This window comes from Elephas maximus, chromosome 10 (assembly GCF_024166365.1).
Source record: "Elephas maximus indicus isolate mEleMax1 chromosome 10, mEleMax1 primary haplotype, whole genome shotgun sequence".
NCBI lineage: Eukaryota > Metazoa > Chordata > Mammalia > Proboscidea > Elephantidae > Elephas > Elephas maximus.
In genome coordinates, this window is record NC_064828.1 from 67,427,163 (window position 1) to 67,571,341 (window position 144,179).

At 39.0% G+C, this 144,179-nt stretch overlaps 2 protein-coding genes and 1 pseudogene across 2 annotated transcripts; 2 read left to right on the forward strand and 1 right to left on the reverse strand.

Moving 5' to 3' along the window:
• The first annotated feature begins 36,750 nt into the window (after positions 1-36,750).
• On the forward strand, positions 36,751-55,297 carry LGALS3 (galectin 3). The gene is made up of 6 exons (XM_049898172.1): positions 36,751-36,835; positions 43,548-43,569; positions 44,361-44,657; positions 46,465-46,553; positions 48,397-48,562; positions 55,044-55,297. Exons 2-6 carry the CDS (start codon positions 43,552-43,554, stop codon positions 55,197-55,199), a joined length of 726 nt encoding a protein of 241 aa, XP_049754129.1. The 5' UTR covers positions 36,751-36,835; positions 43,548-43,551; the 3' UTR covers positions 55,200-55,297.
• A 3,267-nt stretch (positions 55,298-58,564) lies between these two features.
• Positions 58,565-101,111, reverse strand: DLGAP5 (DLG associated protein 5). Its single transcript, XM_049898171.1, has 19 exons — positions 100,985-101,111; positions 94,073-94,311; positions 91,314-91,513; positions 88,880-88,945; positions 87,523-87,604; positions 87,308-87,415; positions 86,424-86,494; positions 82,775-83,046; positions 81,921-82,048; positions 81,405-81,531; positions 78,700-78,785; positions 77,604-77,764; positions 72,733-72,825; positions 68,311-68,530; positions 65,705-65,897; positions 63,121-63,181; positions 62,280-62,526; positions 61,054-61,103; positions 58,565-58,864 (listed from the first exon to the last, which is right to left on the reverse strand). The coding sequence occupies exons 2-19, from the start codon at positions 94,308-94,310 to the stop codon at positions 58,724-58,726; spliced, it is 2,544 nt and encodes an 847-aa protein (XP_049754128.1). The 5' UTR covers position 94,311; positions 100,985-101,111; the 3' UTR covers positions 58,565-58,723.
• On the forward strand, positions 95,957-96,930 carry LOC126083692 (rRNA N6-adenosine-methyltransferase METTL5-like; annotated as a pseudogene).
• Positions 101,112-144,179: the final 43,068 nt, after the last annotated feature.

Here is a 144,179-nt window from a genome sequence, read left to right on the forward strand (position 1 = left end):
GTTTCCTTCAAGGGAGAATCAATAAGAATATGTTCTGACTACTCAGCAGAAACCATGCAGGCAAGAAGGGAATGGGACGACATATACAGAACACTGAAGGAGAAAAACTGCCAGCCAAGGATCATATATCCAGCAAAACTCTCTCTGAAGTATGAAGGCGAAATTAAGATATTTACAGACAAACACAAGTTTAGAGAATTTGCAAAAACCAAACCAAAGCTACAAGAAATACTAAAGGATATTGTTTGGTCAGAGAACCAATAATATCAGATATCAGCACAACACAAGGTCACAAAACAGAACGTCCTGATATCAACTCAAATAGGGAAATCACAAAAACAAACAAATTAAGATTAATTAAAAAATAAATAAATAAAAATACACATAACAGGGAATCATGGAAGTCAATAGGTAAAAGATCACAATAATCAAAAAGAGGGACTAAATACAGGAGACATTCAACTGCCATATGGAGAGTGATACAAGGCAATATAGAACAATACAAGTTAGGTTTTTACTTAGAAAAATAGGGGTAAATAATAAGGTAACCACAAAAAGGTATAACAACTCTATAACTCAAGATAAAAACCAAGAAAAACGTAATGGCTCAACTAACATAAAGTCAAGCACTATGAAAATGAGGATCTCACAATTTACTAAGAAAAACGCCTCAGCACAAAAAAGTACGTGGAAAAATGAAATTGTCAACAACACACATAAAAAGGCATCAAAATGACAGCACTAAAAACTTATTTATCTATAATTACCCTGAATGTAAATGGACTAAATGCACCAATAAAGAGACAGAGAGTCACAGACTGGATAAAGAAACACGATCCATCTATATGCTGCCTACAAGAGACACACCTTAGACTTAGAGACACAAACAAACTAAAACTCAAAGGATGGAAAAAAATATATCAAGCAAACAGTAAGCAAAAAAGAAGAGGAGTAGCAATATTAATTTCTGACAAAATAGACTTTAGACTTAAATCCACCACAAAGGATAAAGAAGGACACTATATAATGATAAAAGGGACAATTGATCAGGAAGACATAACCATATTAAATATTTATGCACCCAATGACAGGGCTGCAAGATACATAAATCAAATTTTAACAGAATTGAAAAGCGAGATAGATACCTCCACAATTATAGTAGGAGACTTCAACACACCACTTTCGGAGAAGGACAGGACATCCAGTAAGAAGCTCAACAGAGACACGGAAGATCTAATTACAACAATCAACCAACTTGACCTCATTGACTTATACAGAACTCTCCACCCAACTGCTGCAAAATATACTTTTTTTTCTAGTGCACATGGAACATTCTCTAGAATAGACCACATATTAGGTCATAAAACAAACCTTTGCAGAGTCCAAAACATCGAAATATTACAAAGCATCTTCTCAGACCACAAGGCAATAAAACTAGAGATCAATAACAGAAAAACTAGGGAAAAGAAATCAAATACTTGGAAAATGAACAATACCCTCCTGAAAAAAGACTGGGTTATAGAAGACATCAAGGAGGGAATAAGGAAATTCTTAGAAAGCAACGAGAATGAAAATACTTCCTATCAAAACCTCTGGGACACAGCAAAAGCAGTGCTCAGAGGCCAATTTATATCAATAAATGCACACATACAAAAAGAAGAAAGAGCCAAAATCAGAGAACTGTCCCTACAACTTGAACAAATAGAAAGTGAGCAACAAAAGAATCCATCCGGCACCAGAAGAAAACAAATAATAAAAATTAGAGCTGAACTAAATGAATTAGAGATCAGAAAAACAACCGAAAGAATTAACAAAGCCAAAAGCTGGTTCTTTGAAAAAATTAACAAAATTGATAAACCATTGGCTAGACTGACTAAAGAAATATAGGAAAGGAAACAAATAACCCGAATAAGAAATGAGAAGGATCACATCACAACAGAACCAAATGAAATTAAAAAAATCATTTCAGATTATTATGAAAAATTGTACTCTAACAAATTTGAAAACCTAGAAGAAATGGATGAATTCCTGGAAAAACACTACCTACCTAAACTAACACATTCAGAAGTAGAACAACTAAATAGACCCATAACAAAAAAAGAGATTGAAACGGTAATCAAAAAACTCCCAACAAAAAAAAGCCCTGGCCCGGACGGCTTCACTGCAGAGTTCTACCAAACTTTCAGAGAAGAGTTAACACCACTACTACTAAAGGTATTCCAAAGCATAGAAAATGACGGAATACTACCCAACTCATTCTATGAAGCCACCATCTCCCTGATACCAAAACCAGGTAAAGACATTACAAAAAAAGAAAATTATAGACCTATATCCCTCATGAACATTGATGCAAAAATCCTCAACAAAATTCTAGCCAATAGAATCCAACAACACATCAAAAAAATAATTCACCCTGATCAAGTGGGATTTATACCAGGTATGCAAGGCTGGTTTAATATCAGAAAAACCATTAATGTAATCCATCACATAAATAAAACAAAAGACAAAAACCACATGATCTTATCAATTGATGCAGAAAAGGCATTTGACAAAGTCCAACACCCATTCATGATAAAAACTCTTACCAAAATAGGAATTGAAGGAAAATTCCTCAACATAATAAAGGGCGTCTATGCAAAGCCAACAGCCAATATCACTCTAAGTGGAGAGAACCTGAAAGCATTTCCCTTGAGAACGGGAACCAGACAAGGATGCCCTTTATCACCGCTGTTATTCAACATCGTGTTGGAAGTCTTAGCCAGGGCAATTAGGCTAGACAAAGAAATAAAAGGTATCCGGATTGGCAAGGAAGAAGTAAAGTTATCACTATTTGCAGATGACATGATTATATACACAGAAAACCCTAAGGAATCCTCCAGAAAACTACTGAAACTAATAGAAGAGTTTGGCAGAGTCTCAGGTTATAAAATAAACATACAAAAATCACTTGGATTCCTCTACATCAACAAAAAGAACACCGAAAAGGAAATAACCAAATCAATACCGTTCACAGTAGCCCCCAAGAAGATAAGATACTTAGGAATAAATCTTACCAAGGATGTAAAGGACCTATACAAAGAAAACTACAAAGCTCTACTACAAGAAATTCAAAAGGACATACTTAAGTGGAAAAACATACCTTGCTCATGGATAGGAAGACTTAACATAGTAAAAATGTCTATTCTACCAAAAGCCATCTATACATTTAACGTACTTCCGATCCAAATTCCAATGTCATATTTTAAGGGGATAGAGAAACAAATCACCAATTTCATATGGAAGGGAAAGAAGCCCCGGATAAGCAAAGCACTACTGAAAAAGAAGAAGAAAGTGGGAGGCCTCACCTTACCTGACTTCAGAACCTATTATACAGCCACAGTAGTCAAAACAGCCTGGTATTGGTACAACAACAGACACATAGACCAATGGAACAGAATTGAGAACCCAGACATAGATCCATCCACGTATGAGCAGCTGATATTTGACAAAGGACCAGTGTCAATTAACTGGGGAAAAGATAGCCTTTTTAACAAATGGTGCTGGCATAACTGGATATCCATTTGCAAAAAAATGAAACAGGACCCATACCTCACACCATGCACAAAAACGAACTCTAAGTGGATCAAAGACCTAAACATAAAGACTAAAATGATAAAGATCATGGAAGAAAAAATTGGGACAACCCTAGGAGCCCTAATACAAGGTATAAACAGAATACAAAACATTACCAAAAATGATGAAGAGAAACCTGATAACTGGGAGCTCCTAAAAATCAAACACCTATGCTCATCTAAAGACTTCACCAAAAGAGTAAAAAGACCACCTACAGATTCGGAAAGAATTTTCAGCTATGACATCTCCGACCAGCGCCTGATCTCTAAAATCTACATGATTCTGTTAAAACTCAACCACAAAAAGACAAATAACCCAATCAAGAAGTGGGCAAAGGATATGAACACACATTTCACTAAAGAAGATACTCAGGCAGCCAACAGATACATGAGAAAATGCTCTTGATCATTAGCCATTAGAGAAATGCAAATTAAAACTACGATGAGATTCCATCTCACACCAGCAAGGCTGGCATTAATCCAAAAAACACAAAATAATAAATGTTGGAGAGGCTGCGGAGAGATTGGAACTCTCATACACTGCTGGTGGGAATGTAAAATGGTACAACCACTTTGGAAATCTATCTGGCGTTATCTTAAACAGTTAGAAATAGAACTACCATACAACCCAGAAATCCCACTCCTAGGAATATACCCTAGAGATACAAGAGCCTTCATACAAACAGATATATGCACACCCATGTTTATTGCAGCTCTGTTTACAATAGCAAAAAGTTGGAAGCAACCAAGGTGTCCATCAACGGATGAATGGGTAAATAAATTGTGGTATATTCACACAATGGAATACTACGCATCGATAAAGAACAGTGACGAATCTCGGAAACATTTCATAACATGGAAGAATCTGGAAGGCATTATGCTGAGCAAAATTAGTCAGAGGCAAAAGGACAAATATTGTATAAGACCACTATTATAAGATCTTGAGAAATAGTAAACCTGAGAAGAACACATACTTTTGTGGTTACAAGGCGGGGAGGGAGGGAGGGTGGGAGAGGGTTTTTTTATTGATTAATCAGTAGATAAGAACTGCTTTAGGTGAAGGGAAAGACAACACTCAATACATGGAAGGTCAGCTCAATTGGACTGGACCAAAAGCAAAGAAGTTTCCGGGATAAAATGAATGCTTCAAAGGTCAGCGGAGCAAGCGCGGGGGTCTGGGGAACATGGTTTGCGGGGACTTCTAAGTCAATTGGCAAAATAATTCTATTATGAAATCATTCAGCATCCCACTTTGAAATGTGGCGTCTGGGGTCTTAAATGCTAACAAGCGGCCATCTAAGATGCAGCAATTGGTCTCAACCCACCTGGAGCAAAGGAAAATGAAGAACACCAAGGCCACACGACAACTAAGAGCCCAAGAGACAGAAAGGGCCACATGAACCAGAGACCTACATCATCCTGAGACCAGAAGAACTAGTTGGTGCCCGGCCACAATCGATGACTGCCCTGACAGGGAGCACAGCAGAGGACCCCTGAGGGAGCAGGAGATCAGTGGGATGCAGACCCCAAATTCTCATAAAAAGACCAAACTTAATGGTCTGACTGAGACTGGAGGAATCCCGGCGGCCATGCTCCCCAGACCTTCTGTTGACACAGGACAGGAACCATCCCCGAAGACAACTCATCAGAAATGAAAGGGACTGGTCAGCGGGTGGGAGAGAGACGCTGATGAAGAGTGAGCTAATTATATCAGGTGGACACTTGAGATTGTGTTGGCAACTCTTGTCTGGAGGGGGGATGGGAGGATAGAGAGAGAGGGAAGCAGGCAAAATTGTCAAGAAAGGAGAGACTGAAAGGGCTGACTCAAGAGGGGGAGAGTAAGTGGGAGTAGGGAGTGAGATGTATGTAAACTTATATGTGACTGACTGATTGGATTTGTAAACGTTCACTTGAAGCTTAATAAAAGTTATTAAAAAAAAAACAATTAATGTAATCCATCACATAAATAAAACAAAAGAGAAGAATCACATGATTTTATCAATTGATGCAGAAAAGGCATTTGACAAATTTCAACACCCATTCATGATAAAAACTCTCAGCAAAATAGGAATAGAAGGAAAATTCCTCAATGAAGGGCATTTATACAAAGCTGACAGCCAACATCATCCTAAATGGAGAGAACCTGAAAGCATTTCCCTTGAGAACGGGAGCCAGCCAAGGATGCCCTTTATCACCGCTCTTATTCAACATTGTACTGGAGGTCCTAGCCAGGATAATTAGGCTAGACAAAGAAATAAAGGGCATCCAGGTTAGCAAGGAAGAAGTAGAAGTATCTCTATTTGCAGACGACATGATCTTATACACAGAAAACCCTAAGGAATCCTCCAGAAAACTACTGAAAGTAATAGAAGAGTTCAACAGAGTATTGGGATGCAAGATAAACATACAAAAATCAGTTGGATTCCTCTACACTAACAAAAAGAACATCGAAGAGGAAATCACCAAATCAATACCATTTACAGTAGCCCCCAAGAAGATAAAATACTTAGGAATTAATCTTACCAGAGATATAAAAACTTATACAAAGAAAACTACAATACACTTCTGCAAGAAACCAAAAGAGACCTACATAAGTGGAAAAAAATACCTTGCTCAGGGATAGGAAGACTTGACATTATAAAAATGCCTATTCTACCAAAAGCAATCTATACATTTAATGCAATTCCGATCCAAATTCCAACAACATTCTTTAATGAGATGGAGAAACAAACCAACAACTTCATATGGAAGGGTAAGAGGCCCCAGATAAGTAAAGCATTACTGAAAAAGAACGAAGTGGGAGGCCTTACTTTACCTGACTTTAGAACCTATTATATGGCCACAGTAGTCAAAACAGCCTGGTACTGGTACAACAACAGATACATGGACCAATGGAACAGAATTGAGAATCCAGACATAAATCCATCCACATATGAGCAGCTGATATTTGACAAAGGCCCCAAAACAGTTAAATGGGGAAAAGACAGTCTTTTTAACAAATGGTGCTGGCATAACTGGATATCCATGTCCAAAAAAATGAAAAAAGACCCATACCTCATTCCATGCACAAAAATGAGCTCAAAATGGATCAAAGACCTAAACATAAAATCTAAAACAATAAAGATCATGGAAGAAAAAATAGGGACAACGTTAGGAGCCCTAATACATGACATAAACGGTGTACAAAACATTACTAACAATGCAGAAGAAAAACTAGATAACTGGGAGCTCCTAAAAATCAAACACCTATGCTCATCTAAAGACTTTACCAACAGAGTAAAAAGACTACCCACAGACTGGGAAAAAAGTTTTTAGCTATGATGTTTCCGATCAGCGCCTGATCTCTAAAATCTACATGATACTGCAAAAACGCAACTACAAAAAGACAAATAACCCAATTAAAAAATGGGTAAAAGATATAAACAGACACTTCACTAGAGAAGACATTCAGGTAGCTAACAGATACATGAGGAAATGCTCACAATCATTAGCCATTAGAGAAATGCAAATCAAAACTAAAATGGGATTTCATCTTACTCCAACCAGGCTGGCATTAATCCAAAAAACGCAAAATATTAAATGTTGGAGAGGCTGTGGAGAGATTGGAACACTTATACACTGCTGGTGGGAATGTCAAATGGTATAACCACTTTGGAAATCGATTTGGTGCTTCCTTAAAAAAGCTAGAAATAGAACTACCATACGATCCAGCAATCCCACTCCTCGGAATATGTCCTAGAGAAATAACAGTCTTTACAGGAACAGATATATGCACACCCATGCTTATTGCAGCACTGTTTACAATAGCAAAAAGATGGAAGCGACCAAGGTGCCCGTCAATGGATGAATGGATAAATTACGGTATACTCACACAATGGAATACTACGCATCGATAAAGAACAGTGATGAATCTGTGAAACATTTCATAACATGGAGGAACCTGGAAGGCATTATGTTGAGTGAAATTAATCAGCTGCAAAAGGACAAATGTTGTATAAGTCCACTATTATAAGAACTTGAGAGATAGTTTAAACTGAGAAGAAAACATTCTTTTGTGGTTATGAGAGGAGGGAGGGAGGAAAGGTGGAACGGGGTATTCACTAACTAGATAGTAAATAAGAACTACTTTAGGTGAAGGGAAAGACAACACACAATACAGGGGAGGTCAGCACAACTGGGCTCAACCAAAAGTATAGAAGTTTCCTGAATAAACGGAATGCTTCAAAGGCCAGTGTGGCAGGGGTTTGGGGACCATGGTTTCAGGGGACATCTAAGTCAACTCACATAATAAAATCTATTAAGAAAACATTCTGCATCCCACTTTGAAGAGTGGCATCTGGGGTCTTAAACGCTAGCAAGCAGACACCTAAGATGAATCAATTGGTCTCAACCCACCTGGATCAAAGGAGAATGAACACCAAGGACACAAGGTGATTACGAGCCCAAGAGACAGAAAGGGCCACATGAACCAGAGACTACATCATCCTGAGACCAGAAGAACTAGATGGTGCCTGGCACCATGACTGCCTTGACAGAGAACACAAGAGAGGACCCCTGAGGGAGCAGGAGAGCAGTGGGATGCAGACCCCAAATTCTCATAAGACCAGACTTAATGGTCTGATTGAGACTAGAAGGACCCCAGCAGTCGTGGCCCCCGGACCTTCTGTTGTCCCAGGAGAGGATCCATTCCAGAAGCCAACTCTTCAGACATGGATTGGACTGGACAATGGGTTGGAGAGGGATGCTGGTGAGGAGTGAACTTCTTGGATCAGGTGGACACTTGAGACTATGTTGGCATCTCCTCCCTGGAGGGGAGATGAGAGGGTAGAGGGGGTTAGAAGCTGGCGAAATGGACACGAAAAGAGAGAGTGGAGCAAGGGAGCGGGCTGTCTCATTAGGGGGAGAGTAATTGGGATTATGTAGCAAGGTGTATCTAAGTTTTTGTGTGAGAGACTGACTTGATTTGTAAACTTTCATTTAAAGCACAATAAAAGTTATTTTAACAAAATGAAATGGAATGCAGAAACGTAAGTATCCTAGGCATTAGTGAGCTGAAATGGACTGATATTGGTCATTTTGAATCTGATAATCCTATGGTCTACTATGCCAGGAAGGACAATTACATTCATAGTGAAAAGAAAATTTCAAGATCTACCCTGAAGTACAGTGCTGTCAGCGATAGGATTACATCCATAGGCCTACAAGGAAGACCAGTTAATATGACTATTATTCAAATTTATGCACCAACCACTAAGGCCAAAGATGAAGAAATTGAAGATTTTTACCAACTTCGGCAGTCTTAAATTGATCAAACATGCCATCAGAATGCACTGATAGTTACTGGTTTTTGGAATGCGGGAGTTGGAAACAAAGAACGATTGGCAGTTGGAAAATATGGCCTTGGTGATAGAAATGATGCTGGAGATCGCATGATTGAATTTTGCAAGACCTACGACTTCTTCATTGCAAATACCTTTTTTCACCAACATAAACAGCAACTATATACGTGTACCTCACCAGATGGAATACACGGGAATCAAATAGACTACATCTGTGCAAAGAGATGATGGAAAAGCTCAAAATCATCAGTCAGAACAAGGTCGGGGGCCAACTTTGGATCAGACCATCTCTTCAACTTGCAAGTTCAAGTTGAAACTGAAGAAAATTGGAACAAATCCACGAGAGCCAAAGTACAACTTTGAGTATATCCCACCTGAATTTACAGACCATTCAAGGATAGATTTGATGTGTTGAACACTAACAACCGAAGACCAGACTAGTTGTGCAAGGACAACATATGTGAAAAAAGCAAGAGGTGATTAAAAAGACAGGAGAGAAAGAAAAGGCCTAACTGGGAGAGACTCTGAAACTTGTTCTTGAACACAGACTAGCTAAAGCAAAAGGAAAAAATGATGAAGTAAAAGCTGAACAGAATATTTCAAAGGGCAGCTCGAGAAGACAAAGTATTATGATGAAATGCGCAAAGACCTGAGATAAAAAACCAAAGGGAAGAACACACTGAGCATTTCTCAAGCTGAAAAAACTGAAGAAAAAATTTAAGCCTTGGGTTGCAATACTGAAGGATTTTACAGGGAAAACATTAAACAATGCAGGATGCTTCAAAAGAAGATGGAAAGAACACACAGAGTCATTATACCAAAGAGATTTGGTCAACATTCAACCACATCAGGAAGTAACATATGATCAGGAACCAATGGTACTGAAGAAAGAAGTCAAGCTGCACTGAAGGCATTGGCAAAACACAAGGCTCTGGGAACTGACGGAATATTAATTGAGATGTTTTGACAAATGATGCAGTGCTGGAAGTGCTCACTCATCTGTGCCAAGAAATTAGGAAGATAGCTACCTGGCCAACAGACTGGAAGAGATACATATTTATGCCTATTCCCAAGAAAGGTGATCCAGCTGAATGTGGAAATTATCCAACAATATCATTTATATCACACGCAAGCAAAATTTTGCCAGAAATTCAAGCTGGATTTAGAAGAAGATGTGGAACCAGAGATATTCTTGCTGATGTCAGATGGATCCTGGCTGAAAGCAGAGAATACCAGAAACATGTTTATCTCTGTTTTATTGACTATGCTAAGGCATTCGACTGTGTGGATCATAACAAACTATGGATAACATCGTGAAGAATGGGAATTCCAGAACACTTAACAGTGCTAGTGAGGAATTTGTACATGGATCAAGAGGCAGTCACTCAAACAGAACAAGGGAATACTACATGATTTAATGTAAGGAAAGGTGTGCGTCAGGGCTGCATCTTTTCACCATACCTATTCAATCTGTATGCTGAGCAAATAATCTGAGAAGCTGGACTATATGAAGAAGAACCAGGCATCAGAATTGGAGGAAGACTTGTTAACAATCTGTGTTATGCAGATGACACAACCTTGCTTGCTGAAAGTAAAGAGGGCTTGAAGCACTTACTGATGAAGATCAAAGACCACAGCCTTCAGTATGGATTGCACCTCAACATAAAGAAAACAGAAATCCTCAAAAATGGACCAATAAGCAACATCACGATGAATGGAGAAAAGATTGAGGTTGTCAAAGATTTCATTTTACTTAGATCCATAATGAACACTCATGGAAGCAGCAGTCAAGAAATCAAGAGATGCATTGCACTGGGCGAATCAGTTGCAAGAGATCTCTTTAACGTGTTAAAAGCAAAGATGTCACCTTGAGGACTAAGGTGTGCCTGACCCAAGCCATTGTGTTTTCAATCGTCTCATATGCATGCAAAAATGGGACAATGAATAAGGAAGACTGAAGAAGAGCTGACACCTTTGAATTGTGGTGTTGGTGAAGAATATTGAATATACCATGGACTGCCAAAGAATGAACAAATCTGTCTTGGAAGAAGTACAACGAGAATGCTCCTTGGAAGCAAGGATGGTGAGACTGCATCTCACATACTTTGGACATGTTGTCAGGAGGGATCAGTCCCTGGAGAAGGACATCATGCTTGGTAAAGTAGAGGGTCAGCGGAAAAGAGGAAGACCCTCAATGAAATGGATTGACACAGTGGCTGCGACAATGGGCTCAAGTGAGGATGATGCAGGACGGGGCAGTATTTTGTTCTGTCGTGCATAGGATTGCTATGAGTCAGAGCTGATTTGATAGCACCTAACAACAACAACAACAACAGCATAGCAATAATGATGGCAAGAAACCAAACAGTAGTTGTGTACTTGTTTCAGGGATTCCAGTTGCTGTTGAGACGATTCTGACTGTGTTTCAGAGGAGAACTGTGCTATATAGGTTTTTTTTTTTCTTCCTGTAATTAAAAAAAAAAGTTCTTATTGTACTTTAGGTGAAAGTTTACAGCTCAAGTTAGTTTCTTATTCAAAAATTTATACACATATTGTTTTGTGACATTGGTTGCAATCTTCGCAATGTGTCAGCACTGTTCCCCTTTCTACCCTGGCTTCCCTGTTTCCCTTTCATCTTTGGTTTGGGGCTAGAGTTGGGTGTTGTATATTTGATTGATTTGAAGAAGCATGTTCTTCACATGCATAGTTGTTTGTTTTATAGACCTCTCTAATCTTTGCCTGAAAAGTGGGCTTCGGGAGTAGCTTCAGTCTGAGTTAGCAGGGTGTCTGGGGGCCATAGTCTTGGGGGTATATAGGGTTTTCAATCACTGATTTTTCAGAAGTAGATCACCAGGCCTTTCTTCCAAGGCATCTCTGGGTGGACTTGAAACACCAAACTTTCGGTTAGCAGTCAAGTGCATTAACCATTTGCCCCACCCAGGGACACCTATTTCAGAGAGATTGTTGTTAGCTGCCATCGAGTTGAACCTGACTCGTGGTGACTCCACATCTGCAGAATTAGAACTGCTCTGTAGGGCTTTCAAGGCTGTGAACTTTCTGAAGGAGATTGCCAGGCCCGTCTTCCAAGGCACCTCCGGGTGGGTTTGAACCACTGAACTTGGGTAGTAGTTGACTGTGTTAATCATTTGGGTCACCCAGGGATTCTGTTTCAGAGACATGAGAGTAGGAAAGAAGTTGGGAAATGGTATAAGCTTGGGGCCCAGAGGAATCTGAGACGGACAGCTTCTACTGTGGTTAGTCTGGGGGAACCATGATGGTTTCCTGAAGCCTGCCCACAGCCCTGGAAGCCCTCCATTCCTTCAGGTCTCTTCGTTGGAGCCATCTGAGTGAATTCTGTTTCCTGCTGGGGCTCTGATTGATTCAGTACCTGATGGTAGCTGTGTGTCCCTCAATCAGTCTTTTGTTCCAGTCCTCAAAACAGCCAACTTCTCCCTTGGCTGTGGGCACCAGCATTTCCCCAACCACCCAAATGTGACGCTTAGTCTTCCCTGCCTGATTTTTCCCTCTCTGAGCCCCAACATCTAACAAGTCCCCAGGTCCTGAGGCTCTTACCCCACAGAATCCCTCATGTCTACTGCTCCTTTCCCTTCCCACAGCTTCTCCTTCTTATGGCCCACCTGGGTTCTGACAAGAGTCTTCTTACTAGATTCCCAGCCTCCAGGTTCCTCCTCTGCACTCCTCATCCAGCCTATGATTTGCCACCAGAAAAATCTTCCTAAACCTGGGACTTTCAAACTTTTTTGGCCATGACTCACAGTAAGAAATACATTTTACTTCACGACCCAAAACACACAAAATTTGCAAAGCAATGCTGCACTCATTTTTTTCTTGCCTCTTCTAGTTTGTTTTATAAAATGTTGGTCAAGACCACTAAATTGACCTTGTGACTACTAAACTGACTTTGTGACCCACTAATGGGTCATAGGAAACCCTGATGTTATAGTGGTTAAGTGCTGCAGCTGCTAACCAAAAGGTCAACGGTTCGAGTCAACCAGGGGCTCCTTGGAAACCCTATGGAGCAGTTCTACTCTGTCCTATGCAGTCGCTATGAGTCAGAATTAACTTGACGGCAACAAGTTTTTTTTGTTGTTGTTGTTATTGGGTCATATCCCACAGTTTGAAAACACTGTCCTAAAGCATAGCTCTGATTATATTACTACTTTAGTGAAAGCCTTTATCTGACCCCATCGTTGGCTGACTATAGTACAAACTGTTTAACCTGCACTGGAGGGGTTCTATGGGATGACCCTAATTTGTCTGTCTAAACATTCCTCTCTCTACCTCCATTTATGCCATTTAATCTTTCTGGGCCTTAGTGGTCTAATATATTGAATGGGAATGAAAACATTTCTCTAGCCTGAAGGCTGGGTAGACCAGAAGATCCGTTTAGTTTCCTTTCCCTATAAGAGCTATGATTTTGGGATTGTAAGTTCCTAATATTCAGTAACCAGACATAACTTCTCTCGGGTCTCTGCATTCCTGTGTCCGTGTTTTTTTTTTTTCATGTTGCTCCCTTTAGCCATCTTCCTCCACCTCCCTCTATCTTCCTATGTTAAACTCCTATCAAGGTCCAGCAAGAGCAAAGGGCAGAGGAAGGAAAGGTCAGAACATACTCAAGGGATACAATTAGCTCACTAAGGCTAGATCATTGGTATGTTACAGACAGGTGAGCAGAAAGAGATGAAACTAGAGAGGCGGGCTGAAGCTAGATCATGTCAAACTGACACCTTCATGCTGAGATTTCATCTTAATTTAGAGCCACAGATAGTTTCTGAACAGGTGAGACATGATCAGAGGTGAGGTTAAGGAGACAGACTTGCCTGGAGCAAATATATTTCAATAGTAAAATTGACACAATCTGAATGTATCAGGCCAGACCAGGGATAAAAAAACAAAAACAACCGCCCCCCCCTAAAAACCAAACTCGTCATCAAGTTGATGCCAACTCATAACTACCCTATATGACAGTATAGAACTGCCCCATAGGGTTTCCAAGGCTGTAATCTTTACGGAAGCAGACTGACACGTTTTTCTCCTGCAGAGCTGCTGTAGGGTTTGAACTGCTGACCTTTTGCTCAGCAGCTGAGCACTTAACCGCTGCACCACCAGAGTTCTTTAGACCAGGGATAGACCTTAGAAATCCAGGCAGGTACCATCTGGAAGGTCCAGCTTTGGTCACAGATGGGCATCCTGGAGCAAAGGAGGAACATAAGGTATAAGAGTCAAACTTGAGCAGAAGGCCAAGGAGATGGCTGGCATCTGCCAGCTCTGGCACCATAGTTCAGGAACATGACCATAGGGCGTGGGGCTCAGGAGCAGGTGTTCCTGGGAGGCAGCAAAGGAGCTACCCTTTAATACGTCCTATATGTGACTTTTTTTTTTTTTATATGTGACAGTTACTTGGCCAAGTGATTTTGGACCCAGGCCTTTCTGACTCCAAAGTCTGAACCCTGACAACAAACGACCTCCAAGATCTCTGAGGGCAAGAAGTAAATTCTATCTCCTCTCGGGACTAGCACAGCACTTGCACAGAGTAAGCCTTGATAAATATTTGTTGGATTGAATGGAAAAGGGGTTATCATTCTTATCAGCCCACCAATATCACTGCCTGTTCTTCTGTTTTCATTGGCGATTCTTAGTGTCCTGGGCCTTACACTGTTTAACTAAAAAGAGAAGAGCCTGTAATTTTCTTCTAACCGTCAAAGCTCTGGGGCTTATTATCTTGATACTCAGAATTCACTAATGTAAACAGATTTCTAGATAAAAAGGCTTGAGGTCCAGCTTCGACAAGTGGTAACTGTGAATGGCCAAGTCAGAAAGGAGTGTCCCTGGTGTCTTTCATCCCAAAGGCCTTGAGGAGTAGTGCTGAGCTCAGTTCTATGGTGAAACATTAACTAACTGTAAGTGGTCATGAGATTCGTCTTAACCAGCACTATTACTACTTCTCTTTTCATGAGGTCTCTTCTAAATGCACCATAAAGTCATCTGAGATCACATCATGTCTTGCTTCCTCTCCACCTCCTCCCAAGGAGCCAAGGGTCTCAGTAAATCGACGGTCACCAGGGAGCAGACAATGTGGAAGGAAACTTAGTTTTATGTTGGAGCTGCTGCGAACTGTGTGGGTTCCACTGTAGTTCTCGCAGCCTTGCTTTTTTTTTTTTTGACGTGGGTAGGAAAAGATGACTGTGGTCACCACCCACACTCCTGCAGGCCCAAAGGGGACATTTGACACCAAAAAAAACCCCACTGCCATCGAGTTGATTCTGACTCATAGTGTCACTATAGGACAGAGTAGAACTGCCCCATAGGGTTTCCAAGGAGCGGCTGGTGTATTTGTCATGCAAAGGTCTTTCTCTTGGTAAACACTCCACAATGTTGTTAGTTGCTATCAACTGGGTTCTGATTTTTGTGACCCTGTGTACAACAGGGAAACCCTGGTGGCGTAGTGGTTAAGTGCTACCGCTGTTAGCCAAAAGGTCGGCGGTTCGAATCCTCCAGGCGCTCCTTGGAAACTCTATGGGGCAGTTCTACTCTGTCCTATAGGGTTCTATGAATCGGAATCGATTCGACGGCAGTGGGTGGGTTTGGTGTACGACAGAATGAAATATTTCCTGGTCCTGTGCCATCTTCAATATTATTGGTATGCTCAAGTTCATTGTTGTGGCCACTGTGTATTTTGAATGCCTTCCAATGTAGGGGCTCATCTTCCAGCACTATATGGGACAATATTCTGTTGTGATCCACAGGTTTTTCACTGGCTAATTTTCAGAAGTAGATCATCAGACTTTCTTCCTTGTCAGGAGTCCCTGGGTGGCGCAAAATATTAGCAACCCCAACTGCCAACCAAAAGGTTGGAGGTTTGGGTCCACCCTGAGGCTCCTTGGAAGAAAGGCCTGGCAACCTGCTTCTGAAAGGTCACACCTTGAAAACCCTATGGAGCACAGTTCTGCTCTGCAACACATTCCAGAATAAACTCAATGGCAGTTGTTGTTTTTTTCCCCTTCCTTGTCTGTCTTACTCTGGAAGCTTTGCTGAATCTACCATGGCTGACCTATCAGTACGTGAGATACCTGTGGCATAGCTTCCAGCACCATAGCAACACACAAGCCACCACAATACAGCAAACTGACAGATGGGTGGTGGAGGCTCTCCATAAGCATGTATTGTTCAGAATCCCATGGGTCATAGTTATTCAGTCAGTGCTTAGCAAAAGCCCCTCTTCTAATGGGAAAGCAGAGGGAAGGCAGGTCAATTCCACTTTCGAGGTATATGAAAAAACTGTAGTATATTAAAAAAAAAAATGTAGAAATGGCTAAACAGGGCTAAAAAATTATAGTGTGTTTTAAAAATTAAAAACTTATGATGAATATTTTCTTATTTCCCTCCTGTAAGTATATTTCTGCATCTGAATTCATAATCTCATTTGCAAATAGTGCAAATGTCCGTATTTGAGGTCCTTTGTAAATGTGGGGGAATCCCTGGGTGGAATAAATGGTTAACACACTTGGCTACTAACCAAGTTTAAAAATTCAAGTCCAGCCGTTGGCACGTGGAAGGAAAGGCCTAGAAATCTACTTCTGAAAAATCAGCCATTGAAAACCCTATGGAACATAGTTCTACTTTGACACACGTGAGTTGAAATCAACTGGACAGCAACTGGCACGGGTGTAAATGTGGGGTCTGGATCTCTTGTTCCCCTCATCCCACCCTGAGCCACTACTTTCCCACCCCACCACCTGACAGGCCCTGGTGCCCGGAGAACTGAACTACAGCTCATTGTGAGTTTGACTAATGCCAGGCTGTGCACTGCTACCAATCGACCACAAAGGCTTCCTTTGACTTCAGATTAAGCCTGGAACTATGATCTGCCCCGAGGGGCTCACACCCAGATAGATGCAAGATTCTGTGGAGCCTGAAGCAAGTCTTCTGGGTTGTAAGCTTTTACTGCCAACTCAGCCAATAAACCTTGCTATGTGCTTTGAGCTCTATCTATATGGTTTCCCCACATGCACTAAAATTGTGAGAACACCCTATTTCTAAATGCTTGTACACGCTCACCTGTAGCAACAGGAAAAGGACTTCTCCAGGGCGACTCTTTTGCTTGAGCACATAATCAACGCCTCTCAAGTCACAGAGTCAGGAATAGGAAGGAGGTGCCTTGATGTCCAAACATAGAGGCACATGATTTGATTTCCATAGTGCTAATTTGAGGAACTGCCACCCCCTCTTTTTAAAAACAGTCATAGAGACCTAACCTGAAATATTAACACCTCTATTCTGTACATTTTGGCCTTGGGGAATCATTGTCAAAGGGACCCATTTCTTTGGAACTCACTTCTTCTGTAACTTTGGGGTTATCCAAACTGGGGGCTTCTGCAAGGTCAACTGACTCCTGAATCAAAACCATGCAGAGTTTTCCTTATTCAGACTTTTTCCTCTAAGAATTTCAGATCTATCCTGAGAGAGTTAAGGAGTTAGCATTTAACTCTCACAGCCCTCATGAAGAATGGAGAGGCAGGGTTTCCATCTCTTGAGGAAGCGGGAAATCTAAGGCCCTGTGGCCTGTTCTTTATCACTGGGCGGTGAACTTGATTCCTGCCCCTGAGTTCCCTGGCAGTTGGAAATGTAAAGGGGTTGTGAGGAATGGGGAATGTTGCAGTTAAAGAGAGCCATCTAAAGAATGCAGTAACCTAAAAATAATTGACTTATAAACACACCTACCCTTTAGAAAAAGCTGATGAAATATTCAGAAGGAACAGCATAAAAAAAAAAAAAGAAATAGAATCTATAATATTGCTAAAGGAATAAAAATATATTTTTTTCATATCAACTTCATCTTAATTATAAAGAGGCATAAATACGATGACGTACCTGCCACTGTTGTGTTCTCTGGCAAACAGCTATGTAATTTTGTTTCCTCACAGGCTTATGGCAAAGGGAAAACATTTTTTTTAAATCCCAAGAGAAAAAAAAGGAAGGACCATGTAGAAGAAATGCTTTTTTCCCCCAGACCTGATTGTACTCACATTTGAAAACGTAACGCACCTTTAAACACGTTTAGCATAGAAAGCGTCTGTCCACCAGAGAAATGCTAGAAAATAGAGCTGGTTAGTTTGTGTTTACCTTGGGTGTTAGCTCCTGAGAGAAGAGAAAATTACAAAGGAAGTACCAAGTGTATCATTAATTACAGGTCCTGTGCCCATGATCTTCCTGACCCTCTTCATCACTGGCTAAAAATTATGTTCTTCATCCCTTGCCATCAAGAATATTGGTCCCAGTGACTCTTTCCTTCATGTCTAAGGAAAAGGGATGCCATTCACCCATTTATTCACGTATTCAGCATGTATTCATTGTCAAGTATTAGGCACTGGGGATAAAACAGTAACTTAAAAAAGACAGAGATGCTGATGAAGAGTGAGCTAATTAAATCAGGTGGACACTGGAGAGTGTGTTGGCAACTCTTGACTGGAGGGGGGATGGGAAGATAGAGAGAGAGGGAAGATGACAAAATTGGCACGAAACGAGAGACTGAAAGGGCTGACTCAATAGGGGAAGAGCAAGTGGGAGAAGGGAGTAAGATGTATGTAAACCTACATGTGACAGACTGATTGGAATGGTAAATGTTCACTTGAAGCTTAATAAAAATTAATTTAAAAAGTCCTCCTTGTTCTTAATTTATTCTTCTTGCCTCTTTGGGATACCTTGAACCATTAAAGACAGCTGCTTCCACTCCCACCCCCCAACATCTATCTCATCCTGTCCGTCTGATCCTTCCTCCCAGTCAGCAATGTGCTCTGGTTTCTCCCTTAACCTACTGCCTCCAAACTTCTTGAAAGAATAGTTTTATACCACTCACCTGCTTTTTAGCCACCAAACCATGTAGGTTGGTTTCTGCTCACATCACACTACTGGAATGCCCTCTTAAGATTGACCTCAAAGATGTCTCCATTACCAAATCCTCTTTGCAGCCCTCATCATTGCTTTTGACCTCTACAAAGTATTTAAAGCCCCAGACTGCCTCCATCTGGAAATATTCTCGCCCCACCACACAGTGCTCTCTTCTTTCTCCTCACTCCACTTAGGGGCTGGTGTTCTCCAGGGTTCCACCCATGGCCCTCTTCTGTGTCTATCCTCTCTGGGAGATGGTGTTCTCTAAGGCTTCAGCAACACTCTCCTTTACCATAGCTTTAGTTTGGATGTCTTCTGAGCGCAGACCCATATTTTCATCTCTATCTTTACTTGCAAATGATCCGTTGGACTTCAGATCTGAGAATATGTGAAACAAAATGCACGATTGCCCTCCGAGCCCACTCCTTCTCTTATTTCTCTATCACAATCAATACCATTACTTTCCATTCAGGCACTCAAGTCAGGAGCCTCCAAATTGCCTGTGACCACATTCTCCCCTGATTCATACATTATATCTGCATTGAGTCCTGTAAAGTCCACCTCTGAAATGTCTACCCCAATGAGGAATGGCAAATAGGTTTCATCTTATGTACCAATTCTGACTGATTTGTAATAGCTGCATGGAGCACTTTGTGGAGAAGAATTCTGAGGCAGCATCTAGCCTCAGCAAGAAAAAGTACTGAGATCAGTTATCAGCTCCGCCTTGGGGGGTGGCAGGCACGCCAGGTATTTGCTCTCCAGCTCTAAACTTTCTCTAGTAAGCAAATGGACATAACCCTTTCCTGTTTCCATTGCCACTGCCTTGGATATTCAGAGTAATGCAATGGCTTCTAATTGGTCTTCTCTTTCCCATCTCTCTTCTCCTCCAATTTATCATTCATGAATCCCCTGCATTATCCTTCTAAAGCAAAAATCTGTCTCATGTGTGTTTTAAAAGACTTCTTCATTAATAGGATAAAGCATAGGCATTACAGGCCATTCAGAATCTGGTCACAGAACACCTACCTACCTGTGTACACCTGGAGTGCTCCCTAATCAGGCCGTATACCATTGTGGTTCACAGCATGGATTCAGGAGCTTCCTGCCTGCTTCCAAACTCCAGCTCTCCCACTTACTAGTTGTATGACCCAGAGCCAATTGTTCGACCTTTCTGTGGCTTGGTTTCCTTATCAGCAAGAGAAGAATAATCATACCTTCCTCATAGGGTTATTGTGAGGATTAAATGAGTTCAAGGACATAAAATGCGTAGACTGGCACCTGGCATATAATAAACCCAGTGTAAATGTTCACTCTTATCATTGCTGCCACGCCTGATACCCTTACTCCCTATGGCTTTGCTCTGGCTGTTTCCATTGGCCCTACCCCACCTCTCTCATTCCGAGGTGAATAACTTATTCCTTGCTCTGTCCTCCCGTAACATGCCAAATAGTCAAGAAGCTATTACATTATACTGTAATTAGTTGTTTATGTGTGTGTGTGACCCAGTAGTTGGGGGCTCCTCAAGGGCAGGGAGTGTGCCTTGCTTTTGTGTCCTCTACTTCTACCAAGGTGTGTATAAAGTAGTAGACTCACCTCATGAATGAATGAATGAATTGACAGCAGAGACAGAATGACCACTGGGTAGTAATGGTTATAGTTGATGGTACCCCAAGGTGAATAAGTAGTTATGGTTATATACTGTCTGGATACTATGCCAGTAGCAGGTAAATTTTTTCTTGATCTTTTATCACTAGGAATCAGTTATCTAACTCTGATGTTTTCTTTGTTACTCAGAAGGACTTTTATTAATTAATTTTGTTATGGTGCTCATTCCCAATTCCTCCCCCACCTCCAGTTTTATGCCAGATACAGAATAAACAAAAAGCACCTAACAACAATAACAGCTTCCTATTAGGTTGTAAGACCCTTGACCTTTACTCTTGAATGGGACTATTTGCAAATAGCTCTGAAATTTCCATGATTATGAATATCATTGCTGCTAATGATAAAAAGGCATTTGGACCTGAGAAGATAAAATACTTAGGAATAAATATTACCAAAGATGTAAAAGACCTATATAAAGAAAACTACAAAGTACTACTACAAGAAACTAAAAAGGACCTACTTAAGTGGAAAAACATACCTTGCTCATGGTTAGGAAGACTTAACATAGTAAAAATGTCTATTCTACCAAATGCACTTCCAATCCAAATTCCAATGACATTTTTTAATGTGATGCAGAAACAAATCACCAACTTCATATGGAAGGGGAAGAAGCCCTGGATAAGTAAAGCATTACTGAAAAAGAAGAAGAAAGTGGGAGTCCTCACTCGACCTGATTTTAGAACCTATTATACAGCCACAGTAGTCAAAACAGCCTGGTACTGGTACAACAACAGGCACATAGACCAATGGAACAGAATTGAGAACCCAGATATAAATCCATCCACATATGAGCAGCTGATATTTGACAAAGGCCCAGTGTCAGTTAATTGGGGAAAAGGTAGTCTTTTTAACAAATGGTGCTGGCATAACTGGATATCCATTTGCAAAAAAATGAAACAGGACCCATACCTCACACCATGCACAAAAACGAACTCCAAGTGGATCAAAGACCTAAACATAAAGACTAAAATGATAAAGATCATGGAAGAAAAAATAGGGACAACGTTAGGAGCCCTAATACAAGGCATAAACAGAATACAAAACATTACCAAAAATGACGAAGAGAAACCAGATAACTGGAAGCTCCTAAAAATCAAACACCTATGCTCATCTAAAGACTTCACCAAAAGAGTAAAAAGACCACCTACAGATTCGGAAAGAATTTTCAGCTATGACATCTCCAACCAGTGCCTGATCTCTAAAATCTATATGATTCTGTTAAAACTCAACCACAAAAAGACAAATAACCCAATCAAAAAGTGGGCAAAGGATATGAACATGCACTTCACTAAAGAAGATATTCAGGCAGCTAACAGATACACGAGAAAAATGCTCTTGATCATTAGCCATTAGAGAAATGCAAATTAAAACCACGATGAGATTCTACCTCACTCCAACAAGGCTGGCATTAATCCAAAAAACACAAAATAATAAATGTTGGAGAGGCTGTGGAGAGATCGGAACTCTTACACAGTGCTGGTGGGAATGTAAAATGGTACAACCACTTTGGAAATCTATCTGGCGTTTTCTTAAAAAGTTAGAACTACCATACAACCCAGAAATCCCACTCCTCAAAATATACCTTAGAGAAATAAGAGCCTTCACACGAACAGATATATGCACACCCATGTTTATTGCAGCTCTGTTTACAATAACAAAAAGCTGGAAGCAACCAAGGTGCCCATCAACGGATGAATGGTTAAATAAATTGTGGTATATTCACACAATGGAATACTACGCATCGATAAAGAACAGTGACGAATCTATGAAACATTTCATAACATGGAGGAACCTGGAAGGCATTACGCTGAGTGAAATTAGAGGCAAAAGGACAAATATTGTATAAGACCACTGTTATAAGATCTTGAGAAATAGTATAAACTGAGAAGAACACATACTTTTGTGGTTACGAGGGAGAGGGTTATTTACTGATTAGCTGGTAGATAAGAACTACTCTAGGCGAAGGGAAGGACAATACTCAATACACGGAAGGTCAGCTCAACTGGACTGGACCAAAAGCGTTGCCGGAATAAACTGAAAGCTTCAAAGGTCAGCGGAGCAAGGGCGGGGGTTTGGGGACTATGGCTTAAGGGGACTTCTAAGTCAATTGGCAAAATAATTCTATTATGAAAACATTCTGCATCCCACTTAGAAATGTGGCATCTGGGGTCTTAAATGCTAACAAGCGGCCATCTAAGATGCATCAATTGGTCTCAACCCACCTGGATCAAAGGAGAATGAAGAACACCAAGGTCACCAAGGTCACAAGATAACTATGAGCCCAAGAGACAGAAAGGGCCACATGAACCAGAGACTTATGTCATCCTGAGACCAGAAGAACTAGATGGTGCCCGGCCACAACCGATGACTGCCCTGACAGGGAGCACAACAGAGAACCCCTGAGGGAGCAGGAGATCAGTGGGATGCAGACCCCAAATTCTCATAAAAAGACCAGACTTAATGGTCTGACTGAGACTAGAGGAATCCCAGTGGTCATGGTCCACAAACCTTCTGTTGGCCCAGGACAGGAACCATTCCCAAAGACAACTCATCAGACATGGCAGGGACTGGACAATGGGTAGGAGAGAGATGCTGATGAAGAGTGAGCTACTTGTATCAGGTGGACACTTGAGACTGTGTTGGCATCTCCTGTCTGGAGGGGAGATAGGAGGGTAGAGAGGGTTAAAAAAAATTAGAAACTGGCAAAATTGTCACGAAAGGAGAGACTGGAAGGGCTGACTCATTAGGGGGAGAGTAAGTGGGAGTGTGGAGAAAGGTGTATATAAGCTTATATGTGACTGACTTGATTTGTAAATGTTCACTTAAAGCTCAATAAAAATTATTAAAAAAAAAAAAGGCATTTGGAGAGCTTGACTTACAACTTCAGTTAGAATCAGCTCTCTTCTGAGACATATCTGCCATCTTTTGCTGCCTGACACAAAAGATTTGGGTGTGATTTAGAATGCACTTCTGTAAGTCAGTATGTTTCCACAGTATATAGTAAACAGCCAGATGTAACTACAGGCTTCTTAGCTTCTCTGCAAGTTTACAATCTTGGTTCTGCCCTTGTTGGTGCAGAGCACATGGCATATCCTTCAAAACTGCACAGAGGGGGAAATCCTCCTCCATGTTCTCTTATTTTCTACATAAACAGATCTTCCAGGGTCATTCTGTGGTTTGTGGTTGCTGGCTAACAAACGCATTGAACGTATTCACAGCACATTGCCATTGTGCTGACCTGGAAGGATCGCTGAGCAGGAGCCTGTCAGTCCTGTTCCACCCCACCCTGCACGGCCTTGGCCAAGCCCCATAATTCTGTTTGTACTGTGAACATTATGCTCCATGAAAGCGATGCTTATCAACAGTGGGCAGACACACTTTCCAGCTAACCTCCTCCCCTTTGCCTTCCCCAACATGTTACAGGCCTGCAGGTTGGAGAAGATGTACCTCGAAAGTGTTTTCACTGTTCTGCCTTTAGCAAAAGGCTGGGGAAACCCATATAAAGTAGCTTATGTGGTCTTGAAAAAAAGTATGACTTTTTGAGAGGAAAAGAGAGGAGAATAGAATCTTCTGAGAGACAGGTGGGAAGCAGAAGAACAGTCCCAAAAAAGCACAATAAGGTGGAGGCCAGAACTCATGAGAATTGCTTTGGAAAGGTCACCTGGAAATGATGGACCTAAGCAAGCCTGAGCTAACAGTGGGCAGGGGCAGGCTGCCTAGCATGGAAGGTACAGCCCAACCCGAAGTTCCTAGAAAAAGACTTCACTGAGAGCAGAAGTGTCTCCCAGGCCCCTGAATCGTGGGTGGGTAGTGTGGGACTCAGTGGGGGAACCCTGGAACATAAGTTAAAGGGCAGCAGCTATAATGACAACACTGGAAGCCAGTTCTCTCTGGGGTAAGTCTTAACCAACACAGAATTGGAACCCAGCCTTCTAAGAGTCATGTGGTCTCCACTTAGGCCAACTGAGGACTTATGTTTCATGTTAGGGGTCCTTGGTGGCAAGTGACAGAAACCAGCTTTAGCAAGCCTAAGTGGGAAAAGGATTTAAAAAAAAATAAGGATATACAAGGGTGACATACAAAATCCAAACACATAAATGAGACTAGGCCTCTGAAAGAGTCTGGAATCAGGAATTTAAATACTTCAGGAGTCTCTGTGTCTCATCTTTTCTTCTCTCCTCTCCATGAAGCTTCTTGACTCAACACTCCCTGTCTCTCTAGACCAGCTTTCTCTGCTTCTGATTTTGTGTGGCAGAATATGGCCACCTACAGCTCCCGAGTATACAGGGTGTAGATGCAACCCCACATACCAAAGCACTGATAGTCTCTCAGGCCCAAATCCAAACTCCCAGGAAAGAGAATTCAAACAGTCCAGCTTGTTTCAGGACTTCACTCTTGATTCTATCAACTCCAGCTGGGGTGAGAGGTCATGAAATGCCAATATGGCTGTTGGGGGCCACTCCAAGAGGATGGCAGGAACAGAGACTTCTAAGAAAAGCGGGCAGGAGAGGAGATTCAATAGGTGTTTACTCTGTGACCTATCCCTGTTGCCACTCTAAATATTGTTCTTGTGTTCCCTCTGCCTGGAACTCTCTTTCCTCAGATCTTTACATGGATGCCTCCTTCTCATTATTTAGGTTTCGCTCAAATATCGCCTCTTTCGGTTTATGGTCATGGTTTAAAGGGAAATCTCCTTTAACTGGCCTAATTACACGTTTAGTGCTTCTGTTCTACCTTCTAATTTGGTGCATAGTGCCTGCGGTCTTAAAAGCTTTCAAGTGACGAGCCAAAGCACAACAATTGGTCTCTATTCACCTGGAGCAACAGAGGAAAGGAGAGTCAGGAATAGGAGGAGGATATGGAATGTGTGGCCAACTGCCTCCATGAATGACTGCCTCCTTTGCCATGATACCAGAAAAACTGGATGGTGCCTGGCTACCATTACTGAACATTTTGATCAAAGATTCCACAGAAGAATCTTGATCAAAAGGGGGAAAATGCAGAACAGAATTACAAATTTTCATGGACTCTAGACTTTCTGGAGCCATGGAGGGTGGATGAACCCCTGAAATTATTGCTCTGAGATAATCTTCTAAACCTGAAACCAAAAATATCCTCTGAATTCATCTTAAAACCAAACAATACAAAAAAAAAAAAAAAAACCATTGCTGTCAAGTTGATTCCAACTCATAGCGACCCTATAGAACAGAGTAGTACTGCCCCATAGAGTTTCCAAGGGGTGCCTGGGGGACTCGAACTGCTGACCTTTTGGGTAGCAGCCGTAGCAGTTAACCACTACGCCACCAGGGTTTCCAAAAATTTATCTTAAATAGTAAAAAATGTCTGAACATTATGCTCTTTTAAGAACTATCTATACGGGATCAAATTGACAATAGCAACTCAAAAGATTAGATAGGAACCTTAGGAAGCAGTAAGTTTATGTTAATGGGGGAGGAACAACACAGAAAAGGAAGGTGAGAATGGTTGTACAACTCAAAGAATGTAATCAATGTCACTGAATTGTACACGTAGAAACTGTTGAATTGGTGTGTGTTTTGATGTGTATACTCTCAACAACAACAACAAAATAAAAATTTAGAAGGAAAAAAATACGTATATATATCACTTCTTTAGAGAGGTCTTCCCTGACCAGACTAGCTAAAATGACACTCACGTCCTCCCGACTCCAACCTTGTCCCTCTCTCTCACTTCCCCTTATATTATGTTTCCTCAAAGAGGCAGTTTCTATGGTGTTTAAGTATATCTTACTCTGGATCTGGGCCGGTCAGGGATTCAGCTCTGGTGTCAAGGGCAGCAACTGTGATGGCCTGGTGGGTAGACCAGAAGTTCTGTGGACATAGTGCTGTGACTATGATAGAATGTGGGTTTTGGTGGTAGCTGGTACTGAAAGTAGGTCTGAGGTCAGGCTTGAGGGACAGACAAGGCGGGTCAAGGTGACCAGGACTGAGGCTAGACTGGAGAAGAGGCTTTCCACCTGCTTTGGCACCTGACCAGGTTTTGATAAGTCTATTCATTTGGTGAGCTGGAAAATGGATTTGTCAAATGGTTAAAGCATATATTGTTGTTGTTGGGTGCTGTTGAGTTGATTCTAACTCATAACAATCTCATGTGACAGAGCAGAACTGTACCATAGGGTTTTCTCAGCTGTAATCTTAAGAAAGCAGATCTCTAGGTCTTTCTCCTGCAGAGCCACAGGGTGGGTTCAAACTGCCAACCTTTTTGGTTAGCAGCTGAGCATAAATGCCTCTGAAATGAAGGAAGTTTGTGCAGACAACTTGGAATAGAAACAGCAGGCAGCCAAGATCATTTTCTTCTGGAATTACAAATTGCTCTTTTAAATTCTGTCCCCATGACACCCAGAAACTAGATGAAAAGCCCTTCAGTCCCTTGGTCTGCCAGCCACATGTTCCACATATTTCCCAATTCAGAATCCAGTTGTTGTCAGCTGACAGACCAAATGACCAGATGCCTGGTTCAACTTCTCACTTTTCATCTGAACGTGTTGACACAATGTGGATAAAGACAACCTCCAAACTTGTCATGTGTTCCCTATGGTCCAAACATGAAACTAGAACCCTCTCTTTGTTTCCTTTTTCTGGCTGTTTCTATATTCTGCTGTCTATAAGACTTAATACCAATATCTTTTTGTTCATATCTCATAAGAACTTCATCTTTTGTTAAGACTTTCTTTCCCTATTTGGTCTACTGTGGGGCTCGTTTCTGGGTAATTTCTCTTTTCTGGGTTGCTCCAGGTTCACTCACACTTTTTATATTTTCATAGTCCTATTCTCCTCCCTCTATCTTCCCTTTTCAATTCTATTTTCTTTTTTAAAAATGTTCTGAAAAAAAAAAAAAAAGAATTGGCTCTGCTTCACCTCGAAATTAGTTTTTCTTTCTCTTGTTTACTCACTGTCATGCATTGAATTGTGTCCCCCCAAAATATCTGTCAACTTGGCTAGGTCATGATTCTCAGTATTGTGTGATTGTCTACCATTTTGTCATCTGATGGGATTTTCCTATGTGTTATAAATCCTATCTCTATGATGTTAATGAGATGGGATTAGTGGCAGTTATGTAGACTCAATCTACAAGATTAATCCACAGTTTAAGCCAATCTCTTTGGAGATATGAAAAAGAAGTGAGCAGAGAGATAGGGGGACCTCATATCACCAAGAAAGCTGCGCCGGGAGCAGAACATGTCCTGTGGACCCATGGTCCCTGCACCAAGCTCCTAGATCAGGGGACAATTCTTTTTTTTATTGTGCTTTAGGTGAATGTTTACAGCTCAAGTTAGTTTCTCATACAAAAATTTATACACACATTGTTATGTGACCCTAGCTGCTATCCCTATAATATGATTGCATAGTCCTCCTTTCCACCCTGAATTTCCCATGTCCATTCAACCAGCTCCTATCCTTTCTGCATTCTCATCTCACCTCCAGACAGGAGCTGCCCATTTAGTCTCATGTACCTACTTGAACTAAGAAGCCCACTCTTCATGAGTATCATTTTATGCCTATAGTCCAGTCTATTCTTTGTCTGAAGAGTTGGCCTCAGGAATGGTTTTAGTTCTGGGTTAACGGAGAGGCTGGGGGCCATGTCTTCTGGGGTTCTTGCAGTCTCAGTCAGATCATTCAGTCTGGTCTTTTTACTAGAATTTGAATTCTGCACCCCACTTTTCTCTTGCTCCATCAGGGACTCTCTGTTGTATTCCCTGTCAGGGCAGTCATTGGTGGTAGCTGGGCACCATCTAGATCTTCTGGAGATCAGGGAAAGATTGACGACAAGGATCTTCCACCAAAGCCTACAGAGTAGAAAAAGACTTCCCCTGGAGCTGATGCCCTGAATTTGGATTTGTAGCCTACTAGACTGTGAGAAGAAACAGCTGCAAATATCCATTAATAATTGGAACCTGGAATGTATGAATTATGAATCTAGGAAAATTATAAATCATCAAAAATTAAATGGAATGCATAAACATTGATATCCTAGGCATTACTAGTGAGCTGAAATGGACTGGTATTGGCCATTTTGAATCCGACAATCATATAGTCTACAACTTGAAGAGTAATGGTGTTGCATTCATCATCAAAAAGAACATTTCAAGATCTATCCTGAAGTACAATGCTGTCAGTGATAGGATAATATCCATATGCCTACAAGGAAGACCAGTTAATACAACTATTATTCAAATTTATGCACCAACCACTAAGGCCAAAGATGAATAGAAGATTTGCATCAGCTTCTGCAGTCTGAAGTTGATCAAACATGCAATCAGGATGCGTTGATAATTACTGGTGATTGGAATGTGAAAGTTGGAAACAAAGAAGAAGGATTGGTAGTTGGAAAATATGGCCTTGGTGATAGAACTGATGCCAGAGATCAAATGATAGAATTTTGCAAAACCAATGACTTCTTCATTGCAAATACCTTCTTTCACCAACATAAACGGCGACTATACACATGGACCTCACCAGATGGAACACAAGGGAATCAAATTGACTACATCTGTGGAAAGAGACAATGGAAAAGCTCAATATCATCAGTCAGAACAAGGCAAAGGGCCGACTGTGGAACAGACCATCAATTGCTCATATGCAAGTTCAAGCTGAAACTGAAGAAAATCAGAGCAAGTCCATGAGAGCCAAAATATGACCTTGAGTACATCCCACCTGAATTTAGAGACCATCTCAAGAATAGATTTGATGCATTGAACACTAGTGACTGAAGACCAGATGAGTCGTGGAATGACATCAAGGACATTATCCATGAAGAAAGCAAGAGGTCATTGAAAAGACAGGAAAGAGAGAAAAGGACAAGATGGACGTCAGAGGAGACTCTGAAACTTGCTCACGAATGTCGAGCAGCTAAAGCAAAAGGAAGAAATGATGAAGTAAAAGAACTGAGCAGAAGATTTCAAAGGGCAGCTTGAGAAGACAAAGTATTATAATCACATGTGCAAAGAGCTGGAGATGGAAAACCAAAAGGGAAGAACACACTTGGCGTTTCTCAAGCTGAAAGAACTGAAGAAAAAATTCAAGCCCCGAGTTGCCATAGTGAAGGATTCTATGAGGGAGATATTAAATGATGCAGGAAGCATCAAAAGAAGATGGAAGGAATACACAGAGTCATTATACTAAAAAGAATTAGTTGATGTTCAACCATTTCAAGAGGTGGCATATGATCAGGAACCAATGGTACTGAAGGAAGAAGTCCAAGCTGCTCTGAAGGCATTGGCGAAAAACAAGGCTCCAGGAACTGATGGAATATCAGTTGAGATGTTTCAACAAACAGATGCAGCACTGGAGGTGCTCACTCTTCTATGCCAAGAAATATGAAAGACAGCTTCCTGGCCAACTGACTGGAAGAGATCCATATTTATGCCTATTCCCAAGAAAGGTGATCTAACCAATGCAGAAATTATAGAACAATATCATTAATATCACACGCAAGCAAAATTTTGCTGAAGATTATTCAAAAACGGCTGCAGCAGTATATTGAGAGGGAACCGCCAGAAATTCAGGCTGGATTCAGAAGAGGATGTGGAACCAGGGATATCATTGCTGATCCTGGCTGAAAGCAGAGAATACCGGAATGATGTTTACCTGTGTTTTATTGACTATGCAAAGGCATTCGACTGTGTGGATCATAACAAATTATGGATAACATTGCGAAGAATGGGAATTCCAGAACACTTAATTGTGCTCATGAAAAACCTTTACATAGATCAAGAGGCAGTTGTTCGGACAGAACAAGGGAATACTGACTGGTTTAAAGTCAGGAAAGGTGGGTGTCCGGGTGTGTCCTTCCACCATACCTATTCAATATGTATGCTAAGCAAATAATCAGAGAAGATGTACTATATGAAGAAGAACGGGGCATCAGGATTGGAGGAAGACTCATCAACAACCTGCATTATGCAGATGACACAACCTTGCTTGCTGAAAGTGAAAAGGACTTGAAGCATTTACTAATGAAGATCAAAGACCATAGCCTTCAGTATGGATTGCACCTCAACATAAAGAAAACAAAAATCCTCACAATTGGACCAATGAGCAACATCATGATAAATGGAGAAAAGAATTGAAGTTGTCAAGGATTTCATTTTACTTGGATCCACAATCAACAGCCACGGAAGCAGCAGTCAAGAAATCAAACAATTTCTTGCATTGGGTAAATCTGTAGCAAAGGACCTCTTTAAAATGTTGAAAAGCAGGGATGTTACCTTGAAGGCTAAGGTACGCCTGACCCAAGCCACGGTATTTTCAATCACATCATATGCATGTGAAAGCGGGACAAGGAATAAGGAAGACCAAAGAAGAATTGACACCTTTGAATTGTGGTGTTGGAGAAGAATATTGAACATGCCATAGACTGCCAAAAGAATGAACATATCTCGCTATGAGTCGGAATCAACTCGACAGCACTGGGTTTGGTTTTGGTTTTTTTGGTTATCTGTCTTGAAAGAGGTACAACCAGGGATGGCAAGACTGTGTCTTATATACTTTGGACATGTTGTCAGAAGGGATCAGTCCCTGGAGAAGGACATCACACTTGGCAAAGTACAGAGTCAGTGGAAAAGAGGAAGACCCTCAACAAGGTGGATTGACACAGTGACTGCAACAATGAGCTTAAGCATAGCAACAATTGTTGAGACGGCACAGGATTGTTGGTGTTTCATTCTGTTGTACATAGGGTCACTATGAGTCGGAACCGACTCGATGGCAACTAACAACAACAGCAGATTGTGAGAGAATAAACTTCTGTTTGTTGAAGCCATTCACTTGAGGTGTTTCTGTTACAGCAGCATTAGATGGCTAAGACACTCACCCTTGGAGACTTTCCCTTTTTCCTGCCATCTTCATCTCCTCCTCCCTCCTGGCTTTCTCTATCTGAAGTCTTCCTCACTTGGACACCTGCTGGACCTTTTTCCACCTGCCACAGCTTCCCCTAAATTCTTCTTTCCCCTTCTGATGAGAGGTCTCTTCTAGGGTTCTTGCTTATTTATCAGTCTCCTATAAAAACAAGTCATTCTCTTGCTTGAAGGCTAAGGCTGAGCTTGTCCCTTATTTCAAGTAGCACAGTGATGTGTGCATAGAAGTTACTCAATAATATTTTTATCAATTCTCTTAGATTGCATTTACACTTATCTTGGAAGAGCTTATATAGGCTTGGGGTTAGGTACCAATGAGTAATTTACTGCTTGTGTACAAATTATAAATTCCCAGGCAACCCTGATCACAGCAACATCCTTTTATTTAGCTTTAAAGGGCATGAATTTGGTACCAAAAAGTGCATGGGGATGTGCAAGGGTGGAAGTGAAGCAAAAAGAAAGTTTGATCACACAGGACACAGGCTTTATCTATCCCTGAAACGGCTACAGATTACCAAAAAGGAAAGGCAAGAGGGTGACTCATCCCTTGTCTCCCTAGCAACCCATTTACTGTCCCTTTTTTCCTATTACTTGTGGCTAACCCTCTAATGGTAGTGGTGCCACGACTGGCCATGTGACCTCATGACTCAAAGTCTTAAGGTTTACAGCATTTTCCTAAGAGACAAAGGGCATTCCTGTGGGCAATTCCTTTTTAATACCTTTTACTACGGCTGCTGATCCATTCAAGTAAATTGGTTGCCAGGCAACCTGTTCAGAGAAGATGTTGTATTTTCATAATTAATCCTCAATGCACACAGTGATTTCTGTGCAAGCCTCTAAACCAAGTAAGCTACAGAGAGGACATTGATGAAAAATAAAGTACCGGCCATTAAGGCACTTACAAATTTATCCTAGAGGGTGCCAAGACATCTTCACAATTCCACCTAGTGAGTCCTTCACGTAGACATTTCTCTCCTATGGTGGACAACAGGATGAAACTATTTGTACACAATGTATGAATTATTTGGTTGCTTTAGGTAGCACATGCATTATTTAGCAATCAGGTTATACCTGGTTTTCTCCGTGGGTGACATAAACCAATCCCTACCAGAATTTTTTGCTCAGTGTTTTCCTGGACCAGTTGTGAAACTTTGGACCTCTGGGCTGTCTCCCTAGGCATTGATTAACTTTGATAAGTAAATCACTTTCCCTGACAGTAAAAAAAAAAAAAAAACTTATCTATTTCCTCGTACAAAATAATACGGTGAGGTTAAAAGCAGAGTATATATGGAGTAACTTGAATGTCCTGTGTAAAATATATTAAAGAGTTGATTAATAATTGCTTCCTAATGGAATTGCTTTGAGACTAGGTCTATTTATCCAAAAAAAGTGGTAAATTTTTAGTCAATTCTTCAGGAAATGGATATTGAGAAGGTAGGATTTTTTTTTTTTTTGCAAACAAAAAAAAACCCAAAACCCGTTGGCGTCAAGTCAATTCCGACTCATAGCAAGCAACCATATAGGACACAGCAGAACTGCCCCACAGGGCTTCCAGGGAGTGGCTGATGGATTAGAACCATCAACATTTTGGTTAGCAGCCAAGCTCTTAACCACTGTTCCACCAGGGCTCCCAACAAAACCACCTATTAATTGAATTTTTCACTCTTTCAAATTTTGATCATTTTTAAAGGGCATCAAATAGATAAGTAGAGGGAAGAGTATTGAAAATAATAAAAGTGAACAACCCACAGGATTTTCCTCCAGTGCTCACACCATAAATGTCCTAACAAATATTTATTGCGAGCCTGCTGTATGTACCTTGGATTCATCAGTAAACAATTCAGCAAAGAGTTTTGCCCTCAGGAGAGGAAGTAAAAGCAGAGGCAGGTGGGAAACCAATAAAAAAAAACAATAAACGTCCTAAGTAAGTACAGTGAAGTACTGTTCAGCCACAGGGAGGGGTAAAGTCCAACTGGGTGGAGGTGCCTGCTGCAGTTTTATAAGGGGTGGAAAGAGTAGACCTCATGGAGAACGTGATATTTGAGCAAAGACTTGAAGTAGGTGAGAGAGTTAGGAAACAACAGGAGAAGAGAGTTCCTGATAAAGGGGACAGCCAGTGCAAGATGCTAAGACAGGAGTGTGCGTTGTGCCTGGTGTACTAGATAAACAGCCTAGAGGGCTGGTGTGGCCAAGGTGGAGTGAGTAAGGGGGACAGCAACAGGAAGGAAGGTCAGAGTTAAACTCTAAATTAAAATGTTTGCTTCCTTCTCTAATTTTCCCTTAGTGCCAAAAAAACAAAACCAGTTGCTGTCTAGTCAATTCTGACTCATGGAAGCTCCATGTGTTTCAGAGTAGAACTGTACTCCATAGCACTTTTGATGATGGATTTTTCAGAAGTAGATCACCAGGAAGAAATCCAAGGTGTCTCTGAGTGGACTCGAACCTCCAACCTTTTGGTTAGCAGCTGAGCATGTTAACCATTTGCAATACAGCTTTATATATCATGTATACTTTGTTCTCTAACATCATAAGATCCCAAGTAACCAGGTTACTCAGGTCAGCTAGCATAATTTCTAAGTTCATAGGAACATTGCAGCCCACTGTGAATCACTTTTTAAAAATATTAATTTACCTTATTATTTTTAGAGTAACAAAATGATTATGTTTTGTACATTTTAAGTCAGACTTTTCATTAATCTCTACCCTTCAATCACGTTCTATCAGTGAGATTGTATTACACTTCCATTTTGGTTTACTGAGTGAATCCATTGCCCAAAGCAGGACATGCATAGCTATAGCACAAAGTTACATCACAACCACCAGTAGGCCAGTTCTAGCCAGGCCAGAGGCTATAAGCTTCCCATAGTCTTGTTTTTGCATGAGCAGGACCCCTCCCATAGCTCCTCTCCTGCTCAGTGCAGCCCCCACCCCACTGGCCTAAGAGCACTCTCGCTAGTGCTAACAAACCAGGGACATCTGCTGTGTCCCTGCTCTCCTGCTCTCCTGCCCCTTGGGTGATGTCCACTACCTACATGAAGGAGTTTCACATTGGCACTTCCAGAGGCCTTCCAGAGCGAGAACACAAATGTCTGCCCCAGGAGGCAGCTCTAGAAATTTGTTGACAGCCAGTGCAGTCCTGGGCTATGTGGAGAAGGGGAAGAACAGCTGCCCCACACCTGAGGGCTGTATTTTGTCACCTGGGCCCTGATGCAGCTTCTCTCAAAAAAAAAAAAAGCTTCTATAAAGACAGCACCATCAGTTTCTGGCCCCATCCTTTCTCCCTGGGACACCAACCCAGCAAACGAGGCATGTAGGACTGAGATTGTTATGTCATCTCCTCTTGATTCTTTGTCCTTACTCCATTCCGTTGCACCAAAAGCCCTTCCTTGTCTAGCCAAAGATCCAAAAGCTCCCAGACATGTCAGATCAAACAGATCCAGAGGCTTTCTCACATATGCTATCAGCCAGACTCGGAATCCCAGTTTGAGATAGGAGACTGTGTTATCTGGAATTGAAACATCACACAGAAAGTACGAGAGACAAAGGGGTCAAAAGGGCAACCCTGCTCCTTCCTCATCTCAAAGATAATTCTACCTTGTGGTCAAATATTCTTTCCATTGCTGAATGACTTTCTCAGCTCCTACTAAATCTATTAACTTTTGGTGGATTGTTGTTGGCATTTTTTGTTGTAGTGATGATGAGTATTTTCTTTTTTTTTTTTTTTTTTACCTCAGTCTGTTGAGTAGCGAATATTCCATTTCCAAAGGCTTATTTCTTAGACCCTGACACACTTTCAAGGAGCCTGGGTGGTATAAGTGGTTTATGATCAGCTGCTAATCAGTGCAAGAAAGGCCTGGCAATATGCTTCCATAAAGATTATAGTCAAGAAAACCCTATGGAGCGGTTCTACTCTGGAACACATTGGGGTTGGCATGAGTTGGAATCAACTGGATGGCAGCAGGTTTGGTTTGGTTTTTGTCTGATATACTTTCAACTTGATGTATGTTGTGATCTTGGTCTTACCTAATACTCTGTGCCTCAGTTGTGTCATCTGTAAAATGGGTATGAAAATAATACCTACCTCATATTTTTTTTCATATGTGTACGTAAAGCACTACTAAGTGTAATGCAAGGCACATAAGTGCTCAATGAATATTAGCTATTATGATTATTATCTGAACTTTTAAAAAATCCACCTTGACATCCTTAACCATTTTACTTGGTTATTACCCAGTTAAATGCTACTAAACAAATACCACCTCTCTTTGCAAGCATAGCCATTTACTCTAACAACCTTTCATACAGCCAGCCATAGGAAAAGACCAAAACTAAACTGGTTACCATTGAGTAGGATACAAGTCATAGCCACCCTACAGGACAGAGCAGAACGACCCCACGGGTTTCCCAGGCTGTAAATCTTAGTGGAAGCAGACTGCCACATCTTTCTCCTGTGGGAGCAGCTGGTGGGTTCCAACCACCGATCTGGTAAGCAGCTCAGCGCTTTAACCACTGCGCCACCAGGGCTCCTTTCATATAACCATAGCAATGTCCTATCTCCGCCTTTACCAAAGGTAATTTTTGTATTTAACTGTTATGTCTTCCAGCAGAACTCTCTCCAATCTTTGAGAAAACAGATATTCAGCCTTGCTAAGAAGTGATTCATCCATTCGCTTGTTCATTCATTCATTAAGCAAAAATTTACTGAGATCCTTCTAGCCCCAGAGGCTGAACTAGACGCTGAGAATGTACTGGGGAGCAAAGAGCAAAAACAATTCGGGGAGCTCAGTCTGGACCGTGTGTGCCCACATCACAGTTTTACGGGTCTGAGGTCAGAAAGGAGAATGAACGCAAGGCCTAGAACGCGGGACAGGTTCACCTTGCGCGGCAGGAACTTTCTGACAGGGATTTCCGTATCGAACTCAAATCAGTGTGCTTTGATGCTGACAGGTGGTTTCAGTAAAGTGAAGTGGAGAAGGGATGAGACTGCTTGCTATTCAGGCAGAAAATGCACAAGGTTAAATAAAGCAAGCAACAAGCTCACACTAAAAGCTCAGTAAGCTCTCCCAATCCTCTTTGAAGCTGTGGGAGTGAGTCTGGAGAGAGGAAAATGAACGTGGTCACACTCACATCTCGGGACTGCTGGGGCGGGGGACGAGGGGACGCCGCCCTTCAGGGTCCCACTGGCCGGCCCCCACTCCCTCACAGGACTGAGTCTTTTGCACCGGCGGGGCGGCCGCCCGGGTCCCGGAAGGGGTTCGGGCCTCGCCCAGCCTGGTGCCCAGGGAGAGGCAGGGCGCGCAGGGCCGGCGCCCCGCCCCGGGCGAGGCGGGGCAGGGCCGGCCTATTTGAGGCGTGGAGCCGCAGCCCGGCCAGGAGCCCCGGGAGCGAGCGAGGCAGCCAGCGGACTCCGAGGCGGGGTGAGCGGAGGGGGCGCGGGGTGCGGGTGCCTGTCAGGCCGGCTCGGGCCGGGAAGGGGCGCGGCCCCTCTCTGGAGCGCTCGGCCCAAGCCTGGGCGACCGCGGCGGCCTGGGCACGGACGGCGGGACGCACCTTGCTCTGCCAGCCTGTGCGGTCCGGTGGGCACCGCCTTTGGGGAGGGGTCCATGACCTTAGATTTTCCAGGGTCTGAGACTCGGGGAAAGTTAGCAACGACTTACAAAGATCCACTACGCAGCGGGCAGGTGTGTCTGCGGACGTCCGGCGGGCGGCACGGAGCACTCTCTGTGGCGCCTCGGAGGATTTAACCACCCTGCCCTCCCTCCGCTGCCTCTGCCAGCATTGCTTTATGGACGTGGAGTAAATCCTAGTGCTTGATAAGACACAGGTCAATCGGCTAGGTCGAACTGCGAGGGGTTATCAAACCAAGCAACCCTCGCTAGCTTGGCATTAGGAGCCAGGTCCCCTTTTCCCGGCACCCCGAGGACTCTATAAGGCGACTCTTGGGACTCATGACTTGCCTGCCCCGGGCTACTTCTGTGTGTCTGCCGAACTTTCATCTGCAGATCTTGCTGTGGGCGCGAAATGAGTTCTTTTAACGGGTCCAGCAACGTGGAGGCAGGGGCTGCAGCTTGCTGTCAGAATGCTGACCCCACAGAAAACGCTGCTGTCCCAAGGCCTGAGAGCGCATGTGTCCAGTTTGGCAAAGTCCGGGAGCCCTAAACTTTTGCAAATCAAGTGACTCATTCCTACCCAGAAGGGTTAATTTGGGCTGTAAGAATTCAGATCTGTGCTGAGGATATGTGGGGTGTGGCAACATGTTGGTCTGAGTGCGCAGAGCCCTAGCTAGGGGACTTTTAAAATAGGTTTGAGGGTTTATTCTGAATTATCAGTTGCTCACACTAAAATGCTTCCGCTCTGGGAGTAGGAATTAAATGCCGGGGAGTCAGGCACACATAGATTGAGGCTGTGTCTTAGGCTTCAGCCCAGCCCTTTAAAGATTCCTATTCCAGATACTGTGGAATATTTGTAAAGTGACTCTTGGAAGTTGGATTGCTGGACAATGAGGACAGTTGGGCCTCAGTGATCTGGTCTGTTTCTAGAATTCTGGGAAAGAAATGGAAGGCAGAGTCACTTAATTTTTAGAAAATGATAGAGATAAAAATTAGCCACAGAGCATCAGAGAAAATCTTCACCAACTTCCAATATTCTGATTTGTTTGCCTCAAGATTATAAAGTTTATCTCTCTGTATTAGGAAATGGTTTGTTCCCATGAAAGTTATAGCTTACTAATAATTTAATTTCCCACAAAAACTGTGTTCTTTTCAGACATCAATTTTGATTCCTTAGAGTGGGGTCTTTGATTTCTTTGATGGTTGGGCCTCATTTGTGTTCTTTGGGGGGGGGGGGGGTTGGAGCTGCTTCCTAAATTTAGAGTTTAGAGTTTACATTTACATCCAGCATTTATTCCATACCCTGGAGGGAAGTTTGATGGTGGTCCTTGCATGTTTATAGCTCAGAAGTGTTAGAAGGTTGCCTCACTAAGTTACGTAAGTAGCAGAAGAGGGAAGTTTGGCCTGACTGATTGACCCCTAAAGCTAGTCATTTTCAAGCAGAATAGATGAATCTGTTTGTTGAGGGGTAGCTTGCTGTGCCACACATACACCTAACACACCCACTGCCGTCGAGTCGATTCCGACTCATAGCGACCCTATAGGACAGAGTAGAACTGCCCCGTAGAGTTTCTAAGGAGCGCCTGGAGGATTTGAACTGCCGACCTCTTGGTTAGCAGCCGTAGCACTTAACCACTACGCCACCAGGGTTCCCACATACGCATAGGTGCTTCTTAAAAACTTTTGATCTATTGCTAGCGAGGTCAAGTGACTCATGTTGGTCTTACCTATAATTTAGGTTTACTTAAAAGCCAAATCCAAACCCATTGTCGTCGAGTCGATTCCGACTCATAGAGACCCTATAGGACAGAGTAGAACTGCCCCATAGGGTTTCCAAAGAGCAGCTGGTGGATTTGAACTGCTGACCTTTTGGTTAGTAGCCTGAACTCTTAACCTAGAACCCTTATTAGCCAGACTCTGAATCTTAACTGCTACAGAGAAGTGTATTTATACAGTATAACTTGACAATCTTGTGTTGACCCTAGTATCAAGAGGCTTGTAAATTTATGTATCTGAGCCTCTTGGTGACTGATCTAAAACATAGCCTTTCTTTCCTGAGATGGCTTGGGACACAGCTTCTGCAGAGGGCAGCTGTGTAGCTCTTTGTGTCTGTTGCCTAAACTGGTTCTTCTTATAAAACTCCAACTGGGTAACTGAAGAGACTGCCAGAACAGTGCTTGCTGTATACTTACAGTTTGCTGTTGACTAAGTATCATATGTTCTGTCTTGATTGCTGTTCAGCTTTTCCATAGGGGAAAAAATCAGTAACTGGGAAGCACAAAGTAACTTTACCTCCCTTGATGCTGAGAAACTATGATGAGGACAAAATCCAAGGAGAGGACTGGTCTCCTTTATCCCAACTCAGCATCATGGAATTCAGCTTTGGAAAATAGACTTTCCTCAAGCCCCACTCTGAGTTTCTGCAAGAGCAGGAAGTAGACTGCCTCTCCTGTGTTCTTTAGGGAGTAGGGTGGTGCAGTGCCCTGGGATTCTGAGGAAATATGTTTATGATCTTCCACTACAGCTTGTGTAAAGGTCTGCTCTAAAACTGAGCAGAAGCTTCACAAGTGTTCCTGGGAACCCAGACATAACTGGATTAATTGCTAGGTGGGCCTAGAATAGCATAATGCAGTGGGTAGCTACTAGTTATTAAAGGGAAAAGCTACTAATTAACAGCCGATTAAAATGGTCTACATTCTGACTCGTGTTTAAATTCCTCGTTCTAAAGCTACACGGAGCTATAATGTGTAGTTTTCCCAAATGTGGAGACCTAAATAGTATCTCTCTCTCTTTTTGCTTGTCTTTCATTGTTTCTTTTCTGATTCTTTAAAATTCCCTGATTCTGGGAATGCCAGGATGGAATTCATATATCCGTGGGGTGGGAACTTTTTTTTTTTTTTTACATTTGATTGTCTCTCTTTCTATAAACCACTCATAAAGTTAAAAAAAAAAAAAAAGAAGAGGAAAGGGAGAAATTTTCTAGGCAAGTAAGGAAGGTATTTATTCAAATAGGTATCTACTTTAAAAAATAGAAGTTCTGAGGTTGCCCACGTTGACTTCAAAAGAGTATTGGTATAACCCTCTCAAAAAAGGATCTGAAGTTTGGAGGTTGACATAATCAAAAACAGTGTGTACTCAATTTTTGGAAAAGTACACTTTATTGGTTAAAATGTGGTTATAATTAGCAAAGTGACTGTGCCAAATGGCATCCTGATATTCAACATCACTGAATGAGTCAGCCAGTTAGTTTTCTGACAAAAACATAATCTTGTTTTTTAATTTGTTTACAATTTCACCATGTTAGGTAGTTCTGGATGAATAAGCCATAGAATTAATTTCTAAATGAAATAATTAACACTTTCAAAAGACTGTGCTTTCAAATCTCAAAGCGTGAGGTGTTATATTTGTATAGAAGGAGCCAGAACCAGGGGTCAGGAGGCTTGGGTCCTGGTCCTTGGCCTGCCAATGACAGTATGACTTTGGGCCAACAGGTGAGCTCTCTGAGCCTCAGCTTCCTCAATTTTAAACTGGGAATACTGTATTAATTTTCCCGTCAGTCTCATAAGATTGTTATCAGAATAGGTAAGCTATGTGAAAGTGCTTTGTAAACGGAAAAGTACTACACAAACGCAGGGTGTTATTATTCTAATGGGCTTGTCTAATGTGTCACAACACAATCCAAACTGTCATCCAAGGCGTATGTGAAACACAGTGGAAATAAAGTGAAATCTGCTTTGTTGCTCAAATTGTATTTGGCTGAGTTGAAAAACAAACTGAAGATGTTTGAGCAAAGGCTTTGCAAACATAAGTTAAATTTGGAAGTCTCCTCTTTATGTGAGTTTCTGATTGTAATTGGCCCTTAAACACTATTAGTTTGACTGGAATTTTGGTCATAAGTCCATTGCACTTATGGGCCTTTACGAGGACAATGACACAAATTTAGCTAGTTTTAACAATTGAAACTACCTTTTTGTTATTTGGGTACCCTGGTGGCATTGTGGTTAAGTACTACGGCTGCTAACTGTGAGGTTGGCAGTTCGAATCCCCCAGGCGCTCCTTGGAAACTCAATGGGGCAGTTCTACTCTGTCCTATAGGGTTGCTATGAATCAGAATCAACTTGACAGCAGTGGGTTTGGTTTTTTTGGTTTTTGTTATTTACTCAACTGTGTGTGTACATTTATCTAAAGATATACATGCTAATCAGCCCAGACCACTAGTTCTCAACCAGGCGTAGTTTTGTCCCACAGGGACATTTGGCACTGTCTGGAGACATTTGGGTTGTCACAACTCGTTGGTGGGTGCTACTGCCAAATATCCTACAATGCGCAGAACAGCCCTGCACAACAAACTGTCCAGTCCAAAATGAAAGAGCCCTAATGCAATGAAGACATTTAAATGAGGTAAAAACACTTATAAAGTTATTGCTGGGTCTTTTTTGTGTTACTCAAGGGTGGAAGACTTTGTGCCGTCCAAGGAATGAAGTTCTCTGCGCATCTTGAAGTTCAAAATTGTTTCCTACTAGCACCCAAAATGAAAAAAGCTTTCTTTTCTTTACCTAAGACATTCCCCTTCTTTTCTGTGCCAACTCTTCTCTGGAGTTCCCCCTGTAGTGGCAACACAGCCTTCTAGGGAGTGGCAGCGTTTTGGGAGAAGGAGGCACAAGTGTAGAAGCCCTTAACTTTTGCTGTAAGAGTTCAAGCACTGTGAGAAATACTGTGAATGGAATTTGTAGTTGGCTCTGGGAGAGTCAGGCTCTGTGATTTCCTTGTAAAACTGTCAGCATTGTCCCACCTTGTAAGATGCATGGGGCCCTAGTGGCACAGTGGTTAAGTGCTCAGCTGATAACCCAAAGGTCAGTGGTTCGAACTTACCAGCTTCTCCTCAGGAGAAAGATGTGGCAGTCTGCTCCCATAAAGATTACAGCCTTGGAAACCCTGTGGGGTAGTCCTACTCTCTCCTTCAGGGATGCTATCAGTCGGAATTGACTGCAACAGGTTTTTGTGAGACGGACGTGATAATAACCTAACTGCTTCAAAATATGTTTGAGAACGCCAGATTAACGATATATGCAAAAAAAAAAAATTAGTCAAAGGTAATATTTAACTGTGATAAAAATAATAGTGGATAGTAAAATATTTCTGGTGTGTGTCCTAGCAGGTGCTCTGCCTGTTTGAGTTTTTATAGAAAAATTTAGTATTTTATATTTTTTGGACCTATCAAGTAGACACCACATCATTCATTGGATCCATTGAAGGCAATGTTATTTCTTAAAACAATTGAGTAAATGTCAGGAGTGGGCAGATCAAGGAGAAAGGAATTCTGACTATTTCAAGTTACAGGTACTTTTGGCCATAGCAAAGGCAATGTAGAGTTTAGAAAGATCTCACCCCAGCCTCAGGAGATCAAAGCTGCCTCCCAGCCCTCACTGCAAAAGCCTGAAGCAGGTGTAAAACATCTTGTGCTTTGGAGCCTTGGGCAATGGGAAGAAACAGGAGAAAGCAGGAATGATGTCTCAGGGCTACCCCTTGAGGCATCTCTGGACAAGGCAAAACCCACCTTGGTGTTATCCTACCCAAAAGTGTTTTCCTTCACATTGCCTGACTTTTTCACCTTACTTTGTTAAATATTGTCAGAGATTTCATTTGGAATACCAAGCATATTTTTTTTTAAAAAAAGTATCAAGCATCTTGGCTTGCCTTTTTCTTCATTGCTCCACCTCCAAATCTCATCTCTCCTTCAAGGCGTAGCTGAAATGACATTTCCATGAAAGTATTTCCTTCCCCCTTAGAAGTAACCTTTCCTGTTTTGAATTCCCATGGCACACTGCATCCATTGCTTTTCATTTTGCATCTTGATGTGGTAGCTGCAAACCCTTTGACCATACAGATCTTGTTCGTGTTCACACCCAGGCTGGAGCCCAGAGCAGGCACAAATGTGTGCAAAAGAACTAAATCATCGGTCAGCGACTATGTCTGGTGGTCTTTGTTTCATATCTTAGTAGGAATCACCAACACTGTTTTCGTCCTAAAACCCAGAAAAGGGCATAGGGCTGTAGAGGGAATGAAAAGGGAGGCAGGTGATACAAACACTGAACTCAATGTAAGGATGGGGGTGGGAGAGAGCAGGAAGGTGAAGGAGGACCAAGGATAAACCATGACTACATTTTTTTTTTACCTAGGAAAGGGGGAGAACATTTTCTTTGTTCTTCCCCCTCCTGCATCATATGGTCTCTTACTTCCAGAATTCAGAACACAGGCTAGTGTGATTAGAGTTCAACTAAAGTTATGAGTTAAATGGGGTTTAGTCATTTAGCTGGGGAACATCCCACCCTCGATGAAAGCATTTTTATGGTTCAACACTACTGACTTATGCATATTTTGGGAATGAATGGTTTGTGCATAGAATACCTGTAGACTGACCAGAACAGCGTGATGAACTATCTTCTTAAATTTAATGGGAATTGGTGACATCTTTTAGGATCACATGGTAACCTATCTTTTTAAAAACTTTGCCTTTCAGGAAAATGGCAGACAGTTTTTCGGTAAGTGCTTTATGGATGTTTTCTTACCCAAGTATGCATTTCACGGAGGTTGAGGGTTTTGTTTTTAACCACCAGACTTTCCTGCTTTTACTCTCTCAAACCATGTGGCTTCCTCTGGCTTTGCCTGTCTTAGAAGGGCTTGTGAGCTGCAGTCTTGTTTTCCCAACAATAGATTTGGGAAGAAAGCCAGGCAGAAAGACGCTTGTGACTCATAAACAGTTATGGGAAAAGTTTAGGAGTGGATTCCACTGACTGGAGCAGAGAAATACTCTAGGCAAAAGGAAGTGCGGTATAGTCAAGCAGCCTGATTTTTGTGATTGTTTGTCTCATGTTCATTAGAAAGTATATGTTTACCCATTGCCAGTGAGTCAATTCTGACTCATAGCGGCCCTATAGGATGGGAGAGAACTGCCCCACAGGGTTTCCAAGGAGCGCCTGGAGGATTCAATCTACGGATCTTTTGGTTAGCACCCAAGCTCTTAACCACAATGCCACCAGGGCTTTTAGATAAAGGATGACTAGCTCCTGATTTCAGCAAATCACAAAAATGTAGCTCTTTGTGATCTCAGATGATGGTAGGCAAAAATGAAGTCAGAGTATATATAATACCACAGTTTAGTTTTAGTTTTAGGAACTTAAACTATCAAAACTACTAATTGGTGACAAATATTTATCAATATGAATTTCTTATCTTCACTATATCCCTGTACTTCTTAGATCACATATTCCTGTTTTCATAAGCATTGTTTTTGTGAATGTTTTCCATCTTGTAATTATTTCTTTCTTTCCAGCTTAATGATGCCTTGTCTGGGCCTAGAAACCCCAACCCTCAAGGATGGCCTGGCTCATGGGGAAACCAGCCTGCTGGGCCAGGGGGTTACCCAGGGGCCTCCTATCCTGGGGCCTACCCTGGACAGGGACCTCCTGGTGCCTACCCTGGGCAGGGACCTCCTGGGGCTGCCTACCCTGGCCCACCTGCTCCTGGAGCCTACCCAAGCGGACCCGGTTCCTACCCGCCTCCTGGACAGCCACCTGCTCCTGGAGCCTACCCTGCTGCTAATCCCTTTGGCAGCTCGGCTGGACCACTGGTGAGATGGAGTTAGTTATTCCACATACTTGACTGTGATCATGACAAAGCTAATGAATAATGCACTCATCGTCTGGGACAGTGGAGCCATCACTTTTCAGGGACTAGTCATAGTGTATGTTGGTCCAGGAGAAATATGATTGTTCATATTGAATTTAGCATGTATACTGTTAGTATAAAGAGGCTAATGAATCTTTTGAAGAATTCTGTAAGGTTGCTTTAATGTAAATTCAGATCACAGCAGTAAGGGGAAAGTTTTGGTTATTATTCTTAATTAATGCTGAGTAGTCAACTCATGCCAGTGTATGCTTCTACATGGACTGTCTCATTTAACCCTACAACAACCCTCAGGGTACTCTTATCATCTCCATTTTACACATGAGAAGTTATATAACGTGTCCAGCGCCATAGAGGGGAAATGTGGAGGTAATCTGGTTTTGAAAATTTTTTGTGATTGAACGATTGAATTGCATTTTCATTCAAAGTGAATTCTAAGTGGAAAATTTAACTCTGTGGGGGATCCAGACACATCTCAGATCCTGTCCTTCCAGGCTTATTATAGTCTAGCTGGGAGATAGGATACAAATATGAGGAAAGAGTTAAATAACAGTATGGGATTAGACCATTTAGGACTATGTAGAAAACAGCACAAGGTAATATCTGATCCCTTGTTTGGTCAGCTTAGAGGAGACCTCAGAGGAAGTATGGGGAAAGTGGGTGGCATTGAGCTGGGCGAACACTAGGGACGAGTAAGTCTCTTGCAGGCAGAGGGGGATATGGAGGCTGAGGAGAGGAAAAGGCAGATGTGAGAGAGATTGTCGAGGAAGAACACCCCCCCTCCCCAGGATCTAGTGATTAGTCTTACGGGTCAGAGATGACTCTGACTTTTCAAGGCTGGACAACTAGAGCATCAGAAAGTATTAGCCTAAATTGACAACTTAGGAAGGGGAACTGATGGTGAGGCGGAGCAGGGGAGACAATTCCAGTTCTCATCTGTTGGATTCGAGGCACTGGCAGCAAATCCAGATAGGAGATACAAGACTGTTAAGGTGAAAGAATGCAGCTAGAGATAAAAAATTTGGGTGATGGCTGAACCTATGGGACTAAAAGAAATTCATAGGGGGAAAAAAAAAAAAAAACAAATCGGAGAGGCCAAAGAGCTTTGGGATATAAACAGTACCTTAAACAGAACCCCCCCAAAACCCAATGCCATCAAGTCGATTTCGACTCATAGCTGTTCAAAAATATCTGTGGAGTGAACTAGGCAGTGTATTAACTAGAAAGTGTTTATTCCAAAGATATTGATTGGGCACTTGCTGTGTACAAAGCGCTGTGCTAGCACCGTGTGAATCCTGAACACGACACAATGCATGCCTTTGGGAGAATAACCCAAGGGGCAACTGCATGTTTAGAAATAGCCACAATGCAACATATTATGTGACAAGGGTCTTAAGAGTGGCACAAAAATGTACTTTGATTGCAAGGGCTATTTCAAGCCATTTCAAAAAACAAGCTTAGTAAATAAGTTAGATTGGTATAGTCACTGGTTGTATGAGCCATAGTGCTCAGAAAGGGAATATGCTCTGCTTTTGCCACCAATTAACTGATGGTTTTATTCTCAGTTATTATTTGTGCACAGAGGGAGTCTTACGTCTTCAGGTCCTGGACAAGGTGGCCTGAGAGTCTGGACAATGGGCTTAAATTTCAGTATACTTTAATAGTGATTGAACTTTAGCAACATCTTTTCTTTTTTTCCCCATGAAAACATGACTCTTTCTTTACTGACACGTATATTTTTGTATTCCCAGCCTGTGCCTTATGACCTTCCCTTTCCAGGAGGAATCATGCCTCGCATGCTTATAACAATTCTGGGCACAGTAAAGCCCAATGCAAACAGGTAAAGAGAAAAATTAACAAGCCTAATTAATGCATTCATTAATTGGTTTTTGAATAAGGAGAATAATATATTTTGACTTTTAATAGGATTTTTAAAATTACATATTTAGAATCTTGGTTATACCATAGTAAGGGATTATCCCATAAATTAGTACTTGTTCCCCCTTGGAGTTCTACTTTGTGAGGGCAAAGAGGAAGAACAGAAGATTCTCTTGATCTTCCTGGTGGTCAAAGCCTTAGAATAAGGAAAAGTAGAGCCTTTGTAATGTAGTGTTTGTCCATCCCACTGCCTCTGGGCCATGTCTAAAAGAACAAAGCACGCATTCTATATCTCGATGCCTACGAAAATTAGGGTCAACACCAAAAAAGATCCTATTGGACCTAGTTCTGAGTTGATCTTGGAGCTTGACTGTTCTTCCAGCCTGTACTCATATTGATAAGAATCTCCCCGCATTTGGGCAGGTCCCAAATCTCTCAAGCTCTGTTGCCATTTCCCTCTTCACATTGGGCAGGACAGCAGGGTCACATATCCTTAAGGTGTCGGCCTGGTTTCAGTGGCAGTGCCATCTCACTTTGGATAGTAACATGCCTATTGCAAAAGAACTTGGTATTTTAGGATTGTTACTTTTCCTCTTAAAAGCTTTTGAGGCAGCTCAGGGTACAGCATTTTCACTTCTGTGAGCTCTGGCTTCACAATCTTTGAAGGGTTTTCATGAGTAGAGGTAGTAAAGAGACTATTACAGCTGAGTGAATGAAAAAAAGAGCTATTAGATATTTAGTCAAATACAAATCCTATTGCCATTTGACTATCTTGGTCCCTTCCGTGTGAATTTAATCATTGGGAGATACATTTGTGGTTGAATATGACCAGGTCAGCCAGAATACCTAGAAAATCATTGTTAGACTAACAATGTTAGATCTAGAGTTCAGACATTGCTTTAACAAGAACACCCACTAATTCTGTTGTTAGTACTCTCAGGGATAGGGTTAGTCCTTTAGCAATCAAAGGGGAACTTAAGTTTGTATTAACATTCAAGGAGAAGGAATAGTATCAAAAAGTTAAGCTAGCACTTTCATTAATTCCACTTAACATCACGGAATGTTTAAAACATTTATTGTCACGACTTTACAACCTAGTATCAGGATGCTGAACATTAACTATGTTAACCTTTCTTGCTGTTTTATGAGAACTAGGTTTCTGGTTAACTATAAGGAAGTCAGGTTGTTAACTCTTAAGTATATAACTGACTTGCCTTTAAAAAAAACCACAAACCAAACTTGTTGCTGTGAAGTTGATCCTGACTTATATTGACCCTATAGGGCAGAGTAGAGCTGCCCCATAGGGTTTCTAAGGAGTGGCTGGTGGATTTGAATTGCTGACCTTTTGGTTAGCAGCCGAGCTCTTAACTGCTGTACCTTAACTGCTGTACCGTCAGGTGTTAAAAGAACCTGGCAGGGAAGAAAAGAGGTAAGCATTATGATCTATAATGTAAGGCATAAAGTGCCCTCGACATTACTCTAAACCTCTACTAAGAAACTTTGAAGGATTTTCATGAGCAGAGGTAGTAAAGAGAGTATTATAGCTGAATGAGAAGAATGTGACAAAGACAAAGAGGCAAGAAAAGTCATCACATATTGCCTTGCTTATCTTTAGATATGGTAATATATAGAATACATGGCCTGGTATACTTTCTAATTTGAATCTGTTCTCTGGTTTATTTGCTTTCTGTTCAGAAAATTTTCCTGTATATTACAAAATGATTCACTCTTTAGAAAATTAGGTTCTTTATTTGATGCAAATATTGTACAACTTTAATCATTTTAATAATTTTGGTTTAAAACAGAATTGCTTTAGATTTCAAGAGAGGGAATGATGTTGCCTTCCACTTTAACCCACGCTTCAATGAGAACAACAGGAGAGTCATTGTTTGTAATACAAAGCATGATAATGTCTGGGGAAGAGAAGAAAGACAGAATGTTTTCCCATTTGAAAGTGGTAAACCATTCAAAGTAAGTTATTGCTACTATTATATATCGATAATGTCTATTTCTCATGGGGAATCACTCTAAAATCACAATGCACTTGAAATGAATTATCACCTGTCCTGCGGCACCTAACCAGTATATCTCCTCCCTATCCCAGGGGACCAGGTTCAGTAGGCTGGGAACATGGCCAGAAGTGGCATACTTGCCAACTCCATTTAAGCCCTCACCATCATTGCCATTACCAGCCCCTATGGATTTAAGTCTTTTTGGGGGAAAAAGAAAAAATGCATCTTTAATTAAAAAAAGCAAGAAGTTTTGTGGTATAGTTGGACTGACTTAGTTCCTCAAAGCAATGTAATTGGCATAACAATCATAACCAATTTTTTTAATCCTAAAATTAATACTTGTTTTATTATGAGAATAATTTATAATTTTTATTAAGTAAAAAGTCCTCTATCCTTTACTCCTTCCCCTCCTAACAAAAGTTACAATTTGGTATCTTTTCAGTACTTTCTGACATCCAACATACTTTTCATTTTTAAGCACAAATAAGGTTTCCTGCTTCAACAAATACTAATGGGTCAACAGCACTGGGCTAGGGTTGAATACAGTGGTCAATAAAACAACTGGACTATAAGCTCACAAGGGCAGGGCTGCTGGGACCATATTCTTCACTTGGTGGCCATCTTTCCATATCAGATCATAGTTACTTAATAGTATTTCATTGTTTAGATTTGTGATAATTTCAGTCCCTGTTAATGATGATTATTTCCAGATTTATTTTACTAAAATACTGTAGTAACTATCCTTATACATAAATCTTTGCTTCTGAGAAGTGTAATTTCATTCAAAGAGTATACACAGAGTAAAATTTAGATAAGATGTTGCCAAATTACTGTTTCTAAATGATACAAGGGCTATCTATTTGAAGAGTATGTTTTCCCTACCCTTGCCAGAACTGGTTATTAATTATTTTAACATTTGCCACTCCATTGGGGAATTCCTACCTTAGTGTTCTTATTTTTACATTTAGGTGTTTTAGGCCATAAAAAAATTAAGGTTTTGGGGTAGAGCCAACATGGCACCATAGACAGAAGCACCATGCCTTCCCTCTGCAGCAAAGACCTGAAAAACTAAGCAAAACAGATACAAATATCAGTCCTGGAACCCTAAGTATCAAATGAAGGGAAAAGATTTACAACAGGGAACCAGCGAGGTCAATCTGTAAATGACAATGTCAGAACAACAAGAGAGGGAATAAACAGTGTAGGTACAGAACTTTCAAACGGAGAGGAAGTCAAGGCAACATCAAGTAGTAAAGGCTGGTTCAAACTTAGGAAGAGAGGGGTAAATTTCAAGGTAACCACAAAGAAAGTTAACAAACCTACTCATCAAAATAAAGAAGAAAAGCATAAAGTCTCAGTAAACACAAAACCTATGAAAAAAAAATCCACAAGCAAAAAGAATTCATCACAGAGAGTAAGAGGAACAAAGAAAACATCATCACCACAAAAGTGCTACAAAATTACAGCAATAAACTTACACCTATCAAAAATCACGCTGAATGTAAATGGCTTAAACATACCCATAAAGAGACAGAGAGTGACAGAACGGATAAAACACAGACCCATCAATATGCTGTCTACAAGAGACACACCTCAGAAACAAAGACATAAATATATAAAAAATCAAAGGATGGAAAAAAATATATCCAAAAAACAGCAACCAAAAAAGAGCAGAAGTGGCAAAACTAATCCCAGACAAAATAGACTTTAAAACAAAATCCACCATAAAAGACAAAGAAGGACATTATATTAATGATTAAAGGGAAAATCCACCATGAAGATATAACCATAATAAATATCTATGCACCCAATGACAGGGCTCCAAATTACATAAAACAAACTCTAATACCACTGAAAAGAGAAATTGACAATTCCACAATAATAGTAGGAGACTTCAACACATCACTCTCAGTAAAGGACAGAACATCTAGAAAGAAACTCAGCAAAGATACAGAAGATCTAAAGGCCACAATCAGCCAGCTCGACTTCACAGACATATAGAACACTCACCCAACAGCTGCAAAGTACACATTCTTTTCAAACCCATGTGGAATGTTTTCCAGAATAGGCCACATCTTAGGCCACGAAGCAACCTTCAACAAAATCCGAAATACTGAGATAATACAAAGTATCTTCTCTGATAAGAGTAGAAATTAATAACAGGAAGAGCAAGGAAAACAAAAAATCAAATACATGGAAACTGAATTAACACCCTATTAAAAAACCATTAGGTAACAGAAGAGATGAAAGATAGAATAAAAAAATTCCTAGACTCAAACGAGAATGAAAACACATCATACCAAAACCTTTGGGACATAGCAAAGGCAGTGCTCATAAGTCAATTTATAGAAATAGATGCACACATCAAAAAAGGGTCAAAATCAAAACATTAGCTACACAACTCGAACAAATAAAAAGAACAGCAAAAGAAGCCCATAGCCACCAGAAGAAAGGAAATAAATAAAGATCAGAGCAGAAATAAATGAAATAGAAGAACAATAGAAAGAATCAACAAAACCAGAAGTTGGCTCTTTGAAAACATCAGCAAAATTGACAAACCACTGGCCAAGCTGACAAATGAAATACAGGAAAGAACGCAAGTAACCCAAATAAAAAATGAAATGGGGGACATTACAACAGACTCAACTGAAATAAAAAGGATCATAACAGAGTAGTATAAAGAACTATACTCCACAAATTTGAAAGCCAAGAGGACAAATCGCTAGAAACACACTATCTACCCAAACTAACACAAAGTGAAGTTGAAAATCTGAACAGACCCATAGCAAGAGAAGAGATTGAAAAGGTAATTAAAAAAACTCCCAACGAAAAAAAGCCCTGGCCCAGATGGCTTCACTGGAGAATTCTACTAAACATTTAGAGAAGAGCTTACACCAGTACTACTCAAACTACTTCAGAACATAGAAAAGGAAGAGATACTTCAGAATTCATTCTACCAAGCCAGCATAACCCTAATACTAAAACCAGGCAAAAAGACCATAAAAAAAATAAAAGAAAAAATTACAGGCCAATATCTCTCATGAATATAGATGTAAAAATTCTTAACAAAATTTTAGCCAATAGGATTCATCATCATATAAAAAAAATAATACACCACGGCCAAGTGGGATTAGATGGTTTGGCATTAGAAAATCAATCAATATAATCTACCACATAAAAGAATCACATGATCATCTCAAATCAACGCAGAAAGGCATTCGACCAAGTCCAACACCTATCCCTGATAAACATTCTCAATAAAATAGGTATAGAAGGGAAATTCCTCAACATAATAAAGGGCATCTATACAAAACCAACAGCCAACATCATTCTTAACAGAGAGCGGCTGAAAACATTCCCCTTGAGAACAGGAACGAGACAAGGATGCCCTTTATCACCATTCCTAACATTGTGCTGAAAGTTAGAGCAATAAGGCAAGAAAAAGAAATAAAGGGCATCCAAATTGGTAAGGAAGAAGTAAAACTGTCCCTATTTGTGGATGATATGATAGTATACACAGAAAACCCAAAAGACTCTATGAGAAATCTACTGGAACTAATAGAAAGATTCAGCAGAGTGGCAAGATATAAGATAAACATACAAAAATCAGTTGGATTCCTATACACTAATAAAGAGAACTACAAAAAGGAAACCAGGAAAACAATACCATTTATAATAACCCTAAAAAAATAAAATGCTTAAGAATAAATCTAACCAGGGATGTAAAAGACCTATACAAAGAAAACTACAAAACGCTGCTGCAAGAAACCAAGAAACCTACATAAATGGAAAAACATAACTATGCTCATGGATATGTAGACTCAACATTGTGAAAATGTCAATTCTACCCAAAGCAATCAACAAATACAATGCAATCCCGATACCAATACCAACAGCATTCTTTAAAGAGATGGAAAAACTAATCATTAATTTTATATGGAAAGGGAGAGGCCCCAGATAAGTAAAACACTATTGAAAAAGAAGAATAAAGTAGGAAGACTTGTACCACCTGACCTCAGAACCTACTACACAGCTACAATAGTCAAAATGGCCTGGTACTGGTACAACAGACACATAGACCAAAGGAAAAGAATTCAGAACTCAGATGTAAATCCATCCACCTACAGTCTCCTGATCTTCGACAAAGGCTCAAAGTCCATCAAATGAGGAAAAGACAATCTTTTTAACAAACAGTACAGGCAAAATTGGACATCAATCTGCAAAAAAATGAAACAAGACCCATATCTCACACCATATACAAAAACTAACTCAAAATGGATCAAAGACCTAAATATAAAACCAAGAAGTATAAAGATGATAGAAAACATAGGGTCAATGCTAGAGGACCTAATACATGGCATAAACAGGATACAAACCATAAATAACAATACACAAACACCAGAAGCGAAGCTAGATAACTGGGATCTTCTAAAAATTAAACACTTACGTTTATCAAAGATTTCACCAAAAGAGTAAAAAGAGAACCTACAGACTGGGAAAAAAAATTTTGGCTGTGATAAATCTGACAAAGTTCTAATCTCTAAAATCTATAGGAAAATCCAACACCTCTACAACAAAAATAAATAATCCAATTAAAAAATGGGCAAAGGATATGAACAGACACTTCACCAAAGAAGACATTCAGGTGGCTAACAGACACATGAGGAAATGTTCATGATCACTAGACAGACATTAGAGAAATGCAAATCAGAACCACAATGAGATTCCAACTCACCCTGACATTACATGCACGAATCAAAAAAAACAGAAAACAAATGTTGGAGAGGCTGTGGAGAGATTGGAACTCTTGTGCACTGCTGGTAGGAATGCAAAATGGTACAACCATTTTGAAAAATGATATGGTGCTTCCTTAAAAAGCTAGAAAAAGCAATCCTGCTCCTAGGAATATATCCTAGAGAAATAAGAGCCATCACACGAATAGACATATGCCCATCCTTGTTCACTGCAGCATTATTCACAATAGCAAAAAAATGGAAAAAACCTAAGTGCTCATCAACAGATGAATGGGTAAACTATGGTACATACACACAATGGAGTACTATGCGATGATAAAGAATGATGATGAATCTGTGAAACATCTCACAACATGGATGAATCTGGAGAGCATTATGGTGAGTGAAATATGTCAGTCACAAAAGGACAAATATTGTATGAGACCACTATCATAAAAACTCATGAAAAGGTTTACAAACAAAAATAAAACAATCTGGATGGGGAGAAAAAAACACTAAATAGACAATCGATAAGTGGTAACTTTGGTGAAGGGTAAGACAGTATATAATACTAGGGAAGCCAGTACAACTTGATCAAGGCAAGGTCAAGGAAGCTCCATAGACACATCCAAACTCCCTGAGGGTCTGAATTGCTGGGCTGAGGGTTGGGAACCATGGTCTCGGGAACATCTAGCTCAACTGGCATAAGAGAGTTTATAAAGAAAATGACCTACATCCTACTTTGGTGAGTAGCGTCTGGGGTCTTAAAAGCTTGAGCGGCCATCTAAAATACTCCACTGGTCCCACCCTGCCTGGAGCAAGGGAGAATGACGACAACCAGTGACGCAAGGGAAAGATTAGTCCAAAGAACTAATGGACCACAACTACCACAGCCTCCACCAGACTGAGTCCAATACAACTAGATGGTGCCCGGCTACCACCACTGACTGTTCTGACAGGGACCACAATATAGAGTCCCAGACAGAGCTGGAGAAAACTGTAGAACAAAATTCTAACTCACACACACAAAAAACCCAGACTTACTGGTCTGACAGAGACTGGAGAAACCCCGAGAGTATGGCTCCTGGACACCTTTTTAACTCACTAATGAAGTCACTACCGAGGTTCACCCTTCAGCTGAAGATTAGACACGCCCATAAAACAAAATGAGACTAAAGGGGCACACCAGCCCAGGAGCAATGACTAGAAGGCAGGAGGGGACAAGAAAGCTGGTAATGGGGAACTCAAAGTCGAGAAGGAGAGTGTTGACATGTCGTGGGGTTGGCAACCAATGTCACAAAACAATATGTGTATTAATTGTTTAATGAGAAACTAATTTGCTCTGTAAACCTTCATCTAAAGCACATTAAAAAAAAACAAGGATTTTTAAAAAATTTATTGTTGTTAAGAATACACACAGCGAAACATGTACCAATTCAAGTTAATACATACAATTCAGTGACATAAAAAACTTTTCCTTTATGGCTTTGCCTGTGTGAAGCCTCCTAATAACTTCACTAATTCATCTCTTTTGTTTAAATCTTCGATTAGTTTCAAGTTTACTTTTTTTGTAAAGTACTTTTGTCTAGGCTTGATTCAGTTCCATAAATGATCATTAAGGTGAAATGGTGGCTATCTGGAGCTCAGACCAGACCAGCTTTGAAATGAACAGGCATGTCTAAAAGTTCCATGTATGTGCCTTTGCAGATACAAGTACTGGCTGAATCTGACCACTTCAAGGTTGCAGTCAATGATGCCCACTTGTTGCAGTATAATCATCGGATGAGAAATCTCAGAGAGATCAACAAACTGGGAATTTCTGGTGACATAATCCTGACCAGTGCTTCACATGCTATGATGTAATCTTTAAGGGGCAGATACTTTTTTAAAAAAATGAAATTTGAATGTAAACCTTATACATCTAAGAGCTTCATGTTCACTGAGTAAAAATTTTAAGTTTATCCATCAGTATCCTTCTTGTAAATCATTTAACATTCTTATTCTGAGTTATCTGTCTTTATATGTCATTAAGTCAAGGAATTTATTCTAGATTATGCACAGTGGACTCAATGGAAGAAAGAACTATGTAGCAATATTAATACTGTATTAGGGTCTCCCAATTTTTTCTATGCTTGCTAAAATATTTTTTAAGAAAGAAGGAGTTAGGAGTAAAACTACCCCAAATTATCTTCTCTCTTCTAGAGTTTTATAAAAACCAGGAGATGCTACCAGGAAATCACTCTCATTTTCTTATTTAAAGAAATGTTACATTGTCAGAAAATAAGAAAAGTAGAAAAAAAAGTTTATCCATAGATGACCCATGACCAATAGACAATCTTTGTTAGCATTTTGGTATATTTCTTTTGACTGCTTTTTAATTCTATTTTCTCTCTCCAAACTACAGTTCACTGGTTTCAAATCAGTATTTGATACTAATATGAGACTATCTCCCCATAGGTTCTCCTTGTTTTTGTGAAATCTCTAGATTAGTACAGATAAAACCCAAGTAGTTTCTTTTTCAGATACATAGTCAGCTTCAAACATTTAATTGTTCGTTGTCAAAATTCTTATCCCACCTTTCTGCCCTTATTACAAACAAGCCCAAAGTTTAACAAAATTTCAAAACTTAGAATGTGGTCACACCACTTCATTTTATAAAATACCAAGATATTATTTTTAAAAGTTATTGTTTCTATTATACCATCTTCTCAAATACTTTAAATGGTATTTGTCACAAATTGGGTTTCCCAGGAAGCAAAGAGATTAGCAGGCAAGAGGTTTATGAGGGAGTGCTCTTGTGATCAACACCTGTGGGGTGAGAAGGTATAGGATTGGGCAGAGGGGGAAGCTGAGCAGTAATGCCTCAGCCTCCCCTACAGAGATGAAGATGGGAGGACCCTTCAGAGTTGTCCTGAGATGGGGTAAGGGAGTCAGGCCTCAAATTAGTCATTGAATACTGTTCCTCTGGGGAACAAGGTATAACCTTGGGTGAAGTGGGTCTCTTGGTCTGAGGCAGTACTCGTTATGGGATATCAGCAACTGAGGGAATATATTAAGTCCTTCAGTCCTAAAGAATCTGGGCAGCACATCACAGCATGTTTCAAAAATATGTAAATTCCTTACCCTAACATTCTAGTCTCTTAACTGTTCTACTTGTATAATCAAATGGAAAAACACAAGCTTTGGAGACAAGAGAGAACTTGGCTTACAGTCTAGTTTCTAGCTATGTGACTTTGCACAAAACAACTTAAATATTACGAGTCTTGGTTCCTTTGTCTATAAAATGGGTAGTATAGTACATCTCTTGTAGGGTATCTGTGATTATTAAGTGATATATCATTTGCAAACCAAAAAAATCCCCATTGCCATCGAGTCAATTCCAACTCATAGCGACTCTATAGGACAGAGTAGAACTGCCCCACAGGGCTTCCAAGGAGTGGCTGGTGGATTTGAACTGCCAACCTTTTGGTTCGCAGCCGAGCTGTTAACCATGTGCTACCAGGGCTCTAGTGTTTGCCCACCAAATAGTAGGTCTTCGATAAATGGAAATTCCTTTTCTTCCTATTTTGGAAGGGCTCTTGTTCTACCCAAGCAGTTTTCTTTCCTTTTATCTCTCAAGATTTTCCTGGTACCGCATAACCCTAGAGTCCAATAGCCCAAGGCCAAGAACACCCTTATCTAGTTGTAGGGGACATTGACGGTTGCCCACCCAATATACATTTCTCCTTTCCTGACAGTCATGTTTTTATTCAGGTATGATCCCAGATCCGAAAGGGAATCCTGATTAGCTTAAGCCAATCAATACATGCAATTTCCCTGCTGACTTACTGATCTGGGAGGATGTGGGATGTGGCATTAGTTGGCCCAACTAGATCAAAGGGGAGGATATAGCTCTGATTGCCACTAGCAGCCATCTATGGCCCCACAACCACTCGGCCTTAAAGGAGAAGCCAGTGCCGAGGATAGCAGAATGAACTATGGACACAGGTTGAACCTTGATGTCATCATTGAGCTGTTAATTATAAAGTGCCTGGAATCACTCTGAGGATTTGTGAAACAATTTCCTCATTGTTAAACCAGTTTGAGTCTACTATTACTTACTAGCTAAAAGCTTTCAACAGTATATCTTATTAAAGCTACCAAAAAAAAAAAAAAAGACCTGTTTTCTGACACCGATTTTCATCTGCTTTATCTGTGAGGTCAAATATTATTATGTTGCATATTGCTATATATATAGTGAGTCTTGGGTTATTTTGTACCAGCCTCTTTTAGGTGTTCATGGCCCTTAGAAAACCCTAGCTTTTATATGTTTTTCTTTGTTCAATATGGTCTGTTTAAATTATTTATTAATGGGCTGTTAAAGCTACTTTTACCTTTTGGTAAAACTAGGCCTTCTGAGCACATTCTTCTAAGTCAGCACCTCATTTAGCTTCTGCATAGCCCATGTGGACTTAATGATAAATACCATCCTTCCCACAAGCCTAACACATCTTCCCCTGACAAGAAAAGTAGAGGTGTTTTCTTTTGTTGGAAAATCACTAATATTATGGGGGCTGTCCACAAAGTTGCTGCTTACTTGGTGAGTGCCTCCAACCCTCAACTCATTTGCAGACAAATAACTGGACCCAGGTCTAGGTATGAACTTTAGCTACTCTGAGTCTTCTTTGGTGCTGTCGTTGAGATGGCTGGGTCTTCTACAATCCTATAGCTAAGAGTTTTGAAAGAGAAAATATTTCGAGCACATTAAGTGGTTGATATCAAGATGTTAATCAGAGAAACTGTGAGCAGGGTAAGGGATTACATGAGAACTCTACTTTCTAAGCAATATTCCTGTAAACGTAAAACTGCTCTAAAAAAGAAGGTATATTAAGCAAAAAGAAAGAAAAAGGCAAGAATTTAGCAGCCACCTCTAATAATCTAATCATTTGAAATGGCAGCATATAAACTGACTTCAAAATATGGAAAGCTCAACTAAAGAAATTCAATATACACTGGAAAATGCAATGTGCGAAGTTGTTCACCATTAACAGATTTAAGTGTTCAAACTAAGAATAAAATACAAAAGGATTCAAATATTTCTACCAAAGTTTAATTTTACATTTTGCTTAAACTGAAGAATGCTACATTAGTTCTAAGTAAGTACACTTAGCTTCAAGTTTATATATCCTGTGTGGTTAGTAATGTACAGAATATCCCAACTTCCCTTGAGAAATGGTATCATATCTAAAACACTTTGATGAACAGGAATATTAAAACGTTACATAACAATATATAAATGGGCGGAATAGAAGTGAACACAAATCCATAGTCCTCAAATTTTCAGTATTTCTAAGACTATATCACAGCATTGATAATATGAAGGAAAAAATCTGCATTCACTTTTAAATTCAAAATTCTTCTGGTTGTTCTCCACTGAGGGGCCTTAGAGGTGAAAAGGCAATCAGGTTACCACCAAAGGAGATGTGTCTGGCATGATCTTGATGTCTCCTCTCCATCTGAGCAAATGGATTACTGCCATTTAAGCGTGGCTAAAGTAAGAGAAATCATTAAAGTAACCACTAAGAGTTTCAACAATTAAGTCTTTAGCACTACTAATTGCTAGTGGATTCATTAAAAACATAAATAAAAATTTTTTCTACATAATAATAAAATACAACAAATTATTAATGGAGCCATTAAAAACATGATTATTCTACTTTGCAAGAGATCTAATTTTAAATATACAGTTTTTTTTTTTAATTGAAAAGGCATATTAGGAACACATGCTTAAAAAGAGATGATTAGTAATAAGTAAGTGGACTTAAGCAGCATATGCAGATTGCACAAACTGTAATCCATATAACGCACTTAATAGTCATTTTACTAGAGTGTGATCCTGCTGGGGTCCTTTTCTTTTTCCCCCCTCAAGCCCTACTTCAGGTTCAAATGATGCTACTGGGCAAGTAATAATTTGGGCCTAAAATTGACAAGTGGACCTATATAAAGGTATATATCAAAAATATCTAAATATTTATAGACATGGGGAGGAAATCACAGGGAGACAAAATTATATGGGTACTAAGATTTATGAGGTCCCAGAGTGGCCCAAATGGTTAAGCACTGGACTATTAGCTGGAAGGCTGGTGGCTGGAATCCACCCAGAGGTACCTCAGAAGACAAGCCTGGAGATTGCTTCCACAGGGTCACAGCCTTGAAAACCCTATGGAATACTTGTACTCTGCACACATGGGGTCACCATGAGTCAGAGCTGACTCAACAGTGACCAACAATAACAACAACAAAGATTCATCAATGAGATAATATATAACTGTGAAGTGCTTTTAATTATATTATTAATATATCAAAACCAGAATATTATAATGAATTAATTTCCAGAGTTACTTATAATGTTATATATTACCAGAACCGATCATTAAGAGTACAGATCTGGGACCAGGATTAAATCAGGTAACATAAACTGGCCTTAAACTGAAGTCCCTGGCCCTCTAGGTCTCAGGTTATAATTAAGGCAGGCTAAGACCAAAGAAAGAACAGTAGGCAGGTCACAGTAACCTACTTCATTCTGCTCCTGAGACACAGGGCAGCCCAGGAGCCTGATTACAAAGAGGCCAGCTTGGAAACATATTAATGAAAGCCAAGATATACAGGGGTGCTGAGAGAATTAGTAGCTTAAGGAAGCCACACATTTGCCAGGGCTTCTGAAGTTGACAAAAATTGTTGCTATTTGAACCTACACTTGCCTTAATGAAAATCTTATATTCTGGGGTCAAAAGTTAGCAAACCAAAGCCATCTTCTGAGCCACTTTAGCAGTGGCCCCTGGAAAATGGTAAAGTGAGGCTTTAGACCAGAGCTGTCAATCCTGGATGCATATTAGAATCTCTGGATGAAAAAAAACAATGCTAGGGTCCTATTCCAAATCACCCAAACAAAAACCTCTGGGGGTGACGCTGAACACTAATGCTGTAGACACTGAATAGGCAAGTGAGGACTGTTTCACTTAGGCCAGTCATACAGCCCGCATCCATGCATTTGAATCAGGCAGCTCTGCTTAATAAAGAATTTATAGTTAAAAAGGGAAATAGATTCCTGAAATTATAATGTATTCATATTACACTCTTTAATAAGAGATTACATGTGTGCACTGCCTGCACTACACATGTGTATATATATACATTAACATGGGAGAGGTGAGAACCAGGAAGCCTTTGCAAGAAGGCTAATGTTTGAACTAGATTTAGAGGTAAAGGCTACCAAGAGTTAAGGCTGGGGAAAGCTTCCAAATAAAAGGGCAGGACATAAATAATCTAAAAGAATTAAACTAAAATAACCAGTGGTGACTGCAGGTGGGATAGACATTATCTCCCCAATTGTAGGTTTAGAAGAGCAAAAACCTTGCCATATATTTTTCTTGCATCACTTACAAACACCCAGCATAATCCAAGCCACACATTAGATATTTTAGTCAAGCAACTTGTCATAAAAAATTTGATATATAAATCATACATGGAAATGAATCTTCAGGATTTAATACTAAACCAGGATATTTTAGAGTACATAAACATGGGAAATGTTTGCCTCTTGAGAAAAAGAATAGATTTCAAAGCAAGCAAAATAATGACATGATATAAATTTTAAACTTTGCACATAAATGTAAAAGCGAGTAGTAGCCATTTTATAAAAGAAATCTAGAATAAAGAAACTTATTTGGAAACTTACTGAATCAAGAAGACGGCATTCAGTAGTGAGAATTTTATTATCAAATAGTCCTGAAAAACAATAAAAAATAGTTTTTAACTTTTTAAAGAATATTTTTACAATTAAAGGTTCCTAGAAATGGATATAGCCTTAAACAATGGAAAGCTTCCACATATAAAGGAGCTCTGGTGGCACAGTGGTTAAGTGCTCGGCTACTAACTGAAAGATCAGCGGTTTAAAGCCACCAGCTGCTCCTCAAGAGAAAGATGTGACAATCAGCTTCCTTTAAGATTTACAGCCTTCAACACCCTATGGGGCAGTTCTACTCTGTTGTATAGGGTCGCTATGAGTCAGAATAGACTTGATGGCAATTTTTTTTTCTTTTTTATGCTATAATATATTTTCTAAATGCAGTTAAATTTTTTTTACTAATTCTTATCTTTAATCTCAGTATAAAGAGTATTCTGTAAACCAATCTCATACTTATATTAGGTACCTAAAAAAGGTTAGATGAAAAACACCATTGAAGCACAGGCATTAAATGTCTGGCCAAGGTTATACTGTTTTCTTTTGCCTTAGGCCCCAGAGACCAGCACCACAGAATACCAGATAAAATAGCAGGTGAAACTGTCCACAAAAACACAAGAGCTGTTTCCTACTGCAGAACAATCACAACACAGACAGTAGGAATAGGCACTAAGGAAGAAAAACAGGGCATTTTGGGGGTGTATATTGAAAAAAGCTAAATAACTTCTGGGGAATTTTTCTAATTCTGAGTCTTGGCAAACAGTGAGGGATCCCAAATACTTATGCCTAATGTAAAATGGGTTCCTGGGTGGTGCAAAACAGTTAAGTGCTCAACTACTAACCAAAAAATTGGAGGTTTGAACCCACCCAGAAAAGCCTCGGAAGACAGGCTTGGCGATGTTTCAGCTGCACACATGGGGTAGCCATGAGCGGGAAACGACTTGACGGCAACTAACAACGACAAATGTAAACTGCTCCTTACATCCCACTTGGATTAGTATCTGTGTGGATTCCTCCCTCAAGGGGATTAGGGCAGAGTGTGGAATGCTAAAACACAAACTAATTCTTAAAGGTATTTAACCGTGGGTGTCCAAATTCTTCAATCTTCATCCCTAAAAACTGGTACTCTGAATATTTAGAATGATCTATTTTTTTTTATGCTTTAGTTTAAATTCATTTATTAAACAAAGCTGCATTTAAATATATTACAAAGACCTCACCTGATTGACACAAAGAAATTTTAGTTTCTTCCTCCTGTGAAATGTTACTTTGTGATGGTACATATTTTTCAGGGCTACTCATCAAAACATCTTGTGCTATGATGGGAGAGTTCAGTTCCATTCCTTCCACAACATCCGACATGCCTTCCATTTTTTTAGAATTATCTGCTACTTCACCAGCAAGTAGGAGCAAATTCATTCTTTCACTGGGTGAACAATCCATCTCAAAGTTTATCTTATTTGCATCCTAGAAGTAAAGATTAGTATTACATTTAATTACCAAAATTGGAACAAACTGAACGCAGGCTAAAGAATACTGTAAATCCTATCATGTTTCCTGAACAATTAGTCCAAATAATGTGAAAGAAATAGTATGATTGAAAGAAAGTTTCTCAGTCAGTATCTATACTCCAGTTCAGAGGTTGTCAAACATTTTCTGAGAAAGGTCATATATAATAAGTATTTTAGGCTTTCTGAGCGATAGGATCTTTGTCATCACTACTCAACTCTGCCACTGTATCTTGAAAGCAGCCAGAGACAATATGTAAACAAATAAGCATGTCTGTGTTCCAATAAAACTTTATTTACAAAAATAGGGGCCATAGCTCGTCTATCTCTGCTCTAGTTCACTGGATCCGTATTCATCTTGATGAGAGGCAAAGAATAAAAGATGATGCTATGGTTTTAAATAAGCCAAAGGCCTTCGTAATAAGAACTGTCATCCTGTATGACTAATTTAGATCTCCGATGGAAATGCTGGGGGTTGTTTATGGAGTTACTATATATAATGATATAAATAGATAACATAGAGGGTTATCAACTGCACTGGAGTAGGACTTACATGGTTTACTTCAGTTAAATCCTGTAATCCAGGACACTGGGCATCTTCTACCATGCTGTTCCTTAACAAGAAAAACACAGCATTATACTCACATATTGAACATACTCCTATCTTTCACTTGTGTTTTGAGTCAATCCTTTATGCAATTAGTTTAGGGAATGGGTCAAAGGTGGAATCTGGTTCAAGATAAGACCTGATCCAAAAAGAATGGTTTTGGACTATGGCCTCAAAAACTAAATACATTCTTCTACGGGAAGCTCATAAGCCTGTTACCACGCTGATTAGCCAGACTAATATAGATCCACCAGCAATACTTTGACTCTTGGCCAAATTCAAAGTCACACACTAGGGGAAAGGTCAGAATGAAGTTGTCTTCTGTGGGAGGTATAAGCGACAACTCAATTACTTTTTAACTGGAGCTTGGTTACAATCATTTGCTGGTTCCAGCACAATATATTCTAATCCTGAGGTTCTGAACTTGCATTTTACTGGAAATATCTGTCTCAACCTCATCCAAGTTTGTTTTTTTTTTTTTAAGTCTATTTTTCTAGCTTATTTTCAGCTTTGCCTTCATTGCACAAAGTTGTTTATTTGTAAGATGGTTCTCTTTCATGATTACTTTTGGGAATTTGGTTAAAATTTCTTTACAGAGTACTTTTAATATTATCACTCAAATCCAATTATGGATCTTGCAAGTACATGATAATAAACTAAAGAACAAAGTAAAGCAACTTGTACTTTATGACAATAAATTGGTTTTTTATAATCCATGAGTTTCTAGAACACCTAAAAAATTTTAGCCCCTTGTGGCTAAATATACCTTGGTAATTATTAAAAATAGGGTATTCTTTACTTTTTTTTGACAGCCTCATTTGTACTATGGTTGAGTATTCAATTCGGTCCCATCTCTAGATTTATAATAGGTCTAACAGGCCTCTCTGGGCTCTAGACTATACTTTTGCTTCCCACTTACTTTATAGTATCTCTTATCATATTTTCAGTACATTATTTTCCATGAACAGAGGCTATATAGATAATTTTGATGTGTTTGTGTGGAGGCAGTACTGTGTAGTAGAAAGAATGTAGGCAGTATCCAGTTTCACCAATTACCAGCTCTGTTTCTGTAAAAATCACAGCCAAAAAAACTCCATGGAGCTCAGTTCTACTCTGTAACACATGGAGTCACCACGGACTGGAACTGACTTGATGGCAACAGATTTTTTTTTTTTTGGCTTGGGGTAAGACTAAATTTAAACCTCAGTTTTCTCACTTGAAAAATGGGGAACTAGTACCTACCCCACAGAGTTATTGCATGGATTAAATGAAATGACACATTAAGGACCCATAACCATGTCTAGCCCATGAGAGTCATTCAGTGTACATTAGGTTTCCCTTCTCTGTGCTCTGCCATCTGTCAAGACCCCATTCTCAAGGTACTATCTATAAAGGCTGGTCCAAGAGTGTTTACCTCTCAATGACCCAGTAAGGGAGGAATCAGCATTGCTGTCTTATAGATGATGAAACTAAAGAATTTGTTCTGGATTGAATTGTGTCCCCTCAAAATATTGTTATAAATCCTAACCGCTATGCCTGTGGCTATAATCCCATTTGGGAATGGGTTATCTTTGTTATATTAATGAGGCAGGACTAGTACCGGGTGTGTCTTGAGTCAATCTCTTTTGAGGTATAAAAGAGATTAAAAAAGCAAGTGAGGAAGCAGAGATGGGGAAGATAGATAACACGCCACATGAACATCATCAAGGAGCCAAGAACAAGGACCTTCCCCCAAAGCTAAAAGAGAAACCCTTCCCCTAGAGCTGACACCCTGAATCTGGACTTCTAGCTTCCTAAACTGTGAGAAAATATATTTCTTTTTGTTAAAGCCACCCACTTGTGATATTCCTGTATAGCTGCACCAGGTAACTAAGACAGAGCTAAGAGAATTAACTTGCCCCAAAGATTCATAGCTAGTAAGTCATAGGGCTGGTTTTTAGCTCAGATCTGTCAAGCACCAAAGCTACTGTCTAGTTAACACCAAAGAACACCATATTGCTTCTTTTCCTCTTAGTTCTGCAGAATTTACTTTGCCCATCTAAATATAACCATTTACCAACCTGAAATATTCTCAGTTTCCTTATTTATAAAATGGAAGTGTTGCCTATACATTACAGTCATTGTGAAATTTAATTAAAAATATATGCCTGTATCGTATGATCCCACTTACATAAAATATCTACAATGGGCAAATACATAGAAACCAAAGTTTATTAGTGGATGCCAGGGGCAGGTGGGAGGAGGAAATGGGGAGTTAATTGCTTAAGGCACATGAATTTCTGTTAAAGGTAATAAAAATAATTTGGAAATGGATAGTGGTGATGGTTATACAACATGACAAATGTCATTAATGTCAATGAACTGTACATGTAAAAATGGTTGAAATGGCAAATGTTTTGTTATATATATTTTACTATATAAAAAAAATTATGAATACATATATATACCTGGCACTTTTTACCAGCTTAACAATCTGAAATGGTATTTAAGGTCAGCATACAGTTAAACTCTTAACATGTTAAATAAATACCTGTTTTCAGGAATATTTGAAAGCAAAGTCTTATCAACAATGTGTTCACTTTTGGTGCTCTGAAGATCAGGATTCTCTGGTGTCATAGTTTGTCTTAGATGGTTCATCTCAGCAGTGCTCTGAGACACAGCTTTGCTGACAGACTTAGGTGTTCTAAGTCTTTGAGAAAGATGCTCAGAAGAGATAGAAAGTCCTAGAAGATGAGAGAAATCACCTCAACATCAAAATAGTTCTTTCATTCAATTTTTATTTGAGCTAGAGAAACAATACAAAGAAAAATTTGGAAGCTGTAATGTAGATGAGTGAGTGGTATAATACTTAGCAGATCCAAGGGAATGAATCCTAAGCCACTAGCGAAGAAAGATGAGGATAAATCCAATTATATCAGAGAACTCCAAAAGGAATTGGGAGCCCCAGGTGTCTCTAAAAGTGGGGCTAAAAACAGTAGGATTGTTTCAAAGTCAGTTTAAAGAGCCATTAGAAATTAGAGCCCCTGAGTCCCTTCCTCATTCCACATAGCAGGGCAACTGTCAACACCTGTCCACCACTACCAATAATTAGATTTTTATTTCCTAAAAAAGGTACAATACAGGGTCTCTGGTGATACCAGCTACAGTTGATAGAAGGAGTATTATATGGAAAATAAGAGGATTAAGTAAACATTTACAAATTGTTGAAACACTTAGCTTTCTTTCCCTGCATGCCTCCTGAAAGGCTGGCAGCCAGAATTATACCCTTCAGGCAGCAGATTGGAAGAATCTTCTCTGGGGAATCTGACTAGTCCATGAAAAATACTTAAATACAGTGATATGTAGGTTCCCATTATAACGGCCCAGCCTACAGCAAAGACCCTACTCATGTGCACAGAGCTTCCAGTCAGCTTTTTAGTGATTCACTCTTAACCATAAGCAGGCAGTGAAGGGTCATAAAAAAAAAAAAAAAGAATCACCAAGGAAAGCCTCTAATATGAGAGACAGACACCAAAAACAATTGAATGAAAGCATCTTAGAACAAAATATTGACTATACAAGGGGAAGAAAACAAAAACTATCATTAATATGCTCAGGAAGATAAGACAGTGAGTGTACTTATGAAACAAGTACTGATTGCTGTAAAATGGAACATTCAGAGAATGAGAAAAAGCTCTGAGAAATTAAAAACATGATAGCCAACAGAAAAGGTGTGAAAATCTCCTAGAAAGTAGAAGATAACAACAAATACAGAAAAAAATGCTAAAAATAGTCAGTTTACCAGGAGAAAAATATGTTTCTGAAAGAAAGATTGGAGAAAATCAAGGAGAGTAAACAAAGGAATAATTCAAGAAAAATGCTGCACCTATTTAGAGATATGTCAGTAAACATTAAGACCTGAAAGTGGTTGCCTCTAGGGAGTGGGAAACGGAATGAGGGAGCTTCCTAGACAACTATCATTTTGTAACAAGCCTCAAATAAAGTATGTGCTCCATAACTAATACTCAATATTAAAAGATTAAGTTTTGCCATAAACGGCAATCTTCCCATCCATAGTGCTGAGTTGGGTACATGAAAGTAGAGACAATGATGAGGTCACAGTTGTGGAAACCACTAGGATCCCTGGGAAGTAAGTGGCAAGGGCCATATTATTAGTAGTTCCTGGGTATCCAAAGGGCCCAGCTGCTAAAAGAAACAAACCAAAATCATACCAGGTGCAATACCTAAACTGACAGAAAAGTCAGAATATACTTGAGGTGATAAATTTATATTTAAATGTAAATTATTAGATAGGTGCTCAGTTTATTTTCAGAAAAATCTCTAATGGACACAAATAATGAAGGCGAAAACAGCCCTTCAGTTGATTGGTACTTGAAGAGGTCTTGGCCCCATTATCCTTGAAAATAAACATTTAGCGCTTGAAGCACTAATAGAAATTCTACCAAGATTTAAGGCACAGACTACTTCAACTATGGCTTCCTGTTCTATGGTTTATAAGCAGATAATTTGAATCTAGATATAAAGGTAGTCTGTGAGTCACTAAAAAATATAATCAGAATGAAGTAGAAAATCATAAGAATTGTTTCCCAAAGTCTTAAAAATTGGTTTCACTGGAATATTTTAAAATGAGAAAATTAGTACATTCACTACCTTTCCAAAAGATTTGAGCAAAGACTTTAATACAAATGAAAATTAAACCAAACCCCACTTCCATTAAGCTTCATTCTAAAGCAGGGTTAGAAAAGTGTGATGGTTTGATACCCGTTTCCTTTTCATTCTAAATCCTAACCCAACTTCTAACTGTGTGACCTGTATAAAATTACTTCACTTCTCATATTGCTGCCATTTTCCTTACCTTTTGGGGCTCTGTGACCTACGTCACAGGACTGTGGGGTTAGGTGGTAATAAAAGATGTAATATCACTTAGAAAATACAAAAGCAATTTTAGAAGATACATCACACTTAAAGCAATCTGATCATACCCATCAAAATGTGATTTGTGAGTGGGCACAGAGTCCATTTTACAGAAATCACAGAAAGCTGATATCCTTTCATGTAAAGCTATTTCTCACCTCTTATACATGCCCCCAGACACTCCAGATATTTCTTTTAAATAGTCTCCTCAAGAAAACTAACCTGAGAATGATTTAACTGGACTTTCAATTCTGAAAAATCCAGCATCAAACACTATTTTATCAACTTCCTTTGGTATTACAGAGACTGCAGCGTCACCATGTTCTTCCTGCTTAATTCTCTCTCTCATTGCATTTTTTATGGCAGCTAGGCGATTTCTAGCTGCAATTCTTCCACCATCATCCTGTTTTGGTTTACTCGCTATACTTGACACAACTTTTTTCTGCAAAGAGAAATTATGACATTTATTAAGGCTGCTCACTACTACCTTGAAAGAAAAACAAATAAGGCATACATAAAATATTTCACACATGCACCAAATATTTATTAAGTTCCTAAAAAGGTAAAAAGACGAAGTTCCTGTCCTTGAGGAGTTTACAGCTTAGGGAGGAGCCAGATAAGGACAGCAAGTAGGATAAATGTCATGTCAGAGATAAATGCAGAGGGCTGTGGGAGAACACAATGATGGCATCTAACTCAATCCTCAGAGGCATCAAGAGAGGCTTATAGGAAGTACCATCTATGCTAAAATCACAGCTAAAAACTAAAAAAACCAAACCTGCTGCTGTCGAGTCAATTCTGACTCATAGTGACCTGATAGGACAGAGTAGAACTGCCTGCCCCATAGGGTTCCCAAGGAGTGCCTGGTGGTTTTGAACCACCAACCTTTTGGTTAGCAGCCATGTGTCTTAACCACTACGCCACCAGAGTTTCCGAAATCACAGCTAGCCAGATTAAAAGATGGGGTGAGGAAAGGGGCAGGTCGCTGGGCTAGGCAGAAAGAATAGCAAGTTTGAACACTCAGAAGTGAAAGAAATCATAGAGGAGTTGGCAGAGAGAAGCAACACGTGGATCATAAAAACCCTTGAATATAACTGTTTTAAGGAGCTACATTTATTTATACAGAGGACAAAGGAAGAGAGCATCACTGATAATTTTTAAGCAGAACATTAACATTAGATTTGTGTTTTGGAAAGGTACACAGGCCACAGACTGGAGGATGGGCTGGAGGGTTATAAACCAGTTAGGAAGGAGACTACTGCAATGATACTGGGAAAAGGTGATAGACTGAGGAGGAAGAAATAGAAAAAAAAAGTGAACAAATTCAAGAGATGTTTTAAGAGGTGGAATTAATAGGACTTGGTGATCTATTGGATGTGTGCAGCGCAGTGGTGGCAGAATAGAAAGGAAAGGACCAAAAAGATAGCCAAGGTTTCTAGCTTGGACACCTGGTGGCATGGTAATACCATTCATTGACAAAGGAAGTGTTGGTGCAGAGATGATTTCAGTTTAGGATATACTGATTTTAAGATATACAAAATTGGGAATGAGGTATATCATTGCTGATGTCAGGTAGATGTTGACTGAAAGCAGAGAATACCAGAAAGATGTTTACCTGTGTTTTATTGACCATCAGAGGCATTCAACTGTGGATCATAACAAATTATGGATAACATTGCGAAGAATGGGAATTCCAGAACACTTAATTGTGCTCATGAGGAACCTGTACGTAGACCAAGAGGCAGTTGTTCAAACAGAACAAGGGGATACTGCATAATTCAAAGTCAAGAAAGGTATGCGTCAGGGTTGTATCCTTTCACCATACTCATTCAATCTGTATGCTGAGCAAATAATCCGAGAAGCTGGACTACATGAAGAAGAACAGGGCATCAGAATTGGAGGAAGACTAATTAACGACCTGCGATATGCAGATGACACAACCTTTCTTGCTGAAAGTGAAGAGGACTTGAAGCACTTACTAAAGAAAATCAAAGACCACAGCCTTCAGTACGGATTGCACTTCAACATAAATAAAAATCCTCACAACTGGACTAATAAGCAACATCATGATAAACAGAGAAAATATTAACGTTGTCAAGAATTTCATTTTACTTGCACCCACAATCAATACCCATGGAAACAGCAGTCAAGAAATCAAATGATGTGTTGCATCGGGCAAATCTACTGCAAAAGACCTCTTTCAAGCATTCAAAAGCAAAGATACCACTTTGAGGACTAAGGTGCACCTGACCCAAGCCAAGGTATTTTCAATTGCCTCATATGCATACAAAAGCTAGACAACAAATAAGGAAGACTGAAAAAGAAGTGATGTCTTTGAATTATGGTGTTGGCAAAGAATATTGAATATACCATGGATTGCCAGAAGAATGAACAATCCTGTCTTGAAAGAAGTACAGCCAGAATGCTCCTTGGAAGCAAGGATGGCAAGACTTTGTCTCACGTAATTTGGGCATGTTATCAGGAGGGACCAGTCCCTGAAGAAGGACATCATGCTTGGTAGAGGATCAGCAAAAAAGAGGAAGATCCTCAAAGAGATGGACTGACACAGTGGCTGCAACAATGGGCTCAAGCATAGCTGTGAGGATGGTGCAGGATCAGGCAGTGTTTTGTTCTGTTGTACATAGGGTTGCTAGAGTTGGAACCAACTCGACGGCACCTAACGACAACAAATTAAGATATATAGAACTAGAGCTTATTAAAGAGCCCCGGTGGCGTAGTGGTTAAGAGCTCAGCCACTAAAAAAAAGGTTGGCGGTTCAGATCCATCCACTATGGGGCAGTTCTATTCTGTCCCATAGGGTCACTATGAGTCAGAATCAACTCGACAAATGAGTTTGGTTTGGTTTTAGTTAGAGCTCATTAACAAGTGCGGTTTGAAATAGAGAATTGGGATTCACCACCACAGGTAGAGGGGTAAGGCTGCACAGGAAGGATACTGAAGGAGAGAAGAAGAGTTTAGATAGGAATTATGAATGTCACAAACATTTAAGGGACAAATGGAAAAACGGAAACCTGCGAACATGACTGAAAAATGGGCAGAAGTAGGAGGAAAATCAGTAGAATATAAATTTCAAGGAGGGAGTGGACCCTTATTAAATGCTGCAGAAGGGTCAGATTTTACAAATAAGTATCTGACTTAAGCAACTAGTGGATCAAAAACCTTCATGATAATTGTTCCAGAGGCATGAAGAGGGGTAAAGTTGAAATGCAATGAGTTGGCGAGGTAGATGGGAGAGTTAAACAAAAATAGCACAGACAACTTTTTCGGGGAGCTTGTTTGTGACTAGGAATAAAGAGCTGGGAACAAGGGGGTACAGATAATTGGAAGGAGATGTGTGTGTTTTCTTTACTGGAAACAAAGATAAGACACTGAATTAAGCATGTTTAAAAAATTGATGAAAAGGGTAGAATTGAGAAAACAAGGAAATTAATAGAATGGGGTCGATGAAGAGAGATAGGAGGCAGTGATATCAAAATATAGGTGAAAAAAGATAGCTTTATTTTTTTGATAATCTTACCAGTAGCCTATAAAATAACGTAGGAGAGAGACATCTGGTGATAGGAGGCAGAATTACAAGGCTCTGATATAATGCTGTACTGGTACCACCATTATTTGAGTCAACGACAATATTAATGTTCCGAGGATAAGCACTCAAAAAGAAATACCCCAGTAGCTTTAAAATGTTCAAGCATCCTTTACTGTTTAATAGATGTGAAATCCATTCAATCAATTTAGTTGCTGTCTTCAGGGACCTTTCATGAGACTTCTTCATTAGTAAAATAATTTTGGGGGGGTTTTATTTGGATTGTAGAACATAATAAAATACCAATCTAGAAAACCTGATTTTATAACAAGCGTACTTCTAAAATCATATAGAAAAACTGGCAATGCTTTAAGGTAGTTTGAGAAGTGTCCACCTGAACCAAAATCTGGGTTGAAAACATTACTAGAAGAAAAAAACAACAGCAAAAAAATTAGAAATGGAATCTATCCTGTTAACAAAGCAAATTTTATAGGGGAATAGTAGTAGGGAATTTTATGAGATAAAGTACAGGAAAGAAGACAGATATTCTAAAGAGCCCTTGTTCCCCTTTTCTATTTAAAAAATTCTTTCATTTTGAAATACAGCATACCATTAAAAAAAAAAAAAAAAACAACCATTGTTGTTAAGTCAATTCCGACTCATAGTGACCCTATAGGACAGGTAGAACTGCTCCACGAAGTTTCCAAGGAGCACCTGGTGGATCATACCATACAGTATATAAAACAGAGAGGCAGTATAGCACATTGGTAAAGAAAATGGATTCTGAAAAGAAAAAGCCTGGCCTGAATCCCAGCTCCACTGTGAGCAAGTGATTTAATCTTTCTGGGCCTCAGATTCCTCAACTGTAAAATGGGGATAATAGTATTGTTGGAAGGATTCAATGAGATAGTACATGTAAAGTACTTGGAATAATAATGTGCACTATATAAACTATCTGTTACTACCATCTCAGTGACATGTAAAAGTACAGTTTAAATTGAAACTGAAAAATATGAAGCTAAATGTTTTTTTAATTTAATAACAAAAAGTAATTAAAGTAGATTACATAATAGAAATTTGGATATAAAACCCAGACTTACCCGAACAACTTTTTTGCTTGTACTATTATTGTGTTGCCACCCAGATTCCTCAAGCTTGCTCAAATTGTTGAATTTTTTGTTTACATCATCTATCTATTAATAAATAACACAAAAACTTATCAGATTAATGCTAACCATATTAAAGTTACAAATTATTGAACTGAAGCCTCAAAAAAATTAAGGACGGCGACTCAGAACTGGTGACAGATAAAATTAGACTCAGTCATTCTCAATTTAGTATTCAAATCAAGAATTTGTACGGTAAAATTGTTCATTGTTATTTTTGGTCTTACAAACCTCAAAATTTTTTTTCCTTTTTTTAATTGAATTTTAGATGAAGTTTTACAGAACAAACTAGTTTCTCATCAAACAGTACACACATTGTTCTATGACATTGGTTAACAACCCCACGACATGTTAACACTCTCCCTTCTCAACATTACCAGCTTTCCTGTTCCCTCCTGCCTTCCAGTCCCTGCCCCAGGGCTGGTGTGTCCCTTTAGTCTTCTTTTGTTCCATGGGCCTGTTCAATCTTTGGCTGAAAGGTAAACCTCAGGAATGGCCTCATTACTGAGCTGAAAGGGTGCCCGGGGGCCATATTCTCAGGGTTTCTCCAGTCTCCATCAGGCCAGCAAGTCTGGTCTTTCTTTTTGCATTAGAATTTTGTTCTGTATTTTTCTCCAGCTCTGTCTGGGACCCTCTACTGTGATCCCTGTCAGAGTAGTCAGTGGTGGTAGCTGGGTTCCATCTAGTTGTACTGGACTCAGTCTGGTGGAGTCAGGCCATGATAGATGTGATCCATTAATTCTTTGGACTAATCTTTCCCTTGTGTCTTTAGTTTTCTTCATTATTCCTTGCTCCCGAAGAGGTGAGACCAGTGGAGTATCCTAGATGGCCATTCATAGGCTTTTAAGACCCCAGACGCTACTCACCAAACCAGAATGCAGACCATTTTCTTTACAAACTCTGTTATGCCAATAGAGCTAGATGTTCCCTGAGACTATGGTTCCCACAGCCCTCAGCCCAGCAATTCAGTCCCTCAGGGAGTCTGGATCTGTCTGTGGCACTACCATGGCCTTGCCTTGTACAGGTTGTGCTGGCTTTCCTAATGTTGTGTACTGTCTTACCCTTCACCAAAGTTACCGGTTATCTTTTGTCTATTAAGTGACAAACCTCTAAAATTTACATAAAGGTGTCACATATGGACAACTCTCTCAAAATTATTTTTGATTCCTAAAATGGCATGAGAGATATCTTAAATGTTTTTCCCCACAAATCACACAATGTAAACACAATCTTATTTAAAGAGATTCAGATAATATTCTTACTATACACATTTCAGGATGGGAATGTCTAATTTCTCTCAATCTCTCTTCCACCATTTTTAGTCTCATCCAAAGAGGTGATGTAACCACTGTCAACAGTTTGGTAAGCATGTTTCTGAGCCTGGTGGTGCAACGAATGGTTAAGCACTCGGCTGCTAACCAAAAGGTCAGTGGTTCGAATCCACCAGTGGCTCTGTGGAAAAAAAGACCTGGCTACCTGCTCCCGTAAAGATTTCAACCTAGGAAACCCTATGGGGCAGTTCTACTCTGTCCTTCAGGGTTGCTATTGGTCAGAATCGACTCAATGGCACACAACAACACTATGCCTTTATACACACACAGACTCTTAAACTTTCTCTTAAAAAAATGTAAATGTCGAGTCAGGATACAAGAGTGGAAACTACCTGAATATGCATTAACTGATGAATGGAACTCTATGCAGCAATAAAAAGGGAAGAAATATGGATACATGCTACACTGTGAACCTCAAAAACATCATGCTAAGTGAAGGAAGCCAGATGAAAAGACCACATATTGTACAATCTATTTATATGATATGTCCAGAAAAGGCAAATCTATAGAGACAGTAAGTAGATTCGTGGTTATCTGGGGCTAGGGGTGGGAATGGGGATTCACAAACAGACACAAGGGATCTTTGTGGGGTCATAAAAATGTTCTAAAATTGGATTGTGATGATAGTTGCACAACTCTGTAAGTTTACTAAAAACACTGAATTGTACACTTAAAATGGGTGAATTTTATAACATATAAATTATAAAAAAATATATAAACATATAAATTATACCTCAATAAATTTCTTAAAAAAAAAGGCCTCAGGAGCCAACTTAAAGAGGCTTCCATTGGCCAAAGCTGGGAAATGAACATCAACGAAGATAGTAACTATAAACAATTTAAACACATCAAACACCCTTAAATTTATAAATTAATGATAGTAAAAAGCACAGATTTAATTGATCACCATTGAAGGATGCTAGTGAATTAGCTCATTATCATGAAAACTGGTAAATATATAAAAACTCGTCATAGTGTGATGCCTGCATTATTATGACTAAAGAAACACTATTCACATCTGAGCCATATGGTTACTGAGATTATTTTTCCTTTCTCACAATTTTTTCCCTAGATTTAGTAACTGTTTTTGCTTTGTTTAGCTTTTTGTGTATCTATCATCAATTCATCCCCAAAAATCTGTATAGTAGTATAAATCTCCTAATACTATAATAATAAAACATACCAAGTGTTATATCCAGTTGTTTCACAGAGACCTATCTCCCAGGGCCCTCGAGATCCTCTTGTTCCAACCTGATACTGCTCCCTAGGACACATCTTAGACTCCTCCTTTTCTCACCACTGACCACGATTCCCTTGGCCCCTTTCTGGGATGGATCCCACCTTCTCTCTTTCTTGGCTTATTCCCTCGTTTTGGGGAGGCACATTCTCAGTTGCCTGAGAAAAGCAGCATAGGAGGCAAATTTTGAGACCTCGTATATCTGAAAAATGTCTTTCTACTGTCATACTTGATTCGTTGGGTATAGAATTTGAGGCTGGCAGTCATTTCCCCTCAGAATTTTGAGGACATTGTTCTCCCAACTTTCAATGCTGCTGTTGAGAAGTTCAAGGCTATTCTGATTCTTGACCCTTTGTATGAAGCTACTTTTCTCTCTGGAAGGTTCTAGATCTCTCCATGCCAAGATTTGTGCAACTGAATTTTATGACCCACCCTTTGGTGTGGGTCCACTCAATGGGCCCACAATATAGAATTCATGTCTTCCAGTTCTGGGGAAAAATTTTACACCATTTCATTGATCATTTCCTCCCTGCTATTTTATCTCTTCTCTTCTTCTGGAATGCCTATCATTTGGATATTACACTCCCTGGACTGGCCCACTTAAATTTTCTTATCTAGTCTCTGCTGTTTTCTCTCTCTCCTTCTCCCTTTTTGCTTTGCTTTATGGGAAATTTCCTTAACTTCATCTTCTACCTTTCTGTTGAATATTACATTTCTGCTGTAATATTTTTTAATTTCCAAGACCTTTTTTTGTTGTCCTCAGAATGCTCCTTTTTAATAGTTATTCTTACTTAACAGATGAGAGTGCTGATACTTTATTTTTTAATTTTACTGTGGTAAAATGTATACCAGAAAGTTTGCCATTTTAACCATTTTTTTCCCTTTTTTAAACTGAACTTTAGATGACGGTTTACAGAACAAGCTAGTTTCTCATCAAACAGTTAGTACACACATTATTGTATGACATTGGTTAACAACTGCACGAAATGTCGACACTCTCCCTTCTCAACCCTGGGTTCCCTATTACCAGTTTTCCTGTTCCCTCCTGCCCTCCAGTCCCTGCCCAGGGCTGGTACACCCCTTTAGTCTTATTTTGTTCCATGGGTCTGTTCAATCTTTGGCTGATTAACCATTTGTAAATGTACAGTTCAGTGGCATTAATTCCTTTCTACATGTTGTGCTACTATCAACTACTACCCATTTCCAAAAGTGTGACATCACCCCAAATAGAAACTCAGTACCCCTTCATCAATAACTCCCATTTCTTCCTGCTCCTCCCAGCCCCTGGTAACCACCAATAAACTTCGGTCTCTACGCATTTACCTATTCTAGACATTTCGTCTAAGTGGGATCATGGAACAGCTATCCTTTTATGTCTGACTTACTTCACCTCAGCATGTTTTTAAGGTTCTTCCAAGTCATTGCAAGTATCAGAACTCCATTTCTCTTTATGACCAAATAATATTACATTATATTCATATGCCACATTTTTATCCATTCATCTCTTGACAGACACTTGGGTTATTGCCACCTGGTGGCTATTGTGAGATACTTGCTTTTAAAAGTTCTTTTCTTCTTGTATTATCCCCATTTCCTTCATGCAAATAGCTTTTTTCTTGTATGTTTCCTTTGGTCTCTTTCCTTTAGGTTTGAGGCTTTCTTTAAATGTCTAACCAATTTCAATTGGTTCTTGAAATGGTATTCATATGCTCATTTCTAGAATAAGTTTGAAAAGCTAAAAAAATGTCATCTCCTCCCATACCTTTACTGACCCTCCTAGTGATTTCCCTCTATCTTAGCTTTTTCTGCATGAAACTGGATTTTTACATAGTGTCTGACTTCACAGTCAAACTACAAACTCCTCTGAGATGCAGAATATGTCCTATTTATCAACTCCTAGTATAATGCCTGGCACACAGTAGGAACTCAGTAACTGTTGGTTGAACTGAACTACTAAAGACTAGATATACTCATCTTCTCACATGTAGAATCATTATCAACTATTCAACAACTGAATGTAATCTCAATTTCTCACCCTTATAGAAACTATACTGACAACAGGGAGGGAGGGGACATCAGCCATAAAATTTAGACAGTACTTTACAGTTTATAAAGGCACTTTCCCATATCTCACTTAATATTATAGTATCTGAAGAACTACTCTTACCTCATTTTATTGTTACTCTATTTTACCAAAAAAAAAAAAAGGAAAAGCTCATAAGTTAACATACACCTACCTGAAAACTAACCATATCCCAAAATCCATCCAGATCTGTACAGGTGGTCTCCTTTTCACCTCGTTTATATTCACAGTCATTCACCAGTCCTTCAAACTGTTTGAATCTTTCCTTCATAAGAAGTCTTGTTTGACCAACTGTTGTGCGAATAAGATCTTTAGCTAAAGGAAATATGAGGTTTTTAAAAGTTAAATGACAAAAACACGATCTTTATTTCATATTGAACAACTGATAAGAAGACCTTATTCCAAATATCCAAGGGCAGATTCTTACCTAAAAGCAAAAAAAAAAAAGACCCCTACAACAAAACTTTGCCGTACAGATATTGAGCATTAACTATCTGCTTCAATTCCTGCTAAAAATTAGCAATATTCATTCTTCTCATACATATTGCTACATAAACGAAAACCAAACCAAACCCATTGCTGTTGAGCTGATTCTAACTCATAGCAACCCTGTAGGACAGAGTAGAACTGCCACATACAGTTTCCAAGGAGCGCCTGGTGGATTTGAACTACTGACCTTTTGGTTAGCAGCTGTAGCACTTAACCACTATGCCACCAGGGTTTCCACTGCTGCATAGTAAACAGCATTCTATTTCTCTTTACATTTTACCTGTTACAAGAATTCAGCCTTAAACAACTGACTGCACATTGGTATCTAAGGTGTTCGCACTAGGAGCACACAAAGGATGTTTTTTTAAATAGCTTCTCCAAATAAGTGAGATTAGGAAAGTTTTCAGAAAATCTTTCCCAAATTAAGCAGGTAATTTTCATTCAGAAAATACTTTTGTATAATTAAATAATACAAGATATTGGTGCCATCCATAAAGTCACATTTAATAAAAAAATTAACAATGAAAATGGACAAATGTCTAACTCTAGGAATGATATTCAATATTCTAATTAGTTATATTTTTTAAGTCATATGCATTTTAGCACGGAAATATTAGGGAATGTTTCAATAAAATACATTGAGATATGAAAAATTACCGCTATTTTGAATAATAATAAAACTATCAAGTCGAAAAACATTAAATGTAACGATATTAACAGAAATAAAGCTTAGACATCAAAAAATATAAATATTCCCTCACCATCATCTGGAATGTCCAATTCAAGCTGCTTGTCCCACTCAAGGCAGCGTGAAGTTAATTTTTCAGTTTCCGACTGAAGAATACTTCTAAAATTATGACATACATTTCAACTTCACAAACATTTCTCACGCTAAAATCTAAGTATTAGTATTATGACACTTATACATAATACTAAAAAAAAAAAACCAAACCCATTGCCATCAAGCTGATTCCAACTCATAGCGATCCTATAGAACAGAGAAGAACTGCCCCATAGAGCTTTCAAGGAGCACCTGGTGGATTCAAACTGCCTAACCTTTTGGTTAGCAGCTGTAGCACTTAACTACTATGCCACCAGGGTTTTCACACATAATATTAGGAAGGTATAAAAGGTAGGCACATTATTCATTTTTCAGAGTTGATGCTGAAATATTTCATGAACTTTGATTTACTAAAATCAGTAAGTACAAGTTAATACCCTATATATGTCCATCCTTCTACACCTAAAACTTAGGTAACTGGATAATACCAGAGGCTCCCTTTGTTGTTGTGAAAATACACAGCAGAACATACATTAATTCAACAATTTCTACAAGTACAATTCAGTAACATTGATTACATTCTTCAAGTTGTTCCTCCACCATTAACACAAACTTACTGCCTCCTAAGTTTCCTATCTGATCTTTTGAGTTGCTGTTGTCAATTTGATCCCATATAGGTAGTTCTTATAAGAGCACAATGCTCAAGGCAGACATTCTTTACTAACTAAGCAGAACTATTGTTTGGTTTAAAGAAGACTTCAAGGAATATTTTTGGTTTAAGGTTTAGAGATTATCAGGAGCCCATTTTTCAAGCTAACACTTGTAGTCTGTTTTGTTCTCATTTTTCAGAGGCTGAGGAGAGTTATGTACAGCAGTTATAAATTCCTTCGTGCACATCAAATTCTCTATTACTGCCCATAGAGCTAAGATCAATCCACCTGCCAAGAGTAAGGTGAAGCTAAAAACTGTAAGTCTGAGATTACAGTGATAGAGCCCTACAGATTCTAATCACTAGGCTTTGCTTGGCCTACGGCAGTGGCTCTAAAGTGAGGCTATTTTGTCCCCCAAAGAAAATTTGGCAATGTCTAAAGACATTTACGGTTGTCAAGACTAGAAAGGTATTACTGGCATCTAGTGGGTACAGGCCATGGATGCTGCTAAACATCCTACAACCCAAAGGATGACCCTATACAACAAAGAATTATCCAGTCCAAAATGTCAATATTGCCACACTGAGAAACCCTGGCCTAATGTGTTTAATCTGTTTGTATATTAAAAGCATCCTAATAGAAGAAACCAAGGATAATTTTTGTTTCTAAATAGAAAAATTTAGTTGTTTACATCCAGTGGCATGGCAGAACAATTGAGTTAATGAGAAATGAGATATGGGTTACCACTGAATTACCTAGTTGGGTAAGTTGCTTAATACTTTCAATGTCTCAGCTGAACAACACAAGGGGTTATCAATCTCTAATATCCCTTACAACTCTAAAACCTTTTATGTTTCTAAAAATAATAGGGAAAAAAAAATCTGTTGCCATCGAGTAGATTCCAATAATTGAAGTGGCTCTTAAACATTTAAAAAGATATTCATAATAGGACAAATGAATTTTAAAACTACAGTGAGATAATACTTCTCGTCACTTGATTGGCAAAGCTCAAAAAAAGTATTAATACAGCACTGGAAAAGGTATGAGAAAACAAGAACTCTTATACCTTGCTGGAGAAGTATAAATCGAGGTCATTATATATTTGCCAAGGAGCCCTGGTGGTGCAGTGGTTAAAGAGCTTGGCTGCTAGTCAAAAGGTCAGTGGTTCCGAATCCACCAGCTGCTCCTGTAGGTCACTGTGAGTCAGAACTGACTTGACAGTAACGAGTTTCTTCTTTGTTTTTTTATGTATTTGTACATGAGAGAATTGAAAGTGTAAGAGATTCGTCTTTACAGTATTGATTATAATAGCAATAGACTGAATTCAGTGCAAATGCATGGCAATCAGGACGTAGTTAAATCAGTTGTGGTACATCCATATAGTTGGTTACTACGTGGCCATTAAGAAAACAACACACAGCACATGAGAAAGTTCTGTACTAAGACCGGATGTCTCCAACATTTAACTACTAAATAAAAATAGGGTGTATAGTATACGACTTTTTATATTAAAAAACATATACTATGTTTCTATTTGCCTACACATGCATTACCTATCTCTAGAAAGATCCACAGGAAATGAATAACACTGGTAGCCTCTGTGGAAGGTTCAAACTATGGGGTTGGGAGACAAAGTTGGGAAGGAGAATTTTCACTTGTATGCCTTTTCCAAACCCTTTAAATTGGGAACTACATGAATGTACTTCCAAACCCAGTGCCATCGAGTTGATTCCGACTCATAGCAACCCTGTAGGACAGAGTAGAACTGACCCATAGAGTTTCCAAGGAGCGCCTGGGGGATATGAACTGCCGACCCTTTGGTTGGCAGCTGTAGCACGTAACCACTACGCCACCAGGGTTTCCCATGAATGTACTAAAAAAAAAAAAAAAATTTAAAAGATAAATGAAAATCACCCACAATTTGTTCCTCCCTAAGAAGTCTACTATATTAAGGTTAAAAATGTTTTCCTTAATTTTGTTTTTAAATAGCTAAACATTAATACAAAATTGTTCAAGTAGAAAGAAGCAGACGAACCTAAAATAAGGCACATCATGTTGTGGCTGAGATATCTGACCTTCGTTTATCTCAAGTGATGAGGCTTCTTTAATTGGGAGGCCGTTTGAATTTTTAGTAGCAGCTTCGTTTTTGTTTAAGACTTGCTCTGTAGATTAAAGAAAATATTACAGATGAATTTCAAAGCAGTAATTCCTAAAATGGAATACCCTAAAAACAGAAAAAATTTATAATCTGCCCATTTTTTAAATGATGATTTTTAAAATTTTATCTCTGCCTCAGTGATTTCATTCACCACATTTCCCCTAAGTCTTTCTCAATGTTCTTCATGTCTTTAATTTACATTTATTTCCCCTTCTCTTCTCAGTCTGTATCCTTCATTCCAACTTTCTCTCTCTAAATGTCATTACCTGTGTTTTCACATCTTTTCTGACCCCGATGAGACCTCCTTGAACTATAGAGTGAAAAACAGCTCTAAACATCTCTGATAAATCATAATCCAGAAAAGTATATGGAACTCTAGTTAAAATACTCTACCTTTATTCCAAACTGTTGGAGAACCCAAAGGACACTGTGTTGTATTTGCATCTTGCTCTATTGTCTCAGCAAAGTGAGTTTTACATTTTTGTGCCAAAATCTCATTTGTTGCTTCTTCAGTCTCATCACTAAAAACAACAGCAAAAAATGCTTCATGAAACATAGAACCCCATATACCTAATTGAGGGCTTTTGAAATTGCGTTGCGTTTTTAAAACCTGGAATAGCAATATATTTCTATTTACTTTTTAAAAATATGTTTGTGTTAAAATTATAAATACTTGAAGTGAGAATAGCTGTGTTTACTAAGTATATATGAGGTTCAGAGATTTTGAAGATCTCTTAATGGAACATAGAAGCAATTTTGGACACTGCTGAGCAGCTCCTAATAAACGTGCTGCTGGGCAGCCTTTGCAAAGTAACCTTGCCTCTTCTTTTAAAGATCCCACCAACTGATTTGCTTTCCACTTCGCAAGTTAATCATTTCTGTCTTTAGAGGTAGCTCTTCTAAAGTGATACTCAGAAAAAAAAAGTCTGAACTATGGTATTATAGCAATTTTCTCCTTTCTAAAATTTTATTTCCAAGTGTTAAAGTCATTTATTAAATGCAAAAAAACAAACAAAAAAAACCCACAATCATATGCTGAAAATAATGATAATGCATAGAAAATAGCAAAACTGTCAAGTCCATTATGATAGCCTTCTGAAGAATTATTAAAAAAGACCAAATTTTAATTATTTATAGTCAACATAGCTCATTAAGTAACTTTTAAAAAGCACAGACCAAATCTAAGATAGGCCATTAACATTTTGTTAACCATCTTAGCAAGGAATTTATTAAGATGACATTCTTACGAGTCTGCTTTTAAAGGAGTCCAGGTGTAACTAGGTGTCAAGAAAGCATTGGTTGTTGTGGGAATCACGGTTGTTGCTTGATAGGTCTTCAGACCATCCAGTGGCTGAAACATAAAATCTTTGGGTGCAAAGGAATTCTTCCCTTTCATTTTTGTAGTATTTGTCTTAGGTAAATTTTCCACTTTTGATAAAGTTCCACCTGGATCCATTTCATTTGTTGCACTGGTTTGTGAATCCAACATGTTTTTATTACCAACTTTAAAAGAAATGTCCTAGATGTGAGAAAACAGAATAGAGTAAGAATTTCTATGGATATGTAGAATGTTCTAGGGATACATTTAACCAATTTTTATAGGCCTGAATTGAGATATATGTCCCATGTACCTAACTTGAGAGGCAAAAACAGAGATACATGGAATCAGAAGACCAGCTACCTTAAACCATTGCTATGACACAGGAAGAAAGAACTAATCTTTATTAAAGTACTAAAGAATAGGTTTAAAGGGTTAAAACAAATTAAAATGCATGAAAGCTAAGGTAGAAAATTTTAGTCAAATAACAAATATGTATCTTTTTACTTAAATTGTATTGATAATTACAGTGGTTTGAGGATCAGAAATTCAATGCTTATTGAATGATTATAATGTCAAGGACCAAATCCTTTTTTAAAATACTTAATATGTAACCAATGTCACACAATATGATTAATCAGATAAAATATGAAGTATACTTTCTTTTTCAAGTTAATTTGTTATTTAAACATAATTTTTAGAGGGTTCTAAGTTTCTGATTTTTAATGACGAATGGACTCAAAGCCTAATACAGCTTTGTTCTTTTAAGTAACATGACTTCATAGAAAAATTGTTTTACAGAAAAATAGCTTACAGACCTCCTTTGACCAGTTTGTATATAGACGTAATACATTTAAGGTACGGGACAGATAGCAATTCGGTTGCTTACAAAAGGAGTCAAGTTCTTACAAGGAATTGAATTTAGTTTATTTTAAGAACTTCATTTGTTTTTTTCTGAACATTCTTTAAAGGGGAAAGGGTACGATATAACAGAAGAATACATCCCTTTTTTAATAAAACATCTTGCTAACATGTACACTATTTCCCTGAATTAGTACTAAATGTGCACTTAAGAATTTAACTTCACTATTGTGTTCAAGGAGCCCTGGTGGCACAGTGGTTAAGAGATCAGCTATTAACCAAAAGGTTAGCAGGTCAATTCTATCAGCCACTTCTTGGAAGCCCCATGGGCAGTTCTACTCTGTCCTGTAGGGTCACTATGAGTCAGAATTGAGTTGACAGCTATGGGTTTGGTTTTTTTGTGTGTGTGTGCATCCAAAGGTACAAAACTTTTTGCCTGTATGTTACAAGCAAAATGGAGAGGGAAAGAAAAGAGGTGAAAGGTTAGGGGAAAAGATAAGAAAGGCAATAGATGTCTCATATAGGTTTCTCTTTCTTTTTTTTAAAGATTTACTCCTCAAATAGCATCTCTGTAAAAAGTTAGCAAAAGCCTGTTTCGATAACCCATAGCACACAGGCACCAAGGCATTTCAGGGAGTGGGATTTGATGGGATAAACTTCAACCAGTAGACTTCACTCCCACCCAAACATAGCTGCACATACAGAAAATGTCATTAAGTTATGTTATCAATACCCTCCGAGGATTCTGTTACGACACATTTAACAAACCAACTTTCTAAACTTCCCTGGCTACCACAGAGCAAAGTGATTTCTAATAATGACTGACAAGCCATAGAACCACTATGACAAAATATACTCTTACTATAATTCTACTGGAAACCCTGGCAGCGTAGTGGTTAAGAGCTTGGCTGCTAACCAAAAGGTTGGCAGTTCGAATCTACCAGGTGCTCCTTGGAAACCCCAGGAGGCAGTTCTGCTCTGTCCTATAGGGTTGCTATGAGTTGAAATCAACTTAATGGCAACAGGTTTGGTTTTGGTTGGTATATTTCTACTTGTTACTGGGTGGTGCAAACAGTTAGCTCAGCTGCTAACTGAAAAGTTAGTGGTTTGAGTCCTCCCAGTGGTACCTTGAAAGAAAAGGCCTGGCAATCTACTTCCAAAAACTCAGCTATTGAAAACTCCTTGGAGGACAGCTCTACTGTCACACACATGGGGTTGCATGAGTCAGAACTGACTTGATTGGAAACTGGTTAGTTTATACTTCTACTTAGAAACAAGGGGGTTGAAGTGAACATTTGGCACCCAAGGCATCTAGAGATGGGCACTGACATATTGTCCATTACAGTGACTCCAATTTACCTTCTCCACTTACCCAACAGGCAAGAAAAAAGGTCAAAACTCAAAAATAAAATTAGTCTTCTTCCTATTCTATTTGTGTATTTTACACTGCGTTTTCTTGTGATCCTATTGTGGCCATGGGGCTAAGAACACACCTTGTACCTTACCAGAGCCAATCCTTGGGTAGGCCCTGAGGTAGAAAATGAAAGCTTACAAAGCTATAACACACTCAAAGATATATCCAAGCATTAGGGGTTCCAGAAAACCTCTATCTCTTGGTTGTAGGTGGGGAGCTTGGTAGAGGGTAAGCACGGGTGAGAACTACCAGGTAAAGATGAATAAACTATTATCTTTCCTAAGGTAAATTATCTAGTTTGGGGCTATCTACATTTTATTATCTGAATTTTAACTACAAGTTCCTACAGGGAATTCAGAGCAAAAGTGGTAACACTGTCCCTGAAGCCAGTGTGCCGGTGAAAGTAAAAATTAGTAATAATCCTTCAGGAGGGAATGAATCTCAAGGGAGATCTAGCTGTTCATCTATGAAGGTTTGCCCTATATTGCCTTCCAAAGAGGAGCTTTGATTTTTAATAAGAATCTAGCCAGATTTCTTACTCTTTGGCAAAACTTTTTTTTTTTAAGGTTAAGGATATGCCAAGGAACTGGGTCCTCAAAATGGTGGCTAATTTTTGAGAACACTATTAGATACTATGCTAGATGTTACAGAAGCATTAGCTTATTTAATTCTTAAAACTATATGTAGGTGGAGCCCTGGTGGTGTAGTGGTTAAGAGTTTGGCTGCTAACCAAAAGGTCAGCAGTTCGAATCCACCAGTTGCTCCTTGGAAACCCTATGGGGCAGTTCTGCTCTGTCCTATAGGGTTGCTGTGAGTCGGAATTGACTTAACGGCAAAGGGTTTTTTTGTTGCTGCTGTTAAATGTAGGTATTCTGTACCTCCTCTATGGAGGTATCCTGTGTTAGAGATAGATTATATAACTTGCTCAAGGTTATGCAGCTAATTGGAAGCTAAGAGAATATTCAAACTCAGGCCTAACTGAATCCTAAGTCAATGTATCCACTCTACTCCCTACTGTCTCTTGGTTAATTTCTAACAACAATGTTTCTCTCAGCTGCGCTTTTATTATTTTTCTCCATCTTCCGTTAACCAAATCATGCTTCCTCTACCTCTAAGCTCTGAGGATAAGATTATCTGAAAAACAACAACAGTAAATCATTTTGATGCTTCCTTACGAGTCAAGAGTTTTTAACACCATATAGGTTAACCTCTTGAAGCAGTTCTTTATGCTTAATTTCAACTTCATAAAATTAGCAATGAGATTTTCAAAGTTTCTAGGATTACATAGATGTTTATACTCTACCTTGTCAGGTTTTGCTTCTACCTTTTTGATAGGTCTTCCTTTAGTTGGTGCCTTTCCTTCTAGTTCATTACCTAAAATAAAAATGAAGTAAGATATCCATTTTGACTTGATAAAAAATGCTGCATTAAAAGTACTGAATAATTTGGGAAAGGAAAAAAACAACAGTAGGAATGTATGTCTTGAAGAATTTTCATGATTAAAAGCCATATTATAAAATAGGATAAAGACAGGTGAAACTGCTGTCTAGAATAGGCCACCTGTTTAAAAATAAAACAAAAGTTTACCTTTTTTCTCTGAATACTAAATATATATTTATTAGGGAAAATACAGAAAAGCACAAAGAACCAACCACCAACACACACACACACACACACAAAAGACCAATGTTCCATTACTCAGCAATAATCACTGTTGGCATTTAGGGTACATTTTTCCATTTTTTTCTTATGTTCACATATTCGGGTACTATTTATTAGAATTGTTATCATACCGCTCAGAGTTTAAACTTTTCCCACTGAACATGTCATAAACCATGTCCTTAAGCATTCTTTTACAACACTGTTCTTAAAAGCTGCATAGCATTCCACCAAAAGGATAAACTAATTTGGAAACTCTGACGGCATAGTGGTTAAGAGCTATGGCTGCTAACCAAAACGTCGATAGCTCAGATCTACCAGGTGCTCCTTGGAAACTCTACGGGGCAGTTCTACTCTGTCCTATGGGGTCTTTATGATTCGGAATGGGCTTGATGGCAACGGGTTTGGTTTTGGTTTAGTTCCTCCTCTCCTACTTAAGGAAGTACTTGCTGATTTTAACAACTGAACACAAAAACCTGAAGAACCAAAACACTCTACTTTAGTTGCTGATCAAGAAATAGTCCGTACCGTTAGTAACTCTTGAGGCTGGCTTTCTTATTGTGGTAGATGAGACTATTCTGGCAATTTGGTTTGCTGCTTGAGTAGCTGATCGAGTCATTCTCACTGATGCAGGGACTACAAGTTGTATAGAAAAAAAAAAAATCAAATGGTATTTATAATTATTAATTTTTTTCTGTGGCAGCACCAGAGCTTACAATTATTATAATTGCTGCTATTCCTACCTTTTTTCTCTTTGTCCAACACTTTCTTTTCAGAAGTTAGTCTTTGACCAGACTGGATTGCTTGAATGCTCCCATTATCAATCTATTTAAAACATTAAGTACGATGTGATTTAACCGCATAATGAATCAAATCACATTTTTGATCTGTAAGTGCCCTCCATCTGAAATCTCCCAATTGTAAGTGATCTAGCAAAAAAATCCCCTACTCCACATAAAATGAGGTCAAGAAAAAATTTTCCATCCTAAAAATTTCTTTATATCCTTATCAGAATCCTAGAATTTAGAAAATGCTAATATCCCAAGCTGTTAAAAATAGCGGACTATAACTTTGGAAACTGGTGGCATGGTGGTTAAGAGTTATGGCTGCTAACCAAATGGTTGGCAGTTTGAATCCACCAGGCGCTCCCTGGAAACCCCATGGAGCAGTTCTACTCTGTCCTATAGGGTCACTATGAGTTGGAATCCACTCAACAGCAGTGTTTTTTGTTTTTTTTTTTAAATAATCTTGAGGGTCCTTAAACACCCCAGGCATGTTGCCACTTCAAGATCTTTGAATTTTCCCTAGAAAATTCTTATCCTGGATAGAAAGCTCTTCCCTATGGCTCTGCTAAGGCATAAAGACGTGATTTAAAATGCCACCATCTCAGTGAGATCCTCTCTGACTTCCCCAATCGAAATTCCACCCTACCCCTACTTCCAACACTCCTCATCTCCCTTTTCTTTTTTCCCCTCCATAATATGTATGACCATCTGACATACTACATATTTTTTATTGCCTGTCTCACCGTATCGGTAAGCCTCATGACAACAGAGAATTTTGTTGGCTTTGTTCACTGCTGTAAACCAGAAATTAGAACAGTACCAGGTCCATGGCAGTGACTCAAAATCTGTTGAAAATGTGAAACTTAGCTTCCTCATATGATAAAGAGGGATATTACTTCCCTCCTTGCCCACTTTGCTTCAGTAACCCTACTAATCCACCTCTGTCCATAACGGTGTTTTGAAAACCCATAAGTTTATAACATGCACCCTATGTGCTTCACATCCCTATCCACATTCCATGTTGACTTGGAACACACAATAGGAACCCAGTAAATGAAAAAGAGCACTGATACAAAGTTTGGTATACATCTCATAAAGGATGTTAGGACGAAGAATATTTTAAATTAATATTTCCTTAGCATCTAGACAAAAAACTACACTATTTCACTATACCAATACCAGTAATTTTGGTACCTATTAACTCTAGTAAATTAATCACTACTCTTGAGACAAGATTAAAAATTTTACTTAATTTGAGAAAAAGGTACAATTAGTCATTTTAGTAATAAACTGTCTACTAATTATTAAACTATACCTTAATCTGCTCCATTTGCTCCTTGGCCTTTGACCTTGTAATCCGTATGGAAGATGATGGAACAGCCTTAAAATAATCAAAATACAAAGTTTAAAAAAAAAAAATAGAACTGGCAAGTTTCATTCCCTGTCTACTGAAAAAAAGTTTCCCATCTTAAAGTTCAATTTTCTCCTTAATCATGTATAGCAATAAAGATACTTGCTAACTTAAATTCCTGTTTTTCCTGATTCTGGCCTGATTTAAACTAAGTTTAAGATAAATAGGTTCAAAATTTACTCTTGTTTCTCAGGTATTTTCAAGCTATTAGAATCCTTATTATTATTAGCTGGACATATTGGGGAGAGGTGGGTTAAACAGACTAGAGTATTAGGATCTTTTATTTTCTTCTTATAAAGTGATATTTTATGGTATCGTTTCCTAGTGTTGACAATTTGGTTTCCATGTCATGATTATGCACTAGTCTACTGTCACTAAGAAAATGGAGGCAAAATCTCAGTGAAATCCTTGTGCTATAGAAACTAGGGCGAGGCACTAGCGGTTCAGTGGCAGAGTTCTAGCCTTTCATTCTGGAGGCCCAAGTTCAATTCCTGGCTAATGCACCTCATGCAGAGCTACCACCTGTCTGTCAGTGGAGGTTCGTGTGTTGCTATGATGCTGAACAGGTTTGAATGGACTAAAACGGACTAGGAAGAAGGGCCTGGCAATCTGCTTCCTAAAATCAGCAATGAAAACCCTATTGATCACAATGGTCCAATCTGTAACTGATCAGGGGGATGGCCCAAAACCAGGCAGTGTTTAGTTCCATTGTATATGAGGCTGTCATGAGTGGGGGGCCAGCTTGATGACAGCTAATTATAATGAGGTAGAAACTAGGCTTCTCTCTAATGCATAATGCATAAGTAAGCCAAAATTCAGCAATGGCTTCAGGTGTAAGTATAATAAAAAACAATTGGTCAATTTTATTAGTTTACATAATGATGTACCTCTTTTCCTCCTAAATATACTACTTTTTAAGGGATTTATTTACAGTTAGACCAATGAGTGGCATCCTACATATTCATGAAAACCCAGCTTTAATCTTACCTCTTCCAAGAGATTTACTTTGACATTTTTCCAAACAGAAATAATCTCTTCCTCCTCTAACATATATAGGATATATTTATATCTTTCTAACTTGAACTATATTAAATTTTGTCTCCTCCATACTCTCCTGAGGTCATACATAAACACTCCAAGATTTGCTGAATGAATCAATGAGACTCATGAGACCCAGAAAAACAGGCAATATCTTCAGCCTTTATTCAATTCTAATTTAAATCAAGAATGAATATACAGTTAATGAGATCTTCTACACATATTCTTTAACATGAGTAGCTATTTTAAACAGATCTTTAAAATAGCAAATCAACAGTGGCTACTTACTTCACAAATTCAACTGCCTTTTTTCAAACATATCCTTCTTGACCGACCATTTTCTTCTCCCTTAGACCACCTTTTAGGTTCTATTCTGTTTTAGTTCTCTTGATACTCCGATCATTCTTTCTCAGCCTATCACTGGTACCTAACTTGTGCCTACCTAATGGTATTTTCTAGACCCCATTCTTAGACTTTTCAATAATTTTATGTATCTTTTTTGGGGGTAGCCTCATTTGGTCCGATAGTCCATACATACTCCCAATATATCCCAAATTCACATCTTAGTACAGATCTACATCTTGGTTTTCAATTTTTATTTCTAACTTCCCAATATCTAGGTGATTGAAATAGGTTAAAAACAAACAAATAAAAACGGTTCTCAATATACAACCCACATAAATCTGTTCCTTTTCTTCTTGCCTTACTTCTGTTAGTAGCAGCATTGTTTACAGGTACTCAAACTATTAGCTTCAGAATCATCTCTGACTCTTCAATTTCCTTTACCCCTCACCATCTACTTGGTCATCAAGGCTATTGAAGTTACCTCTCAAAATGCCTTATATCTATATCTTCTTTTTAAACCAACTGCCCCAGTCCACCTATACCATCTCACCTATTCTATAACGAGTCTCACAATTGGCCTTATTATCTATAAATGCTTCCCTTTCCAGACTATAATCTTCAAGGTCAGGGTAGTCTTGAATTACTAACTTGATAATGACACTACCTCATTTAGCTTCCCTTGGATCTCAATACGCTACAAAATAAACTCCAAATTCTTAGGCATTGTTTAAACTGGCTGTACCTTCTTTACCAGCTTTATCCTATCCCAACTTACCTATAGCCACATCAAGAGACCTGATTTGCATTCTCCTGAGCTATTATGTCATTCCCGCCTCCTACCAACTGGTTAAGTGAAAAAAAGGGACAAGGGGAAAGAGTTACTTTAGGCGTTTAATCTCTGAGAGAAAATTCCATGGTACTATTCCCCTATATGACGTTAAGACACTAAATTTACCTTTTTGGGCTCAGCTTTCACAGCATTTGATTTTGAAAGAGACAAAAGAAAACCAGGCTTATCAGGTCTATAAAGACCCACTTTAAATACTCCTCGTTTGGCTTTCTCTCTCTGCTCTTTCAATTTTTGAAGCTGCTTTTCTTCTTTGTATTTTTGTAGCATTTGTTTTCGTTGATCACCTAGAACAGCTTTAGCTGACCCTAAGCAAAACAAAACAAAACACAGTATATAAAACATTTCAGATAAAGTTTTGCAAAATTTCAAAAATCATTTTGTCTAACTTTAACTGCTGCTAAGAAATGCTTTTACTCAATTCTTGTTAATTCCTTAGCACTGTAACCACTTTTTATTTCAAATCTTTTACTTCAACTTTCACTTTTTATTTCAACCTCTATTATTTTTAAGCATCCTGACTCCTCTTTCTCAATCCACATCCAATCCATCAGAAAATCATTGGTTCAATATTCAAAATACATTCAGGATGCAACCATTTATCTTTGCTGCTACCACTAGGATCAACCATCAACTCTCACCTAAATTATCACAATAGTCAGAATTCTAATTGGTTTCCCCTGATGTCATGTTTGCCACTCTACTATTGTCAACTCCACAGTCAAAGTGGTCCTTTTAGAACAGAAATCAGATTATGTAGAGACCCATTAACCTATTAATGTCTTCCCATTTCAGAGTAAAAGCCAAAGTCCTTATAACGATGGCCTTTAGAGCCCATGGTTGCCTACTTGCTTTCTCTGGAACATACCAGGCCCACCCCCACCTGTGGGCCTTTGCAAATAGAGAATAAACAAATGTTTTTGTAATAGTGATTGACATATTTAGACTTATATTTGAGAGATTTTCATTGAGGGAATGGAGCATTTGAGAGGCAAAGAGTAGAGATAAGGAGAACACTTAAAAAACACTTAGAGTGTGACCAGAAGAACTAGTTGGTGCCCAGCCACAATCGATGACTGCCTTGACAGGGAGCACAACAGAGAACCCCTGAGGGAGCAGGAGATCAGTGGGATGCAGACCCCAAATTCTCATAAAAAGACCAGACTTAATGGTCTGACTGAGACTAGAGGAATCCCGGCGGTCATGGTCCACAAACCTTCTGTTGGCACAGGACAGGAACCATTCCCGAAGACAACTCATCAGACATGAAAGGGACTGGACAGTGGGTAGGAGAGAGATGCTGATGAAGAGTGAGCTAATTATATCAGGTGGACACTTGAGACTGTGTTGGCATCTCCTGTCTGGAGGGCGGATGGGAGGATAGAGAGAGTGGGAAGCTGGCAAAATTGTCACAAAAGGAGAGAATGGAAGGGCTGACTCATTAGGAGGAGAGCAAGTGGGAGTACGGAGTAAGGTGTATATAAACTTATATGTGACAGTCTGACTTGATTTGTAAACGTTCACTTGAAGCTCAGTAAAAGTTAATAAAAAAAAAAAAACACTTAGAGGCAATAATATCACCTCTTCCCAGACAAATGATGCTTGGTTCTTCCTCTAAAAGCCATCCCATATCATTCTACCCCTCAATTTCATTTCCTCCTAATTCCCAATTCCTTGTACTCTCTCCCCCTGGACGACCAGCTCATTTCCTTTGACTTTCAAACATGCATTGATCATCTCATCTCAAAAACAAAAAAGAATCCTACAATACTTTCGCTCAACTATTTTCTTTCATTTTCCTTAAGAATCATAAAAACGTTCAATTTGGAGGAAATCCTTTAGCCCAATCCCCTATTTTACAGAATCAATTAAATCAGAACACATGGAATGGCTTCTAAGTGCTACAAACTATAGTGATACTGTAAAATAAATAATAAAATCAAAGCAATGAAGTTAAACAACTTGACATCTCATTTTTCTATAAAACTTCTAAGAAGACTTTCTTTCTACCATTTCATCACCATTGATCCCTGCTTTATTTCACCGCGAGCTAGCTCTTAAAACTGCCTGCTATATACACACAACTAAATAGGAGTCCAGTGACTTCTAGTTAAGTGCAAAAGCCATAGCCCAATTTTCTTCCCCCTTCCCTGTAACATTGCTTGTTTTCTAAGATACTCTATTTTTTAACTTTTTCTGAGATTATTTCAATATTCTTTAAAGGTTATTCTTTATTCTAGTTCTTTCCTCCCTAATGGCCCCAAATCTTTTTGGGCAAAGTACAAGGATGAATCCTTTGCTCTTCTCTCTAATGATATTTTGATGAGCAAAGTATTCTGATTTCATGGATTCTTCGATTTTTATGTTTCTTATTGATTTATCTTATCAGCACTTATTTTCCCCAAGCTCCAGAAGAACTTTAGGATTCCTCAAAGGCAATATAGACAATGAAGTGTTATGCCTGTTGCCATCGAGTCAATTTCGACTCATAGTGACCCCATAGGACAGAGTAGAACTGCCCCATAAGGTTTCCAAGGCTATGAATCTTTATGGAGACTGCCATATCTTTCTTCTGCAGAAGTGATAAGTTCGCATTGCTGACCTCTGGTTAGAGCCAAGCACTTAACCACTGCACCACAACGGCTCCTTATAAATTGCTGTAACACTCCATAAATGAATGGATTTAGTCTACCTTGGGATTTTCATAGCCTTTAGTTTAAACAGACAGTATTTATTAGTAGAAAAATACCAAGTGATTAGAATGGTACTTCGAAGCTCCATTCTTCTTGTCAGTTTTTTTACACTCAAGTATTAAACCTTTGGTCACTCTTCAAAGAACGTAAAAACTACAATAGACCTTTACTTACTTGGCTTGACATTGGCCTTTTCTGGAACAAGCTCTTGAGATGTCTCATCTAATGAAGCAAGAACTCTATGTTCCAAGATTGGAATGTTGCTGTCTTTCAAACCAAAATGTCTATTTCGTTCGTATTCCTTATGTCTGTTTTCTTTCTGAGACAGTGATTTCCTACGAGCAATTTTGGCTCTAATCATGTCAGTACTTAAATCTTTTCTGTGTCGACTGGCAAAGTGTGACGAAGACATCCTGTCAGGGAAAGGAGAGATGGAGGTCAACTTACGCGGGTTTTCATTATTTAAAAAATTAAGGTTCCAGTTCAATATTTTTACCTCCTATCCCACCTGAGACTTTTGAAATAAAAACACAAATATAAAATTGAATAAATATGTGACACTGAAAAGGGGAAAGGTTGTTATTATCAGAAGACAAGAAACTACAACTTATTTTAGGGTGCTTTTTAAATAGGAATTTGCTTGACAGATGACATGAAGCCTAGGAAGCTAAAGAGGTTCTGGGCTTATCGTTGAAAACCAAAAACCAAATCCGTTGCCACTGAGTCGATTCTGACTCCCAGCAACCCTGCAGAACAGAGTAGAACCGCCCCATGGGGTTTCCAAGGAGCAACTGGTGGATTCAAACTGCTGACATTTGTTTAGCAGCTGAGTCTTAACCACTGCGCCACTAGGGCCCCTGGGCTTACCACAGAGGACACTGGAGAAAGAAGAGTGTGAAGTAAAAGAGAAAATGGGAATTAAGTGAAGGACTGTGTACTTTAGTTTCCTTAGCCACCTTCCCCTGGAAATAAATGCAGACAGCCTGGCATTTCCTCTAGGGTGGAGGTTTGAGAGCAGGAAGAGAAGGAGCATGACATAACAAACTGAAAACACTGTGTATGGGACAAGAAACCAGGGCTTCTAACTGGGGTTTTTCCCAGGCATACTAATGCTGCTGGTTAGAGACCAATTCTGAGAACCACTACTAGCGCAGTGGTCCTCAAAATTTATTATACCTAGGAAACTCTGGTGGCATACTGGCTAAGTGCTACGGCTGCTAACCAAGAGGTCAGCAGTTCAAATTCGCCAGGCGCTCCTTGGAAACTCTATGGGGCGGTTCTACCCTGTCCTATAGGGTCACTATGAGTCAGAATCTACTACACGGCAGTGGGTTTGGTTTTGGGTTAAGAGCCACCTGAGGATCTTGTTAAGATGGAGGTACTGATTCACTGTATCAGGGGTGGAAATGGAAATTCTCAGCAGGGATTTGAACCAGTTTCAGGCCCTGTAAAACACTAGATTTGGCCTTTTGTGTCTGGCTTCTGAAAATAACCCTTGGCAGTCACCAGCAAGCCAAGGTGCCTGTTTTTTTTTTTTTTTTTTTTAACTGCCAGACAATACTTAAACATTTGCAAATGAAATGGGAGCCCAAGGACCACACCTGGTGAACTAACCTCAGGGGAAAAAAAGGGAGGGGAGGAATGGGAATAGGCAGGAGGGAAAGAGCTATACATATTTAGTGGTTCAATCAGTCATTGACTATGTATTAAGGCCCCAGTCATTGAGGCTCCAATAAAGGACCCTCCGCCTTGGAGCTTCTGGATTCATGATATGTATGGGAGGACCAGGATATCTCTAGGGGCATAAAGCTCCCTGCAGGGAACTCCTCCCAGAACTTGAAACAGGAGATGCCTATTAGACATGTAAGGGGGGAATGACTAATAGATAGTTGGACCTACGAGAATAAAAAACGAAGGGTTTTTAGGAAGAATTACCCTCCTAAGGTAATATTTTCAGTCATGCACGGAATCATATAGTGTACCTGGCACATACCTTTTTCTTAGAAAGATCCTTGAGAACGTACTCAAGCAAAAAAGGGCAGAAAGGCGAGAAAAAGAATGACAAGAATTTCAAGAAACAGTAGGTCCAACTGAGGAAAAGAATAAAGGAAAGTCTAAGGGTGTCATCTATGCAGCTGGTGTAGAGAACAACCAACCCAAACTGGAGAAAAGGACTGGTTATTCAGAAGTCTTGGTGTTAAAAAAAAAAAAAAAAAAAAACCAAAGTGGGTGGGGGAGGAGGGAAAGGAGGCTCTGTGATTGGAAGTTTAAAAAAATTATAAGCCAAGGCTCAGGCCACTTCTTGAGGTGTGGAACATGGCGCAAGGGACCTTGCATCAGCTCCAGGCCCAAGCCACTGCTGATCCAGTGGTGTTAAACACTGCCACCCCACACTTTTTAAAAAGCAGAGAAGAAATTAAAGTTTAAGGAACTAGAGAGTTGCCTGCAACAAGTAGATGGATTCAAAAAGCCCAAACTACTTCTAGAACAGTACCTGACCAGGTCGCACATTGCAGCATGTATGCGCTATACAATCCATAACACATATGATGGTGAAAATAAAGTGGTTGCAGATTTAGGATGTGGTTGTGGAGTGCCTAGCATGGGAAATGCAATGTTAGCAGCAGGGTTGTATGTTGGATTTGACATAGATGAAGATGCACTGGAAATATTTAATAGGTATGTGGAAGAGTTTGAGTTAACAAATGTTGACGTGGTTCAACGTGTGCTCATTATCTAACAGAATGTCCAAGCCATTTGATACAGTAATTATGAATCCTCCCTTTCGGACCAAGAATAATAAAGAGACAGATATGGCTTTTCTGAAGACTGCTTTGGAAATGGAAAGAGCAGCAGTATATTTTTTACACAAATCCTCAACTAGAGAACATATTCATTCAAAAGAAAGCTGTAGAAAGAAAATCAAGATAGGTATTATTGCAGAGCTGAAATATGACCTGCCAGCATCACACAAATGTCATAAAAAGAAATCAGTGGACATTGAAGTGGACCTAAGTCAGTTTTCTTTTTAAAATTCTCCAAATACAAAAGTAGATTAAAACCTAATTAAAATGAATTTTAAAACTGTTTACTAAAGAAAAAAAGTTATAGGCACTGAAAGCAGTTCCCCTAAGAAAAAGAACAAGGTAGGATGCCCTTTATTGCTACTCTTCTTCAACATCATGCTAAAGTCCTCAAAATAATAATAATAATAATAATAATAAACCAAACTCATTACCATGGAGTCAATTCCGACTCACAGAAACCCTATAGAACAGAGTAGAACCGCCCCATAGAGTTTCTAAGGAGTGCCTGGTGGATTTGAACTGTGGACCTTTTGGTTAGCAACGATAGCACTTAACCACTATGCCACCAGGGTTTCCGCTAAAGTCCTAGCTAGAGCAATAAGGCAAGACAAAGAAATAAAGGGCATCCAAATTGGTAAGGAAGAAGTAAAACTATCCCTATTTGCAGATGATGTGCTACTTTTTTTTTTAATGATACTATACACAGAGAATCTCAAAGATTCCACAAGAAAACTACTGGAAATAATAGAAAGATTCAGCAAAGTAGCAGAATACAAGACCAACATACAAAAATCAGTTGGATTCCTCTACAACAAAGAGAACTTTGAAAATCAGGAAAACAATACCATTTATAATAGCCCCTAAAAAGACAAAATACTTAGGAATAAATCTAACCAGGGATGTAAAAGACCCACTACAAAGAAAACTACAAAACACTATTGCAAGAAACAAAGACAGACTGACATAAATGGAAAAACATACCATGCTAATAGATGGCAAGACTCAACATTGTGAAAATGTCAATCCTACCCAAAGTGATCTACAGATATAATGCAATCCTAATTCAAATACCAACAGCATTCTTTAATGAGATGGAAAAACTAATCACCAACTTTATATGGAAAAGAAAGATCCTGGATAAGCAAAGCATTATTGAAGAAGAAAAACACGACTACATGACCGTGGTAGCCAAAACAGTCTGGTACTGGTCCAACAACAGACACATGGATCAATGGAACAGAATTTGAGAACCCAGACATAAATTCATCCATCTATAAGCAGCTGATCTTTGACAAAGGACCAAATTCTTTAAATGGGGAAAAGGCAGCCTCTTTAACAAACGGTGCTGGCAAAACTGGATGTCTATCTGTAAGAAAAAAAAAAAAAGAAACAGGACCTCACACCATACACCAAAAACTAACTCAAAATGGATCAAAGACCTAAATGTAAAACCTAAAATGATACAGATCATGGAAGAAAAAATAGGGACAACACTAGGGGCCCTAACATATGGTACAAATAGCATACAAACCATAACTAACAACGCACAAACACCAGAAGATAAACTAGATAACTGGGAGCTCTTAAAAATTAAATATACTCATCCAAAGAGAATCCACAGACTGGGAAAAAAATTTTGGCTATAACTTATCTGACATGGGTCTAATCTCTAAAATCTATAAAATACTTTAACACCTCAACAACAACTTAATTAAAAAGTGGGCAAAGGATATGAACAGATATTTCACTAAAGAAGACATTCAGGTGGCTAACAGGTACATGAGAAAATGCTTGCAATCATTAGAGAAATGCAAATCAAAACTACAATGAGATGTTATCTCACCCTGACATTGCTGGCACTGATTAAAAAAACAGAAAATAACAAATGTCTGAAAGGTTGCAGGGAGATTAGAATCCTTATGCATCGCTGATGGGAATATAAAAAGGCACAATCACCATGGAAAATGATATAAAGACAAACAAACAAACAAAAACCAAACCCATTGCCATCTAGTCAATTCCAACTCATAGAGACCCTATAGGACAGAGTAGAACTGCTCCGTAGGGTTTCCAAGGAGCAACTGGTCGATTCGAACTGCTGATCTTTTGGTTATCAGCTGAATGCTTAACAACTGTACCACCAGGGCTCCATGGAAAATATGGTGCCTCAATAAAAAGCTAGAAATAGAAATACCATATGATCCAGCAATCCCACTAGTAAGAATATATCCTAGAGAAATAAGAGCCATCACACGAATAGACATATGCATACCCATGTCCATTGCAGCATTATTCACAATAGCAAAAAGATGAAAACAACCTAAGTGCCCATCAAAACATGAATGGATAAATTATGGTACATACACAATGGAATACTACCCAATGATAAAGAAAAATGATGAATCCCTGAAACATCTCACAACATGGATGAATCTGGAGGGCATTATGCTGAGGGAAATAAGTCAATCACAAAAAGACAAAATATTGTATAAGACCACTACTATAAAAACTCAAGAAAAGGTTTACACACAGGAAAAACAATGTTTGATGCTTACAAGAGAGGGAAGGAGTGGGTAAGGAGGGGAAGCATGGGGAGGGAAATCACTAACTAGATAACAAAAGAGAGTTAACTTTAGTGAAGGGAAAAAAAAACACAACATAGGGAAAGTCAGCACAACTTGACCAAGGCAAAGTCATAGAAGCTGCCTAGACACATCCTTGAGGAACCGAGTTACTGGGGCTGAAGGCTAGGTACCATGCTCCTGGGTGACATCTAGGTCAATTGGCATAACATAGTTCTTAAAGAAAATGTTTTACATCCTACTTTGGTGAGTAGCGGCTGGGGTCTTAAAAGCTTTTGAGGGGCCATCTAAGATACATCTATTAGTTCCATCTTGACAGGAGTAAAGGAGAATGCAGAAAACCAAAGACACAAGGAAAACATTAGTCCAAAGGACTAATGGACCACAACTACCACAGCCTCCACCAGCCTGAGCCCAGGAGAACTAGATGGTGCCCGGCTACCATGACGGACGGCTCTGACAGTAATCACAATAGAGGGCCCCAGACACAGTGAGAGAAAAATGTAGAACAAAATTCAATTCACAAAAAAGACCAGACTTACTAGTTTGACAGAAGCCAGAGGAACCCCCAAGACTATGGCCCCTGGACACCCTGCTAACTCAGAACTGAAGCCACTCCTGAATTCCACCTTTCAGCCAAAGATCAGACAGGCCCATAAAACAAAAAACGCAGGTGGAGAAGGTGCTTCTTAGTTCAATCAAGCATACAAGGCCAAGTTGGCAACACCTGCCCAAAACCAAAGATAAGGCAGGAAGGACAAGAAAATTGGACTAATAGAGAGCCAGGGGTGAAAAGGAGAGGAGCGCTGACACATTGTCGGAATTGCATCAATGTCACTAAACAATCTGTGTATAAATTTTTGAATGAGAAACTAATTTGTTCTGTAAACTTTCACCTAAACACACACACACACAAAAGTTATAGGCACACTATTCTCTTTTCAACAATAACTAATAAAGCCCACTAGAAAACTGGACTTTACTCCTAAAGGAAAAATCTGCAGAAGTCATACAACAAATTAAAATGTTAAATGATTTTAAGCAACCAACAGAGTATAAAAATTTAGAATCCATTTGACCTGGATATTAACACACTCCTTCACAAACCCGAGTGACAATGGACTGTGCTTTTCATCAAGAAATCGCATATTTCATCATCATAATAACCCTAAAAGATAGTTACTATTATTGGCCATAATACAGATGAGGTAAATTAACAGCCCACATTAGCACAACTAATCGGTGGTGGAGCTGGGCTTCCAAGCCACACATCTAAGTTTTCTTCTTTAGCTGACTGGAGTTTCTTTTAGCTTCAAGGTCTATAGAGAGGGTTCGTTAGTCTCGAACCCTTGCCTGGAAGTTCCCCATCTGGACGTTTTTAGTTGTCACAAGATCTGAGAGGAGATATTGGAACTTAACGTCAGGGTCAGAGATGTCAAACGTCCAGCATCGTGAAGAATTTTATCACCCCAAAGGCCAATTGCGCCCCGGCAGAAAAACATTGCTACACAGACCATAGCAACAAATATTTACTTTTCTGAAGGATCGTGTCAACAGCTTCAATTAGGACAGGTAACACGGTCCTAGAGGCGCTTTGCCCCGAAGGGCGTCCCGCTCGCTGCCGGGTTCTCAGACGGCCAAAACCTTCACCGGAAGCGGACTAACGCCCTCCCTCCAGCTCCCCAGCACCCACCTACCTGAAGCACCTTCTAGCGTGAAACCTCAGCAAAACGAAAAGTAAAGGCACCCTAACAATAACAACTCGGCCTGGGAGACCACCGCCGCCAGGGAGCGGGAACGCAAACACCCGGAGAGTCCGCCAAATTCAAACTTCCCGCACCTAGCCTCTGATTGGAGGGACTTTAACCAGCACTTCCGGGCAAGGTGCCGCCTTTTCCCTTCAACAAGGCTTGCGATTGGTTTGCTCCGTGCGATATTTGAATTGATTGAAAGGTGAGGGGGCGGTTCACAGCATGGGCTTGAGAGGAAGAAAAAGGCGAGTGGCGACCGGCGACCGGAGATACGGGGCGTAGCGGTGGGAGCGCTCCAGCTGGGACTGGGACCCTGACAGGAGCTGTGGGGACCCTGAGGACGGGCGGCGCCGGGGCCGGGGACGGGGTGGGAGTGGCCAAGGGAAGAGCGGCAAGGTTGCTAGGCCCGCGGCGGAGGGCTGGCCTGTCTCCGCCCTTGAGCTCTCAGACCTTCTCGGATACCCGTTGAAAGATGGAAGAACCGGCGGGGTCCTCCGAGACTTGGCCAGGAACTCAGAGTTTGTAGGGCTTTTTAATATCCCTGTTTAGTTACGTAAATCCAGCAGAGGTTATTAGAAGGCTTTGGTTAATGTTTTAAAGGAAGGGCCAACCACAACAGATTTTTCTTTACCTCGTTTAGTGTCACTTTTCAACGTCTCCAGTCTTTTTCTAGTCCATTTTTTAAAATTGAAATAAAGTTTTCTAACCGTTGTTTTTTAGTGTGAAGATCAATGTCCTTTATAAATTAAACAGCTGGGTAACCACCACTCATCAAGATAAAGAGCATTTCCATCACCCAAAACAGTTCTCTCACGCTCCCTTCAAAGCAGGGACAGATTTCCCTATAAGCAAGGTAAGCATGTGCTCGTAGCATCAACAAAACAGGGGCACCAGTTGTCCAAAGCAAAGACCTGTAGATGACAAGCGGTCAGGACACAAGGAAAAGCAAGCGAAGGAGTGGGAGGGAGCTGGCAGGGCCCTAAATTAAATTGGTACCATTCTATAAATTTTGTACACAGTTACATTTTCTTTTTCATTTCGGACTGATCGGGTATAACGTCACATTCATTTCTCTCTCTTGTCCGCATAAGAACGCACCAAACCAAAAACCAAACCCACTACCGTGGACCTGATTCCGATCATAGCGACCCCATAGGGTTTCCCAGGCTGTAAAGCTTCACAGAAGCAGACTGCCACATCGTTCTCCCACAGAGCTAACGGAAAGGTTGGTGGTTTCGAAGCACCAACCTTTCCGTTAGCAGTCCATGCTTTAACTGCTGTGCCATCAGGGCTCACTTAAGAAGGCCCCAGCAGTGCTATAATCCTGTGACTCTTCATGTGTCTGGTCCTGTGACAAGTGAACCAAAACGCCTTCAGCTTGAGCATACCGGTGTATTTGTATCACGGTCTTTGTGATATCTCTCGCCCCCCACAGTTGGGTATCAGCAGTAGTGGAATGAACTGTGAAGATGCAGCATCGAATGACGGAAGGTAAGTGGGCAAGTTTTTAAGTATTATTTCAAGGCGAAAAACACTTGTGGGGATCTGTGAAGGGCCCACCAACAAACATCCTAAGACAAACAAATGAGATTATTTATGACTGCCTTATAAGTGCTATTTCTTTTGACTATCTCAGACCTGAAAAACAAAAGTACATGTTCCAAATCAATTTTTTTTACTTACTAATTTTCAAATATAATTTTTTGTGTTAATGTCCAAATTTGAATGTAAATTTCATTTTATAAATTTTATTTATTTTCCATTATCCAAATTTATTTGCTACAGTAGAACCAAATTTAAAAAGTGATATAATTTTATATCCAGGTGAAATGAAACGGCAACAAGTAAGTGGAGGACAAAAATGAAAGCTCACAGAAGATAAAAAGAAAAGGATTTGATTTTTTTTTTTTTTTACTGAAGACAATTCTAAAATCAATTTCCTTTTTAAAACGTGATGAATCAGAAAACACTTCTTCCATTGAACACTGAAGTTTAATGGATGCAAATGGTTGTACTAGTACGCTAGTGCTGCAATTACTGATAGCGATACAAATATACAGCATTCCTTGCTGTAGTAAAAAAATTAATAATGGTGTAGAAAGTGAAATTGTTTCAGAATCTGAAATTGTCACATCTGCAGACCCCATAAATAACAGTAATACAGATCCTGCTTTGTAGAATAATTGTCTTCTAATGATGTAAATTATTGAATCAAAAGAGGGCCAAGAGATCGTCAGCATCATGTGGACCATTTGAAAATTTCTGGATGGTAGCCAGAATATATTTCTATGGTGCAAATCTAGTGGTGAAAATTAAAAGAGGGAGTGGCTACTGTATTCTCCATCAGTCGGCTCTGTATATTATTTTATTTGCAAACTGTTCAGTCATAAATCATTTAATTCTCGATTTGCTAGGGATGGATGTAGCGACTGGTGCAACTTGAATATGATTGATGAACATAAAAATAGATCAATTCATAGAGATTGTATGTTGTCACATTTAAACCAAAGACATTGTTTTGGCTTAACTCATGAACTGGAAACAAATTAATGAAGAACATCCTTATTGGAAAGCCATTTTGCAGTGCTTTGTTGCTGTCATTTTAACAGTCACTGAACATTGACTATCTTTCTGAGGAAGAAATGAAGTGTTTGGGTTCCCACAAAATGGAAGTTTTGGAGGTTTACTTGAACTTATTGCTCAGTTTGATCCATTTTTAGCAGGTCACATCTCAAAATACGTTAATACAGGAAAGGGCAACTCATCGTAAGTATCTAGAACAACATGGGAAGACTTAGTAAACTTAATAAGTGATAAAACGTTTTTCTAATACACGTTAGGAAGTGCATGCTGTAGCAACGAGTGTATCTTTGTTATCTAGTGCTCCTATAACAGAATTACAAGTGAATGGCTTTAACAAAGAGAAATTTATTTCCTGACGGTAGAGTAGGCTAAAAGTCCAAATTCAGGGCATCGGCTCCAGGGGAAGGCTTTCTTTCTCTGTTGGCTCTGGAGGAAGGTCTTTGTCTTCAGTCTTCCCATGGTCAAGGAGCTTCTCAGATGCAGGGACCTCAGGTCCGAAGGACACGCACTGCTCCTGGTGCTGCTTTCTTGGTGGTATGAGGTCTCCAACTCTCTGCTTCCTTCCTGTTCCTTTTATCTCTTGAGAGATAAAAGGTGGTGCAGGCCACACCCTAGGGAATCTCCCTTTACCTTGGATAGGGAGGTGACCTGAGTAAGGGTGGTGTTACAATCCCACCCTAACCCTTTTAACGTGAAATTACAATTGCAGAATGGAGGACAACCACACAATGCTGGAAATCATGGCCTAACCAAGTTGACACGTATTTTTGGAGGGACACAATTCAATCCATGACAGAGTGTAATCCTAGAATCGTACACTCAGATTCTAGATGCCTCAGAAAATATTGCTGAAGATCAGATACAAAAAGGGAAACTCCCTTTTCATTGGATCAGGGATGTGACCTTAGTAAGGATGTTACAATCCCACCCTAATTCCCTTTAACATAAAATTACAATCACAAAATGGAGGACAGCCACACAGTACTGGGAATCATGGCCTAACCAAGTAGACACCTATTTTGGGGGTACACAATTCAATCCATGATAGTGGTTTGTTGTAATGTTTGTTTTCTGATCATTAAGATTTCTTTTCTGACATCTTTTCATTTGCCCATTTATAATTATAGTATTTATTATGAAAATGCTATGAAACAAGCATCAAAATTGAAGTATAAGCTGTTTAAAGCAAATTTGCTGAATGTCCAGTTTTTATTATGGGAGGTCAACAGAATTTCACATTAATTGAAAACTAAGTTCACTGACTCATTTTCTTTGTTGTAGAATATGTGGTATATTCTTTTTGTAGAAAATGTGCATGTAGTAAAAATCTTAGTATCCTGCATCCACTAAAAATTTTATAACCCAGTTCATCTCATTCCACTAAAATGGCATATGCCACTTTTGCCTTCAGTGCTAATATTATAGTCTCATTTAGAAAAAAGTTATGTCATGGCTAGCTAAGACATATATATATATATATATATATATAACTCACGTATGCTGTTCAAATGTGTGAGTAAGCAGAGGAGGAGGTGCCACAGATTATCAGTGTTTAGGGTCTCACATGCCTTAATCTGGCCCTACTTCAAAGTCAATCCCCCAGCCTTTGGGCAATCACTCTTTATGATTTCTATCACCATAAATATTAAATGGGTAGGTACTATTTTGTGTCTGCCTACTTTCAGCATGTTTTCTAGATTCATCCATGCTGTTGTGTGAACCAACAGTTCATTTTTATTGCTGGGAAGTATTCCATTGAATACTGTTTATCCATTCACCTGTTGATGGACAGTTGGGTTGTTTCCAGCTTGGGACTGTTATGAATAAAGTTGCTATAAACAGTCTTGTACAAGTCTTTTTGTTGACATATTTTTCTTAGGAGAGTATAGGTGTAGAATTTCTGGGTCATTCTGGGTATGCTTAACTTTATAAGGAGTTTCCAAGCATTTTCCCATCAGTGATATGTAGGTGTTCAATTTGTTCCACAACCTTGTCACTATTTGAAGTTGTTATCTTTAATCTTAGTGCTTCTAGTGAGTGTGAAATGGTGTCTTGTTTTATTTTTGCAGTTCCCCAGTGGCTAATGATGATAAGCATCTTTTCGTATGCTTATTGAAAATTTTTATTTCTTATTTTGTGGAAATGACTGTTTAAGTCTTTTGTCTGTTTTCTTTAAATTGGGAAATGTTTATCTTTTTTTTTTAATTTGGTTGTCTTTATTATTCGTTTGTTGGAGCTCTTTATATATTCTGAGTACGAGTACTTTGTCAGACATGTGTACTATGAATATATTCTCCCAGGGTGTGGGTTGTCTTTTTTTTAGTAAACTTTTTATTTTAGGATAGGCTTAGATTTACAGAAAAATGGTTAAGATAGTACAGTGAATTCCCATATGCCTCACATCTAATTTCCATAAAGGTCACTGCCTTGGAAACCCTGTGGGGCAGTTCTGCTCTGTGCTATAGAGTTGCTGTGAGTCAGAATCCACTTGATGGCAAAGGGTTAAGCTAAACACAAATTCATGCTGGTATCTCCAACTCTGGTCCATTACAACATGGATCGTCTAGCCTGCTCCCCTTATCTGTAACCTCCCAATTTAACAGTGGGAAACCTGGGTCTGTGGGTTGGTTGCCTTTTCATTTTCTTAATAGCGTCATTGGTGAGTTGAGGGTTTTAAGACTGATGAAATCCAATTTACCAGTTTTTTTCTTTCATGTTTTTAATGCTTTATTTTCTCTCTAAGAAATCTTTGCCCCAAGGTCGTAGTTATTAGCCTATGTTGTCTTCTAGAAACATTTTAGTTTTAGCTCTTATGTTTAGGTCTGTGATCCATATCAAATTAATTTCAGTATGGTATCGCCCATCTTTTCTCACTTAAAAAAAAAAAATGTTCAGCATCACATATAAATGAAATCTGTGTCGCTGCTTGTAAATAAAGTTCACCTGTAAACTCAGGTGGTTTTCTGAATTAGCTATAGCATTTGATTGCATTAAAAGACATAAAGTATAACATGGAAGACTAGAACATTACATATTCAGTCAATTTAGCAATAAGGATGAGATTGGCTGCCTTGGTGAGAACAGTTCTGGCTGAATGATGGTGGCAGGAACCATACTACAATGTATTAAAGCTTCACTGGGAATTACTAAAACACAAGCAAAGAGTATAAGCAAGGAATCAGAGTTTTTGGTGATAGAAAGGACTTGGATTAATGACTCATGCAAGATCCCGTAGCTAATTAAGCCAGGATTCAAACCCAGGTGTTCTAATCTTCCTAGCTGAAACTACGGCTTGTTTCAGCATTTTTTTTCAGATGGGAAAAGAGCATTGGGTTTGGAGTCAAATAGATTTGGTTTAAAATTGCCATTTCACATTTAGCAAGTTTTCTGTTCTTCTTTGAATCTCCATCTCCTTATCTACCTCTTAGGGTTTTTGGGAGGATTAAATGAGATAATTAGTCCCAGTTCTGCTTCCTATTAAGATGCTGAAATAGTAAAATTACTAATTCCCTCTCATAAGAACATTTTTAGAGGTGCTGTAGAGGTGAAAATGCCAAGTTAGTTACTGGGTAAACACCAAATAGGGAGAAAGCAGAGAAAATTCTGGGACAATGCAGCTGTTTTGAATTGGTATTTATGAAATCATGGGTATGGCTTGGGCAGGAGGCAATGGGAGCTTAAAATAAGAAAAAAAAAATGTAAGAGTTTGGTTTTTACTTCTTCCCTGTCATTCCCTGGGATAAACTGTGTCTGTTCCTATATAGCAATAGCTAAAATCCCTGGGAAATGCAGAAAGAAAAAGAAAAATAGATATTTGAGGGATATTTGTTGTCATTTAATAAATGCTCAGACCAAAGGAAAAAGAAGGCAATACATTTTTTAAAAAACCCAGAATTAGAAGTCTCTAGATAATATCAACCTATGGATGGTGAGAGTGAGGGGAAGACAAAGGTTTAGTTAATGACTAAAATTCTTGTTTTATTAGGGGCTTATTGTTGTGTGCTATTGAGTCGATTCCGACTCATGTGACCCTTTTTGACAGAAGTGCCCCATAGAGTTTCCTAGGCTGTAATCTTATGGGAGATTACCATGCCAGGTTTTTCCTCCCACAGAGTGACTGATGAGTTCAAAGTTTGAACCGCTGACTTTTTGATTAGCAGCCAAGCACTTAACCATTGCACTGCCAGTGCTTCTTTTTAGGGGCTTATACATACATGGAGCCCTGGTGGCGCATTGGTTAAGATAGCCTGCTAACCAAAAGGTCGGCAGTTCAAATCCATCAACTGCTCCTTGGAAGCCTTATGGGGCAGTTCTGCTCTGTCCTCTAGGGTCGCTATGGGTCAGAATTGGTGGAAGCAGGTTTGGTTTTTTATACATACATAATTTTTTGAAACTAGGAAACAAAAAATGGGACAAGCTGAAATTATAAATTAAGATAATAGTTACAAGTAAATCAATTACAGTAAGTATAATGGAATGAGCTCGCCAGTCAAAAGATAAATAGATTGGATTTTAAAAATCCAGATATATGCTATTTGTAAGAGGTATTGCCCAAAGCCAAGGACGTAAAAAGTGAAAAGTAGAAGGATGGTATATAGCAAATCAGGCAAATACTAATCTAAAGAAAGCTAGTAGGAGTGAAGAGGGTCACACTAAAATGATGAAAGTTCCAATTCACCAAGATAAAGCAATTTGAAATATATATATCTAATAGGAGCCCTGGTGGCACAGTGGTTAAGAGCTTGGCTGTTAACCGAAAGGTGATAGTTCGAATCCACCAATCACTCCTTGGAAACCCTGTGGGGCAGTTCTTCTCTGTCCTGTAGGGTTGCTATGAGTTGTAATCGACTTGTCCACAAAGGGTTTGGGTTTTTTTTTTTTTTTTGGGGGGGGGTTATGTATCTGATAAAATAGCCTCACAATTGATGAAGCAAACATTTATAGAACTACAGAAAAAAGAAAATTGATGAATCCGCCATCATAGTGGGAAATTCGACATACCTCTCCCATTGTTTATAGGGCAAACAGACAAGGATTTAACAAAGATATACAGAAGATCTGAACAAAACAATTAACAAGCTTGACCAAAGAAATATTCGACAGTTAAAAAATACGTTTTTCTCAAGCACATATAGAACAGTTGTAAATAATCACATACTAGTCCACAAAAAAGCTTCAACAAACTTCGGAGAATACATGTCCAATTAAGTAAGAAATTAAGAGCAAAAAGATAAATTAAAAATCCCTGTTAAATAATTCTTGGGTTTGACAAAAAGTTACAATGGAAATTTAAAAATACCTAAAAGTACAAATCAAAATCTGTGGTATACAGCAAAAGTGATGCTTTGAGGAAAGTTTTGAACCTTAAATGATTATATTAGAAAAGAAGTTCGAAAATCAATAATATCAGGTATCAACCCAAGACTAGAACACTGGGCAGAGCAACCAGAAGTCAACCCAGAAAGGGAAATAAAAAAAACAAAGCAAGATAAAAAAAAAATGCTCAAAACAGGGTAACAGCAAGGTTATTATGTAAAAGAAGACAATATTGAAATAATAAAGAGGGACTAAGAAATGTATTCATAGATCTTCCATATGGAGAGGAAGATAAGACAATACAAAGAAATAAAAGTTAGGTTTAAATTTAGAAAACTAGAGGTAAATAATAAGGTAACCACAAAGGAGACAAACTATCCTACACATCAAAATACAATACAAGAAAAAAATAGAGACTCAGCAGAAACAAAATCAACAACGAATATGAGGAATGGACAATATATAAAGATAATCTATTCAGCACATAAAATTAAGTGGGAAAAAGAAACTGTCAACAACATACAAAAAAAGACATCAAAATGATTGCACTAAATTCATACCTACCCATAATTATGCTGAATGTAAATGGACTAAATGCACCAATAAAGAGACAAGAGAGTGGCAGAATGGATTAAAAAACACGATCTGTCTGTATGCTGCCTACAAGAGATACACCTTAGACTTAGAGACACAAACAAACTAAAACTCAAAGGATGGAAAAAAATATATCAAGCAAACAACAATCAAAAAAGAGCAGGAGTGGCAATATTAATTTCTGCCAAAATAGACTTTAAAGTTAAATCCAACATAAAGGATAAGGAAGGACATTATATAATGATTAAAGGGACAATATACCAAGAAGATATAACCATACTAAATATTTATGCACCCAATGACAGGGCTGCAAGACACATAAACTCTTATCAGCATTGAAGAGTGAGATAGACAACTCCACAATAATAGTAGGTGACTTCAACACACTTTTGGTGAAGGACAGGACATCAAGAAAGAAGCTCAATAAAGACACGGAAGATCTAAATGCCACAATAAACCAATTTGACCTCATAGACCTACACAGAACACTCCACCCAACAGCAGCCAAGTATACTTTCTTTTCTAGTGAACATGGAACATCTTCTAGAATAGACCACATATTAGGTCATAAAGCAAGCCTTAGCAGAATCCAAAACACTGAAATATTACAAAGCATCTTCTCTGACCATAAGGCCATAAAAGTGGAAATCAATAACAGAAAAAGCAGAGAAAAGAAATCAAACACTTGGAAACTGAACAATACCCTGCTCAAAAAAGACTGGATTATAGAAGACATTAAGGATGAAATAAAGACATTCATAGAATCCAATGAGAGTGAAAACACTTCCTATCAGAACCTTTGGACCACAGCAAAAGCAGTGCTCAGAGGTCAATTTATGTCAATAAATGCACACATCCAAAAAGAAGAAAGGGCCAAAATCAAAGAATTATCCCTACAACTTGAACAAATAGAAAGAGAGCAACAAAAGAAACCCTCAGGCACCAGAAGAAAACAAATAATAAAAATTAGAACAGAACTAAATGAAATAGAAAACAGAAAAACAATTGAAAGAATTAACAAGACCAAAAGAAAAGAAGAAAATATTGAAAATAATATATTTGTTCCTTTTAAGAAATTTGAAAAATAACAGAAAATACAGATTTCTTCAAAAACAATATGTGTATAAATTTTTGAACGAGAAACTAATCTCTGCTGTAAACTTTCACCTAAATAACAATAAACCCAAACTAAAAAATAAAGAACAACAAGGTTTAAAAAAAAAAAAACAGATTTCTTAACAGTGACTGTCTGGAGATAATCCTTGCTTTTAACAGATTCATAAACCAAACTAGTAGTTTCAACAGACAAGATAGGGACAAAAGGAAATAGAGTGGCTGAATCTTTGAAACAATAGGAGTTATTTAATTTGTATGAAATTTTATTTATCTTTGTTAAGGAATCCTGCTGCCATGGTGGTTAAGCTCTTGGCTGCTAACCTAAAGGTTGGTGGAAACCCTATGGGGCAGTTCCACTCTATCCTATACAGTCACTAGGAATCCATATCACCTTGAAGGCAACAGGTTTTGTTTAAGTTATCTTTTTGCACTTCTACATTAAGCTAGAAAACCATGGCGGCACAGTGGTTAAGTACTACAGCTGCTAACCAAAAGGTTGGCAGTTCAAATTCACCAGGCGCTATGAAATCGACAAAGATAAACAGTTAATTTGCCATTTATAAGGTTTTCACTGGCCAATTTTGTAAAGGCATTCAACTGTGTGGATCATAAGAAATTACGGGTAACATTGCAATGAATGAGAATTCCAGAAAACTTAATCGTGGTCATGCGGAACCAAGAGGCAGTTGATTGAACAGAGTAAGGGGATACTGCATGGTTCAAAATCAAGAAAGTGTGCGTCAGGGTTGTATCCTTTCACCATATGTATTCAATCTGTATGCTGAGCAAATAATCTGAAAAGCTAGACTATATGAAGAATGTGGTATCAGGATTGGAGGAAGACAGAATCAACAACCTACAATATGCAGATGATACAACCTTGCTTGCTGAAAGTGAAGAGGACTTGAAGCACTTACTCATAAAGATCAAAGACTACCACCTTCATAATGGATTACACCACAACATACAAAAAACAAAAATCCTCACAACTGGGCCAATAACCAACATCATGATAAACAAAGAAAAGATTGAAGTTGTCAAGGATTTCATTTTACTTGGATCCACATCAACACCCATGGAAGCAACAGACAGGAAATCAAATGATGTACTGCACTGGGCAAATCTGCTGCAAAAGATCTCTTTAAGTGTTAAAAATCAAAGATATCATTTTGAGGACTAAAATGTGCCTGACCCAAGCCATGATATTTTCAATCGCCTCATATGCATTTGAAAGCTAGACAATGAATAAAAAAGGAAGACCAAAGAATTGATGCCTTTGAATTATGGTGTTGGCAAAAAATATTGAATATACTATGGACTGCCAGAAGAATGAACAAGTCTGTCTTCGAAGAAATACAGCCAGAGAGCTTCTTGGAAGTTTGGATGGCGAGACTTTGTCTCACGTACTTTGGACATGTTATCAGGAGGGACCAGTCCTTGGAGAAGGACATCATGCTTTGTAAAGTGGAGGGCAGTGAAAAAGAGGAAGACCCTCAACAAGATGGATTGACACAGCGTCTGTAACAACGGGCTCAAACGTAATGATGATTGTGAGGATGTCAAAGGACTAGGCAACGTTTCATTCTGTTGTTCTCTGTAGCTATGAGTCGAAGCCAGCTCGATGGCATCTAACAAGTTAATTTAGTTGAGATTTTACCATCAAAAAACAAATTCTTCCCAATTAAAGAGACATTTTTAAGTTAATCAGTGCAGGTCTGTAAAAGTATTCAGTCTTTTCTATAAACTTTAACTATATACCATTTATGATACATTCTAACTTAAAATAACGGTGACCTAAAATCAGGATTATATCTCAGCATTGAAAATTGAGGAATCAGCAGTTTTTGTAATTGTAGAAAACTTGAAATAAAAAGCTGTCAAGAGGCCGTGGAAAAAAGGTAATAATAGTACCACTTAAAAATAGGTATCAAAATTCCATTATTATGAATTTTAGGGAAAATGAATAGCATGTAGAGAAGAAAGAATGCTATAAATAAGTTGGTGATTTTCTATGTGGCAGAGAAATTATGCCAAGATCAAATTCATAACATTGAATTCTGGTACATGTATGGTGAGTTATTTTTATATAGTTGGTGACCCTATAAATTAATCCTCTTGGAAAGCAATTTGGCAGTATGTGCCAAGAGCCATAAAATATTCAGAGCCTTTTTGGCCCCAAAATGCCATTTTTAATGATTTATCATAAAATCATATGCCTAAGGATGTTCACCAATTTCCTGACAATAAAAAAACTAGAAACAAGTTAGATGTCATCTGTGGAGAAACGGCTTAGTAAAGGGTCTAACCCATTTGATGCTGTATTATACAATCGCTAAAAATTGTAGCTGTGAAAGCCAAATAATGACAGAAAAATGTGTGTGCAAACACGTTGACGTTAAATGGAAAGTACAATTTAGTGGAGTCCCTGTGTGGTGCAAACTGTTAAGCACTCCACTACGAGCCAAGAGGTTGACGGTTCAAACCCACCCAGGTCACAGCATTGAAAATTTCATGGAGCAGTTCTACTCTGCACACACAGCATCCCTATGAGTCAGAATCAACTCCACAGCAACTAACAACAACAACATAAATATGTAAAATATGTAGTTAAAGTAAATTTGAAAAAAGTGAACAGGAATATACCAAGATTATAATACACAAAAAAAAAAACCCCAAACCTGTTGCCGTCAAGTCCATTCCGACTCATAGCAACCCTATAGGACAGAGTGGAACTGCCCCATAGAGTTTCCACGGAGCGCCTGGTGGATTTGAGATTATAATAGCCACGTTAAAATGGAGATAGAGAAGATTTTTTTGTTTCCTCTCTTCTTAAGTGGTGTAGATGTTTGATGTACTTGCTGCCAATTGAAAAATTAGTGGTTCGAGTCCACCCAGAAGTGCCAAGCACCTTAGAAAAAAGGGCTGGCAATCTCCTTCTGAAAAATCAGCCATTGAAAACACTATGAAGCAGAGTTCTACTCTGACATATGGGAGGGTTATTACCAGTTGGAATTAACTCTAAGGCAACCGTTTTTGTTTTTTTTTTTAATTGGTTACTTCATAATTACACATCTGTTAAATTATTATTACAATGTCAGTCTTAAATATCACAATGACATTGTACATTTGGACAGGCAATTATTCAATGAGTATTTGGAAGCTTGGAGATTATAAGATCTCAGGACATTTACAAAGTTTGGAAAGTGGGGCAAAGCATTCCGTTACTGTAATTGCTGTGGTCATTTTTAGTACTCTAAAAAGGTATTAATCAAATAGAGCACAAAGGGAGCACAGTCATAGAAGCTTCCTGAAAAAAAAAAACCAAACCAAATCCGTTGCTGTCCAGCCGATTCCGACTCATAGCGACCCTATAGGACAGAGTAAAACCGCCCCATAGAATTTCCAAGGAGCGCCTGGAGGATTTGAACTGCCGACCTTTAGGTTAGCGGCTGTAGCACTTAACCACTACACCACCAGGGTTTCCAGAAGCTTCCTAGACACATCTAAATACCTTAAGGGACTGAGTTACTGGGGCTGAGGGCTGGGGACAACGGTCTCAGGGGACAGCTACATCAACTGGTGTAACATAGTTCATAAAGAAAATGTTCTGCATACTACTTGAGTGGGTAGCATCTGGGTTTTTAAAAGCTTGCAAGTGGCCATCTAAGATACACTTATTGGGCGCACAAGGGAAATATTACTCCAAAGGACTAATGGACCACGTGAACCAGAGCCTCCACTAGCCTGAGCCCAGAAGAACTAGATGGTGCCCAGCTACCACCACCAACCGCCCTTAGAGAGATCACAAGAGAAAGCCCTGGAAAGAGTGGGAGAAAAATGTAGAACAAAATTCAAATCCACAGAAAAGACCAGACTTACTGTTCTGACAAATATTAGAGGAACCCCTAAGAATACTGACACACTGCTAACTCTGAACTGAAGCTGCTCCTAAAGTCCACCTCTCAGCCAAAGATTAGACCCAACAAACGAAACCCACTGCCGTCGAGTCCATTCTGACTCATAGCGACCCTATAGAACAAAGTAGAACTGCCCCCTAGAGTTTCCAAGGAGCGCCTGGCAGATTCGAACATGCCCACCTCTTAGTTAAGAGCCGTAGCACTTAATCACTATGCCACCAGGGTTTCCAAAGATTAGACAGGCCTATAAAATAAACAATAACACGTGTGAGAAATGTACTTTTTAGTTCAATCAAGCATACGAGATCAAATGGGCAACACCTGCCCAAAAGCAAAGAGGAAAAGGCAGGAAGGGACAGGAAAGCTGGATAAATGGAAACGGGGAACCTGCGGTGGAAAAGGCGAGAGCGCTGACACATTGTGGGGATTGCAACCAGTGTCATGAAACAATTTATGCATAAACTTTTGAATGAGAAACTAATTTGCTCTGTAAACTTTCACCTAAAGCACAAAAAATTAAAAAAATTTTTTAAGGTATTAATCAAATGGTAAACAAGTGGCGAGGGTTGGGCAATAACCCACAAGTAGCTAAATTGTAGCATTTACCTATCGTGTTTTTTTGATCAGTTAGAGAATTTATCTAATTTAGATAACTGATTATTTAATACTTACGTCTTTTTGTGGGACTTAATTCAACATTCATTGAGCCTGTGGTAAGTACTAACCATAAAACCAGTTGTCTTTGAGTTGATTCCGAGTGTTTCTGAGGAAAATAATGCTCCGTAGGGTTTTCAATGGCTGTGATATTTTGGAAAACATTACCGGACTTTCTTCTAAGATGCCTCTTGGTGGATTTGAACAGCCAACCTTTCGGTTAGTAGTCGAACACTTAACTGTTTGCTCCACCCAGTGACTTCTACTAAGTACTATATATAAGTACTGGGGACACTACAAAGGAGTGAGATACAATCCTTGCCCTCAAAGAGTTCGTTCTCCTTATGCAAACCGTAAGCAAACACCTTGTGTTAAATCCAGAGGAGCTGAGATGACCTCATTCAATGTTAATCAGCTCTTTTATAAGGGAAAGTGTTGTCAAAGTAATGATAAGTTAGAGCAAAACACCCACCCACACACACACAGTATGAGTGAAATAAGTCGATCATAAAAGGGCAAATATTGTATGATGTCACTTATATGAAATATCTAGAATAGGCAAATGTATTAGTGGTTACCAGGGGTGAAAGGGAGGGCGAAAAGGGAAGTCATTGTTTGGGAAGCAGTAAGTTTCTGTTCACGGTGATGGAAAATTTGGCAATGGTTATTGGTCGTTGTTGCACAGTACGCTTAATGTAACTGGATCACTAAATTGTACATGTGAAAAATGTCGAATTGGCAAATGCGATATAAAGATTTTTACAACACTAAAAAAAGCAGAATACAACAGTAGTACATTTTTAATATAGTTTTGGAAAAAATATTTATTTATATATAATTATAATTGTTAATAGATATTAAGTTCTTGCTATATGCCAGGCACTGCTTTCAAAGTGCTTTACTCATTTAATCTGTACTAGAACCCTACCTAAGAGCCTGGTGACACAGTGGTTAAGAGCTACAGCTGTTAACCAAAAGGTTGGCAGTTCGAATCTACCAACTGCTCCTTGAAAACCCTATGGGGCAGTCCTACCCTGTCCTATAGTGTCACTATGAGTCAGAATCCACTTGATGGCAATACGTTTGGTTTTTTTGGTTTTAGACCCCTACATGGTAGTTAAGGTTAGGAAACTGAGATACAGAGGGATTAAATAATTTGCCTTAAAGTAACTTACCCAAGATCACACAGAGAAAAGTAGATGAAGAAAAAATATTTGAAGGAAATATCAAAATTTTAATAATGCTTAGATCGAGGGTATAATAATGGATACTTCTTTTCTGCTTTATAAGGTTATATATTTTACCAATTTTTAAATAATAAACCTAAACTGTTTTGTAATTCTAAAATTGTTTGAAAACAAAGTATTCAAGTTTTACAGTCAATAAGATTGCTCAATAAAGAGTAAATGGAGTACCATATACCAATATATTTCAACATGAGCATGCAAAAAGCATTTGTATTGACTATGGGATGACATTTTCTTGCAGCTTTGAATGGGAAAACTAAATGACTTAGGAAATGCGTTGATAAAGTTAGAATGCTCCTTTCGGTGAATTGGAAAATCCTTACTTAGGCTTGTATTTGGAACCTATTTTCTACCATGGAAATATGTGCAACAGAGAATGCAACTTTATACAAAGCTTCTTCTGAATGAATCTAATCCATAAATATTAATCCAATCTTAATCTAAAGAAAGAGAACATTGCAGAGTCAGCAGGACTGCTACAGTGCCTGGTTTTTGACTCAAGTCCTCACTTAAAAGCAGCACTGCTGGTTCAGCTTAAAGGGTTAGCGCTTCTTGGTGCCTCCACTATTTGGCCTCTGATCTGAACCCCCATCTCCCTGACTTCAATGTTTATGCTCTTTCTAGAACACCAGGCTGCCTCTCAAAATAATCATACCACTTCTGCATGGCTGCTTTTATTTTGAAGATTAAAGATGTTTACGCAATACCGAAGCAAGTTTATCAGTTGTCTTAGTTATCTAGTGCTGCTATAACAGAAATACCACAAATGAATGACTTTGACAAAGATTTATTCTTTCACAATCTAGGAGGCTAAAAGTCCAAATTCAGGGTGCCAGCTCCAGGGGAATGCTTTCTCTCTGTGTCGGCCCTGGAGGAAGATCCTTGTCATTAATCTTCCCCTGGTCAAGGTGCTTCTCAGAGCAGGGATCCTGGGTTCAAAGGATGCACTATTCTCCTGTCTCTTGTTTCTTGGTGGTATGAGGTCCCCATGTCTCTCTGCTCGCTTCTTTTTCTTATATCTCAAATCTTGTAGACTGAATCATGCATCATTAACGTAACTGCCTCTAATCCCACCTCATTAACATCACAGAAGAAGGATTTACAACCCACAGGAAAATCACATCAGGTGACTAACAGGTGGACAATCACACAATATTCTAAATCATGGCCTAGCCAAGTTGACACACATTTTGGGGGGACACAATTAAATCCATAACATCCATGTAGACCTAAGAGGACATGCTGATTAAATTTTTTTACCCAGTAATCAATGGCAGAACTGAAACATGAATGTGAGTGTCCTTTTCCTCTACTCGGTCATCATAGGGCGCAAACATGCCTGGTCTCTGGGAACTAGATGAGACATGACCGTATCCTAAAGTATTGATTTCTGGGAAATGAATTAGTGGCTGGGGAGAAGTGGAGAGGGTTGGGCAAGGGAAGACTTATTTTTCATTAAAAATTTGTTTTGTTCTATTTTTAATTATGTGCATGTAATACTTTTCTAATAAAAAGTAGATTAATTAAGAATAAATAAGACTATTTTTAACACACTGCCTCATTATTATTTATAAGATATATATAATAAAGAACTCATGCATTAAAATATACTCAGGGGCACTAGGTCTTTACTTCAAAAATTCACTGTTAAATCTCTTCCCATATTATAACCCCTTGCTAAAAATAAAATCTCCTTAGCTTTATGCAGATGAATGAAAACATACCCAAGGAGAAGTGCTTGGGAAACAACTAGAAAGGAAACACCAGCAAAAATTAACAAGAATGATAAAGTAATGTTAATGAGAATGCTGTCTTTCAGAAGAAATCGCTTAAAATATTATCAGAGTCATAAAAACAGTCATGTCCTTTGATCTAGGAAAATCATTTTTAAGAATATATCCCAACACTTTGTTAAATCACAGTTCCTATATGTATTTTCTATCAATGAGCAACACACTATGTAATTTTCATGAAATCTAAACTTTACTAAAAAATATACATCTCTCATTAGAGAAATTATGAGATAGTATAGTCGTTAATTACACGGGTTAGAATACTCATGCAGGGTAAATTTCTTCAGGAGCTGAGCACATTCCTTCATCTCTAGCACCTCCCCCCCCTTTTTTTAACCCTCCGTAAAGTGATTCCTCATCCACTGGATACTGGTTATTGCCTGAAGACACTTTTAATGAGTTCTCTTTATCTTTTAGATGCCAAATCCATCTAACATATTAATTGCAAGCATTTCCGAACTCCATGGGTTTTCTTTGGTCTTTGTTTTCTTGTGTTTTTCTATTGTGCCAGTGTTTCCCTATTTTTATATATAGTATCTGAATCTTTCTAATTGGTCACTAATAATTCCCTTTAATGTTTTTGTAATTTTTAAATCACTGGGTCTCTTATTACTCAGTATTTCTCATCTGGGATTCTCTCCCAAGATATGATTAGAAACTTGGGCACACTGAAAGAGGCCCCACCTAGCTGGAGATGACAGTGGTGGGTAGCTTTTGATTTCTAACTTATGCATATTTGTTTTGACAAAAAATTTTCACTTCTTTCAGCTTTTAAAAAGAGTTTTTATTAGCAGCCCTAATACATGGCATAAACAGTATAGAAAACATTATAAAGAATGTAGAAGAAAAACTAGATAACTGGGAGCTCCTAAAAATCAAACACTTATGCTCATCCAAAGACTTCACCAAAAGAGTAAAAAGACTACCTACAGACTGGGAAAAAGTTTTTAGCTATGACATTTCTGATCAGCGCCTGATCCCTAAAATGTACATGATACTGCAAAAACTCAACTGCAAGAAGACAACCCAATTAAAAAATGGGCAAAAGGTGTGAATAGACACTTCACTAAAGAAGACATTCAGGCAGCTAGCAGATATATGAGGAAATGTTCACGATCGTGAGCCATTAGAGAAATGCAGATCAAAACTACAATGAGATTTCATCTCACTCCAACAAGGCTGGCATTAATCCAAAGCACACAAAATAATGAATGTTGGGGAGGCTGTGGAGAGATTGGAACACTTCTACACTGCTGGTGGGAATGTCAAATGGTACAACCCACTTTGGAAATCGATTTGGCGCTTCCTTAAAAAGTTAGAAATAGAACTACCATACATACGATCCAGCAATCCCACTCCTTGGAAAATATCCTGGAGAAATAAGAGCCTTTACACAAACAGATATATGCACACCCATGTTTATTGCACCACTGTTTACAATAGCAAAAACATGGAAGCAACCAAGGTGCCCATCAACGGATGAATGGATAAATAAATTATGTTATATTCACACAATGGAATACTATGCATAGAAAAGGAACAGTGAGGAATCTGTGAAACATTTCATAACATGGAGGAACCTGGAAGGCATTATGCTGAGTGAAATTAGTCAGTTGCAAAAGGACAAATATTGTATAAGACCACTATTATAAGAACTTGAGAAATAGTTTAAATGGAGAAGAAGACATTCTTTCGTGGTTACGAGAGGGAGAGAGGGTGGGAGAGGGGTATTCACTAATTAGATAGTAGATAAGAACTACTTTAGGTGAAGGGAAAGACAGCACACGATACAGGGGAGGTCAGCACAATTGGAATAAACCAAAAGCAAAGAAGTTTCCTGAATAAACTGAATGCTTTGAAGGCTGGCATAGCAGGGGCAGGGGTCTGGGGACGATGGTTTCAGGGGACATCTAAGTCAATTGGCATAATAAAATCTATTAAGAAAACATTCTGTATACCACTTTGAAGAGTGGCGTCTGAGGTCTTAAACGCTAGCAAGCAGCCATCTAAGATGCATCAATTGGTCTCAACCCACCTGGATCAAAGGAGAATGAAGAACACCAAGGTCACACGAAAACTATGAGCCCAAGAGACAGAAAGGGCCACATGAACCAGAGACTTACGTCATCCTGAGACCAAAAGAACTACATGGTGCCCAGCCACAACAGATGACTGCCCTGACAGGGAGCACAACAGAGAACCCCTGAGGGAGCAGGAGATCAGTGGGATGCAGACCCCAAATTCTCATAAAAAGACCAGACTTAATGGTCTGACTGAGACTAGAGGAATCCCGGCGGTCATGGTCCACAAACCTTCTGTTGGCCCAGGACAGGAACCATTCCCGAAGACAACTCATCAGACCTGGAAGGGACTGGACAATGGGTTGGAAAGAGATGCTGATGAAGAGTGAGCTACTTGTATCAGGTGGACACTTGAGACTGTGTTGGCATCTCTTGTCTGGAGGGGAGATAGGAGGGTAGAGAAGGTTAGAAACTGGCAAAATTGTCACAAAAGGAGAGACTGGAAGGGCTGACTCATTAGGGGGAGAGTAAGTGGGAGTATGGAGTAAGGTGTATATAAGCTTATATGTGACAGACTGACTTGATTTGTAAACGTTCACTTAAAGCTCAATAAAAATTATTAAAAAAGAAAACATTCTGCATCCCACTTTGCAGAGTGGCGTCTGGGGTCTTAAACGCTAGCAAGCAGCCATCTAAGATGCATCAATTGGTCTCAACCCACCTGGATCAAAGGAGAATGAAGAACACCAAGGACACAAGGTGATTACGAGCCCAGGAGACAGAAAGGGCCACATGAACCAGAGACTACATCATCCTGAAACCAGAAGAACTAGATGGTGCCCGGCTACAACCAATGACTGCCCTGACAGGGAACACAACAGAGAACCCCTGAGGGAGCAGGAGAGCAGTGGGATGCAGACCCCAAATTCTCATAAGACCAGACTTAATGGTCTGACTGAGAATAGAGGAATCCCGGCGGTCATGGACCCCAGACCTTCTGTTGCCCCAGGACAGGAACCATTCCCGAAGCCAACTCTTCAGACATGGATTGGACTGGACAATGGGTTGGAGAGGGATGCTGGTGAGGAGTGAGCTTCTTGGATCAGGTGGACACTTGAGACTATGTTGGCATCTCCTGCCTGGAGGGGAGATGAGAGGGTGGAGGGGGTTAGAAGCTGGCGAAAAGGACACGAAAAGAGAGAGTGGAGGGAGAGAGCGGGCTGTCTCATTAGGGGGAGAGTAATTGGGAGTGTGTAGCAAGGTGTACATGGGTTTTTGTGTGAGAGACTGACTTGATTTGTAAACTTTCACTTAAAGCATAATAAAAATTATTTTTAAAAAAAGTTTTTGAAAGTTACACCACTCTTCCTCCCCTATTATAAAGATTAGGGATATAAGGAAATATTTTTTGATATAGAAAACAAGGTTTAATAAAAATTGACACTTTAAAGGACATGAAAGGGTCACTCATAATAGGAAAATTGTGAACGGTAGCTTAAATAGCTATTAAGAAGAGCATAATTGATTTGTAGTACTGTATATAATACATATAATGTAATAAATTGTACAGCTATTTTCTTTAAAACAAAGATGTGTTTTTTTAATAAGTGAAAATTTTTAACATTTCCTTAGATTCTCAGAGACATATACTTAGACTCAGCTATTTGGAGAAATTTTTAAACTACATTTTATTGGATGTTGTTGTTGTTGGTAGGTGCCGTTGAGTTGGCTATGGTTCGTAGTGACCCTATGTATAACAGAAAGAAACCTTGGCCTGTCCTGCACCATAGTAGCTATGTTTGAGGCCATTGTTGTAGCCACTGTGTCAATCCATCTCATTGCGGGTCTTCCTTTTTTCACTGACCCTCTAATTTGACAGGCATGATGTCCTTTTCCAGGGACTTGTCCCTCCTGATAACATGTCCAAACTAAGCAAGACAAGTCTCACCATCCTCACTTCTAAGAAGCATTCTAGTTGTACTTCTTCTAAGACAGATTTTTTCATTCTTCTGGCAGTGCATGGTATATTTAATAATCCCCAACACCGTAATTCAAATGCATTAATTATCCTCCCCTTCTTCTTCTTTTCAGTACACTTGTGACAATTGAAAATACCACGGCTTGGGTCAGGCACACCTTAGTCCTCAAAGTGACGTCTTTGCCCTTTAACACTTTAAAGAGGTCTTTTGCAGCAGACTTGCCCAATGTAGTGCATCATTTAATTGGTATAAAAACCATTATTACGACACTAGTAAAAATTAAAACACAAGAAAAGTTTATACAATCTTGCCACATGGGTTTTTCTAGCTTTTGTCAATATGCCCACATAATTTTTAAGTAATTGTAATCAGCCAACTTTGTATTTACACATTTCCAGAGATATTTGTGGAGGTGTGTGCTTACATTTTATAGAGATTTTTAAGAAGTGTTTTCAATCATATTTTATGAGTTCACAGCACCATAAAAATTGAAATATTTGTCACTTTATGTAAAATATCTGTGTAATAAAAGTGTCAATCAACATATTGATTGGATTTCTCCCACGTTTTCCCCGACAGTTCCCAGGGAAGAATCAACCACAGACTTGAATGATGGGTGGGAAGAAAGCAGTACTAAGTGGATGAAAAAAGAAGTCTGAATGAGTCCTACTTTCTAGAAATCCCCAAATGGACCCCAGGGAAGGTAATGCTGATTCAGAGCAATGGTCCACAGTGCTGTGAATTAGGTGAGATCTCACCTGCCCTTTAAACAAGTAGAACTTATTGCGAAACATCTTTTATGTTTGTTTTCTAGAAAGACTCCACCAGTTCATAGTTGTGACCACTCAGCATTAAGTTTTGTGATTCTTACTAATTTTTGATAGCAAAACTTCTTGCCCTTTCTCAATGTTTTAAATAAAAACATGCAGGGTTTTTTTTTTTTTTTTTGTAGATTCAAGGACATTATTGTTGTCAGAATTTTAAAGTACCATTTATGGAAAATCTATTATTGGCCAGGTACTCTTAAAAAATTTATCTTTATCTTAATAAAAATTCAGTGAGGAAGATATTGTTATTCCCATTTTACAGATGAGAAAACTGAAGCTCAAGAAAAATTAAGTCACTTGCCCAAGGCCATATAAATAAAAAGTGGCAGAGTTGAGCTTTTAACCCAAGTTTGTAATGCTAAAGTTCACATTCTCCATGCTATCTATACTAAAAAACTAAACCCCTTGCATCGATTCCAACTCATAGTGACCCTATAGGACAGAGTAGAACTGCCCCCATAGAGTTTCCAAAAAGCACTTGGTGGATAAGAACTGCGCACCTTTTACTTAGCAGGCTTGGCGCTTAACCACTACACCACCAGGGTTTCCCTCAGGAGCCTGCGAATCCAAGGCTGTTTACATGGACTGTGGAACAACAACAACAAAAAAAATTTTTTTTTTTATGGCGTAGTGGTTAAGTGCTACGGATGCTAACCAAAGGGCCGGCAGTTCGAATCCATCAGGTACTCCTTGGAAACTCTATGGGGCCGTTCTACTCTGTCCTATAGGGTCACTATGAGTCGGAATCTACTCGACGGCACTGGGTTTGTTTTTTTTTTTTTTTGGTTTTGTGAAGTAGGAATATCTTTAAAGGAACCAAGTAGCAGTACAGCAGACTCACCATGAGGTGGCACCAGAAAGCACAGAAATCAACATCACACAGCCCTGTCCAAAAATGTAGGCAACCATCTAGTAAGCAGCGACAGGAAACAAACAGAGCTTTTTTTTTTTCAAGGTAGTCATTTTAAAAAGTAAAATCCAATAATCAGACATTTTATAGTCCAGAAGTCCAGAAGCAGTTTACCCTTTCGCAAACTGAAAGTTGTCCCAGGCACCTGGTATTATGTGTAAGGTTGCCAGATTTAGCAAATAAAAATACAAAGGGCCCAGTTAAATTTAAATTCCAGATAAACAACCAGTAATTTTTTAGCAAGTGCCGTGCAATATCTAATCCCATGCAATACTTGGGACATACATATACTGAAAAGTTATTTGTTATTTATGTGAAATTCATATGTAACTGGGCATCACGTATTTTATCTGGCTTCCCTAATTATGGGGCAGTTTGCACAGGCAGAAGCACCTCTCTGCAGGCCAGGGAGTGGAGTACCCAGAGGAGCCTCAAGGAAAGGGAAGAGGAGGAAGAATAAAAGCTTTGAAATAAATTAGCCTGACCATAAACTCCTATTTGAACAACAGAGTAATTGAATTTCTTGAGTTCAACCATCATTGCAATAAAACCCATTGTTGTTGTGTGGATTCCAATCATAGCAACCCCTATAGGACAGAGTAGGATTGCCCCATAGGGTTCCCTTTCCTAGATTGCAGTCTTTACCAGGGATTTGAACCGGTTCGGTCCAGCTTGAACCCCTGCTGAGAATTTGCCTTTCCACCATTCTGATACTGAATCGGAATCTGCATTTTAGCAAGATCCCCAGGTGATTCTCATGTATAATACATTTTGAGAATCACTGCTCTAATAGTGGTTCTCGGAAGCCCTGCTGGCATAGTGGTTAAGTGCTACGGCTGCGAGCCAAAGGGTCAGCAGTTCGAATCCTCCAGGCGCTCTTTGGAAGCTCTATGGGGCGGTTCTACTCTGTCCTATAGGGTCGCTATGAGTTGGAATCGACTTCACAGCAATGCATTTGGTTTTTTTTTTTTTAACTAGTGGTTCTCAGAACTAGTCCCTGAACAGCAGTATTAGCCTTGCCTGGGAACTTGTTAAACATGCAAATTATCAGCAGGGATGAAAACCAGAGCCAACCGGTTTGAAGCCCTGATCTTTAAGGACCTTAGAAACCCTTGGGGCAGTTCTATTCCGTCCTGTAGGGTCGTTATGAGTCCCAGTGGACTGGATGGCAATGGGTAATCCTTATGGAAGCAGATTGCCACATCTTTCTCCCTAAGAGTGGCTGGTGGGTTTGAACCACCAACCTTTCAGTTAGCAGCTGAGCCACCAGGGCTCCTTAAGAGATATATATATTTAATTTATAAAATTAATACGTGCACTTGGTAAAACATTCAAACTCTATCTAACACAGTGGATGTCTGCTGTTTGCTACCCAGGATCTTCCTTGCTTTAGGAAAGTAGGCAGCTCCCATTCTTGGTTATTTGGTTTGGGCAGAATTGACCCCAAACTCACTGCCACGATTGACTACAGTGATTGGTTCAGGAGCAGGCATATAATCCACTTAGAACTAACAAGCCCCAGGAAATTGGGGCCTCTGAGAAACAGAATCATTCGCTCTTGTCTTTGATCTGACTGTGTAAAATTATGAGGGTTTAGTAATGAAAAAAAAATTTTTTTTTTTTAGTAATGGTCACCATTTTGCTAACTTGAAGGAGCCATCCAGACAATCAGGGCTGTCATGGTTGTCACCACCAGGGGGCACCTTCCACATAGGCGAAGGATGAAGTCAACAACCAGATAAAGTGTCAAGAAATAGATCCTGGTGACATCAAACCAAAACGAAAACCAAACCCATTGCAGTCGAGTGGAGTCTCACTCATTATGGAGCCCTAATTCAAGATGACTCCAAAACGGCCCACAGATTTTTCCGTTAAATGGAGGCAATCAATTTACTCATTTTTTAGGGCGATTTGAGTTCCAATTTTCTATCATTTGCAGCATAAAAGAGTCCTAACTCATACAATATAAAGTTTTCTTTCCTATTCCCAACCCCTAGTTTCATCCGGTAGAGATAATCACTGTTAAGATTCTTAAAGACATTTTATTTACAATACAAACATACGCATAATATATGCCTTTCAGTGCAAGTAGGGTATATTTTACATATGGTTCTATCACTCGCTCTTTTAAAATTTGTTATACTCTGGACATCTTCATGCCTGGCAGTCTGCTTCCAAAAGGTCACAGCCTTGCAAACCCTATGGAGCACAGTTCTACTTTGGCGCACATGGGGTCACCATGCTTCAGAATCAACTAGATGGCAATGAACAGCAACATGACTTTGTTTTTTTCCCTCAAATTTTTACTATGGCAAACACCTTTGTACATATATCTTTGTGCACTTGTGCAGCTATATCCAAATAATAAAAATCCTAGAACTGGGATTGCTCAAAGGGGAATGTGCATTTAAAATTTTGCCCTCCAGAATGTTTACAACCAATTTATACTCTTAACAGAAACTCATGCGAGTATGCTTCCCCTCCCCATTGCTAACACTGTTTTATCAAATTTAAGAAATTTTGCCAATATGATAGGTGAAAAAACGGTATTGTCATTTTGATTTGCATTTCTTAAATGAGTGTATACACTCACACATAGACATAGACACACATACATATATAGGCTATTTTATATATTCATTAGCTATTATGAATTATCCATTATACTCTTTGCCCATTTTTCTACTGGTTTGTCTTTTTATTACTGAATTGTGAAAAATCCTTTACATATTATGAAAGATTTATTTTTAACCTTTTCCAAGTTTGTCGTTTATCCTTTGCCTTTGCTTTATTTCTTCTTCTTCTTTAAAGTACTGTTTAACATTTCAAGCATACAGAAAATGGGAGAATTATATAATGGATACCCAGTCATCCAGTTTTAACATGTCCTCATTTTGCAGTATTTGCTTTAGCCTTGAGTGGAATGTTACAACTGAAGCATCTTTTATACCCTCTCTGATTCTATCCTGCTCTGTCACTCCCCGAGGTAACCACTACCTTGAAGCCGATGTGTACCTGACTTGGGAAACTTTATAGGCCTGAAATCCCCCTCATTCACACCAAAGATTTAAATATTTCCCCCTCTTTTTCAGAAAAGAAAAAAAAAGAAATAACAACTGACTGTTAACAGTTGTTCTCAAGCAAGGCACACCAGAATCTGCATGCATTTTTCTAAGAGATTAATTTCACATTATTGCAATAATAAGGCTTACAAATTTTCTGTGAGAAGCTGTTCACAAACTGTGCCAGCCTTCTGATTAATGTTGCTAATAAAGAACAGAGAAGGATTTGCCCATCAAACTTGCTTCAAATGAGGCCATTGAGTTATAATTGGAAGGTATTGCTATAATTTATTTCAGCCCCAAGAGAAGCTATGGAAAAAAAGACCATAATACCTCTTTCTTCCCACTTTGAAACACTTGAATTAGTTGGGGTCAAAGCCCTCTGCAAAAGCCTTTGCAAAGCAACCATCTAAGATACATCTTTTGGTCTCTTACTGTCTGGAGCAAAAGGGAGTGAAGAAAGCCAAGGACTCAAGGGAGCAATTAGTCCAAAGGACTACCACTACCGACCTCTCTGACTGGACTCACAACAGAGGGTCCTGGACAGAGCGGGAGAAAAACTGGAGAACAAAAAATAAAATTCACAAAAAAACCAGACTAACTCATCTGACAGAGACTGGAGGAACCCCAGAGACTATGCAGACTGTGGCCCTAAGACACCCTTCTGAACAGAAAGTAAAGCCTTTCACAGAGACCACCTGTCATGGATTGAATTATGTCCCCCAAAAATGTATGTATCAATTTGGCTGGGCCATGACTCCCAGTATTGTGTAATTGTCCTCCATTTTGTGATTATAATTTTCTGTTAAAGAAGATTAGGGTGGGATTGTAACACCACCGTTACCTAGGTCACATCCCTGATTCAATGTAAAGGGAGTTTTCCTGGGGTGTGGCCTGCACCACCTTTTATCTCTCAAGGGATAAAAAGGGAAGGGAAATGAACAGAGAGTTGGGGACCTCATACCACCAAGAAAGCACCACTGGGAGCAGAGCGCATGCTTTGAACCTGGGTCCCTGAGCCTGAGAAGCTCCTCAATCAGAGGAAGATTGATGACAAGCAATCTTATTCCAGAGCCGACTGAGAGAGAAAGCCATCCCGTGGAGCTGACACCCTGAATTTGGACTTGTAACTTACTAGACTGTGAGAGAATACATTTCTCTTTGTTAAAGCCATACACTTGTGGTATTTCTGTTATAGCAGCACTAGATGACTAAGACATCACCTTTCACCCAAACCATAGATAGGTCCATAAGATAAACAATGACACCCAAGAGGAATGTGTTGCTTAGAACAATCAATTATATGAGATCAAAAGGGCAACATTGTCCCAAAAGCAAAGACAAGAAGGCAGGAAGGCATAGAAAATCAGGACAGAAGGAAACAGGGAACCCAGGGTGGAAATGGGGAAAGCGCTGACACATTGAGGGGAATGCAATCAATGTCATCGAACATTTTACGTACAAATTATCAAATGGGAAACTAATTTGCTCTGTAAACTTTCACCTAATGCACACACACGCGCGCACACACACATGCACAAAGCCTTTGCAAACTGTAATGGTTATGGGAGCTGTGGTATGCAGAGCTGTCTGGACATATGAAGCAAGACGAACTCTTACAAGCAGAGTCACAGAACCAGTGTGATCGTGGGTGAACATTTTTGAAGAAAGAATTAAAAGATAACCCAACAAAAAAGACCCACTGCTTAAAAAAAAAAACAAAAACAGCCTTTTGAATGATCTCTAGTATTTTGATATTCTGAAACTTCTACCTCATTGCTTATTTTTTAGAGAACCCTAATTAGGCCCAGCCCAAACTTCCAAGGCTGTAATCTTTACAGGGTTTCCAAGACTGTAATCTTTATGGAAGCTGACTGCCATATATTTCTCCTGCGGGGCAGCTAGTGGGTTCTAACCACCTACCTTTTTGTTAGCAGCCCAGCACTTAACCACTGCTCCACCAGGCTCCTTGGAGTAGTGCTACAAATCTAGAAATTTGGTAATCCTACAGCAGGATTGTACTGCAAACTGTACAGTACTTGGCCTGCCAAATAACAAGAGGGACCGAAAGTAAACTCAGATTAAATTCAGTGAACTACATAGGGAATATATACTAAATATTGTATGTAAGAACCATATGTTTTTTATTAAAAGGTTTTTGCTCGCTGCACAGAACTGGGTTATCTAATGCAGCATTGATAACTGTATCAGGTTCAGGGTACACGGTTATTAATCTGTTGGGTCTGAGCATTGATGTTTCTTTCCCCCATCTTCCTCCTCCTTCTTTTGAAAATAATGTTTCTTTTCCTTAACTGGTCAATCTTAAAGTTTCAGGAAGATCTCAGATGTAACATAGGTCAGGGCAAAAATTTTTGCAGTGTAAGTTTATCCAAAGTGTTAAAACTCATGCCATTCCAGCTAAAAATAAACTAAGACTCCAAACTTGTAGGATAACCAGATGTGACATCTGCTGAGCTGTCCTATATAAATAAGCAATAAATTACAGAGGGAACAAAAAATGCAGCAGGTGTGGTGAATCAGGAATGGCTTTTTGACACGAACTGATGATATTTTTACTCCTTCTGAAACAATAGAGGGGAGTTTTCTTATTTTACACATTCAGCCCTTTTATAAAACATATTTTATAAAGTATAAGATCTAAGAACATCTCTGGAGGCAGTGGTGAGGATTGCTTTTTTTCACCATCTAAACCAAAAAACCCAGTGCCATCGAGTCGATTCCGACTCATAGCGACCCTATAGGACAGAGCAGAACTGCCCCATAGAGTTTCCAAGGAGCACCTGGGGGATTCGAACTGCCAACCCCTTGGTTAGCAGCCATAGCACTTAGCCACTATGCCACCAGGGTTTCCTTTCACCATCTAGATGTCTCTAAATGTTGCCTTAGGTCATCGTGTTTGGTAAAGAGTCAGTGAAAACTGGGGAAACGCTCAGTGAGATAGATTGACACAACAGCCACAACAATGGGCTCAAAGCTATCAAAGATCATAAAGATGGTGCAGGACCAGGTAACGTTTCTTTCTGTTATGTATGAGACTGCCATGAGTGGGAACCAACTCAAAGGCAACTATAAACAACAATGAATGTGCCTAAAAGAATAATTAAAAAAATTTTTTTTATTGTGTTTTAAGTGAAAGTTTACAATTCAAGTCATTCTCTCATACAAAAACGTATACACATCTTGCTATGTAACCCTAGCTGCTCTCCCCGATATGACAGCACATTCCTCCTGTCCACCCTGTATTCCCTGTGTCCATTCAACCAGCTCCTGTCCCTCTTCTGCCTTCTCATCTCGCCTCCAGGCAGGAGCTGCCCACATAGTCTCGTGTGTCTACTTGAGCCTAGAAGCTCATTCCTCACCAGTATCATTTTCTGCCTTGTAGTCCAATCCCTATCTGAAGAATTGGCTTCAGGAATGGCTCCAGTCTTGGGCTAACAGAGGGCCCAGGGACCATGACCTCTGGTGTCCCTCCAGTCTCAGTCAGACCATTAAATCTAGTCCTTTTACAAGAATTTGAAGTCTGCAACCCACTCTTCTCCTGCTCCATCAGGAATTCTCTGTTGTGTTCTCTGTCAGGAGAGTCATCAGTTGTAGCCAGGCACCATCTGGTTCTTCTGGTCTCAGGCTGATGTAGTCTCTGGTTTATGTGGCCCTTTCTGGCTCTTGGGCTCATATTTACCTTGTGTCTTTGGTGTTCTGCATTCTCCTTTGCTCCAGGTAGGCTGAGACCAATTGATGCATCTCAGATAGCTGCTTGCTAGTATTTAAGACCCCAGATGCCACTCACCAAAGTGGGATGCAGAGTGTTTTCTTAATACATTTTGTTATGACAATTGACCTAGATGTCCCCTGAAACCATGGTCCCCAGGCCCCCTTCCCTGCTACTCTGGCCTTCAAAGCATTTGGTCGTATTCAGGAAACTTAAAAGAAGAAATTTTGCCTAGAGATAAGAATTCCCACAAATTTGTTGGTTGTATGTGAAATTTCCTTTGAATAGAGCCCATCCGCTTTAGAAGACTTTAAATCCGCACAGAAATAGCCATTTTGTTTCTCAGTATTTCATGCTTTTTAGAAGATGGCAAAGGCTTTTAACCCATTTCGCCAGATATTTCCCCTGAGTTTTTAATAAGATGAACTTGAAGAAAACAAGTAAGTCTTCACTCAAGACACGTGGAAAGGTGCCCCTACTTTACAAAACCTCCTCAACCTTTACGAAGAATCCACGATCCTATTCTCCCCAAAGCAAACCCCAAGGCACTCTGGGTTATAATTTGTGTGGCAACATGTCTCATTTACGTATTATCCTTTGATTACTTAGTTTTTGGAACTCTCTGTTTTATAAATCTTTGCCTGTCAGTTCCTCTCTGTCTGGCTTCCTGATCTCTGACTCCTCCCTTCTTTCCACTTCAGCTTTTATCTGAGTAGGTAAACTCAGCTCTGAAGCGGAAAATAACTACTGATTTCAGTGATGGAGATGTTAAATTTAGAGCAGCTGCTTGGAAAACAAGCATTTGTTCTGGGAAAGTAGGTTAAAGTTTATCAAGGTCAGTATTACCTCAGTCTAGAAATAAATTCTATAGGATGCTGTCTTAGTCACCTAGTGCTGCTGTAACACAAATACCACAAGTGGGTGGCTTTAAAGAACAGAACAATTCTGGAGGCTAAAAGTTCAAATCAAGGTCTAGACCATGTAGATTCCTGCCTTGTTGGTAGCCCCAGGGGTTCCTTCATTCCTTGGGGCTCCTTGGCTTATAGATGACCATCACATAGTGTCTGCCTTCCCCTGTGGGTGTACGCATGCCTATGTCTAATCTGTTTTTGTTTATAACCCAGAAGTGATTAGGGATTAGATCATTCTCTCAGTATGACCTAATTAACATAACAAAGAAAACCCTATTTCCAAACAGATTACATCCATAGGTATAGCGGTTAGGATTCTAACACATTCTGGGGGGAAACAATTTAGTCCATAACAAGTATGTAGTTTAATTGTGAAAAGACTGACTTCACAATTCTTTATTCTTTTCTTTTTTTAAATAATATTTTATTGTGTTTAAGGTCAAAGTTTACACAGCAAATTCGGTTCCCATTTAATAATTTCTACACAAATTATTCAGTGTTATTGGTTACATTTTTCACAATGGGTCATCATTCTCATTTTTTTTTTTTTCAGTTGTACCATTTCTAGTACTCTAGTTCTTTTTTTTTTTTTTTAGTTCTTTTTTAGTTCTTATGGATGGTTTGTGTAGACTACTTTGTTCTCTGAGTCTTTGGTTTTCTTTTTTCTCTTTCATTCGGGGCAAGTAGGGACCAATAGCTGTATCTTAGACTGCTGCTCACAAGATTTTAAGACCCCAGGTACTGCTTACCACATTGGATTGTAGAACATTCACTTTATGAACTATGTTATGCCAATTAACTGAGTTGCCCCATGAGACTACAGTCCTAAGCCTTCAAACCCAGAAAGCCAGTCTCGCAAGATGTTTGGTTGTGTCTAACAAGTATCCGTAACTGTGTCTCCTGTGTGGTTTATTAGATATGTGGATATACATGCATGCACATACACCTGTATGTATATATGCCTATGGATACATCTATCTGTGCATGCATATATACCAATATAGTCATTCCATATGCCTATATGCATATTTGTGTAACCATACACATACCTTTGCCAAAAGTGTCCTTTTCTCTTGTGCATTTCTTAGTGACATCATTTACCTTGGTTAAGCTCTGTGCACTTCAACTGCATTCGATGTACAACCCTTTTTTCTTAGTGTATAAATCCTATTACTACTAGCCCATTGTTTTTTGTCCCTTTTTTTTTTACATTTTGATATAGAATTAACCAAAGATTTTCAGATCTTTTTAGAGGTCATGAAGCTGCATGTAATTATTCATTTAGTTGCTGAGCAGCAGGCCAAGAAGCTAGATATAAAAAGGAATAATTAGTATATTAATATCTCTTGTTTCTATTTCCTGCTAGATAGGCCCTTATGGAGCAGTGGGTAAAGAGCCCAGCTGCTAACCAAAAAGTCGGCAGTTTGAATCTACCAGCCACCCCTTGGAAACCCTATGGAGCAGTTCTACTCCGTCCTGTTGGGTTGCTATGAGTTAGAATCAGCTCAACAGCAACCGGTTTAGTTGTTGTTTTTTTTTTTTGCTTTAGTAAGTGCTTAATTTATTAGCATAAGAAAGAGGCTTTGTGTTATAATTACCAGATAGTGAAAGTACTGGCTGAGTTGTGTTCCTGCTATGAACTCTCTTACCTATGAAGTGTAAACATAAAAGCTACAGTGCTATAGCCCTCTTAGGAAGTCAGGATATCAAAGATAAAAATCAATTGATGATGCAATATTAACGAGATCCAAATATGAGTTAACTACTCATCCTTGTTTCAGATACTACCCTAAGAATTTTTTTCCTCAGCATATATTGACTATATTTTGACAAAAAAGGAGTATAATATAACCTTTCAGTCCTGAAAAGAGCAAATTTAGTCTATGAATTTAATGTCTTAAATTGCTTTTATTGTCTTTTGTGGTATATTAAAAAAAGTTAATAGATTCTTTCTCTCACATCTGGTATTTATAAAGCAATCCTGTTTAGTAGCATGTGTCGCTCTGTATTCATTAATAAACTTATAGCAGCTGGTGCTTGGTATTAATCTTTTCCCAATTAGAGAAGCACATGGTACAAATTCATCAATATAAACGAGAGCAAATGATGTTTACTCTGTTTCTCTGATCCTTTTTACTTGTTTCCCCATTAAGTGCCCCATAATGATTACACAGCTGTCTTGGTAGAAGAACATAGGCTTTGGTGTCAGAGTGTCTGGATTTGAATCCAGGCCTCTTATTAGCTGTGTTGTTGGGCATGTAATTTAATCTCTCTGAGCCACAGATTCTTCATCTGCAAACAGTCATTCCAGTTTCCTCACAGGATGGTTGTGATGATTACATGAGATCATACATGGGAAAAGCACCACACAAATACCCTTTAGAAACTTTTAATAATTGAAAATTTAAAAAATATTCTAAAATTAAGAGCAGAGCATGTTGAAACCCCTGAGCCCGTTACCCAACTTCAGCAAACATCCGCTCATGACCAATGACGTTGTATCTATACTTCATTCACTTCCTCCTCCTCCCATAAAAGGAATATTATAAAACAAATTCCAGATATCATGTCATTTCCATACTTAAATATTTTAGCATATGTCTCTAAAAGGTAACATTTTTGAAAATTATTATAAAAATGTATGTAACACGACATTTTCCAATTCAATGTTTTTCAGGTATACGATTTAGTGATATCAGTTACATAGATCATGTTGTGCAGCTCTCACCCATAGCCAACCCCAAATTTGGTAAGATTTTTTTTTTTTAAGCATAACATATAAAACCATTGTTGTTGTTGTAAAATCATCGAGTCGATTTCAACTCACTACAGCCCTATAGGACAGAGTAGAACACTTCATAGTGTTTCCTGGGCTGTGATCTTTAAGGGAGCAGATGGCCAGGTCTTTTCTCCTGCAGAACCACTGGTGGATTCAAACCACCAACCTTTCAGTTAGCAGCCAAGCACTTAACCATTGCGCCATCAGAGCTCCTTAAAAAACTATTAACATAATTTAAAATTTAACAAATATCCAGTTTTCATTTCCCCATTGTCCTGTAATTTCTTTTCAGTTATTTTGTTTGACTCAGGATCTAAATAAGGTCTATATGTAGTATTGGGCCGATTTATCTCTTTAATTTAATCTACAACTGTACTGTCTAATATGGTAGCCACTAGCCACATGTGACTATTAAAATCTAAGTGGAAATTAAATTAAAAATAATTCAGTTCCTCAATTGCAATAGGCATATTTCAAGTGCCAAATAGTCACATGAATAGTGCAGCTATAGAACATTTCCATCATTGCAGAAGGTTCTATGGGGCAGTGTTGATGTACAAGTTTTTCTTCCGTCTCTATTTTATTCCTTATAATTTAATTGTTGAAGAAACTAGGTCATTTGTCTCATAGAATTTCCCACATTCAGGATCTTTCTTATTGAATCCCCGTGGTATAACTTAACATGTTCCTCCGTCCCCTATATTTAAAATGGTGGTTATAACTAGAAGCTGGAAAGTGATTCACTCTTTTTGTGAGCTGAAGTTCCACTATGTGACTTTGAGCAAGTAATTGAACTATCTATCAGTTCCCTCATATATGTTGCTGTTGTTAGGTGCTGTTGAGTCAGTTCTGACTCATAGTGACCCTACATACAACAAAATGAAACACTGCCCAGGCCTGTGCCATCCTCACAATCGTTGTTATGCTTGAGCCCATTGTTGCAACCACTATGTTAATCCATCTCATTGAGGGTCTTCCTCTGTTTCTCTGACCCTCTACTTTACCAAGCATGATGTCTATCTTAGTTATCTAGTACTGCTATAACAGAAATACCACAAGTGGATGGCTTTAACAAACAGAAATTTATTTTCTCACAGTTTAGTAGGCTACAAGTCCAAATTCACGGCATCAGCTCTAGGACAAGGCTTTCTCTCTCTGTCAGCTCTGAAGGAAGGTCCTTCTGCTTCTCACCAATCTTCCCCTGGACTAGGAGCTTCTCTAAGCAGGAACCCTGGGTCCAAACGACGCGCTCTGCTCCCAGCGCTGCTTTCTTGGTGGTAAGAGGTTCCCTACTCTCTGCTCACTTCCCTTTTATATCTTGTAGGACAAAAGGTGGTGCAGGCCACACCACAAGGAAATTCCCTTTACATTGGATCAGGGATGTGACCTTAGTAAGTGTGTTACATCCCACCCTAATCCTCTTCAATATAATCCAATCTTGCCTCATTAACTACAGGCAGAGATTAGGATTTACAACATATAGGAAAATTATATCAGTCACAAAATGGAGGACAGCCACACAATACTGGGAATCATGGCCTAACCAAGTTGACACATATTTTGGGGGGACACAATTCAATCCATGACAATGTCCTTCTGTAGGGAATGGTCCCTCCTGATAACATGTCCAAAGTACATGAGACCAAGTCTCACCATCCTCACTTCTAATGAGCATTCTGGTTGTACTTCTTTCAAGACAGATTTGTTCTTTTGGCAGTTCATGGTATATTCAATATTCTTTGCCCACACCATAATTCAAAGTTATTAATTTTTCTTTGGTCTTCCTTATTCATTGTCCAGCTTTCATATGCATGGGGGTAATTGAAAATACCATGGCTTGGATCAGGTGCACCTTTATCCTCATAGTGACATCTTTGCTTTTGAATATTTGAAAGAGGTCTTTTAAAGCAGCAGATTTACCTAATGCAATACATTGTTTGATTTCTTGACCACTGCTTCCATAAATGTTGATTGTGGATCCAAGTAAAATGAAATCCTTGACAACTTCAATCTTTTCTCTGTTTATCGTGATGTTGCTTATTGGTCCAGTTGTGAGGATTTTTGTTTTCTTTATGTTGAGGTGCAATCCGCAATCCATACTGAAGGCTGTGGTCTTTGATCTTCAACAGTAAGTGCTTTAAGTCCTCTTTGCTTTCAGCAAGCAAGGTTGTGTCATCTGCATATCACAGGTTGTTAATGAGTCTTCCTCCAATCCTGATGCCACGTTCTTCTTCATATAGTCCAGCTTCTCAGATTTTTTGCTCAGAATGCAGATTGAATAATATCAGTACCTATACCATAGGACTGTTGTGAGGAGTATATGAGATAATTGATTTAAAGTGCTTAACGTAACGCATGGCATATAGTATGGATCCAGTAAATATAAGTTATGATTTGCATCATTACAGTTGTCATTAGGGAGCAATTCTCAAATTCCAGTCCGTGGATTGGCTGCATCAAAATCCTCTGGGACTTAAAAAAAAAAACTATGGAGATTCTAATTCAGTAGGTTGTAATATGGTTCAAAAATCTGTATTTGTAATGTTTTTAAATTATTCTGATGCATAGGTAAGTTTGGAAACTGAGATGGTTTTGTAATGTGTCAGTTTGACTAGGCTGAACTATAGTCTCCAGAATTTCCTTTCTAGCATGTTTTCTGCTAGGGTGCGTGAAAAGAGATTTTCTCTCACAGAGCTGAAGGACAGAGGGAGTCAGAAGCCATTTTTAACATACAAACACCTTCTCCCAGTTATTCAGTCAAAAAATAATCTAGATGCTGTTGTGTAGGGATTTTACAATTGTCCTTGAAGTCCCTAATCAGTTAACTTCAAGAGAAATTATCCTGGATGGCCCTGGCTTAATCAATTGGAATGTCTTTAAAAGAGGACTTAGCCCCAGTCTCAATGATTTAAATGAGGAATGCTACCAAATATTTAAACAAGAATTGATACTGATTTTTCACAAACTCTGCCAAAAAGTAGAAGAGGAATAAACATTCCCCAGCTCGTTCTATGAGACTATTATTACCCTGATACCAAAGTTAGACAAAGACATCACAAAAAAAATAAAGGCCAATATCTCTTACTAATGTAGACACAAAAATTCTCAACAAAATACTAGTAAACTGAATACAATTACATATAAAAAGGATTATACACCATGACCAAGTGGGATTTATCCTATGAGCAAGAGTTGTTTAACATCTGAAATCAATTAATGCAATACACTATATCCATAGACTAAAAAACAAAAATTACACTATAATTCAATAGATACAGGAACAGCACTCAACAAACTAGGAACAGGAAAAACTTTCTCAGTCTGATAAAGGGTGTCTATGAAAAATCCACAGCTAACTTCACAGTTAGTGGTAAAGACTGATGCTTTGCCCCTAAGGAACAAGACAAGGATGTCCACTCTAGCCACTTCTATTCAACATTGTACTGGATGTTCTAGACAGGGAAATTAGGCAAGAAAGAGAAATAAAAGGCATCTAGATTGGTAAAACTATAGCTATCTGAAGATGGCATGATCTTGTGTGTAAAAAGTCCTAAGGAATCCACTAAAAAGTTATTAGAACTAATAAATGAGTTCAGCAAGGTTGCAGGATATAAGATCATATCCAAATTCAATTGATTTCCTATGTAGTTTCAATGAACAATCCAACAGAGGAATTAAGAAAACAATTCCATCTACAATTGCCTGAAAAATAATAAAACACTTAGGAATAAGTTTAACAAAATAAGTGCTCAAAAAAATGCCCTGAAAACTGTAAAACATTGTTGAAACAAATTAAAAAAGACATATATAAATGGAAAGATATGATGTTCATGGATTGGAAAATTTAAACTGTTAACATGACAATACTTTCCAAATTGCAATCCCTATCAAAATTCCAGCTAGCTTCTTTGCAGAAAACGACAAGCTAATCCTAAATTCATATGGAAATTCAAGGGACCCAGAATAGCCAAAATAATCTTGAAAAAGAATAACGTTAAGGTCTCACACTTCCTGATTTAAAAACTTACTACAAAACTATACTAATCAAGACAGTGTGGTACTGGTATAAGCATACTCATATAGATCAATGGAAGAGAAATGTGAGAAATAAATCTTCACATTTATAGTCAATGGGTTTTGACAAGGGTGCCAAGACAGTTCAGTGTGTGTGTGTGTTGGGGTGGGGGGTGGGGATTCTGCTGTCCCTTAAACAAATGGGGCTGAGACAACTGGATAGCCAAATAGAAAAGAATGAAGTTGAACTTCTACCTCAAGTCATATATAAAAACTAACTCAAAATGCATCAAACATCTAAATGTAAAAGCTACAACTCTTAGAAGAAAACGCAGGTGTAAATGTTCATGACCTTGGATTAAGCAGCAGCTTCTTAGATATGACACCAAAGCACAAGAAACAAAAGAAAAAAATAGATAAATTGAACATCAAAATTAAAAACTTTTGTGCTTATATTTGCAGCATCAAGAAAGTAAAAAGGCACCCCACGGGGTGGGAGAAAATATTTGCAACTGATTTACCTGAAAATATATATGTGTTTACAATATGTAAGGAACATTTACAACTCATTAATAAAAAGAAAAATAACCCAATTAAAAAATGGGTAAAAGATCTAAATAGACATTTCCCCAAAGAAGATGGACAAATGGCCAGTAAAAGATGCTCAACATTATTAGCCATTGGGAAGCAGACTGCCACATCTTTATCTCACATCTAGGTATAAAAAAAAAAGGTATATACCCAAGAGAAATAAAAACATACATCTACCACAAAACCTGTACACAAATGTTCATAGCAGCACTATTCTTAATAACCCAAAAGTGGAAACAACACAAATGTCCATCAACTGATAAATGGATTTAAAAATATGGATGTACATACAATGGAATATTATTTGATGATAAAAAAGGAATGCAGTACTGATACATGCTACAACATGGATGAAACTTATGCAAAATGCTTTCACAAAAGTACTTTTCACAAAAGACCACGTACTGTATAATTCCATTTATATGAAATGCCCAAAGTAGGCAAATATATAGAGACACAAAGTAGATTAAAGAGGTTATTTAAGGCTGGGGAAGGGAGTGTCAAAGGGAAGTTGAGAAGAAGTGGGGAGTGACTGCTAATGGGTACTGGGTTTCTTTTTGGAGTGATGAAAATGTTCTAAAATTGATTGTGATGGTTGTACAACTCTGTTAACATATTAAAAGCTATTGAATTGTACATATCAAATTGATGAATTGTATGGTATGTGAATTTTATATCAATAAAGCTGTTCATTTTTTTTTTTTTGAAATGGAGGGTTTATGTCTTCTCTGAGCTCAGAAGTGCAGCTGGGTTTACTATTGCTCTCCTTTCCTCCTGGATCTTTATTCCTGTCTGCTTGTGGACAATAAGCTTTACCTTGTACCTGTGTGGTTCCAGCTTGCTTGTAATCTTCCCTTTCTGAGCTGCCTGATCTATGGACTTCGGGTTTGTTTAACTAGTCCCCATAATTGTATCAATTAGTAATAAATTAACTAGCCAACTAACTAACCAGCTCTGCTTCTCTGTTTGAAACCTGACTGTTAAAGAAATCGGTGGCCAAAAGGTTTCATCTAAATATTTATCTCAAAAATTTGGAGTATGTAACTAGTTGAGGATTAAGGGACTCTTTTGTTGTTGTTATGTGCCTTCAAGTTTGTTCCAACTCATAGTGACCCTATGTACAACAGAATACAACACCGCCGGGTCCTGTGCCATCCTCACAATTGTTGCTATGCTTGAGCCCATTCTTGCAGCTACTGTATCAATCTGTCTCATTGAGGGACTTCCTCTTTTTTGCTGACTCACTACCTTAGCAACCGTTGAAGCATGGTGTCCTTCTCCAGGGACAGGTCTCCCTAGCCCCCAAAACACATCCAAAGTATGTGACTTGAAGCCTCACCACCCTTGCTTCCAAGGAGCACCCTGGCTGTATTTCTTCCAAAACAGGTTTGTTCGTTCTTCTGGCAGTCCATGGTATATTCAATATTCTTCATCAACACCACAACGAATTCAAAGACAACAATTCTTCTTTGGTCTTCCTTATTCATCGTGCAGTTTTCACATGCCTATGAGGCAATTGAAAATATCATGGCTTGGGTCAGGAACACCTTAGTCCTCAAAGTGACATCTTTGCTTTTTAATACTTCAAAGAGGTCTTTTGCAGCAGATTTGCCCAATACAGTATGTCATTTGATCTCTTGACTGCTGCTTCCATAGACGTTGATTGTGGATCCAAGTAAAATGAAACCATTGACAACTTCAACCTTTTCTCCATTTATCATGATATTGCTTATTGATCCGGTTGTGAGGATTCTTTTTTCTTTATGTTCATGTGCAATCCATACTGAAACCTGTAGTCTTTGATGCTCATCAGTAATGCTTCAAATCCTCTTGGCTTCCAGTAAGTAAGGTTGTGTCATCTGCATATCACAGGTTGTTAATGAATCTTCCACCAACCCTGGTGCTGCATTGTTCTTCATATAGTCCAGTTTTTCAGATTACTTGCTTAACACACAGATTGAATAAGTATGGAGAAAGGATACAACTCCAATTCATACCTTCCTTGATTTGAAACCATGCAGTATCCCCCGGTTGTGTTCTAATGACTGCCTCTTGGTCTATGTACAGGTTCCTCATGAGCACAATTAAGCATTCTGGAATTCCCATTCTTGGCAATGCTATTCATAATTTGTTATGATCCACACAATCGAATGCCTTTGCATAGTCAATAAAACACAGGTCAACATCTTTCTGGTATCCTTTGCTTTCAGCCAAGATCCATCTGACATCAGCAATGATATCTGTGGTTCCGCGTCCTTTTCTGAATCTGGCTTGAATTTCTGACAGTTTCCTATTGATGTACTGCTGCAATCACTTTTGAATGATGTTCAGCAAAATTTTACTTGCATATGACAATAATGATATTGTTCGATAATTTCCACATTCTGTTGTATCACCTTTCTTTGGAATGGACACAAATATGGATCTCTTCCAGTCAGTTGGCCAGGTAGTGTCTTCCAAATTTCTTGGCATAGATGAGTGAGCACCTCTAGGACCGCATCCATTTGTTGAAACATCCCAATTGGTATCTCGTCAATTCCTGGAGCCTCATTTTTCGCCAATGCCTCCAGTGCAGCTCGGACTTCTTCCTTTGGTGTTACTAGTGCTTGATCATACGGTACCTCCTGAAATGGTTGAACATGGGCCAATTCTTTTTGGTACAGTTACTCGTGTATTCTTTCCATCTTCTTTTGATGCTTCCTGTATTGTTCAATATTTTGCCCATATGGGATTCTAGATCTGCCAAATATCAATTCAACACTGCTTGCTTTTGGAATGATGGTTGGCTAGGCTTTGGTCAGCAGGGTACAGCAGTGGTTGAGTTTGGAAGAGCAGCTTCGTGAAGGAACAAACCATGCTGATGATTTCCTCCTCCACACAGAAGCATACTCTCTCTTTTCTTGACCAAGGACTTAATTTTTAAGCCCAATGGGTAAAAAAAAAAACTTGGGAAATATTGGAGGATGGTGCATTTATTCCCCGACCTGATGTGGAGAAGCATCCATTAAGCTAAACACTCTTGGTCTATATCTATGTCCTCACCCGTTGCTCACAAACAACTTAATTGATTAGTAAGTTTGAAGGAGAAAGTGGGCATGCATAGCCTGAACACATCCTCTTTCTTTTTCTGAGAACTGAGCATTCACCAGGGAGTTCACAGTTTCCTTCGATCTTCCATAAATTTTATATTTGCTTGACTCCATGTTTGGAGCCCTGGTGGTGTAGTGGTTAATTCTTTGGCCGCTAATCAGAAGGCTGGTGGTTCGAAACTACCATCAGCTCCACAGGAGAGAAATGTGGCAGTCTGTAAAAATTTGCAGCCTTGGAAACCCTATGGGGTAGTCCTACTCTGTCTTATAGGGTCACTGTGAGTCAGAATCAACTCCACGGCAACAGGCTTCGTTTTTTTTGGTTGACTTCATGTGGAGAGGCCTGGGTAGTTCAGAAATGCCTGTGCCAGGATGAGAAAGACTGTCTTCTAAGTGTGGGGTTCAGTTTTAAGAAGTTCATTTGCTCACAGGTATATACCATATAATTTGCTTAAGTCTTTATTAGTAAAAAGGTTATATTTTGCCTCTTCCCAATCCCTAATGCCTCATTACTTCATCTTATTTCTCAATTGATTCAGGATTTTGTTAAGGATGAGGTAGTAGTTATTGGACCCCTCTCAGAGACTCCAGAATGAAGCAATAGAAAGAGCTATTTACAGAAAAGTTTTGAACATGCACAATAATAACGCCCAGAGTAATGATTAGAATCTTAGTTTTTTTTTAAGAGTGGAATGTCACTAGAGATCATCTAGCAGCTAGATTCTAACCCAACCCACTAAGGGCCACCAAGGTTAAGTAATGGGTCCAAGATTACCCAGCCATCTAGTCACATATCAGAACTAGACTCCAAATTTCTCTCAGCCCACTGCACTTTCCACCACACCCTACTGCTTCAATAATATGGTGAGATAAAAAATAGCATATTAAATGCTATTTTTTTCTCATCTGCTTCCCTAAAGATCAGGATTTTGTCATTGCTGTAGATGAAGAAATAAATGCCCTAAGATTAAATCATTTTTCCCATGGCATAGGACTTATCAGAGGTAGCACTGGAAATGAAATGTAGTACTCTAATTTTAGTCCAAGGCTGTAAGGGTGAGATCATTTTTTTGTCAAAATGCCAATTGAAATACACAGAAGAGTGGGACAGTGGCTGTGTCAAAGTCTGCCTATGAGTGTTAATTCAACTGACAATCTCTGGTTCCTTTTCCAGTGTGATATCACAGTATGCTGTGGTATCAACATTTCCTCTGTAAGAATAGAAGGAAATAAGTAGAATTGGTGTCCCTGCCTAACTCCCAAGTCTGTGATCTTAATTAGCCATGATGTTTACTGCCTCCCTAGATATGTAAAGGAAACACTGGTGACACAGTGGTTAAGTGCTGTGGCTGCTAACCAAGAGGTTGGCAGTTTGAATCCATCAGGTGGTCCTTGGAAATTCTATGGGACAGTTCTATTCTGTCCTATAGGGTCGCTATGAGTCAGAATCGGCTGGATGGCAACAGGGTTTTTTTTTTTCGGTTAGATATGTAAGATGCAAAATGCAAATTTTTAGACAGTAAAATGACAGCTTAGGCAAAGTTCTAGAAGCATTAATTTATATGATACTGATAAAGGAGTAGAATTTGCTTTTTAAAAAAATAGAATTTAACTAAATTACTAAAAAGGTAATAGGATTTAGCACTTGGCCAGTACAGGTTTTTAAGTATAATCATCCCCACAGTTTTATTGGTGGGAGCACCATAATGGGAAAGATACAGATGAGGCCCCATTCGTGACAACTGGAACGGTTTTATAGACTTGGCTCTCTGTTAATGAGGCCTTTACTGTTGGATTTTCTACAAAATCTACAAACTAATTGATTTTGATTTTCTACCAAAAGTTCTTTAACCATATCTGCTTTCTATGTTGAGAATTCATTCATTCATTCACTTACCAAATTTTTTCTTTAATAGACTTCATTTTTTTAGAGCAGTTTTAGGTTTAGAGAAAAATTGTGCAGAAAGCACAGGGGTTGCCCATATACCCCATCCCCTGCACACGGTTT

What these genes read in the sequence shown, in the direction of transcription:
- DLGAP5 (XM_049898171.1), bottom strand. Translation starts at nt 94,310, where the DNA reads ATGTCTTCGTCACACTTTGCCAGTCGACACAGAAAAGATTTAAGTACT. An exon ending in ACTCCTTTAAAAGCAGACTC is followed by an intron (nt 82,049 to 82,774) that starts GTAAGAATGTCA and finishes TGTTGTTTTTAG; the next exon opens with TGATGAGACTGAAGAAGCAA. An exon ending in AATGCCGTCTTCTTGATTCA is followed by an intron (nt 58,865 to 61,053) that starts GTAAGTTTCCAA and finishes CTCTTACTTTAG; the next exon opens with CCACGCTTAAATGGCAGTAA.
- LGALS3 (XM_049898172.1), top strand. An exon ending in GCAGCTCGGCTGGACCACTG is followed by an intron (nt 44,658 to 46,464) that starts GTGAGATGGAGT and finishes TTGTATTCCCAG; the next exon opens with CCTGTGCCTTATGACCTTCC. An exon ending in AAAGTGGTAAACCATTCAAA is followed by an intron (nt 48,563 to 55,043) that starts GTAAGTTATTGC and finishes GTGCCTTTGCAG; the next exon opens with ATACAAGTACTGGCTGAATC.